This window comes from Cervus elaphus, chromosome 9, assembly GCF_910594005.1.
Source record: "Cervus elaphus chromosome 9, mCerEla1.1, whole genome shotgun sequence".
Taxonomy (NCBI): Eukaryota; Metazoa; Chordata; class Mammalia; order Artiodactyla; family Cervidae; genus Cervus; species Cervus elaphus.
Window position 1 is genome coordinate 11787281 of NC_057823.1, and position 117221 is coordinate 11904501.

At 50.7% G+C, this 117221-nt stretch overlaps 4 protein-coding genes, 2 non-coding genes and 1 pseudogene across 8 annotated transcripts; 4 read left to right on the forward strand and 3 right to left on the reverse strand.

Moving 5' to 3' along the window:
• Nucleotides 1-2373: 2373 nt before the first annotated feature.
• Nucleotides 2374-2480, reverse strand: LOC122701079. Its single transcript, XR_006342929.1, has one exon. It is a non-coding gene; the product is annotated as a U6 spliceosomal RNA (small nuclear RNA).
• A 2620-nt stretch (nucleotides 2481-5100) lies between these two features.
• Nucleotides 5101-44526, forward strand: NOTCH3 (notch receptor 3). 2 transcript variants are annotated; one of them, XM_043911164.1, is made up of 33 exons: nucleotides 5101-5292; nucleotides 7852-7930; nucleotides 11331-11473; nucleotides 11554-11892; nucleotides 11979-12101; nucleotides 12181-12414; nucleotides 13304-13459; nucleotides 13545-13730; nucleotides 14327-14440; nucleotides 14665-14778; nucleotides 15571-15804; nucleotides 15922-16032; nucleotides 16515-16707; nucleotides 16784-16935; nucleotides 17159-17272; nucleotides 18211-18366; nucleotides 19733-19958; nucleotides 20344-20545; nucleotides 20807-20960; nucleotides 21338-21522; nucleotides 22077-22209; nucleotides 22293-22550; nucleotides 22634-22752; nucleotides 23203-23789; nucleotides 25432-25764; nucleotides 29237-29391; nucleotides 29468-29690; nucleotides 31130-31214; nucleotides 34327-34489; nucleotides 36480-36784; nucleotides 37046-37193; nucleotides 41498-41595; nucleotides 42408-44526. In XM_043911164.1, the coding sequence occupies exons 1-33, from the start codon at nucleotides 5172-5174 to the stop codon at nucleotides 43461-43463; spliced, it is 6999 nt and encodes a 2332-aa protein (XP_043767099.1). In that variant the 5' UTR covers nucleotides 5101-5171; the 3' UTR covers nucleotides 43464-44526. The 2 variants fall into 2 exon arrangements, with proteins under 2 accessions (XP_043767099.1, XP_043767100.1); XM_043911165.1 differs by lacking the exon at nucleotides 5101-5292 and adding an exon at nucleotides 5521-5572.
• Nucleotides 44527-46852: 2326 nt separating this feature from the next.
• On the forward strand, nucleotides 46853-47742 carry LOC122701030 (annotated as a pseudogene).
• Nucleotides 47743-57955: 10213 nt separating this feature from the next.
• LOC122699842 (olfactory receptor 10T2-like) lies at nucleotides 57956-88601 on the forward strand. The gene is made up of 3 exons (XM_043912252.1): nucleotides 57956-57991; nucleotides 69430-70368; nucleotides 88503-88601. The coding sequence occupies exons 1-3, from the start codon at nucleotides 57956-57958 to the stop codon at nucleotides 88599-88601; spliced, it is 1074 nt and encodes a 357-aa protein (XP_043768187.1).
• On the reverse strand, nucleotides 72407-72481 carry TRNAG-CCC. The gene has a single exon. It is a non-coding gene; the product is annotated as a tRNA-Gly (tRNA).
• Nucleotides 88602-93490: 4889 nt separating the features above from the next.
• On the forward strand, nucleotides 93491-106176 carry ILVBL (ilvB acetolactate synthase like). 2 transcript variants are annotated; one of them, XM_043911169.1, is made up of 16 exons: nucleotides 93491-93573; nucleotides 94175-94319; nucleotides 96053-96254; nucleotides 96386-96513; nucleotides 96615-96753; nucleotides 96838-96949; nucleotides 101027-101126; nucleotides 101282-101379; nucleotides 101495-101631; nucleotides 102585-102719; nucleotides 104366-104480; nucleotides 104570-104739; nucleotides 104813-104883; nucleotides 104967-105038; nucleotides 105220-105325; nucleotides 105458-106176. In XM_043911169.1, the coding sequence occupies exons 2-16, from the start codon at nucleotides 94185-94187 to the stop codon at nucleotides 105634-105636; spliced, it is 1899 nt and encodes a 632-aa protein (XP_043767104.1). In that variant the 5' UTR covers nucleotides 93491-93573; nucleotides 94175-94184; the 3' UTR covers nucleotides 105637-106176. The 2 variants fall into 2 exon arrangements, with proteins under 2 accessions (XP_043767104.1, XP_043767103.1); XM_043911168.1 differs by lacking the exon at nucleotides 93491-93573 and adding an exon at nucleotides 93582-93909.
• On the reverse strand, nucleotides 106176-113059 carry SYDE1 (synapse defective Rho GTPase homolog 1). The gene is made up of 8 exons (XM_043911166.1): nucleotides 112882-113059; nucleotides 110941-111276; nucleotides 110195-110839; nucleotides 109814-110028; nucleotides 109038-109164; nucleotides 108665-108825; nucleotides 107870-108095; nucleotides 106176-107572 (listed from the first exon to the last, which is right to left on the reverse strand). The coding sequence occupies exons 1-8, from the start codon at nucleotides 112967-112969 to the stop codon at nucleotides 107169-107171; spliced, it is 2202 nt and encodes a 733-aa protein (XP_043767101.1). The 5' UTR covers nucleotides 112970-113059; the 3' UTR covers nucleotides 106176-107168.
• Nucleotides 113060-117221: the final 4162 nt, after the last annotated feature.

Sequence of the window (117221 nt, forward strand, 5' to 3'; positions counted from 1 at the left end):
AGCCATGGCATGTGCAGGAAACAGTACAGCATTCCCTATAGCTGGAAGGAAATGCATTTTAAAAATTTTATTTATTTATGTACTTTGGCTGCACCGCGCAGCTTGTAGGATCTCAGTTCCTTAACCAGGGACTGAACCCAGGACCACAGAAGTGAAAGCCTGGGATTCTAAGCCCTAGGCCACCAGGGAACTCCCAGGAAATACATTTATTTATCTTTATTTTTGGCTGTGCTGGGTCTTCATCACTGTGTCTTGGCTTCCTCTGGTTGCAGCGAGCGGGAACTACTCCATCATGATGCACGGACTTCTCATTGTGGTGACTTCTCTTGTTTCGGAGCACAGACTCTAGAGCTTTAATAGTTGCAGCACATGGGCTTAGCTGCCCTGTGGCATGTAGAATCTTCTGGGACCAGAGATCAAACTGGTGTCCCCTGAATTGCAAGGCAGATTCTTAACCACTGGACCATCAGGGAGGCCCCAGGAAATGCATTTTTAAAAAAACACATCTGCTGTGAGTTCCTGTGTGGGGAGGAAGCAAAAGGGTCCTTCTAACTAGCCGGATGTCCAGGCAGAAAGAAGAACCTGAGCAGAGGCCGTGAGAGTGCAGAGCCTGCTGGGTGACTCAGTGTGATGATGAAGAGAACAGGAGGGGCTGGGGAGCGTCTGAAGGCTCTGAAAGCAGGGCTGAGGGGCCGGGATTTCCTCCTGGGGTGACAAGTATGAGAAGGACTTAAGCTGAGCCTTCCCCCATCCCCATGGGCCCCTTGACTCAGCACCCTTACGGTGAGTCAGCTGTGCCCCTTCTGATTATGCAACTTTTGTCTTTTTCTCTGCCCAGTCCCCACCCCCACTCTCAACCCCTCCCTCTCATTCCATGTGGCCTGGAGTCACTGGGTTCAAATCTCAGCTCTTCCTCTAGAAAGCCTCCAGCAAATCATCATAAGATGGGCAGAGACCCAACCCCATGAGGGCTGACCCAGTAAGATGGGTGAATAGCTCCCCTCCCAGATGGAGGTTGCACTCATAAGTTGAGAGGCTGGGATACCCTCAGTTCCTGTCCCCTGGTGCTCGACTCTCTGCCACCCTCAGCAGGGCTGGGGATCATCTCCTGTGCTGGACCCTGGTCAGTTGTTCAACTTTCACCCCTGGCTTTTCATTCTTCTTTCTCTCTAATGGTACTTCTCCACCTCTTCCTCTTCCAGTATTTTAATATCATCCAAGGGGACTTCCACAGTGGTACAGTGGATAGGAGCCCACCTGCCAAGGCAGGGGACATACATTTGATCCCTGGTCTGGGAAAATTCCACATGCCATGGAGCAACTAGGCCCAAGAGCTGCAACTACTGAGCCCACGTGCTGCAATTACTGAAGCCCAGGCACCTAGAGGCCATGCTCTGCAACAAGAGAAGCCACCACAAGGAGAAGCCCGCACACCGCAACGAAGAGTAGCCCCCGCTTGCTGCAACTAGAGAGAGCCCTCATGCAGCAACGAAAACTCAGCGCAGCCAAAAATAAATAATTATAAAAATCATCCCAGGTAAACAGATGAACGGTTCAGTAAAACGTGGTGTAGCCATTCAATGGGGTGTTGTGCCTGCGTGCTAAGTCGCTTCAGTCGTGTCTGACTCTTCGCAACCCTTCGGACCATAGCCCACCAGGCTCCTCCGTCCATGGGACTCTCCAGGCAAGAATACTGGAGTGGGTTGCCATTCCCTTCTCCAGGGGGTCTTCCCAACCCAGGGATGGAACCCGCATTTCTTACGTCTCCAACGGGATGCTACTCAGCCATAAAAAGGAATGAAGAACTGACACATGCTACAATATGGATGAACCTCTGAAACACACCCAGTGAAAAAAGTCAGACATAAAAGACCACACATTGTTTGATTCCATAGATGTGAAACGTCCAGAACAAGGTAAATCCATGGAGACGGAAACACATTAATGGCTGCCAGGGACAGATGAGGAGTGACTGCTGGGGACAAAGTTTTCTTTAGGGTTGATGAAAGCGTGATAAGACTAGGTAGAGGTGGTGGTTGCACTAAATGCCACTGAACTGTACACTTTGAAATGGTAATAATTTTATGTAAGGAAATTGTATCTCAATTTTTAAAAAAATCATCAGAGGCAATCACCAATAAATGCCCCAAACAGTGGTGAAAGTTTGACAGGCATCAGGATAGTCACACAGTCTCAATATATCTCCCCACATGATATTGATATTTACTCATTACAAGAGGGGATGGGAAGAGAATGGTACATTTACAGTAGAGAAACTGGACCAGCTTCATTCAAGCGATCAAAATCTAACAAGACCAGTGTTGGGGACCCATATCAGGTACCTCCATTTTTTTTTTTTTCTTTTTTTTGTTAAATAATATGGAACGCTTCACGAATTTGCGTGTCATCCTTGCGCAGGGGCCATGCAAATCTTCTCTGTATCGTTCCAATTTTAGTATATGTGCTGCCGAAGCGAGCACCAGGTACCTCCTTGATACAACCCATGGAAGAGTACCAGCATCGCTTCCGCAGTTCTTGCCAAAGATACAGAGCCTGTACCTGGTCACGAGGAAACTGCAGCCCAGTTCACTAAGGGATGTTCTGTGAAACAAATGACCTTGACTATCCAAAAATATCAACATCATGACAGACAAAGAAAGGCTAAGGAACTGATACAGATTAAAGGACATGAAGAAACATAACCATTAAATGGAACACATGGTCAGAGATTAGATCCTGGACCAGCAAAGAAACATGCTACAGAGGATATTACTGGGGAAACCAAAAACTGTCCATATGGTGAAAACTGTCGTGTATGTATGTATAAGAGAATGCCCTCAATCTTAGGAAACACACAGTGATGATTTTGGGGGCAAAGGAACATCATATCTACATCTTGCTTTCAAATACATGTACATGCTAAGTCGCTTCAGTTGTGTCTGACATTTGTGACCCCATGGACTGTAGCCCACCAGGCTCCTCTGTCCATGGGATTCTCCAGGCAAGAAGACTGGAGTGGGTTGCTATGCCCTTGTCCAGGGGATCTTCCTGACCCAGGGATGAAACTGCATCTCTTATGTCTCCTGCACTTGGCAGGTGGGTTCTTTACCACCCATCTGGGAAGCCCTGCTCTCAAATACATATAATTTATTACATATTATATATAATTTAAAATTATATATAATTTCTTCAAAACTATGGTTTTTCCAGTAGTCATGTACAGATGTGAGAGTTGGACCATAAAGAAGGCTGAGCACTGCTTTCCAATTTTGGTGCTGGAGAAGATTCTTGAGAGTCCCTTGGACAGCAAGGAGATCAAACCAGTCAATCCTAAAGGAAATCAACCCTGAATATTCATTGGAAGGATGGATGCTGGGATGCTGAAGCTCCAATACTTTGGCCACCTGACGCGAAGAGCCAACTCTTTTTCAATACTTTGAAAAAGACCCTGATGCTGGGAAAGACTGAAGTTTGCAGAAGGAGAAGGGAGTGACAGAGGATGAGATGGTTGGATGGCATCGCAGACTCAATGGACATGAGTCTGAGCAAACCCCAGGAGACAGTGAAGGACAGGGGAGCCAGCTGTGCTGCACTCCAGGGGGTCGCAAAGAGTCGGACAGGACTTAGTGACTGAACAATAACAATAATTATAAAGTAAATTTGGCAAAGTGTGGGCCAAGTTGGTGAAGCTGGGTAAAGGGTCTATGGAAATTGCATTTTAAATTATTTCTAAATGAAGTTTTAAAATTGCTCAAAGATCTCTGGGGTGCCCAGGTGACTGTCTCCCACCCTGATGCCCCCGTGCTTAGCCTCAGTGCTCAGCTGTCTCATGGGTGAACCTCAGGCTCCTGGTTTTCAGCCCATCACCCCCAACCCATTCCTCCTCACTATAGCCTCATCACCACGCTAAACACCTACAAGGTCGACCTGGCCTCTTTCTCCTCCTCCTCAGGGCCAGGGCGACCCCTGACCTGCTCACTCTCCCCTCCTTCCCTACTTGACTCGGCCCCCTCCTCTGTTTGCAGACCTGTCCCTCTCCTGAAATGTCTTTCTTCCAGTTCTGGGCTGAGCCCCCACTGAACCCTTCTCAGGGAAGCTCTCTCTGGGAGAGGGCAGGGGAGATGAAGCCACTGAAACAACACCAGACATAGAGCTTGAGCTTTATATCTACTTGTTGAATAAATGAATGAATGAATAAGTAACCCCCTTCCCCCAAGCAGAACCCTCACCAGCTTCTCTGCTCTGTCCCTCCCTCTGGCCCAACCCTAAGTCCACGGTGGTGGAGTCTGTTTTTCTCTTCCTCAGATTGGGGGCTTCTCTAGGCTGGTCTTGGGGCCTTTCCGGAGTCCCCATTCTTGCCACAGGGACAGAGCTCACTGCAGGGTGGTTGCTTTTCAGCATGACTGATTTTGGAAAAGGCAGTTGGATGAAACTGAGCAAGATTGGCTGAGCAACAAAGCTGTGTGGGCTATGGGGTGGGGTGGACCTTTGGATATTGAGGAGGAAGGGGTTACTTTCAGGAAGCGCTGAGAGTAAGACGGGGTGTGGGTGTTTGGTAGCACACTTGAAACTCCTGGCCTGTGCCTGAGGTTCGAGGCTGCAAAAATCGCCCAAGGCTCTAGGTCTGAGAGGGTCTGAGAGGGCCTGAGTTTAGAGTTGTGAATATTTCAGATTTTAAGTCCCCCAGGAAGCTCTGTGCACGCCTCTGCATTTGTGCATCCTGGCTATGTATTCATGAGCCTTGCAGAACGTGCCTGGTTTCAGTTTCGGGGTGTCGGGGGGTGGGGGTAGGGGAGTGTCTGTTTGTGCCCGGCTCCGTGTGTGTCTCGGGCTCTGGATGTGTTTTAGGGAGCTGGAGATGTTCAGGAAGTTGGGTGTGTCTGACACCGTGGGTTGGGCCCGCTGGCCTGAGTTTCCGAGAGGGTCTTCGGGTCCCAGGCTGTGTGGGTGGAGGGTGGGCAGGGACCCCAGGAGGCCGGGCCGGGGGCGGGGGAGCTCTGGGCCGGCCCTGGGGCGGGGCGAGCCGCCCAGGGTTGGGGGCGGGGCGGCCCGGCCGTCTCACTTCAGCGAAGTTGGCTGCGCGGAGGCTGGCCCCGGACGCGCCCGGAGCCCAAGGAAGGAGGGAGAAGGGAGGAGAGAGGTGGGAGGAGGGAGGGTCGCGGCCGGCCGCCATGGGGCCGGGGCCCCGGGGCCGCCGCCCCCGCCGCCGTCGCCCGATGTCGCCGCCGCCACCCCTGCCGTCCGTGCGGACGCTGCCCTTATTGCTGCTGCTAGCGGGGCCGGGGGCTGCAGGTGAGGGGCCGGGACCCTGAGGGCGGGATGGGGTGAGTGGGTGGGGGAAGGGGAAGAATGGAGTGCAAGGCCTCCCCGAGTCTGGGACTTGGTGGGTGTGGGGGCGGTCCCTGGGAATCAGGGACCAGAGCGCAGGGGCAGCGAGCGCAGGAGCCGGGGGCAGGGACTCCGAATTGAGAGTGGGGGCGAGGCAGGACCCCAGAGACCGCAGGAACTGGGGCCCGGGAGAGATGTGGGCTGGGAATGAAGGGACCCTGGAGCCCGGGACTGGGAGCTGGAGGTGAGCGGATCAAGATTAACGGGGGAGTGGGGGGGGTAGCCAAGAATCTGGGGCGCTCTCACCAACCATGCCTGTCGAGAGCCCTGGGAAGGTCACGAATGGAAGCCAAGTACCCCCAGGTCGGGGACCCCTCGCATAAAAGCTCCCCCTCCCCATGCACACAGCCGGGGCAGGTCTGGCAGGGCGCGGGGGCCGGAGGGGGCGCGAAGTTCTCGGAGCTCTAAACTCGGAGAAAACTTCCCAGGCCGGAGCGCGGCAAGACCCGGAACCGGAGTCAGAGCTGGAGCCATAGAGGCGCCCGCGCCCCTTCCCCCGCCCGCGGCCCCTCTCCCTCCCCCGGCTGCCTGGACAGGACGGCGTCCCTGTCCCCGCCTGGGGAAGGGAGGGGAGGGCAGGGGGCGCGAGCCCACGTGCTCCTCTCCCGCTCCAGCGCCCCCTCCCAGCAGCCCGACCCCCTCCCCAGCGGGCCCGGGGAGCCCCCCGCCCCTCCCCCTCCCCACTCTTCCCCTCCCCCGCCTGGGACAATGGCCGCGCCGTCTAGACACCCCCTCCCCCCCGGCAGCCTCGCGCTTTCTTTGCCAGACAAAGCGGGGACGGCAGCGGGGCCGGACCGGGGCTGCTGGGGCGCACCCCCAGCCAAGGGAGGCCTGGCCGGCAGGGGAGGGACGCGAGCCCAGTGGCCCTGGCCCTGGGTCTCTGGACGCTGCTGTGGGGCTCAGCCCGGGGAGGGGTAGGGAGGAAACAGGCCTCCCCAGCCAGCCCAGCCCAGCCCAGCCCAGCCCAGCCCAGCCCGGGGCGGGCAGATGGGGCAGGAGTGGGCAGGAGCAGCCGCCCCCACATGGCCTGTCATACACTCACAGGACACACAATCTTGGGCCACACATGTGGAGATGCAGATGTGTATGTGCGTGCACACACAGAGTACACCCGCACATACGCACACCCAGCTCACACAAGACACAGACATTCACAGCTCACACGTGCTCATACGATCACACATGTTCACACATACCCTGCACCACCAGCCCAAGGCCTCACACTCACTGTCTGCACACACTCAGATGCATATAGACAGAGGCAAGGACATGCCTACACCCAGCTGACACATGCAGGTATACGAGCACATCCAACCCATACCCAGACACACCCATGCACATACAAGTCACACACAGACACAACAGCTATATACCCAGATACGTAGTTCACATACACGGACACACAAGTTTCAGCCTACAAACATCTCTACATCCATGCAGGCCATGCAGACACACACATGGTCCACAGGGCCCACCGCTCAGCAAGGCCCACGGCTCATGTCATGTGGCCCCCAGCGTGAGTTCACAAACAGCCCTGGGCTCCTGTCTGGGTGATAGTGTCCTGGCTGCTTGTGCCTTGAGGAAGGGACAGAAGCCATGTTTAATGCACTCGCATGTCCAGTTTATCTCGGTCTCTCTTCTTCTTTTTTTAAACTCTGTCTCTGTCCTTGATCTCCTCTCTGTGTCTGCCTGCTTCTAGTTTCCTTCTTTTATGTCTGTTTTTCTCATCTTCTTCCTCTCCCTCTTTCTGTCTCCTGCTTGTACACACAGGCACACATGCACAAGCGGTCACACAGTGCCCCACTAACTCACATCCCGCCCCAGCCCTGACCCATCCGACAGGACAGTTAGACTGTGCCACACCGCAGAGAGACACAGCCCTTAGGGATGAGGATGCTGGGCAGGTCAGCCTGTGCCAGCTGCCCCTCCCTCAACACAGACCCCGTCCCTGTAACGCCCAATTGCTGGCTGCGCACGGTGTTCGTTCATGCCCTGGCATCTCTCCCCAGAACTAGCACGCAGGCCTGCCCAGTTGGAGTAGATGCCCAACATCAGCGGAAGGAAGCCCGGGGCCCCAGGACTCCCCACCCCTGCCCCCTCCACAACCCCGGGATCTAGGCACACAGTCCCAGACCTCCCTTCAACCCTCGCAGCACCCCCACTTCCTGCCCCCCATTCTGGCAGCTTCTGAGCCCCCACATCTGGCACAAGTCGGCCCCTCCTCCTGCCTGCCCCTGCCTTGTGGTTCCCAGGGCCCGAGTTGGCAGTGACAGCTGCAGCCCCAACAGCTGGGGCCGGGGCGGGGGGCCGTGGGAACTGTGAATGGGGGGGCTCCCTGCCCTCGCAGAGACGCCCCCAGCCTGGTGCAGCTGTTGCCCGAGGGAGGAAAGGACGGAGTCTCAATCCAGGCTGGGGTTCCTGGGCGCCTGCCTGACACCCCCACCTTCCTTCACCCCCACCCAGCCCCCCCCTGCCTGGACGGAAGCCCGTGTGTGAACGGAGGTCGCTGCACCCAGCTGCCCTCCCGGGAGGCTGCCTGCCTGTGAGTGCCTGGCTCTGAGCCATCAGTGGGCCCTGTGTGGGGAGGCGGTCTGTCTTCTCCCCCTGCCTCTGTTCACCATAGATGCTTCCACCACTTCCTTCAAGTGTGTGGCTTGGGCAACCTCTTGTTTCCCCACTGGATGGAGCAGAGCTAGGAGTAGAGGCTCTGGAGTCTGCCTGGCTGGGGTTCAAATCCCACATCATGTTGCTGATGGCCTGACTTTTTAAGCCTCAGTGTCCTAGTCTGGAAAATGGGCCCACTAATGCCAACTACACCGAATTCTCTGCTGCCTGTGGGCTTGTGTAAATCCCCTGAGGGACAGATAGTTATTCAATCAACAGATTTTCAGGGACTAGTAACAGTGGTTTGGCAGTAGTGGGGATAGCATCTGCACCTTCCCACATCTCAAGATTTAGTGGTGGGGCCACAGGAGCCCTGCTCTGCCACTTACTTTCTGTGTGACCTTGAGTGAGTCACTTCCCCTCTCTGAACCTCATTGATCTGTAAAATATAGTCCTTCTGCCTGACTTGTGACCAAAGTCCCCCCCAAATGCAGTTGTTGGAAAGTACAAGGAAAGGCAGAGGGTTGGGAAAGCAGGGCAGGGCCTGGGAAATTGCTGAGCAGAGGCAGACAGAGATCAATTTGAATTCTGGGCTCTGGGATAACCTTGAGCAAGTGCTTTGAGCTCTCTGAGCCTCATTTTTGCATCTGGAAAATGGGGCAATAACAGTTCCCTCCTTTATGGAGTTGATCGTAAAGATTAAGAGTGAAATCAGCATAGTGTCAGGCATACAGTAAGTGCTCAATAAATGGTATTTTTATTAATAGTAGAGACGTGGAAAATAGGTGCCAAAAGGAGGAACCTCTGAGGTTATGGGAAAATGCTTGGTTCCTTTTATAATATCATCATTAATAATAGCAGGTCACCCAGTAGCCATTGGTCGATTCATTAAATGCATCCATTTATTCAGCAACTTGTGTGTCCAGCCCAAGCTGGGTGGGTCTGGGGTGACTTCAGAGACCCTTTGAAGTTGCACACGCACTTTGACTCACCTCAATGCGGGGGGGGGGGGGGGGGGCTCAGCCTGGTAGAGCGGGTTCCTCGGGTTGGGATGGTGGGAATAGGGGGGAAAGTGTGACCTCACCTGGCGCTTCTCACTGGGGAGGCGGAGTCGCGGGACCGGGCGCCTGCGCTCTGGGACCCCGCGCCTGGAAAGCTGCCGACAGGTGAATACGCCCCCGGCTGCCCCGCCCCCCTGACAGGTGAATCACCGGCCCGCGCGGCCGCCCGGAGCCCGGATCGCCCGGAGCGGAGCGCCGGGCTTAGTCTCCAGAGGTGGTCCGTGGGAACGTCTCCCCACGCACCCCCTCATCCCTAGTCTCCTTCAAATTCCTTTCGCGGATCCCGCAGTCTGTCGCCCCTCCATGGATCCTCCAACTCTCAAAGTCTCTCAAACCCTAGTCTCTATCTCCTACTCATCACCTCTTCCCCAGCCAGTCCCCCAACCGAGTCTATGCTCCCCGCACACCCCCCCCCCCCCCCCCGCACTCTCCCGCCCCCGTCGGTCTCCGGTGAAGCCCAGGCGATTGGGCGGGGCGCGGGCAGCGGAGAACCAGCCCGACCGGTCGGCAGGGGCGCGGGGCACAGAGCGTGGGAACCCGCCGGGGGCGCCGGGAGAGGGCCGCGCGGCCACGCCCTGCCTGCCGTGCGCGCGCGCGCGTGGTTGGGGGAGGAAGAATTCGCAGTGCTCGGCGCCCAGCGCAGCACGCCCCCTCCCGGCGCGCAGTCTTGGCGGCGGTCCTTGCCCTGCGGATCTTTGGGGAGGGGGCTTGGGAACTGGGTTCTCCCTCTGCACCCGCTCGTGCCCCGACTTGTTTCGCTGGGGGCTGGGGTGGGGGGGAATCTTGTGGGTGACGCTAAGGACTGAGTCAGCTACTTAAGTTTAGCCCCAAGCGACCGGGACAGGCCACAGGGAGGAACCCAGGCGAGGGGCGGGTAGCGTCGGGGGCCGGTCCAAGTCCCGCCCTCTGACCCCACTCTGGAGGTTTCTAGTCTTAAGACCAGCGCCCGCCTGTACCCTCACCCTCAAGGTGGCCTTGGTGCGTTTGGAGGGGGCTGGAGGCTGAAGGACCTTCCCCCAACAGGGGGCGCCAGCATTGGTGGCCACCTCCTCCCAGCAACGGGAGGAAGGGGTCTCTGCCCCAGGAAAGGAACTGAGGCTTTGTGGAAGTCCTCCTGTCTGGCATGTGAGAGTTAGCCCGTACTGGTGAATGAGGCTGTGGGTTGGGGTCTGAGTCTTTGCCAGCCCAGCGCATCGTGTTAGTGTGTCCCTCTCGTCTGGTACCTTTGGGGGTTCTGCCCGTCTGTGTGCGCCTGGGTGGTTGACTTCTGGAACCTGAGACCTTTTGCATTTGCCATTTCCTCTAGTCTTCCCCACACAGGCCTGTGGCCCCCTCCCTCACTTTCTTCTCCCACACAGTCTTCTTTTTTCCCTCACTTTGTCTGTGAAAACATAGTTGCCTTTCCCCCACCCCCATCCCTCTGTCCTCCTTATCCTGTGTTTTTAGTTTCTTGTGGCTGTGGAACAAATGACCACAAACTTGGGTGGTTTAAAACAACAGAAATTTATTCTCGCAGTTTTGGAGGCCAGAAGTCTTTGCCTTTCTCTTGTAAGGACAGTTGTCACTCAGTTTAGGGCCAGCTTGGATAATCAGGATGGTCTCATCTAGACATCTTCTATTTAATTACATCATTAATTACATTTCTTTTTCCAAATAAGGTCACAGTCACAGGTTCTTGGTCATGGACATAATTTTTCTGGGGCCACCACCCTGCCCAACTGCATCCTTCATGATCCCCATGGCCTGAACTACCCGCCGCCCGCCCACCCCCACCCCCCATCTGCATGTTGCTTATTCATTCATTATTTGTATATCTTCTCTTTGCCAGACCCGGCTATGAACATCAAGAGGGTAGGGACCACTTTAATTGTGTTTGCTGGTGTATTCCTTGGGTTTCTCAGATGGCACTAGTGGTAAAGAACCCACTTGCCGATACAGGAGACTTAAGAGATATGCAGGTTTAATTTCTGGGTTGGGAAGATCCCTTGGAGGAGGGCATGGCAACCCACTCCAGTATTCTTGCCTGGAGAATCCCAGAGATGGAGGAGCCAGCCAGTCCATGGGGTTGCAAAGAGTTGGCCATGATGGAAGTGACTTAGCATGCACGCTGTATTCCCATTGCTAAGAACCTAGTAGGTATGCTCAGGGAAACTGTTGCGTGGATGAATGAGTGTGTGTGTTTGTTTACCTGTGTGCTTCTGGTCTGTCTGGTGTGTCTCTCTTGTGTCTTGGGCTGTTCTGCCCTGACTTTCCCCACCAGGTCGTGTCTGTCCGCAGGTGCCCCCCAGGCTGGGTGGGTGAACGGTGTCAGCTGGAAGACCCCTGCCATTCCGGCCCCTGTGCTGGCCGTGGTGTCTGCCAGAGCTCGGTGGTGGCGGGGACCGCCCGGTTCACCTGCCGCTGTCCCCGGGGCTTCCGAGGTAAAGGGGGGTCTGGAAGGGAGCCGAAGGCAGGCAAGGGGTGTGGTCGGCCTGGGCTCACCCTTCCTGGTTCCCGGCAGGCCCCGACTGCTCCCTGCCAGACCCCTGCCTCAGCAGCCCTTGTGCCCATGGCGCCCGCTGCTCCGTGGGCTCCGATGGCCGCTACCTGTGCTCCTGCCCACCCGGCTTCCAGGGCCGCAGCTGCCGGAGCGACGTGGACGAGTGCCGGGCGGGCGGGCCCTGCCGCCACGGTGGCACCTGCCTCAACACGCCCGGCTCCTTCCGCTGCCAGTGCCCAGGCGGCTACACCGGGCCCCTGTGTGAGAGCGCCGCGGCGCCCTGCGCTCCCTCCCTGTGCCGCAACGGGGGCACCTGCAGGCAGAGCGGCGACCTCACCTACGACTGCGCCTGCCTTCCTGGTGAGGGAGCTGTACCCGGGGGAGGCAGCAGAGGCGGCGGGACAGCCGGCCCGCCTGGCAGTGACCATCCTTGCGCTCCATGCTAGGGTTCGAGGGCCAGAACTGTGAAGTGAATGTGGACGACTGTCCAGGGCACCGGTGTCTAAACGGGGGGACGTGCGTGGATGGTGTCAACACCTACAACTGCCAGTGCCCTCCGGAGTGGACAGGTGAGCGGTGGGACCTGAGGGGGGGGCCCCTGGACGGGCACGCGCCAGGTAAGCGGACTGATGCGTCTGTGTGCCACAGGCCAGTTCTGTACGGAGGACGTGGACGAGTGTCAGCTGCAGCCCAACGCTTGCCACAACGGGGGCACCTGCTTCAACACACTGGGTGGCCACAGTTGTGTGTGTGTCAATGGCTGGACGGGTGAGAGCTGCAGTCAGAATATTGATGATTGTGCCACGGCTGTGTGCTTCCACGGGGCCACTTGCCACGACCGTGTGGCCTCTTTTTACTGTGCCTGCCCCATGGGCAAAACTGGTGAGTGACTGTTTTTTTCCCTGAAGGCAGCAGGGAGCCACTGATGGCTCTTGAGTGGGGCCAAGGATGGAGTCTGACTTGAGTCAGACTTACGCTATGCTATAAGCATAATTAAACATATTGTTCTTAATTAATTAAGCTTATGCTTAATGCTTATGCTAGAAGCTGGGTTTGGGGTGAAGGATAAGCCTGGGAGAGGCCTGGGAGGGCAGACAGTCCAGGGAAGAAGTCACAGGAATGGAGAGCTAAACTGTGAATCAGAAGGAGAGGGGACTTTTGGGAGGGGCAAAGATCAGAGAAGATGTTTGGGAGGGGGACTTGGAGTGGAGGGCAGGATATGTCAGGCAGAGGGTACTGCAGAGGCAAAAACTTAATGCTGGGACCCTCTTAGAATCATAAAAAGAGTCAATAGATTTTGAAAACAATATGAGGATATTTCCAACTTATTTTCAAATGGTTCAGAAAAAATAAAGTTACAATAGTTGAATCTAGGTGATGGGTATATGAATAAACTTTTCTGTATGTTTAAATTTTAAATAAATGATTGGGGGAGAATAGCTACTAAATATGTATGTGTATGCTAAGTTGCTTATGAACTGCAGCACTGTCAGGCTCCTCTGTCCATGGGATTCTCCAGGAGAGAATACTGGAGTGGGTTGCCGTGTCCTCTTCCAGGGGATCTTCCCAACCTAGGGATTGAACCTGCATCTCTTATGTCTCCTGCATCGGCAGGCAGATTCTTTACCACTAGTGCCACTTGGGAGGCCCACTAAATACACTGCTGGTTAATAAAAACAAACAAAAAAACAAAACACTACAATGTTCAGGGATGTGGGACCTTTGGGCAGAGCCGGGGGATGATCTGCCCTTGACCTCCACTTTTTCCCAGGACTTTTGTGTCATCTGGACGATGCTTGTGTCAGCAACCCCTGTCACGAGGATGCTATCTGTGACACGAACCCAGTCAATGGCCGGGCCATCTGCACCTGTCCACCGGGTTTCACAGGCGGAGCTTGCGACCAGGACGTGGACGAATGTTCCATTGGTAAGGGGCGCAGTCTGAGGGCAGGGAAGGAGGGGAGAGGCTGCTCCCCAGCCTCCCACACCCACACTGTGACTCCACCTTGCAGGTGCCAACCCTTGTGAGCACCTGGGCCGGTGTGTGAACACACAGGGCTCATTCCTGTGCCAGTGTGGCCGTGGCTACACTGGCCCGCGCTGTGAGACTGATGTCAATGAATGCCTGTCAGGACCCTGCCGCAACCAGGCCACGTGTCTGGACCGCATAGGCCAGTTTACATGCATCTGCATGGCAGGTGTGTGGTGGGCATGGCTGGGGCGGGGCCTGAGGCTGGGAGGCGGGGTGAGAAAAGCCTTCAGGCAGAGGGGCCCAGAGCAGACAGAACTGGAAGGGTGAGAGACTGAAGCCTGGGATGAGGGGGAGGCAGAGCCAGAGCAGAGTCTGGGGGCATGGTCCGGTGGAGTCAGGAGAACCTCAGATGGGCTGAGAGTGGAGTCTGGACGCACTGTGGGATGGAAATGACATGAGGGCAGGACCAGGGTCTGGAGTAGGGGTCACAGTGGAGACTGTGGACAGAGAGGCACTGATGCTGGGGTGAGATTGAGGCTGGGCACAAGGCTATGGTGGGCCCTTGGCTGGGAGCTGGGGAAGAGGCATAATTTGAAGAAGGAAGGAGGTGGTCTGAAGACATGCCCACATGGAGTCTCAAGCCTTGAACCATTTGGGGTCACGCTGAATGAAGATCCGGCCTGAGTCTGAAAACTGAATCTAGGGATGGGTTGGGGTCAGGGCCAAGGCTCAGGGGAAGCGGGGTGTGTCCCCCCTTGCTCTCCCTTCAGACCAGAAGCTAAACCCTCATTGCTGTGACCCCCCCTCCCTCCACCCCTCCAGGTTTCACCGGCACCTATTGTGAGGTGGACATGGATGAGTGTCAGAGCAGCCCGTGTGTGAACGGTGGGGTCTGCAAGGACAGAGTCAATGGCTTCAGCTGCACGTGCCCCTCGGGTGAGGACTCTGGGCCAGGGAGCCTGAGAAAGACCTTCTGGGGCAAAGACTCCAGGATGGGAGCTTATAACATCATGTTAGTGGGTTCCTATATAGCAGATACCACCTTATGAAGTTAATTTAAAAGTAAATGGGCTTTCCACCCAACTCAGGCAGCACAGGTGAGGGGTGACAGCTCTGGCCCTACCTGGGTCCCTCTGTTTATCTCACACTCCCCGCTCCAGGCTTCAGTGGGGCCATGTGTCAGCTGGATGTGGATGAGTGCGCCAGCACACCCTGCCGGAATGGAGCCAAGTGCGTGGACCAGCCGGATGGCTACGAGTGCCGCTGCGCAGAGGGTGAGGGCAGGCCAATGACAAGACCGGCAGGAATCTGGAGGCGGGGCTAGTGGGGGAAAAGGGCCAATAATATGCTTGGGGGAAAGTTGGGGACAGAGCTGCCCCAAGGCAGGCCCGGAGCAGGACCATTGAAAGAGCCAGGAGGAGGAGCCAATCGTGGACATAAGCAGAGGTAAGGCTAGGGAGTGGGCCCAAAGGCTCTGGTAGGATAGATGTGCACTGGATTGGAGGGACCCCGTCTAAACCCTTCCATCCCCAGGGACCTCCTGTACTGTTCTGCTCCGTCACTTCAGTTGTGTCCATTCTTTGCAAGCCAATGGACTGTGTAGCCCAACAGGCTTCTCTGTCCATGGGATTCTACAGGCAAGAATACTGGAATGGGTTGCCATGCCCTCCTCCAGGGGACCTTCCCCACCCAGGGATCGAACTCATCTCTCCTGCATTGCAGGTGGATTCTTTACCCACTGAACCACCTGGGAAGCCCAGGAACCTCCCATGTGTCCACATCTCCAGTGGAGGGAGAGGCAAATCAGGGCTGGTGGTGTAAGGATTGGAAGCAGGGTCTCGCTAGGGGTATGATTTAACTGGTAGGGTCCTGGCCAGGGACAAGTCTCGGAGCTTGCCGCTGGATGGCCTCTGGCGGCCAGCCAGGGGCGGAGCCTGAACTGAGCCTGCCTCCTATTGGCTCAATGGGCCGGGCCTGAGGGAGAGCTGAATTAGTATTGGGCAGAGGCCATGGCTATGGACAGGACCTTGGCCAGTGGGTGGAGCCTGACCCTCTGTCCACCGCAGGCTTCGAGGGCACGGTGTGTGAGCGCAACGTGGATGACTGCTCGCCAGACCCTTGCCACCACGGGCGCTGTGTGGACGGCATCGCCAGTTTCTCGTGCGCCTGTGCCCCGGGCTACACCGGCATGCGCTGTGAAAGCCAGGTGGATGAATGCCGAAGCCAGCCCTGCCGACACGGAGGCAAATGCCTAGACCTGGTGGACAAATACCTCTGCCGCTGCCCTCCTGGCACCACAGGTGGGGCCAGGGGCTGGTCTGGGACAGGAATAGTACATATGGGACACAGAGGGTCCAGGAATGGTGTTTCTGGCAGGTCACTGTGGTGGCAATCCCAGTCGTGTTCCCCTTCCCCAGGTGTGAACTGCGAGGTGAACACTGATGACTGTGCTAGCAACCCCTGCACCTTTGGAGTCTGCCGGGACGGCATCAACCGCTATGATTGTGTCTGCCAGCCTGGATTCACAGGTGGGCAAGTGGCTGCCCTGGAAACAGGGTCTTTATAGAGTGAGGGTGAAATCACCTATTTTTCCTGGCCAGGTTTTGCCCCTCTGTTTGCACGTGCTTGTCCTTAGGGATTGTCCATGCCTTGCCCTGAGAATTTTGCTTTCTTTCATTGGCATGTGTCCCCATGTTGGCTCAAGATTATCCTGGTATGTCCATGAAGGTGTTCAGACTCAGAGGTTGAGGTGTTTCTGAGTGGGGCCAAGGCAGTCCTTGGCGGAAATGAAAGTGACTTCATATAAGTTTGGGGGCAAGGGTGATCTGGGGCGAGGTATCTCTGGGTTACGGAGGTGGCTGTCCTAATTTGCACAAGAGCTGATGTGTTACGAAGCAAATGAGATGGTCCTTGCTCAAGGGTGTGACTGTGCTAAATGGTGCAAGGTTGCCTTTCCCTGGTTGGCTCCGCTATCCTTGTCCTGGGACGAGGTTGCCTGCCTGCTCCCCAGGGCCCCTCTGCAACGTGGAGATCAACGAGTGTGCGTCCAACCCCTGCGGCGAGGGAGCCTCCTGCGTGGATGGTGAAAATGGCTTCCGATGCCTCTGCCCACCTGGCTCCCTGCCCCCGCTCTGCCTTCCCCCAAGCCATCCTTGCGCCCAGGAACCCTGCAGTCATGGCATCTGCCACGATGCGCCTGGAGGGTGAGGTCTCTCCCCAGCTCCCTGACCCCCGCAGCTTCTCTCCCCTCCTGCCAGCCCTGACTGCCTCCCTCACCAGGTTCCGCTGTGTGTGTGAACCTGGCTGGAGTGGCCCTCAGTGCAGTCAGAGCCTCACTCGAGATGCCTGTGAATCCCGTCCCTGCCGGGCAGGCGGCACCTGCACCAGTGATGGAATGGGCTTCCGCTGCACCTGTCCCCCTGGTATCCAGGGTGCGTGTCTCCACCTTTCCTCCCCAGGGCCTCTTCCTTCCTTCTTCCTTCTTATTTCCTTTCTGCTTCATTCTCTCTTCCTTCTCTGCATTTGCCCCTTTTTTTCTTTTCCTTTCACACTCTTACACAGGAGCTTGGGAGGTGGGTATCAAGGTGGGGACCTTGTGGGGAGATGAGATCAAGGAATCTCTCAAGACTGTCTTACTCTGCCTGCCCACTACAGGCCATCAGTGTGAGCTGCTGTCCCCCTGCACCCCGAATCCCTGTGAGCATGGGGGCTACTGTGAGTCTGCTCCTGGCCAGCTGGCTGTCTGCTCCTGCACCCCTGGTTGGCAAGGTACACCAGTTGCTGCTTCTGTCCTTCACCTCCTCTGCAACTTGCTCCATACTGGGTGATGCTGAGGACCCAGAGAAGGAGTACCCGCCCCCCCCCGGCTCTGCCTTTAAAAAACAAATTTTTTTTTTTAGTAAATTGTTTACTTATTATTTATTTGACTGTACTGGGTCTTAGTTGCAGCATGTGTGATCTAGTTTCCTGACCAGGGATTGAACCCAGGCCTCCTGCTTGGGAAGCACAGAGTCTTAGCCACTGCACCTGGTTCTGCCTTTTAAGGGAGCTTCCTTCTGGGAAGGAACGGAGCTAGACAGAGACATTTGCAGCCTGTGTAGTCAGTTCAGGAGAAGAGGAAGGGATATGGGCTGTGTTGTTCATTGTTTAGTTGCTAAGTCATCTCTGACTCTTTTGACCCCATGGAGGGCAGCACGCCAGGCTTCCTTGTCCTTCACCATCTCCCGGAGTTTGCTCAAATTCACGTCGATTGAGTCCGTGATGCCATACAACCTCCCATCTCACCCTCTGTTGTCCCCTTCTCCTCCTGCCCTCAATCTTTCCCAGCATCAGGGTCTTTTCCAATGAGTTGGCTCTTAGCATCAAGTGGCCAAAGTATTGGAGATTCGGCTTCAGCTCCAATGAATATTCAGGGTTGATTTCCTTTAGGAGTGACTGGTTTTGGTTTGATAAGGGCTTGAGAATCTAGAATTCAGGCTGAGAGTTTGGGGAGAGCCTGGAGGAGCAGGCCTCAATCACAGAATCACATTCTCCACCCGCTGAAATAAGGAGAGGGGCGTGCTAGAACAGTATGTGCAAAACGCCCAGAGGCAAACTGTTCTTGCCTTCATCTATGTCAGTCTTAAGATTCCTCCTGAGCACCAGGTACTCCCGGACCCTGCCCTGCATCTGCTAATCCTGGATGTTATTTTGCTCCCCACCCCCAGGCCTCCGATGTCAGCAGGATGTGGATGAGTGTGCCAGCCCCTCACCCTGTGGTCCCCATGGTACCTGCACCAACCTGGCAGGGAGTTTCAGCTGTACCTGCCATGAGGGCTACAGTGGCCCTTCCTGTGATCAGGACATCGATGACTGTGACCCCAGTGAGTTCAAGGGAGCTCTTGGAGGGAGGGCTCTGACCTAGGGAACATGTTCATCAAGTTGCTACAGTACGCCTAGCACTGTACTTTGATTTCATCTTCACAGTTGTCTTACTTTCTCCATTTGTTCATGAAAACTGAGGCCCCACAGAGGTTAAGTGACTTGCCCAAGGTCGTGCAGCGAGTAGAGAGAAGAGCTAGGATAGGAGCACAGGTCTGTTTGACTCTGAAACCTGTAAACTGCGTCTGGCAGCAAGCAAGTTAAAATTGTATGTAAAGTATGAGATAATAGGCCCCTTAGTGAGTCACCAGGAGCACTGTTCAATAGACAAATAATGCAAGTCACATATGAATTAAGTTTTTTTTAGTTTATTTTTTAAAAATCTTTTTTTATTTTTGAATTAATTAAAAAAAAATTTATTTCGTTGCACCAGATCTTAGTTGCAGCATGGGGGATCTTGTTCCCTTACCAGGGATCAAACCCAGGCCCCCTGCATTGATTGGGAGCAGGTAGTCTTAACCTCTGGACCACCAGGGAAGTCCTTGAATTAATTATTTTCTAATATCCACATTAAAAAGCAAACAAAATGACAACAGGTGATATTAAATTTAATAATATATTTTATTTAACCTAATACATAAAAACATTATCATTTCAACATGTAATCAATATAAAATGATTGAGGTATTTTACATTATTTTTTTCTTTTTTCATATGGAATCGTCATGATCTGCTATCTGGTGTCTATTTTATGCTTACAGTACATCTCAAATTGGACCAACCACATATCAGGTGCTCAAGAGCCATATGTAGTCAGTGACCACCATACTGACTAGCCCAGGCCTGGAGGAGACCTCCTGTGCCAAACTCAGGAATTAAGCAGATACAACCAGTACTTGGGATTTCCCAGGTGGTGCTAGTGGTAAAGAACCCACCTGCCAATGCAGGAGACATAAGAGATGAGGGTTCGATCCCTGGGTGGGGGTGATCCTCTGAAGGAGGGCATGACAACCCACTCCAGTATTCTTGCCCAGAGAATCCCGTGGACAGAGGAGCCTGGCGGGCTACAGTCCATAGAGTCAAACAGATTCAGATATGTCTGAAGCGACATAGCACGCACGCAGGCAGCTAGCACTTGGCAGCTCAAAGGCACCTTTTGGGAGCTTCTCAAACCTTTCCTCCCTTCCACATAGAGGAGGTTTCCATCAGATAAGGGAGGGGATGAGGCCTCAGAGAGGACAGGGTTTGGTTCCCCTGGCTAAGTGTGCTCCTGCCAGTGAAGCCTGGTTTTCTCCCGATTTCCCTCTACGCAAGGCATGGCCAGGCCAGGGGGTGAGGTGCGTGACCAGACCTCCCTTCTGACCGTAGACCCCTGCCTGAATGGTGGCTCATGTCAGGACGGAGTGGGCTCCTTCTCCTGCGCCTGCCTCCCTGGCTTTTCCGGCCCCCGCTGCGCCCGAGACCTGGACGAGTGTCTGAGCAGCCCCTGCGGCTCCGGCACCTGCACAGACCACGTGGCTTCCTTCACCTGCACCTGCCCGCCCGGTTATGGCGGCTTCCGCTGCGAGCAGGACCTCCCCGACTGCAGTCCCAGGTGGGTGGGGCCGCTCCTGGGGGGCGGGGACCCTGGCATCGGATGGGGCGTGGGACCCGAGGAGCCGGGGACAAGGAGTCCTCGGCTGGACACTCACTTCAGGACTCTGATGCCTGATGGGAACGTGTCCGGGAAGGGGCAGGACATCTGTTGGGAGGTCCCCTTAGGTACCCTGGTCCCTGCGGGAGCAAGGCCAGGCCAGGGTGGGGCCTCCACAGAGCCCTGAAGCACCTGCGGTACTGGGGTTAAGGGACACGACAGGGCGGGGCCTTTGGGGGACCTCAGCTTCTCCCTGGCGTCTTGTCACACTTCCGCCCGAGGGAGGCCAGGAGCGGGGCGGGGCCTCTGAAGGGCGGGGCCTGACGCGCCCCGCCTTTCCCTCCAGCTCCTGCTTCAATGGAGGGACCTGCGTGGATGGTGTGAACTCCTTCACCTGCCTGTGCCTCGCGGGCTACACTGGCGCACACTGCCAGCATGAGACGGACCCTTGCCTCTCGCGGCCCTGCATGCACGGGGGCGTCTGCACTGCCGCCCACCCCGGCTTCCGCTGCGCCTGCCCAGGGGGCTTCACCGGCGCTCAGTGCCAGGTGGGCGGGGTCACTGGAGCCGTGGGGGCGGAGTCTAGAGGGATGTTCTGGGGGAGGGGCCGTTTGGGTACCTTGGTTGGTTGAGGAGGCAGCCTGGATCCTGGGGAGGAGTTGGCACAGGGATTGCGGTGAGGGGCCTGTCAGGGATCCTGGGGGAGAAATCTGGAGAGGCGTTCTGGAGCCTGCTCAGGACCTTGGAGGAGAAGCTGGGCAGGGTTTCTAGGGGTCCCCGAGTGTGGACACTCCGGCCTTCCTCGATAGACGCTGGTGGACTGGTGCAGCCGCTCGCCCTGTCAGAATGGGGGTCGCTGTGCCCGGACAGGGTCCTCTTTCTACTGCCTTTGCCCCCCGGGGTGGAGCGGCCGGCTATGTGACATCCGGAGCCTGCCCTGCAGAGAGGCCGCAGCCCAAATCGGTGAGGGGGGGTGTGTGATTGGGTGTGTGCGAATATACTTCCTGCTAGGATGAGCTGAATGAGAGCGCATCAGAGCTTATGGACGTGGTGGGGTGTGTGAGTGCGTGTGGATATGACCAGGACACGGTGGTGTGTGTGTCTATCACTGTGAAACGACTGGTATGTCTGCGATGCCTTGTGTGACCTAGCTGATGTGAGCTTTGAAAGTGCGCGCGCGCGTGCGCGTGTGTGTATGTGTCAGTGTGAGGGGATGTGTGGGAACCCAGTGGAATGTGTGTGACGCCTTGGTGACCGAGGCTAGTGGGGATGCTGGGTGTGCTGTGTATGACGGGGGCAGGGAGGAGGGAGTCTGCCTGATGCCGCTCTCCTCTGCTCAGGGGTGCCCACGGAGCAGCTGTGTCAGGCGGGTGGGCAGTGTGTGGACAAGGACAGCTCCCACTACTGTGTGTGCCCAGAGGGCCACACCGGCAGCCACTGTGAGCAGGAGATGGACCCCTGCTTGGCTCAGCCCTGCCAGCATGGGGGCACCTGCCGAGGCTACATGGGCGGTTATGTGTGCGAGGTAAGGAGCACCCAGGGGAGGAGACGGAGGGCTGCTCACTCCTGGGTGAGTCTGGCTACACATTTCTGTGTGTCTAGAGCCTAGTGCAGGGTCCCTCTCTAGGCATGTCTGGGTTTTTGCTTTTGTGACTCTGGGTGTCTCTGTGGTGTCACTCTGGGTAGATCTCAGGATGTCTGCGTCTGGCTCTGCCTCTGTCTTTCGTTATTTCTTGGACGTATGTGTCTCTGTGCATGGTGTCTCTATGGGTATGAATGGCACACATGTGCCAATGTCTGAGTGTGCGTCTCTGGCCGTGTGTGGCTTGGGTGTATCTGTGTATTTCTCCTGTGTGACTGCCTGTACATTTGTATGTGTGTTTCTTTGCGCTGAGTGTTATCCGTAGCCCTCTGTGTCCGGGTGTTTCCGTGCACTGGGTGTGTGTTTCTGCTCACTGGGCATGTGTCCGTGCGTGGGATGACTGCGTGTGCCCCTTTGCCCTGGGATTCTGTGTATCTCCATGGGGAGCGTCTGCGTCCCTCTGGGCTGAGGAGGTCCGTGTCTCGCCCCCTCTGCAGTGTCCAGCCGGCTACACTGGTGACAGTTGTGAGGATGATATAGACGAGTGTGCCTCCCAGCCCTGCCAGCATGGGGGCATCTGCATTGACCTCGTGGCCCACTATCTCTGCTCCTGTCCCCCAGGGACGCTGGGTAGGCCAGGACCAGGGCTGGGGGACAGGCGGGGAGGCTTGGTTTCTGAGCCCTCCTGATGTTCCCTATCCCCCACCCTCCAGGCGTGCTCTGCGAGATTAATGAGGATGACTGTGGCCCAGGCCCAGCCCTGGACCTGGGGCCTCGGTGCCTGCACAATGGTACCTGCGTGGACCTGGTGGGTGGGTTCCGCTGCACCTGCCCCCCAGGATACACTGGCCTGCACTGTGAGGGGGACATCAATGAGTGTCGCCCAGGTGCCTGCCACGCGGCGCATACCCGGGATTGCCTGCAGGACCCAGGTGGGGGCTTCCGCTGCCTGTGTCACCCTGGCTTCACAGGTGAGCACGGGAAGAGGGGGCTGGCCTGGGATCCTGCCTGTGTTTCCCACAGGCAGCTGATCCGCGTCCTCCTGCTTGGCAAGGTCCCCGCTGTCAGACTGTCTTGTCTCCCTGTGAGTCTCAGCCTTGTCAGCATGGAGGCCAGTGCCGTCCCAGCCCCGGCCCTGGGGCTGTGCTGATTTTCTCTTGCCACTGCATCCCGGTAGGTGGTAGGTGGGGGTGACCCGTGGTAGCGGGGTCTCTGGAAGCGGGTGGGGCAGGGGTTAGGGGGCGTGGCCTCATGGGAGGGTGACGCTTCAGGGGACAAGAAGTGGAAGAGGATTTCTGGGAAATGTTGAAATTACCTGGAGGTTGTGTGTGCGTCTCTCTGGAATTTGGAGTTGCGGCCTCTTGGGAACGCTTGGGCTTACCTGTGAGGTGGGGCTGGCAGTGGGAGCTAGGAGAGGTTGGGCCAGACCTGGGGCGATCAGAGAGGCACAACCTTTCCCAAGTTCTGATCCTCGATATTTCCTTCCCTCTCCCCCTTCAACCCTCAATCCGCTTCTCCACCTTTCCATTTCTCTTACCTTCCCTACTTTCTCCTCCCCTTCTCTCTCTCCCTCCATCCCCTGCCCCCGCGCTTTTTTTTCCTCTCCCCCCACCCAACCCACAGCCGTTCTGGGGCCCGCGTTGTGAGCGGGTGGCACGCTCCTGCCGGGAGCTGCAGTGCCCAATGGGTGTCCCGTGCCAGCAGACGGTCCGTGGACCGCGCTGCGCCTGCCCCCCGGGGCTGTCGGGTCCCGCCTGCCGGGGTTCCCGGGGGTCGCCGCCCGGGGCCGCCAACGCCAGTTGCGCGACCTCTCCCTGCCTCCACGGGGGCTCCTGCCGCCCCGAGCCGCTCGCGCCCTTCTTCCGCTGCGCTTGCGCGCCAGGCTGGGCCGGGCCGCGCTGCGAGGTGCCCGCGACGATGCCCGAGGTATCCGTGGCGATGCCCGAGGTCCCGGAGGAGCCGGCGTGCCCGAGAGCCGCCTGCGAGGCCAAGAGCGGCGACAAGAACTGCGACCGCGAGTGCAACAGCCCCGGCTGCGGCTGGGACGGAGGCGACTGCTCGCTGAGCGTGAGCGACCCCTGGCGGCAGTGCGCGGCGCTGCAGTGCTGGCTCCTGTTCAACAACAGCCGCTGCGACCCCGCCTGCAGCTCGCCCGCCTGCCTCTACGACAACTTCGACTGCCGCGCCGGCGGCCGCGAGCGCACCTGCAAGTGAGTCCGTCCTCAGCCGGGATCTTGTCTGTCCATGTGCCACACCTGACCACCCGTGGGCCCTGCTTCTCTTGTCTGTCCATCCGTTTGCCTTGATCTGTCAGTCCGTCCTCAGTCTGTCTGTTGGGCTGTGCCTTCGTTTGCCCCGTCTGTTTCCTGGTGTCCCTTGTCTGCCCATCCGCGTGCAGTTTGTCTGTCTGTGCCCGTCACCTAGCCATCCATGTGCCATTTATGTCTGTGTGTCTTCCCTTTCTTGTGCCCTGTCTGTACATCTTTGTTCCCTGCCTATCAATGTGGCAGTCTGTTTGTCCATCCATTAGCCTTTTCTGTTTTTCTGTCTGCCTCTGCACCCCATCTGTCCCTCGTTATACACTGTTTGTTGGCCTTTATGTCCATCCGTGAATTCGTTTTGTCCCTCTATGCACCCAGCTGTCTGTCTGCACCCCTGCTTGTCCATCCTTGGACCCCATCTGTCCATCTGTCTGTCTCTATGCCAGTCTGTCCCTCTGTGTGCCCCATCTGCCCATCTGCCCATCTGCGCACTTTTGTGCCCCACCTGTTCATTCACATGCCCCTTCTGTCCTTATGTCCATCCATGCATGTTTTTGCCCTTCTATATGCCCATTCATCTGTCCATGGCCCTGCTGGTCTTTCCCTGCCCCTCTTCTGACCTTCTCTGTCTGTTCATGAGGCCTGCCTGTCTGTCTCATACATTCTCTCTATCCATCCATATTCTCTGTCCTGTCTGACCCTCTGCGTGTCCTTCTGTCTCCCCCATCTCATTCTGCTCCAGCCATCCTGGCCTTTCTTCAGTCTTTAGATTCCCCGGCTTGGGCCCATCTCAGGGCCTTTGCACTGGCTGTTTGCTCTGGCTTGTCCTTCAGGAAGTCACATGGCTCCTCCCTTATCTCCTTCAAGTCTTTGCTCAAGCACAAGTCTCTCTGTGAACTCCTTGCTGGCCACCCACAGCACTTCCTCTGCTTAATTTTTTCCCTTAGCATTTAATTTGTGTGTGTGTATGTTTACATTTAGCCTTTATTGGTGTGTAATCAAAATACCTTATGTTCTGCTCATTTATCATTTTTAATATATGCCTCTGCCCATTGTAATGACAGTTTCAAGTGGGTTAGGTTTTGTGTTGGGGCCATATGCTTAGTGGACTTCCCTGGTAGTTCAGTCGGTAAAGAATCTGCCTTCAATGCAGGAGACCTGGATTTTATCCCTGGGTCGGAAAGATCCCCTGGAAAAGGGAAAGGCTACTCACTTCTGTATTCCTGCCTGGAGAATTCCATGGACAGAGGAGCCTGGCGGACCACCATCCATGGGGTCTCAAAGAGTCAGACACGACTGAGTGACTAAGTCGTGTTTTCACCTCACCCATATCCTTAGTGCCTACAGCTGTGCTCAGCACCTAGGACGCAGTTGTCCATAGTTATTGACTTATTAATAATTGCAAAGCAACTGGATGGTTTTGCAGAAAGCCTGATACATTCCACAAGCATGTGGATATATTCCAGTTCTCTGCTTCTTGAGGAGTCTTGGGTGCCTTGTGGTGTATTCGTGCAGCAGAGGGCAAGGTCGGGGCGTGTGGGGTTAGGGGTTGGGGGGAGGCTCCCTTGACCCCGCCCTCCTTCGCCCTCAGCCCAGTGTATGAAAAGTATTGCGCCGACCACTTCGCTGACGGCCGCTGCGACCAGGGCTGCAACACGGAGGAGTGCGGCTGGGACGGCCTGGACTGTGCGGGTGAGGTGCCAGCGCTGCTGGCCCGCGGCGTCCTGGTGCTCACAGTGCTGCTGCCGCCGGAGGAGCTGCTGCGCTCCAGCGCCGACTTCCTGCAGCGGCTCAGCGGCATCCTGCGGACCTCGCTGCGCTTCCGTCTGGACGAGAACGGTCAGGCCATGGTCTTCCCTTACCATCGGCCCGGGCCTGGCGCTGAGTCCCGGAACCGGCGGGAGCTGGCCCCCGAGGTGATCGGGTGAGTGACTCCACCCCCCGGGGAGCCGTGGGGGGCGCACGCGGATGCTAGGGAAGGGGCACCATTCACAAGGCCTTGTGCCTTTGCTGTGCTGAGTCGCTCAGTCGTGTCTGACTCTTTGCGATCCCATGGACTGTAGCCCACCAGGCTCCTCTGTCCATGGGGATTTTCCAGGCAAGAATACTGGAGTGGGTTGCCATGCCCTCCTCCCGGGGATCTTCCCAACCCAGGGATGGAACCCAGGTCTTCCACATTGCAGGCAGATTCTTTACCAGCTGAGCTACCAGGGAAGCCAAACCCCTTGTGCGTTTTACTTCCCTTAACATCTGGGAACCCCTATCCTAGCTATTTTTAAGTTCCTTTCAAACTCTCAGACTCTGTGGCTGAACTTGGCTTTACTCCGGAAATATCTGAGAAAGCACCTAATACGTTTCAGGCTCTGGGTTAGGCCTTTAGTCCAGTTATGTTTTCATTGATTTCACTGCTTAGGAAATGCCCAACATGTGGGAGTGCCTTCTTGGTAGTACATACAGCGTTATATAATACATATAATACACACATCTCAACCTCAGCACCATTGACATTTGGGGCCAGATCATTCTTTACTGTGAGGGGCTGTTCTGTCTTGTACACTGTAGGATGTTTGGCATCTTCCCTGGCCTTTACTCACTGGATGCAGGCAACAGATCTCCCCCCTCCCAGATGTGACAACCAGAAATGCCTCCAGACATGGGCAATGGTCCTTTGGGGAGCAGAAGATCAGCCCCCCTCCTGACCCGTGTCTGCACCGCAGCCTCTCACTGAACCCCCTGATCCTATGCTCTATGAGCTCCAATACCACCTCTGGCTCTAACGTGCCCTCTTTTTTGTTTTAATTTTTATTTTTTAACTTATAAAATTTATAGTGAAGTAAAAGTCGCTCAGCCATGTCTGGCTTTTTGCAACCCCATGGACTATACAGTCCATGGAATTCTCCAGGCCAGAATACTAGAGTGGGTAGCTTTCCCCTTCTCCAGGAGATCTTCCCAACGCAGGGATTGAACCCAGGTCTCCTGCATTGCAGGCGGATTCTTTACCAGCTGAGCCACAAGGGAAGCATATAGGAGACTTGTAAAAATAAAAAACAAAGTTACATGTAGTTCCATTATATATTATGGGCTTTCCAGTTGGTGCTAGTGGTAAAGAACCCTCTTGCCAATGCAGGAGATGTAAGAGACGTGGGTTTGATCCCTGGGTCAGGAAGATCCTCTATAGAAGGGCATGTCAACCTACTCCGGTATTCTTGCCTGGAGAATTCCATGGACAGAGGAGCCTGGCGGGCTACAGTTCATTGGGGTCGCAAAGGGTTGGACATGAATGAAGCCACTTAACATGAATGTGTATATTATGATCATTTTTAAGTAGATAAATTATGATTTTTAGTTGGAGTTTCAGTATCAAACTGTCCAAAATTAATATAAATGGAAAATATAAAACTCTCCTGCTGGTGACCTGGTGGAGGAACCAGAGGGAGATGTGGCTTCTGAACAGGGTAGGACCCTGACACAGTGAGGAGGGCTGGAAGTTAGAGGTGAGGAGCAGGACCTCTGACTGGGATGAAGGAGATGGGTGGATGGGTGGTGTGCCAGTCCTTGGCTGGGTGACTGAGTTGCTGGAAGTGTTCTCATCAAGAGGAAGACACAAGGCTTCCCTGGCAGCTTAGTGGTAAAGAATCTACCTGCCAATGCAAAGAGACATCGGTTCGATCCCTGTGTTAGGAAGCTTCCACCAGCAGTGGAGGGACTCAGCTCGTGCACCACAGCTGCCGAGCTTGTGCTCTAGAGCCCAAGAACCGCAACTGCTGAGCCCATGTCCCCTAGAGCCAGTGCCCTGCAGCAAGAGAAGTCAGCGCGGTGAGAAGCCCGCACACTGCAACAAGCGTAGCCCCTGCTCTCCAGAACTAGAGAAAAGTTTGTGGAGCAATGAAGACTCCGCACAGCCAAAAATAAAGAAACAAGTAAAATTATTTTAAAAATCTTTTAAAAAAGATTAAGACATCAGGTGGAAATTCGGGGTCACTTTATGACTTGTAGAGTCTGGAGGGAACTGGGGGTCTCGGGGAGACCCTAAGGAGGCAGCTAGGGTCTGAAGAGTGAGACCAACGAGCTTGGCAATCATTGTAGCCATGGAGGGACTTGAAGAAGTAGGGAGACGTGTGGGGAACAGAAGGATGAAATGGGGACCCTGAGTCCTAAAGATTGGCTGAAAGAAATTAGCTCAGAAAAGAGAAGCGGAAGGAGCAGAGACAGAAGGGGACCCAGGGCTTGGGGTACTGGGTATCCTGAAGAAGGAAAACGTTTGGAGGGTTGGGATCCTGGAAGCAGAGCCTGAGATGGAGATTCAGATATAGGCAATGTATTGAAAGGGTGTTCTGGGTTGATCGGGAGGCAGGATGGGACAGGGGCAGGAACTGAGGCAGGAGGGAGCCTCAGCCAGGATCGGGCCACAGCCTGATCCCTTGGAGAGCTCTGGAGGGTAAGGTTGGTCCCGCCTTGAGACAGAAGGGCCAGGTTTTGTACACATCAGTCGGTCCCTGGCCTAGGGCTTCCCTAAGTGGTGTCACCTCCCAAGGGAAGGGCTCCCCACTTTGCTGAGGCTAGTTCTCTGGGGGAAGGGAGCTGTTAGAAGCCAGTGCTCATAGCAGGCAGGAGGTGGATGCACCAGCCTGAGAAAGGAGATTCTGATGGGAAAACAATGGCCATTGGATTCATGACTTAGAGGACACTGGTGGCCACAGTAAGACTGGCTTGGGAATTGGCAAAGAACTTTAAGCATATGCAAAAACAGATCAGGGTTGTGCACATCTAGGTACCTAGGACCAAGCATTGACAATGAGCACATATGGCCATTTTTTTAATATATATATACATATTTATATATTTGGCTTCGCTGGGTCTTAGTTGTGGCTCACGGGATCTTTGATCTTCTTTGTAGGGTCTTTAGTTGTGGCATGTGGGATCTAGTGCCCTGACCAGGAACTGAACCCAGGACCCCTGCACTTGGTGCTGGGAGTCTTAGCCATTGGATTACGAGGGCAGTCCCCCATAGGTCATTCCTGTTTCATATCTAGCCCTTCGATTTGTCCTAGTTCCCATGCTATGTCAAAATAATTCCTAGATAGCGTGTCACTTCATACGTAGACATTTCATTATGCTTCTCTAAAAAAAAAATAAGCTCTCTTCTTAAAAACACTGTAATACCATGACCACAGGTAAAAAAAATAAACATCCTTAATATCACCAAATATATAGTAAGTGGATTTAAAAAAAGGTAGTTTGAGGGGATGTGGTGGGGTTGGATGCCAGACGGGAGTTAGTGGGGACCTGGTGAGTAGAGGCTCTTCTGAGCGCGGCGTGGGACGGTGGGCGGGGCCTGGGGCGGGGCTTGTAGCAGCGCCTGCTGAGCCTCCCTCCCCTCCGCCGTGTCTCCGCAGCTCTGTAGTGATGCTGGAGATTGACAACCGGCTGTGCCTGCAGTCGCCCGAGAATGACCACTGTTTTCCTGACGCCCAGAGCGCGGCGGACTATTTGGGAGCGTTGTCGGCGGTGGAGCGCCTTGACTTCCCCTACCCACTGCGGGCGGCGCGGGGTGAGGCCCGGCCCGGGGTCAGGGGATGAGGGTGGGCCCGGGCCCCTGGTAAAGACCCCCTGCTTCCTGCCCGCAGGGGAGCCGGTGGAGCTGCCGGAACCAAGCGTGCCGCTGTTACCGCTGCTGGCGGCCAGCGGCATCTTCCTGTTGGTCCTCCTGGTCCTCGGCGTCATGGTGGCCCGCCGCAAGCGTGAGCACAGCACCCTCTGGTTCCCCGAGGGCTTCGCGCTGCACAAGGACACGGCCGCGGGACACAAGGGCCGGCGGGAACCCGTGGGCCAAGACGCGCTGGGCATGAAGTGAGGATCCCACCCGATCCCTCACCCCGTCCCTGACTGTGGCGGGGTCTGATGAGCCCTTGAGCCCACCTTCACCTGACTCTGCCCTCTGACCCCTACCTGACCCTAACTTCAGACTCCAGCCTGGACATCAGTGTTTGTCTCCTTGACCAACGACTCGGTAATCCCTAAGGGGTCACCCCTGATTTGTGGCCCTCGATCCCCTTTCGTATGGCCCAGTTCCCTGACTCAAATCCTACTGTGACTACCCCCTCCCTCCATCCCAGCCTCTCAGACTTCACCCTGATACTCAGAATGTGTTCCCTCATGACCCCTGTCTGCACCCCAACCCCTCACTGGACCCCCTGATCCTATCCTCTATGAGCCCCAGCACCACCTCTGGCTCTAACCTACCCTGACTTTTTTTTTGTTTTAATTTTTAATTTTTTAATTTATGAAAGTATGATAGCACATTTATAGGAGACTTGGAAAATACAGAAGAAAGTTACATATAGTTCCACTGTATGTTACAATTATTTTTTAAGTAGATAAATTAAGATTTTTCATTGGAGTTTCAATATCAGACTCAAAAAATTAACAGAATGAATAGACAGAAAAGCAGAAGGATATGGTAGACCTGAAAAGCAGTATGAGCCAATTCAACATAATTAAGATTATACAATTTTCACACAACATCAGGGAACAAAACCTTCAAGTTCCCATAGACTATAAACCAGGAGATACTGGCCCATACCCAGGGTCATAAAACAAGGTGCAAAAATGTCATGGTCTAAAGGTATTGAAATCATATCGAGTCTGTTCTCTTATCACTGTGGAATCATGTTAGAAATCAATATCAAAAGAAATTTTAAAATAACCCACATATTTGCAAGTGCACTGTGATATTTACCGAGAGATCTTTGACTTAGCCATTGAAAGCCTCAAGAATAACCTACCCTGACTCTTGACCTGACTTCTCACCTTTCTCGCCTTTCCACCCCAACTCAGTGCTCATTCCCCAGGATCCTCAGTCCTGGCCTTGGCCATGACCTCCACCTCCCTGACCGGCCCCTCAAGACTCCAGCCATACCCTGTCCTAATCCCTGAATTTACCTCTCCTGTGACCCTGTGCCCTCTGCTGCCTCTCCACAACCTCTTCATTCCTGGCTACATCTCTCAGCTGCTATGAGGATAACTCTGTCTTCCATGACTATGATGTCATCTGCCATAACCCATGCTGTATGCCTGTGACCCTCACCTGTCCCACAGACAACTGCTCTGACCGCTGACTCCTGTCCCTTCCCCAGTTCCACCTGACTGTCACCCATCACAACCCCTGACAGTATCCCCTGCAACCCTGACCGCATCCTGCATCCGGTCCTTAGACCCTGTCTCTTGACCCTGTGGGCCCTGCCCCTGCTGACCCCGTTGTCCCTCACCCCTCCCCACTGTCCCCACAGGAACATGGCCAAGGGTGAGAGTCTGATGGGGGAGGTGGCCACCGACTGGATGGACACAGAGTGCCCGGAGGCCAAGCGACTGAAGGTTGTGTTCCCTCCTGTGACCCCTGCCCTCAGGGTCCTGGGTGGGGGTCCAGTGGTCAGTGGGAGAGCCAGGGGAATCCCCGCTGTCCCTGGTTCTGGAAAACAGTCATGGCAACCACCCCATCCTGCTCCTGGCATCTTTCCAGAGGGGATCCCCTACCCCAGAGAGTGACTCTGCATTCTCTCTGATGCGGCCACCTTAGCCCAGCGTGCCCTGCCTGAGAACACCCCCAGCTAGTCTTTTCCTGTCCAGGGGCCACACCATGGGCCCTGTCTTTGTCAGCGAGCATTGCCATAATGAAATACTGCAGACTGAGTGGCTCAAACAAGACACTTATTTTCTCACACCTCTGGAGGCTGGGGCTTCCCAGGAGGCGCTGATGGTATAAAGAACCTGGCTGCTAGTGCAGGAGAGGCAGGAGATGTGAGTCCAGTCCCTGGGTCAGGAAGATCCCCTGGAGGAGGGCATGGCAACCCACTCCAGTATTCTCTCCTGGAGAATCGCATGGACAAAGGAGCCTGGTGGGCTACAGTCCATAGGGTCGCACAGAGTCAGACACGACTGAGTCGACTTAGCATGCGCAGATACACACTGGAGGCTGTAAGTCCAGGATCAGTGTGCTGGCAGGATTGGCTCTTCTTATCTTGAGAATGTGTCTTCTCACTGTGTCCTCACATGACCTTTCCTCTTTGTGTGCTGAGAATGAGGGAGAACTCTGGTGTCTCTTCCTCTTCCACTGGTCCTATTGGATTAGGGCTCCACCCCTATGATCTTATTTAACCTTAATTACTTCCTTAAAAGCTCTGTCTCTAAATATAGTCATGTTGGGGGATTAGGCCTTCATCATATGATTTTTGTTGTTGTTCAGTCGCTAAGTCGTGTCTGACTCTTTGCGACCCCATGGACTGCAGCATGCCAGGCTTCCCTGTCCTTCACCATCTCACTGAGTTTGCTCAAACTCATGTCCTTTGAGTTGGTGATGCCATCCAACCATCTCATCCTCTGTTGCCCCCTTCTCCTGTCTTCAATCTTTCTCAGCATCAGGGTCTTTTCTAATGAGTCAGCTCTTTGAATCAGGTGGCCAAAGTATTGGAGCTTCAGCTTCAGCACCAGTCCTTCTGATGAATATTCAGGGTTGATTTCCTTAAGGATTGACTGGTTTGATCTTCTTGCAGTCCAAGGGACTCTCAAGAGTCTTCTCCAACACCACAGTTCAAAAGCATCAGTTCTTTGGTGCTCAGCTTTCTTTATAGTCCTACTCTCACATCCGTACATGACTCCTGGAAAAACCATTACTTTGACTAGATGAACCTTTGTGATGTCATATGATTTGGGGGTAGCACAATTCATAACAGGTTCCTGCTAGCATACTTTGAAGCTTGCTGAATGTCTGGGATGTACACAAAGCCTCTTATTTCATCTTTGTGAGGATGCTATAAAGCAGCTATTGATATATACTTCCATGCTTAGCTGCCTCTGCCCTACCTATGTATTTCTTGGCCACACTGGGTGGCCTATGGATTCTTAGTCCCTTGACCAGGGATTGTACTGTGGCCCTCTGTAATGAAAGTGCAGAGTCCCAACCACTGGACCACCAGGGAGTCTCCTCCCTTTTCCTGTGTTTTCAGTTCAGTTCAATCAGTTTTGTCCAACTGTTTGTGACCCCATGGACTGTATGTAGTACGCCAGGCTTCCCTGTCCATCACCAACCCCTGGAGTTTGCTCAAACTCATGTCCATCAAGTTGGTGATGCCATCCTACCATCTCATCCTCTGTCGTCCCCTTCTCCCCCTGTCTGTGTTTTAATGTTTGTTAAAATGGATACTTCTATTGCAAATGACAGCTAAAGAAATCTGCTTGCCTCAGGCTTTTCTCCCCTTACTTTCTCATCCAAAAGTGGGTGTTAAGTATATGGTGCAGAATGTTTATGTGGGTACTGTGGAATTATTGCATCATCTCTCTTTTTTTTTTTAAAGTTAGTTAATGAGTTAATCCTTGGCCATGCTGGATCTTTGTTGCTTTGAGTGGGTTTTCTCTAGTTGTGGAGACTAGGGCTTCTCTCTAGTTACAATGGGCAGGCTGCTTATTGCGGTGAGTTCTCTTGTTGCAGAGCATGGGCTCCAGGGCGAGGGCTCAGTCATTGTGGTGCCCAGGCTTATTTACTCCGAGGCATAATGAATCTTCCTGGACCAGGGATCAAACCCATGTCCCCTGCATTGGCAGGCGGATCCTTAACTACTGGGCCACCAGGGAAGTCCCTGACTGCATCATCTTGATTTTACCAATGAGAAGCTCAGAATTCTAGGGTTACAAGCCTACTAAGGGACAGTGTCAGACACTAAATCCACATTGAAGGGTCCTGTGGATAACAGGACCTTTTCCTGTTAGCTGTCCGTCACCTGGCTCTCCCCGTTTATGAAATTAAGCTCCCCACCTGGGTCCTTAAGTTCAGATCTGATTTGATCAGGCTCTGTTTAGTCCTGCTGTGTGTGCTCAGTCGCTCAGTCGTGTCCGACTCTTTTCAACCCCCATGGACTGTAGCCCGCTGCTGCTGCTGCTGCTAAGTCGCTTCAGTCGTGTCCGACTCTGTGCGACCCCATAGACGGCAGCCCACAGGCTCCCCCGTCCCTGGGATTCTCCAGGCAAGAACACTGGAGTGGGTTGCCATTGCCTTCTCTAATGCATGGAAGTGAAAAGTGAAAGTGAAGTCGCCCAGTTGCGTCCGACCCTTAGTGACCCCGTGGACTGCAGCCCACCAGGCTCCTCTGTCCATGGGATTTTCAGGCAAGAGTACTGGAGTGAGGTGCCATTGCCCTCTCCAGTAGCCTGCTAGATCCCTCTATCCATGGGATTTTCCAGGCAAGAACTGGAGGGGATTGCCATTCCTCCTCCAGGGGATCTTCCTGACCTAGGGAGCGAACCTGTGTCTCCTGCACTGGTAGGCGGATTCATTACCACTGAACCACCTGGGAAGTCCCTATCAAGCATGACGTTAATGGCTTCTCGGCACCCGCTGTGTGTGCATCTCTGTGAGAGAAATCTGTGAGAATGCCCAGATGGTCCCTCTGTGTCTCCCAATTCCTTGTGAGAACCTGGGTCCTTGTGCCTCCAGGTGGAGGAGCCTGGTGTGGGGACCGAGGACGCTGTGGATTGCCGCCAGTGGACTCAACACCACCTGGTTGCCGCTGACATCCGCATGGCACCAGCCATGGCCTTGACACCGCCGCAGGGCGATGCAGATGCGGATGGCATGGATGTCAACGTGCGCGGTCCAGGTCAGTGATGGCGCCCCTGCCTCCAGAATGCCCTTGATCCATCCTGCTCATCAGAGGTTCCATCTGAGTCTGTGCTCTGGGGACAGCTGGGTGTGTCTGGCTGTCTGTCTGTGGGTGTGTGTGTTAGTCAGGACTTTTGGACGTAAGTGATAATAGCCCAACTCAAGCTAACTTAAGTAAAACAAGGGATTTATTTACTGGCTCTTGTAAACAGAAGCTCAGGCACATTTGGATCCTGGACTTGTCAGCTTTTGGTTCCAGTCCAGGCCGTCTTTCTCCTGCAGGCATTACAAAACCTTTTTCTCATCTGTGACAGCAAAAGTCCCAGGATGAGGTGTTTTTTTTTTTTTTTTTTTAAATGTAGCTGTTATGTTTAAATTTAATGCACACATTCTTGTTGATGCTCAAACTATTGTATCTTTGGCTAATGAAAGCTATTGATTTATTTTTAAAATTTTTGGCTGCACTGGGTCTTTTTTGCGGTGTGTGGGCTCTTTGTTGCTGCTCACCGGTCTTCTCTAGTTGCGGTGCAGGGGCTTCTCGTTGCCGCGGCTTCTCGTGTTGCGGAGCACGCCTCTAGGGTACCCAGGCTCAGGAATTGTGGCACATGGGCTTAGTTGCTCCGCAGCATGTGGGATCTTCCCAGATTAGGGATCCAACCCGGGTCCCCTGCCTTGGCCAGCAGATTCTTAGTCACTGGGCCACCAGGGAGGTCCTCCCAGGATGAGTTCTGATTGGATGGTCTAAGGTCACGTGCCCCGTGTGTGGGCCAATCAGTGTGGCCTGGGGCCTGGAACATGCAGATTGACAGGCCTGGGCTATATGCCTGTCCCTGCGTGGGGGATTTGCCTTTACCTAGGGCTTGAGAATGGAGAATGGGGTGCTAGTGGCTTCCTAAGGAAAACAAGAGCAAATGCTCTTGCAGAATAGAGCAGACCATGGTGTCTGAATCCTCTTGGGTCTGTCTTTGCCACATTTTATAATATGCCTCCTGCAGCTCTGTTTTGCTTTTGCTCCAAATGACTCGCACCTGTGGCACTCTTTGGACTCCCATTAGGCCCCCAGGTACTCGGTATTTTGTGTCCCTCGGTGCAGCTCCTAAGCAGTGGATGCAGGTATATGAAAGACTCAGCTCCTTTGTCTCAAGGTGGATTACAACTCTGGGTACAACTCAGCTTTCAGAGTCCGCCTTTGGAATCGGGCTGAAATGTTGTTCAGACTTTAAGTCGTGTCTGACTCTTCCCAACCCTGTGGACGGCAGCACACCAGGCTTCCCTGTCCTTCACTGTCTCCTGGAGTTTGCTCACATTCATGTCCATTGAGTCAATGATGCCATCCAACCATCTCATTCTCTGTTGCCCCCTTCTCCTCCTGCCCTCAATCTTTCCCAACGTGATGGTCTTTTCCAGTGAATCAGCTCTTCGCATCAGGTGGCCAAAGTATTGGAGCTTCAGCTTCAGCAACAGTCCTTCCACTGAATATTCAGGGTTGATTTCCTTTAGGATGGACTGGTTTGATCTCCTTGCTCTAGCACCATGATTCGAAAGCATCGATTCTTGGGTGCTCAGCCTTCTTTATGGTCCAACTCTCCCATCTGTACATGACTCCTGGAAAAACCATCGCTTTGACTAGATGGACCTTTGCTGACAAAGTGAAATAACTCAGGCTGAAATAACTCTCCAGGAATGTGGTCATCGTCGACTTGCTTGACTTTCTCCCTTGTTCTGTGTGCCCTACTGCCTAGGAGGCCTCCTGTCACAAACCAAATGCCTGTGAAGCCTCATCCTGGGTTGGCTTCGGGGTACCTGGCACAAATGTGTGTGCCAGGTGTGAGTGTGCGTGTGTGTGATGGGAGGATTGGCCCCTCGATCTTGTACTTCCACACATCCCACTTCCTCCTAATGCAGTGCACTTCCTCCTAATGCAGTGTCGTATTCCCTGGGAAGGCCCTGTGTCCGCCTCCTTTCTGACACACTCCTGGTCCCTACAGATGGCTTCACCCCTCTAATGCTGGCCTCCTTCTGCGGGGGAGCCCTGGAGCCAATCCCAACCGAGGAGGACGAGGCAGAAGACACATCAGCCAGCATCATCTCAGACCTGATCTGCCAGGGGGCACAGCTTGGGGCTCGGACCGACCGTACTGGCGAGACGGCCCTGCACCTGGCTGCCCGCTATGCCCGGGCTGACGCGGCCAAGCGGCTGCTGGACGCTGGGGCAGACACCAATGCCCAGGATCACTCTGGCCGCACCCCCCTGCACACAGCTGTCACTGCCGATGCCCAGGGCGTCTTCCAGGTGAGATCGGCTTGCCTCTTGGGACTTCAGAGCTGGGACGCACATCAGACTTGGGTTTGAGCCCTGGTTCTGCCTGTCAGAGCTCATCTTTCTCATTTGTGAAATGGGGATATATGAGTGTAGAGTTACTGTCAAGTAGCTGCTCCCTGAACGCATCGGTTCCATGGGAGGCATTGGTTGGGGTCCTCAGAGGGCTTGGGGGTGCTTCTTGTTCCCTTGTTCTTGCCATGACTACCCCTGCTGCACCCCCATCTCCCTTAGATTCTCATCCGGAACCGCTCTACAGACCTGGATGCTCGCATGGCAGACGGCTCCACGGCACTGATCCTGGCAGCCCGCCTGGCGGTGGAGGGCATGGTGGAAGAGCTCATCGCCAGCCACGCTGATGTCAATGCTGTGGATGAGCTCGGTAGGCTGCAGGGGGTAGCAGTGGGTGGGGGCTGAGACAGTGTCACCGGGACCCTAACTTGGTGTGAACTCACACCCACACTGAGACCCGGTCAGTGAAACCCATGCACTCATAACAGGGTTTCAACATGGACTTACACTCTCATACATTTATTTTTTAAAAAATGACACCCATTAGCCTATATTGTGCTGCAGTGATTTAGAAAAAGGTGCCTTTCCACGTGGGGCTTCCCAGGTGGCTCAGTGGTAAAGAATTTGCCTGACGATGCAGGAGACACAGGAGACATGGGTTCGATCCCTGGGTCAAGAAGATCCCCTGGAGTAGGAAATGGCAACCCACTGCAGTATTCTTGCCTGGAAAATTCCATGGACAGAGGAGCTTGGTGGGCTACAGTCCATGGTTTCACAAAGAGTGGGACACGACTGAAGGACGAAGCAGGCAAGCATGCTGTTCTTTCCATCTTTCCATCTGCTTTGTTAGACGAGTGTACACTGGTGCCACCTGCTGGACTACTGGTGTCAAGTTTGCAAATCAGCCAGTCTGTAGGTGGGGATCACTTCTTGCTTGGAGGTGGCTTGCTTGCCCAACAGCAACCTGCCTTGTGTCTAGAGAACCTCACATGACCACAGACACACTTGGACTCTCAGAAACATCTTTGGAGCCGGGTGTTCTCAATCTCAGCAACACTGACATTGGGGGATTGGATCATCCTTTGCCATAGGGGCCACCCTGTGCAGTGTAGTGTTCTTGGTCTTGACCTACTAGATCCCAGTAGCACCCCACCTCCAAGATGTGACAACCAAAAATATCTCCAGACACTGCCAAATGCCCCAGAGAGGAAAATCACCCCTGCTTGAGAAATATGGCTCTAGAAGGGCACTGGCCAGTAGAACTGTGATGATGAAATACTCTTGGTCTGTGCTATCTGATATGGTAGCTATTGGCAACGCATGGTGATTACTGAGCACCTGAAATGTGGCTGGGGCGAACAAAGAACTGAGTCTTTTATTTCATTGAATATTTTAACCTTTGCTTTGCCTTAAAAAAAAAAAAATAGCTGAATTGACATATAATTCACATACCATGCAATTCATTCAAGTGTAAAATCCAGTGATTTTTTTTTTTTGTATAACCACCTGTGTGTGTGCTAAGTTGGCTTCAGCCATGTCCAACACTTTGTGACCCCATGGACTGTAGCCTGCCAGGCTCCTCTGTCCTTGGGATCCTCCAGGCAAGAATACCGAAGTGGGTTGCCCTGTTCTCCTCCACGGGGACCTTCCCAACCCACATCTCTTATGTCTCTTGCATTGGCAGCTGGGTTCTTTACCACTAGTGCTGCCTGGGGAGCCCCCAAGTATAACCACAAAGTTGTGTAAATATCATCACAATAAATTTAATTTTATTTTTGTCACAATAAATTTTAGAATGTTTTCATCATCTGAAAAAGAAGCCTCTGCCTCTTAGCCATCACCCCTCCACACCCCCTCATTTTCCGTGGCCCTTAGACAATTGCCAATGTACTGTCTCTCTATAAGGATTTGTGTATTCTACTTTATATAAATGGAATCACATAATATGTGATCTTTCTTGGTTGGCTCCTTTCACTTAGCGTGATGTTTTCTAGGTTCATGAGCCTGCAAATAGCAGGTATATACATGATAGCATGTGCCAGTATTACTTTTTGTTTGTTTTTTGGCTTTACTGTAAGGTTTGCGGGGTCTCAATTCTCTGACAGGGAATGATCCCCAGCCATAGCAGTGAGAGCCCAGAATCCTAACCACTAGGTCACCAGGGAACTCCCTCTTTTTTTTTTTTTGAATTATTTATTTTTGGCTGTTCTGGGTCTTCGTTGCTGGCTTTCTGTAGTTGTGGTAAGTGGGGGCTCCTCTCTAGTTGCAGTGCATGGGCTGCTCTTGCTGTGGCGCACAGGCGGCAGGGCTCAGGGCCTTCAGTAGTTGCAGCTCCCGGGCTGTTGAGCACAGGCTCAGTAGCTGTGCTTCGCAGGCTTCGTTGCTCCACCATATGCAGGATCCTCCCAGACCAGAGACCGAACCCATGTCCCCTGTGTGGCAGGGTTCTTAACCACTGGGTTCTTGACCACTAGAACACACAGAGAAACCCCCTTTTTTGTTTTTAATGACTAAACAATGCTCTATTATGTGGATGCACCACATCTTGTTTATGCATTCATCCACTGATGGACATTTGGGTTGTTTCTGCTTTTTGGCTATTATGAATAATGCTGCTATGGAATTCATGTATCAGTTTTTGTGTGGACATGGTTTTATTTCTCTGGGATGTATCCCTAGGGGCAGAATTGCTAGGTCACATGATAACTCTTTTTAACTTTTTGAGGAACTGCCAGACTGTTTTCCACAGTGGCTGCCCTATTTTTCATTCTTACCAACAGTGTATAAAAAAGGTTCCGATATCACCACATCCCGACTGACAACTTGTTTTTCTCTGTCTTTTTGTACTGTCTCCCTAGTGGATGTGATTTAGTATCTCAATGTGGTTTGATTTGCATTTCCCTGATGGCTAATGATGTTGAGCATTTTTCTAAATTTATTAGCCATTTGTATACCTTTGGAGAAATGTCTATTCAGATTCTTTGCCCGTTTTTAAATTGGGTTATTTGTCTTTTTATGATTGAGTCATAAGAGTTCTTCATATATTCTAGCTAGGTCTCTTATCAAACATACAGTAGGTTTATTATATTTGTAGGTTTTCTTTCGGTGGGGACTGCACCCCACGGCATATGGGATGTTAGTTCCCCAACCAGGAATCAAACCCCCAACTCCGTGCAGTGGAAACTTGGAGTCTTAACTATTGGGCCACCAGGGAAGTTCTTGTAGGTGTTCTTTTTACTTTCTAGGTGATGTCCTTGTGTGTGTTAGTCACTCAGTCATGTCTGACTCTTTCCACCTCATGGACTGTAGCTTACCAGGCTCCTCTGTCCACGGAATTCTCCAGGCAAGAATCCTGGAGTGGGTTGCCATTCCCTTCTGCAAGGCATCTTCCCAACGCAGGAACTGAACCTGAGTCTCCTGTGTCTCCTGCATTGCAGGCAGATTCTTTACCCATTGAGCCATCAGGCAAGCCCTTAGTTCCCCTACCAGGAATCGAACCTCCACCCCCTACAGTGGAAGCTTGGAGTCTTAACCATTGGACTGCCAGGGAATTTCCCTATAGGTTTTCTTTTTTACTTTCTAGATGATGTCCTTATAAGCACAAAAGTTTTTTTATCTTGATTATGTCCAGTTTATCTATTTTTGTTGTTATTGTTGCTTGTGTTTTGGGTGTCATATCCAAGAATCCTTTGCCTAATTCAAGGTCTTGTGAAAATTTACTCCTGTGTTTCTTTGTAAATGTTTTATAGTTTGAGCTCTTACATTTAGATATTGGATTCACTTTGAATTATTTTTTGTATATGGTGTGAGGTAGGGGTCCAACTTTGTTCTTTTGCATTTGGAGATCCAGTTGTACCAGCACCATTTAAAGAAATAATTTTATTTATTTTTGGCTGTGCTGGGTCTTCGTTGCTGTGTGTGGGTTTTCTCTAGTTGCAGTGACTGGGGGCTCCTCTCTAGTTGAAGGGTGTGGGCGTCTCCCTGTGGTGGCTTCTCTTGTTGCAGAGCATGGGCTCTAGGCTCAAGGGCATCAGTGGTTGCTGCTCCTGGGCTCTAGACCACAGGCCCAATAGTTGTGGCACACAGGCTTAGTTGCTCCAAGGCATGTGGGATCCTCCCAGATCAGGGATCAAATCTGTGTCCCCTGCATTGACAAGCAAATTCTCCACCGTGGAACCACCAGGAAAGCCCCCCAGCACAATCTGTTGAGAAAGTTATCCTTTCCCCATTAAACTGTCTTGACACCAATTTAATTAATTAATTTATTTTTTGCCATGCTGTGAAGCTTGTGGGATCTCAGTTCCCTGACCAGGGATTGGACCTAGACCATAGCAATGAAAGCTTGGAATCCTAAACACTAGGCTACCAGGGAACTCCTTTTTTTTTTTTTTTCTGTAATTTATATAAACTAAAGAACCATATGTGACTGTCTGTTGCACTGGACAGCACAGCTGTATGTACAACTTAGTGAGGCCCACATAATATGCCCCAAATATGGAAAGTTACACCAAATATGGAAAGTGCACACATGGACCCAAACACAGGTACTCAGATACTCTGGTAAGCCTCCCCCCCATCCCAGCCTATATTTAGACACTTCCTGTTCCCCCCCTGTGGGGGGGAGGGGCAGCTAGTGAGCCGGGTCCTGACCTTGACCTCTCCTCACTTCCCTAGGAAAATCGGCCTTACACTGGGCTGCAGCTGTCAACAACGTGGAGGCCACCTTGGCTCTGCTCAAAAACGGAGCCAACAAGGACATGCAGGATAGCAAGGTGAGCCCCAGCCTTTGGATCGCCTTCAGCCTTGGCACAGCCGCCACAGGTAGAGAGGAGACTGGGGGAGGCTGGTGGGGACACTCACCCTGCCTGTAGCCAGCGTTCCAGTGTGGGATCAGGGCCCATGAGGTTCCAATAGTGGATCAGAGGAGGAACTGGATGGCAGTTGCTCGTGACCTTGGGCAAGTTACTTAACTCTTCTGCACTTCTGTTCACATTTTTGAAACGGAGAAGCAACAGTACCCACCTCATCACCTCTTCCAAGGATTCAGTGAGCTAATCCTTTTGTAAAGTGCTTAGCGGATCCACAACAAAAGATAGCTATTATGACTATTGTTTGAAAACCCTTGCAAGGTGGTATTACTCTCATTTCACCAATGGAAAAATGAGGTTCAAAAGAATGCAGGGGTAGATTCCATCTTTATCTAAAATTTCCATGCTATATTTGTTACGGATTTTTTTTTTGCATTAATCTTAACTATAAAAACTGCATTATATACCATTTATTTTGATAACAGAATTTTTCGCCACCCCCTTAAATTCTGTGCCTAAGGTGAGTGCCTCACTCACCTCACCCTGGCTTTGGGCCCTGAAGTTTCTTAATAGGTGCTGGATGAACAGGGCTTTAAGGAAAGAACTTGCCCAGTTTTTCCCCCAGGCAGAACTTAGATTCCAATCAAGGTCTGTCTGGCTGCAGAGTATGAACTCTTAGCTCTGTTTCCCTCAGAGACTAGAGGCCTCTGTGATGTTAGGCAGGACTTAACCTGACTCGTGACCCTGACATCTTTTGGGTTCCCGGGCCCCCACAGGAAGAGACTCCACTGTTCCTGGCCGCCCGGGAGGGCAGCTTCGAGGCGGCCAAGCTGCTGCTGGACCACTTTGCCAACCGGGAGATCACAGACCACCTGGACAGGCTGCCCCGGGACGTGGCCCAGGAGAGGCTGCACCAGGACATCGTGCGCTTGCTGGATCAGCCCAGCGGGCCCCGCAGCCCGCCTGGCCCTCACGGCCTGGGGCCCTTGCTCTGCCCGCCCGGGGCCTTCCTCCCCGGCCTCAAGGTGGCGCAGGCCGGGGCCAAGAAGAGCCGGAGGCCCCCAGGGAAGGCGGGGCTGGGGCCGCAGGGCACCCGGGGGCGGGGCAAGAAGCTGACGCTGGCCTGCCCGGGGCCCTTGGCCGACAGCTCGGTCACGCTCTCGCCCGTGGACTCGCTGGACTCCCCGCGGGCCTTTGGCGGGCCCCCCGCGTCCCCTGGCGGCTTCCCGCTCGAGGGGCCCTACGCGGCCGCCACGGCCACGGCCGTGTCTCTGGCGCAGCTGGGTGGTGCGGGCCGGGCGGGTCTAGGGCGCCAGCCCCCTGGGGGCTGCGTGCTCAGCCTGGGCTTGTTGAACCCCGTGGCCGTACCCCTCGACTGGGCCCGGCTGCCCCCGCCCGCCCCTCCAGGCCCCTCCTTCCTGCTGCCGCTGGCCCCGGGACCCCAGCTCCTGAACCCCGGGAATCCCGTGTCCCCCCAGGAGCAGCCCCCGCCCTACCTGGCCGCCCCAGGACACGGCGAGGAGTTCCCCGCAGTGGCTGGGGCCCACGGCAGCCCCCCCAAGGCCCGCTTCCTGCGGGTCCCCAGCGAGCACCCTTACTTGACCCCATCCCCCGAGTCCCCCGAGCACTGGGCCAGCCCCTCCCCGCCCTCACTCTCGGACTGGTCTGACTCCACGCCCAGCCCAGCCACTGCCACCGGGGCCACGGCCACAGCTGCTGGGTCGCTGTCGGCCCAGCCGCTCCCCCTGTCGGTCCCTGGCGCTCTTGCTCAGGCCCAGACCCAGCTAGGGCCCCAGCCTGAAGTCACCCCCAAGAGGCAAGTGTTGGCCTGAGGGCTCCCCAGTTCCTGGATTTGGGGAGGCTGAAGGGGCACCCCATCATGATTCCTCTCTCTGTCTCCCCTTTTAGTCCATTTCATTCTGTCTCTTGTTTTCTCCTGTACCCCACTCTCCTTGCAGTGTGACCAAGATAGGTCACCAGCCTAGGGTTTCAGTCTTCCTTTATTTATAAGGGGTGCAGGCTGACCCTCACCCTTGGGTCCTGTGGTGAGTCTAGGACATCCTCCTGCCTCCCCCCTCATCCTGTGGCCAATACCCCCCTACCCCCATTCTCTCTTCCCCCCTTTTCTTGCCTTCTCTGGCCCCCTTCTCTCACTCCTCCTGCTCTGACACAAGTGGATTATTATTATTTTTTTTTTACATTTTGTATAGAAACAAATTCATTTAAACAAACTTATTATTATTATTATTTTTTACAAAATATATATATGGAGATGCTCTCTGCCCCCCTGCGAACCCCCCCAGTGCCCCCGTGGGGCTGAGTCTGTGGGCCCATTCGGCCAAGCTGGATTCTGTGTACCAAGTACACGGGCATGACCGGGCTCCTGTGTACCAAGTACACAACCCTGGTGTGTACCAAGTAGGCACCCTTGGGCGCACCCTCCGGGGCTAGGGGTCGGGTGAGACTTGGGAGCCTCCTCCCTGCTCCACCTCCCTCACTTCACTGCATTCCAGATGGAACTTATTCTAGAGCTTTGCCCTCTGGCCCAGAGAGCCCGCCCACAGTCCCCCCACCCCCATCCTAGGGTGTGGGCCTTCTTCCTTTGGGAACTGGGAGGGTGGGGTGGCTGGTGGGAATATGAGGACCAGGGGAGATGTGTGCATTCTACTTTGTCTCCCTGTAAACAGTGGGCCTGCAGGAAGAGAAGGAGCTGCCTGCCTGGCACCTCTTCTTCCTGGTACCCCCCTGGCCCAGCCCCAGGGCAAAATAGAAGTATTTGTAGGCTATTTTTGTAATATAGCTTCTGGTCACAATCCCTGTGTAGCTAAGTCCCCAGGCCTTGCATTGTACAGCTCCCTGTTCCCTCACCACCTAATAAAGGAATAGTTAACACCAGTGTCATTGTTGTGTGTCTAGGTAAGGAGGGGTGGTGGTAGTGTGGGGTTTTGGTCTCTTCAGCATTAACTTTGAGACAGGCCGAGACACGGGACCTGGGACCCTTTCCTGCAGTGCTTGCACCTAGACAAACCTCTCCTGGAGCAACAAAATGCAAAGAAACTATAAGGGACTAAAAACACCTGCAGGGATGTATGTATACAGGGGGCAAATTATGGACAATAAGATACAAAAAGACCAGAAAACTCCAACTGCTGCTTCTGAAGAGCTGGGAGCAAGAACAGAGTACTGTGCATGCCTCCTGCACACAATACCACCTGAGGGCTGGGTACCACCGAAGCCACCCCTCCAGCTCAAGCCCTGGACCCCCCGCCCCCACTTACCCCATATAAGGAACCAGCTCGCCCCTCTCTGCTATTGGGAAATGAGCAAGTAACGGGAACCTGTTGTTTGTTCTCACTCCCCACTGCTGCAACAGGGGTCCCAATAAAACCTTGCCTGAAGTTCTTATCTGGCCTCCGATCAATTCTATTGATGAAGGTGCCCAAGAACCCTGTTGTTAACTTGAGCTCTCATCTTGGGGCCAAACCATCTGGCTCACTTGCTGACTACTTTTGCTTCCTCTTTTGATGGATGACTCCATTGATTGGACTAGGGGTGGCCACCTGACTAAAGTTGAGCCAATCAGATTCTTGCTTGAGAATGTTTTTAAAACGAGGGTGCCAAGAAAGGTATCATTTGGTGGAGCTACTAAGGCCAAGAGAGATGGAGAAATATTGATGGGCAATTTGGGGTGCTGGGTACTGATGAGAAAACAGCAGAAGACTGGAGCTATGCAGTCTTCTTTGGGAGGATCAGATTCTATGGGAGAATTAGAGATGAGCACTCAAATGGTTCCAGGATGTTGGAGGGAGTACTTCATTTCCAAATGGAAATTCCAGTTAATTGAACATATATTCCATTGACATCAATGTTGTTCGTTGTTCAGTCGCTAAGTCGTGTCTGACTCTTTGTGACCCCATGGACTGCAGCATGCCAGGCTTCCCTGTCCTTCACTATCTCCTGGAGTTTGCTCAAACTCATGTCTGTCGAAATGGTGAGACCATCCAACCATCTCATCCTCTGTCACCCCTTTCTCCTCCAGTCCTCCATCTTTGCCAGCATCAGGGTCTTTTTCAATCAGTCAGCTCTTCGAATCAGGTGGTCACAGGATTAGAGTTTTAACTTCAGCATCAGTCCTTCCAGTGAATATTCAGGGTTGATTTCCTTTAGGATTAACTTGTTTGATCTCCTTGCTGTCTGAGGGATTCTCAAAAGTCTTCTCCAGCTCCGTAATTTGAAAGCATGAATTCTTTGGCACTCAGCCTTCTTTATAGTCCAACTCTCACATCCATACATGACTACTGCAAAAACCATAGCTTTGCCATCAGTGGGTATTTATTAATTGCCTTCTAAGTGCCTAAGTCTGATTTTGCATGGATCTCAACTATACTTTGTGCTTCCTTGGGGTTTGGAGAGACTGGTTCATCGTTTAATAAGTACTCCACCTTGAATGGGTTTTTATGTCTTGCAGTTAACTATGCACAAGACAAGGCTGTGTTTATACTGGGCTCCTCCAGGAAAGGGGAACTTTAATGTTCATTGGTTCCCCCTGTCAACTGGCGCACTCTTGGTTGCAGGTAACACAAAAGTCTATCCAGCTAGCTAAAACGAACAAAAACCAGTCAGTTCATATAGCTGAAAAGGATCTGCTTCAGGGGAGATTTGATCTAGTGGCTCAAATGAGGTCAACATTTGACCTCATTTGGACTGAGATACTCATCTCTACAGATTTTTCCCTGGGTATCAGTTTCATCCCCAGGTTCCACGTGGTACTCAACCTGGCTTCTCTTCCCACTTCCACAGCTCTGATCTTCCTTCTCTGTGTTAACAAAATAGGAGTAAGGATCATAGACCATCTTGTACATTCCAGAGAGTTGAGAAGCTTCTAGTCTTGGTGTTGATTTTGTACTGACTTCACTTGGGTCACGTATTTATTCTCTAGCCTAGGGTTCCTCAATGTTGGAACCGTTGGCATTTAGGGCCAAATCACTCTTTGCTGTGGAAGGCTGTCCTGTGCATTGTAGGATGTTTAACAGCATCCCTGGCCTCCACCCACTAGATACCAGCAGCATGCACTCCTCCAGTGTGATAACCAAAAATGCTTCCAGATGTTGCCAATTGCCAAGCAATGAAAAATTGCTTTTGAGCACCACTGTACTAGCCAATCACTATGGCAATGGGATATAGAATGTGTTGATTTCTCATCTGCGTACAAATTGGTGGAATGTCAGCCTTCGATGACCCAGCTCAGCCACTCCTGTCCCTAAACCCGCAGGAGGATGCCAAATTTAAAAAGGAGGTGGCTCAGGTTTGCTTACCACCATCACTTTATGAAACCCAAATCCGAGTATATTTCTTCCAGTTTGGCACTGTTACAAAATTCAGACTGTCCAGGAGTAAAAAAGACTGGAAATAGCAAAGGCTATGGCTTTGTGGAGTTTGAGTCTGAAGATGTTGCCAAAATAGCTGCTGAAACAATGAACAGCTACCTTTTTGGTGAAAGACTCTTGAAGTGTCCTTTTATATCACCTGAAAAGGTACATGAAAAACTTTTTAGAGAGTGGCATATACCATTTAAAAGGCCGTCATATCCAGCAGTGAAATGGTACAATCAGAATCGCTCGCTTCTTTAAAAGCTATGGATGGAGGAGTGGTTTAAAAAGGAGGAAAAATTACTCAGGAGGAGACTGGCTAAAAAGAGAATTGATTATAGTTTCCCCTCATTGGTTAAGGTCTTACATAAAAATGAGGAAAATGCTTCAAACACTGGTCCTCAAAATTCCAGAAAGGTTTTATATAAGAAGAAGACAGCAGCTTCAGTCACTCCTAACACTCCTGAGAAGGCTGTGGATAGCTAGGGTCCCACACCAATTTGTACACCAACATTTTTGGAGAAACAAAAGTCTGAAGTGGCTAAAATGAACAATGATGATAAAGATAATGAAATAGCTTTCAAACAGCCCATATCTGGTGAAAAAGAAGAAACACAAGAGACTCAACCACCTACAAGTTCAAGGAAAAAAAGATGAAAAAAAAAAACCAAACAGTGATTTTGAATGTACTGTGTATAGTTCTTCTGAAAAGATGATTTTACTGTGGAGACTGATTCTTTATATTTAACGAGATATAGTGGAATGCAACCAATAACAAGATGGTTGGAGAAGAAACTGTCAATTCAAGTCAGTGAGGAGAGCAGTCAGTGACTTTGGCTTCCCTTCGCTTGCTGAAACGCAGGGGTGTGTACCAGTTTACAGCAGTCAGGCTTTCGCTGCCTCTTGTCCTGTCTCTAGTTTTCCTTGCAGTTTTCACAGCTGCTTTTAGTTACTCTGACTGGATAGAAGGTCACTATTAACTGCTGGTTTATGTACTAAACAGTAGCCTCTGTTGTTACCATCAAATAAAGAAAATCTTGCTTGACAACATCTAAATGGTTCTCTGTTAGACCAAGCACATTTAACCCATAAGGTGGCTGAAACTAGAACTTAAATTCTATGGGCAGTGAGAAGGAGGTGTCAGTACATATAGAGACTCATTTATGTATATATGATAATTTTTACCAATGTAAATTAGTTTGCAGGGGGCTAGCATGGATAACTGGATGGAATTCCAGTTGAGCTATTTCAAATCCTAAAAGATGATGCTGTTAAAGTGCTGCACTCAATATGCCAGCAAATTTGGAAAACTCAGCGGTGGCCACAGGACTGGAAAAGGTCAGTTTTCAATCCAATCCCAAAGAAAGTCAATGCCAAAGAACGTTCAAACTACTGCACAACTGCACTCATCTCACACGCTAGCAAAGGAATGCTCAACAAGCCAGGCTTCAACAGTATGTGAACCATGAACTTCCAGATGCTAAAGCTGGATTTAGAAAAGGCAGAGGAACCAAAGATCAAATTGCCAACACCCACTGGATCATGGAAAAAGCAAGAGAGCTCCAGAAAAACATCTACTTCTGCTTTATTGACTATGTCAAAGCCTTTGACTGTGTGGATCACAATAAACTGTGGAAAATTCTGAAAGAGATGGGAATACCAGACCACCTTACCTGCCTCCTGAGAAATCTGTATGCAGGGCAAGAAGCAACATTTAGAACTGGACATGGACCAACAGACTGGTTCCAAATAGGAAAAGGAGTACGTTAAGACTGTTTATTGTCACCCTGCTTATTTAACTTATATGCAGAGTACATCACGTGAAATGCTGGGCTGGATGAAGTACAAGCGGGAGTCAAGATTGCAGGGAGAAATATCAATAACCTCAGATACGCAGGTGATACCACCCTTATAGCAGAAAGTGAAGAAGATCTAAAGAGCCTCTTGATGAAAGTGAAAGAAGAGAGTGAAGAAGTTGGCTTAAAATTCAACATTCAAAAACTAAGATCATGGCATCCGGCCCCATCACTTCATGCTAAACAGGTGGGGAAACAATGGAAACAGTGAGAGACTTTATTTTTTTGGGCTCCAGAATCACTTCAGATAGTGATTGCAGCCATGAAATTAAAAAACGCTTGCTCCTTGGAAGAAAAGCTATGACCAACCTAGACAGCATATTATAAAGCAGAGACATTACTTTGCCAACAAAGGTCCGTCTAGTCAAGGCTATGGTTTTTCCAGTAGTCATGTATGGATGTGAGCGTTGGACTATAAAGAAAGTTGAGCACCGAAGAACTGATGCTTTTGAACTGTGGTGTTGGAAAAGACTTGAGAGTTCCCCGGACTGCAAGGAGATCAAACCAGTCCATCCTAAAGGAGATCAGTCCTTAATATTCATTGGAAGAACTGATGTTGAAGGTGAAACTCCAATACTTCGGCCACCTGATGTGAAGAATTGACTCTTTTGAAAAGACCCTGATGCTGGGAAAGATTGAAGGTGGGAGGAGAAGGGGACGACAGAGGATGAGATGGTTGGATGACATCACCGACTCGATAGACATGAGTTTGAGTAAGGTCTGGGAGTTGGTAAAGGACAGGGAAGCCTGGCATGCTGTAGTCCATGGGGACACAAGGAGTCAAACACGACTGAGCAACTGAGCTGAATTGAAGTGAACGTGGATTAATTAATAACTATCATCTTTTATCAGTATCATCAATCTGGAATTTGGTTTCAAGATTCATGCAGTGACCACCAAATAAACTTCTTCTTTGTTTTTCTGTATGCAAGGGCAACTTGCTATCTGGAAATAAAATTGTTGGGTTTTGCCTTTCAACAATCTTTAAGTTTTTGATGCCTTTGATATGTGCATCAGCTAATTCAGCTTTACCACCATAAAGAAAAAAAGAATGTGTTGATTTCTTAAAGCAATCAGTCTCTGCTCTGGAACTGGGGGGTGGGGTAAATTTAAGGGTTATCAGTTTTGTGAAAGCAGAAATTCTGTGGAAACAACTACCAAACCGTCACTCCACCTCCTTTGATTCATGTTTCAGTTGTTGTTCGGTCGCTCAGTTTTGTCTGACTCCTTGAGAACCCCATGGACTGCAGCATGCCAGGCCTCCCTGTCTTTCACTGTCTCCTGAAGTTTGCTCTAACTCATGTCCATCAAGTCAGTGATGCATCCAACCATCTCATCCTCTGTTGCCCCTTTCTCCTCCTGCCCTCAATCTTTCCAGTGTCAGGGTCTTTTCCAGTGAGTTCGCTCTTTGCATCAGGTGGCCAAGTATTGGAACTTCAGCTTCAGCATCAGTTCTTCCAATGAATATTCAGGGTTGATTTCCTTTAGAATTGACTGGTTTGATCTCCTTGCTGTCCAAGGGACTCTCAAGAGTCTTCTCCAACTCCACAGTTCAGAAGTATCAGTTCTTCGGTGTTCAGCCTTCTTTCAGGTCCAACTCTCACATCCATACATGACTACTGGAAAAACCATAGCTTGACTGTAGGGACCTTTATTGGCAAAGTGATGTCTCTGCTTTTTAATACACTGTCTAGGTTTGTTATAGCTTTTTTTCCATGTTTCAGTAGTTTCTATTTTTCATTTCTGAGTAGTATTCCACTATAAGGATATATCACAGTTTGTTTAACTATTTACTTATTGAAGGACATCTGCATTGTGACCAGTTTCTGGCAGTTTTAAATATGGCTGTCATAAACATTTCATGGATAGGTTTTTGTGTGGGTGTATGTTTTCATTTCCTAGGAAAAATACGTAGAAGTGGAATTATTAGCTCATATGGTAAAGATGTTTAACTTTATAAGAAACTTTCGCATTGTTTTCTAGAGGCTACATGCAATTTTGCATTTCCAACAATGTCTGAAGCTTTCAGTTCTGCATCCTCACTGGCACTTGGTATCGTCAAGTTTTGTTGTTGCTGTTGTATTATTTTTATCTTTTGCCATGTTACTAGATGCACAAATGTATCCAATTGAGGTTTTTAAATGCATTTCCCTAATGGCTAATGATTTGACTGTATTTTTGTTTATTTGCCATCTGTATATCCTTTTTGGTGAAATGTTTGTTCTGTGTGTTTTGTCCATCTAAAAAAATTAATTTATTTTATCTTTGGCTGCACTGGGTCTTTCTTTGGCTGCGTGTGGGCTTTCTCTAGTTGTAGTGAGCAGGGACTACACTCTAGTTGTGGTGTGAGGCTTCTCACAGTGGTGGTTTCTCTTGTGTGGAGCACAGGCTATAGGGAATGCAGGCTTAGTTGCCTCATGGCATGTAGGATTTTCCTGGATTAGAGATCAAACCAGTGTCCTCTGCATTACAATTCTTAACCACTGGACCACTAGGGAAGTCCCTGTTTTACCCATTTTTAAGCTGGAATCAAGATTGCTGGGAGAAATATCAATAACCTCAGATATGCAGATGACACCACCCTTATGGCAGAAAGTGAAGAGGAACTAAAGAGCCTCTTGATGAAAGTGAAAGAGGAGAGTGAAAAAATTGGCTTAAAGCTCAACATTCAGAAAACTAAGATCATGGCATCCGGTCCCATCACTTCATGGCAAATAGATGGGGAAACAGTGGAAACAGTGGCTGACTTTATTTTTCTGGGCTCCAAAATCACTGCAGATGGTGACTGCAGCCGTAAAATTAAAAGACCCTTACTCCTTGGAAGGAAAGTTATGACCAACTTAGACAGCATATCAAAAGGTAGAGACATTACTTTGTCAACAAAGGTCCATCTAGTCAAGGCTATGGTTTTTCCAATGGTCATGTATGGATGTGAGAGTTGGACTGTGAAGAAAGCTGAGCACCGAAAAATGGATGCTTTTGAACAGTGGTGTTGGAGAAGACTCTTGAGAGTCCCTTGGACTGCAAGGAGATCCAACCAGTCCATCCTAAAGGAGATCAATCCTGGGTGTTCATTGGAAGGACTGATGTTGAAGCTGAAACTCCAGTATTTTGGCCACCTGATGTGAAGAGCTGAGTCATTTTAAAAGACCCTGATGCTGGGAAAGATTGAGGGCAGGATGAGAAGAGGATGACAGAGGATGAGATGGCTGGATGGCATCACCAACTCGATGGACATGGGTTTGGGTGAACTCCAGGAGCTGGTGATGGACAAGGAGGCCTGATGTGCTGCGGTTCATGGGGTCGCAAAAAGTCAGACATGACTGAGCGACTGAACTGAACAACTTGATATACTTCTACCCCAAACCTACAGCTAACACTTTATTTAATGGTGAAAGATTTAAAGTTTTCCCTCTAAAACGTAAAACAAGACCAGGATGTCTCCTTTCACTACATCTATTCAATATTGTATTGAGGTCAAGTCTTATACAATAAGGCAAGGAATTCCTAGCAATACATAAAGGAAAAAAAAGCACAATTCATAAAAGAAAAAGTGTTTTGACTGGGCTTTATTGAAATTAGAAATTTCTGCGTTGTGAAGGATACAGTTAGAAGAGTGAAAAGTTAAGACATTTGAAAATATCTGACAAAAGATTTTTATCTAGAACATATAGAGAACTTCCAAAAATCAACAGTAAGAAAATAACAAAACAACTCGTCAGTTCAGTTAGTTCAGTCGTTCAGTTGGGTCTGACTTTTTGTGACCCCATGAACAATACCACGCCAGGCCTCTGGAGTTTACCCAAACCCATGTCCATCGAGTCGGTGATGCCATCCAGCCATCTCATCCTCTGTCATCCTCTTCTCATCCTGCCCTCAATCTTTCCCAGCATCAGGGTCTTTTAAAATGACTCAGCTCTTCACATCAGGTGGCCAAAATACTGGAGTTTCAGCTTCAACATCAGTCCTTCCAATGAACACCCAGGATTGATCTCCTTTAGGATGGACTGGTTGGATCTCCTTGCAGTCCAAGAGACTCTCAAGAGTCTTCTCCAACACCACTGTTCAAAAGCATCCATTTTTCGGTGCTCAGCTTTCTTCACAGTCCAACTCTCACATCCATACATGACCATTGGAAAAGCCATAGCCTTGACTAGATGGACCTTTGTTGACAAAGTAATGTCTCTACCTTTTGATATGCTGTCTAAGTTGGTCATAACTTTCCTTCCAAGGAGTAAGGGTCTTTTAATTTTACGGCTGCAGTCACCATCTGCAGTGATTTTGGAGCCCAGAAAAATAAAGTCAGCCACTGTTTCCACTGTTTCCCCATCTATTTGCCATGAAGTGATGGGACCGGATGCCATGATCTTAGTTTTCTGAATGTTGAGCTTTAAGCCAATTTTTTCACTCTCCTCTTTCACTTTCATCAAGAGGCTTTTTAGTTCCTCTTCACTTTCTGCCATAAGGGTGGTGTCATCTGCATATCTGAGGTTATTGATATTTCTCCCAGCAATCTTGATTCCAGCTTGTGCTTCCTCCAGCCCAGCGTTTCTCATGATGTACTCTGTATATAAGTTAAATAAGCAGGGTGACAATATGCAGCCTTGACATACTCCTTTTCCTATTTGGAACCAGTCTGTTGTTCCATGTCCAGTTCTTTTTTTTTTTTCCATGTCCAGTTCTAACTGTTGCTTCCTGACCTGCATACAGGTTTCAAACAGGCAGGTCAGGTGGTCTGGTATTCCCATCTCTTTCAGAATTTTCCATGGTTTATTGTGATCCACACAGTTAAAGACTTTGGCATAGTCAATAAAGCAGAAATAGATGTTTTTCTGGAACTCTCTTGCTTTTTCAATGATCCAGTGGATGTTGGCAATTTGATCTCTGGTTCCTCTGCCTTTTCTAAAACCAGCTTGAACATCTGGAAGTTCTCTGTTCATGTATTGTTGAAGCCTGGCTTGGAGAATTTTGAGCATTACTTTATTCGCGTGTGAGATGAGTGCAATTGTGTGGTAGTTTGAGCATTCTTTGGCATTGCCTTTCTTTGGGAGTGGAATGAAAACTGACCTTTTCCAGTCCTGTGGTCACTGGTGAGTTTTCCAAATTTGCTGGCATATTGAGTGTAGCACTTTCACAGCATCATCTTTCAGGATTTGAAATAGCTCAACTGGAATTCCATCACCTCCACTAGCTTTGTTCGTAGTGATGCTTTCTAAGGCCCACTTGACTTCACATTCCAGGATGTCTGGCTCTAGGTGAGTGATCACACCATCGTGATTATCTGGGTTGTGAAGATCTTTTTTGTACAGTTCTTCTGTGTATTCTTGCCACCTCTTCTTAATATTTTCTGCTTCTATTAAGTCCCTACCATTCCTGTCCTTTATTGTGCCCATCTTTGCAAGAAATTTTCCCTTGGTATCTCTAATTTTCTTGAAGAGATCTCTAGTGTTTCCCATTCTGTTGCTTTCCTCTATTTCTTTGCATTGATAGCTGAGGAAGGCTTTCTTATCTCTCCTGGCTATTCTTTGGAACTCTGCATTCAAATGGGAATATCTTTCCTTTTCTCCTTTGCTGTTTGCTTCTCTTCTTTTCATAGCTATTTGTAAAGCCTCCTTAGGCAACCATTTTGCCTTTTTGCATTTCTTTTCCACGGGGATGGTCTTGATCCCTGTCTCCTGTACAGTGTCATGAACCTCCGTCCATAGTTCATCAGGCACTCTGTCTATCAGATCTAGTCCCTTAAATCTATTTCTCACTTCCACGTATAGTCATAAGGGATTTGATTTATGTCATACCTGAATGGTCTAGTGGTTTTCCCCACTTTCTTCAGTTTAAGTCCTAATTTGGCAATAAGGAGTTCATGATCTGAGCCACAGTCAGCTCCCGGTCTTGTTTTTGCTGACTGTATAGAGCTTCTCCATCTTTGGCTGCAAAGAATATAATCAGTCTGATTTCAGTGTTGACCATCTGGTGATGTCCATGCGTAGAGTCTTCTCTTGTGTTGTTGGAAGAGGGTGTTTGCTATGACCAGTGCGTTCTCTTGGCAAAACTCTATTAGCCTTTGCCCTGTTTCATTCCCTACTCCAAGGCCAAATTTGCCTGTTACTCCAGGTGTTTCTTACCTACACTCAAATCCTTGTCTCAGTGTCCACTTCTGGGGGAACTTCAACTATGACAGGGCTTGTAGGTGTACAGTGGGTGGGTATGAAAAATCATGAGATTGTACTCATGTACAGTTGAGAAATTTAACTTGTGAAGTTAAATTGCTCAGCTTGGACTTCCATGTTCATTGCAGCTGTGTTCATAATAGACAAGACATGGAAACAGCCTAAGCGTCTGGCATTGGATGAATACACAAAGAAGAAATATTTATAATGCTATATATATGTATATATTATATATAATATGGTATATATACATATTTAAATATTATTCAGTTATGAGAAAGAAGGAAACCTTGCCATTTGTAACAACAGAAATGGACCTTGAGGTCATTTGTGCTAAGTGAAATAAATCAGACATCAAAAGACAAATACTGCATGATCTCACTTATGTGGGGAATCTAAGAAAGCTGAACTCATAAACAGAGGAGAGTGGTGGTTACCAGGAATTGATGGAGGGGAAAATAATGTGAGAGATATTGGCCAAAGGTTTTCCAGGTGGCTCAGCAGTAAAGAATCTGCCTACCAGTGTAGCAGATGCAGGTTTGATCACTGGGTTGGGAAGATCCCCTGGAGAAGGAAATAGAAACCCACTTCAGTATTCTTGCCTGGTGACAAGAGGGATCCTGGATGGCTAGAGTCCATGGGGTCTCAAAAGTGCTGGACATCACTGACACCTAAAATGTTGATGTTCACTCTTGCCATCTCCTGTTTGATCACTTCCAATTTACCTTGATTCATGGACCTAATATTCCAGGTTCCTATGCAATATTGTTCTCTACAGCTTTGGACTTTACTTTCACCACTAGACACATCCATAACTGGGCATTGTTTCCACTTTGGCTCAGCCTCTTCGTTCCTTCTGGAGCTATCTCTCTGCTTTTCTCCTGTACTTTGCTGACAACAGCCTGTATAGTCATAGCTTTAGTTTTTCCAGCAGTCATGTACAGATGTGAGAGCTGGACAATAAAAAATGCAGAGAGCCGAAGAATTGATACCTTCAAACTGTGGTACTGGAGAAGACTCCTGAGAGTCTTCTATTTGATCAAGGAGATCAGATCAGTCAATCTTAAAGGAAATCAAACCTGAATATTCACTGGAAGGACTGATGCTGAAGCTGAAGCTCCAGTATTTTGGCCACCTGATGCAAAGAGCCAACTTATTGGAAAAGACCCTGATGCTGGGAAAGATTGAAGACAGGAGGAGAAGGGGACGCTGAGGATGAAATGGTTGGATGGCATCACTGACTCAATGGACATGAGTTGGAGCAAACTGCGAGAGTTGGTGACAGACAGAGAAGCCTGGTGTGCTGCAGTCCGTTGGGTTGCAAAGAGTCAGACACACATGAGCAACTGAATAACATCAAAATGATGCACTTCTTCCTTCCCCCTTTGAGAGCAGGGTATAGACGGCACACCTTCCTTGGGGCAGCAGCCTTGTCCAGCACCTGCTGGGCCCTGAGGGTCACTGGGGAGAATGGGTGGAGTGAGGTGTGCATTTGGGGCCACCATCCAAAAAAAGAAAGTGTCATTAGTCCTTTTCCCACTTGTTTTTGCCATCAGATCCTGTGGGCTGGGGAAGCAGACCCTGAGGTCTCCAGTTTCCAGGAGGGAAAAGCCCTGCAGGGTGTTTCCAGCCTGAGCCCTGGGGGGCTCGTTAGTATCTGGGGACCCCCCTGGGACAGCATCTCCAGGGGGTCCCTGTATAACAGGACCCTGGCCCTCAGCCCCTCCTCTCTCAGGCAGTAAGCAGAGAGTGATGTTGGCAGGCACCGCAGGAGCCTCCCTCGGCCATGGTGAGTGTGGATTCAGGGCCCCTGCCTGGCTGGAGAAGCCACACCACAACCCTGGCGGGCATGCACGGGCATGTAAGCAGACAGCAGAAGGAGGGTGGGGCTAATGCGTGCACTAAGGGTGCAAAATGCACACACATGTGCCCTGCAAGTGGCAGGCATGCACACGCACACACACGAATCCAGAAGCTTCATGGGCACAAATGCACACACACACACATAGAGGGCCATTGAGTGGTGAGGGCTCAGTGGTGACGGGGAAGCAGTTCCAGTATTGAGGAGGCTTCCTGGTAGAAAAGGAAAGAGTCCAGATCTCAGTTCACTGTGTTCCTCGGCTCTCACCCTCACCATAGGGGTGGCATGGGCATGCCCCTGAGCTCAGGACTTTGTTGTTTTGTTGTTTTTTCATCACTAAGTCGTGTCTGGCTCTTTTTGACCCCATAGACTGTAGCCCTCCAGGCTCCTCTGTCCATGGGACTTTCCAGGCAAGAATACTGGAGTGGGTTGCCATTTCCTTCTCCACGGGATCTTCCCGATCCAGGGATTGAACCTTTGTCTGCTGCACTTTCAGGTGGGTTCCTTACCATCTGAACCTCCTGTGGAGTCCTAAGCTCAGAACTTTCTGGGTCCCCACTTTCCCATGAAACAAGCAACTCGCTTGGAGATCTGTCCATGGGTGCAACTGTCACGGGTTCCAGGTAGGCAAATAAGACAATGTCTAGCCCTGTAACCTGACCTCCTTTTGGCCAGGCACTCTCACTTGTCATAATTGGAAAACAGACTTTGGACATGTTGAGGCAAATTCAAAGTCACAGCTTCTCAGCTGTTGCAGGGTTAAGTTGCAGCTATGTTCAGGGACTCTGCCTTTAAAAAAAAAAATTATTTGTTTACGGCTCTGCTGGGTCTTCGATGTGTTACGCAGGCTCTCTCTCTTATTGCAGCAAGTGGGGGGCTACTCTTTGTTGTGGTGCTTGGACTTCTCACTGTTGTGGAGCACAGGCTCTAGTTGCAAGGGCTTCAGTACTTGCAACGCTCAGACTCAGTAGTTGCGGCTCCTGGGCTTAGCTGCTCCACAGCATATGGGGTCTTCCAGGAAGAGGAGTTGAACCTGTGTTCCCTGCATTGGCAGGCAGATTCTTATCCGCCATGCCACCACAGAAATCGCAGGTCTTCCAGAAAGAAGTAAGAGTAGACCCGGGTGGCTTGCTTGTTTCAGCTTGGCAAAGATCCCAAATCCACCCTTGAAAGAAACGGGGAAATCAGTCAAGAAAATACATGGGGTAGAGGCAACATCCCACGCAAAGCCTGCGCTGTGCTTAGAACAGTAACTGCAGGAGAAACAGGGAGGCAGGGGGAGAGGCTGAGAGGGAGGAAGGAGGTGAGGGCAAGGTGGTAACTGAGCGTGTCTTATGAGTCACAGTGAGGACCCTGACTTTTACACCAAGTGCCGTGGGAGCTGCGGGGGATTCTGAGCAGAGGAGAGACATGACCTGACTGAGGGGTTCCCAGGTGCCCTCTGGCTGCTGTGGGAGACCAGAATGTGGGGGACAGGGGTGACAGCCAGGAGATCCAGGACGAGGTGGCTGAGCTCGTCCCACTGACGGATGATGAGTGTGGGCCATGGAGGTGGTGAGAGGTGGCCGATCCTGGACAGAGGTGCAGGTGGAGCCCGCAGAATTTCCTGGCAGGTTAGATGAGGGTGTGGGAGAAAGAGGAGGGTGAAAGGGCTGGCAAAGCTGTATCAGGCGGGCAGGGACGGACCAGTCCAGCCAGGAGCAAAGGGGACTCTGTTTATCTCAGGGAATGCCAGGGAGGACACAGGCTGAGCCGGGCGGGGTCATGCAGACAGCTGGCAGGCACCTCTCCATCCTCACCATGGAGGTGGCATCTGCCCAGTTCAGAGGGAAGCAAGAGCAAAGACTGCGGTCGCTGCCAAGCTGGGACAAGCCACTCTGGCCCATCCCTAACCCTCAAGGTGAGATCTGAAAACAAAGAGGAGAAAAACATTTCAGAGCAACTGAGCATTGAACATAAACAAGTTCTTTTCTTTCACCTTCTTTTTAATAGTTTCTTTACCATGGTGATTTAGTTCCTAGTGTACAACAATGTGAACAGCCATAGGTATGCATATATCCCCCTTTTTTAGATTTCCTCCCCATTTAGGTCACCACAGAGCACTGAGTCGAGTTCTCTATGCTATACAGTAGGCTCTCGTTTGCCTATTTTATACATGCGTGCCAGGTCACTTCAGTCAAGTCCGACCCTTTGTGACCCTATGGACTGTAGCCTGCCAAGTTCCTCTGTCCATGGGATTCTCCAGGCAAGAATACTGGAGTGGGTTGCCATGCCCTCCTCCAGGGGATCTTCCCAACCTAGGGATCAAACCTGTGTCTCTTAATGTCTCCTGCATTGGTGAGAGGGTTCTTTACCACTAGTGCCACCTGGAAAGCCCATTTTATACATGGTAGTGTTTACATGTCAATCCCAATCTCCCAACTCAACCCATCTCTCCTTCCCCTCCTACTGTCCATATATTTGTTCTCCTCATCTGTGTCTCCATTTCTGCTTTGCAAATAGGTTCATCTATACCATTTTTCTAGATTCCACATATATGTTAATATACAGTGTTTTTCTTTCTTACATTTCACTCTGTATGACCGTCCGTAGGTCCATCCACGTGTCTGCAGATGACACAATTTCTTTCCCCCTTTTCATGGCCAAGTAATATTCCATTGTGTATATGTGCCACATCTTCCCATCCACTCCTCTGTGGATGGATATCCAGGCTGCCTCCATGTCTTGGCTAATGTAAACAGTGCAGCAATAAACACTGAGGTGCATCTAGCGTTTGGAATTATGGTTTTCTCTGGGTATATGTCCAGAGGTGCAGACAGTAAAGAATCTGTCTGCAATGCGGGAGATCTGGGTTGGGTCCCTGGGTTAGGAAGATCCCCCGGATAGGGGCATGGCAACCCACTCCAGTATTCCTTCGTGGAGAGTCCCCATGGACAGAGGAATCTGGTGGGCTATAGTCCCTGGGGTCGGAAAGAGTCAGATAAGACTGAGCAAGTATGAGCGATTAAGCACAGCACAGCCCATGGGCTTCCAAGGCAGCTCAGACAGTAAAGAATCTGCCTGCAATGTAGGAGACCTGGGTTAGATCCCTGGGTTGGAAAGATCCCCTGGAGAAGAGAATGGCAACCCACCTCAGTATTGCCTAGAGAATTCCGTGGACAGAGAAGCCTGGTAGCTACAGTCCATGGGGTCACAAAGAGTTGGACACAACCGAGCGACTGACACTTTCATTTTCACTTTCATGGTAGTTCTATCAACAAGCCCTTTTCTGACTGTCTTATGTAAAATTGCAGCCTCTTCAGACCTCTCAATTACCCCCTAAATTTTCTGCTTTCTCTTTTTCTGTAGCACTAACTTCCAATATAGAATCTCACGTATTTAGTCATCAAGTTTGTTGCTTATTTCCTGATTCACTTCCCTAGAGCCTTTTGCTCCTCCCAAGCTGGGATCTCTGTCTAGTTCCCTGCTATGTCCTCCATGCTGAGAGCAATGCCTGGCAGAGAACTGTTGCTCCATGAATGTGTATAGCATGGAAGGTGAGCCTGCAAAACTCACAGCAGCCCTTAAAGGACAGCCTCCGGAGATAGACTCCTGGCTTCAAATCTTGGTACCACTACTGTGAACAGTGATCCCGTCTATGTTCTGCTTCCCCAGCAGTGCAAAGCCAAGAATAGAAATCCTAGCTATCCTTGCCAGGAGCCTGAGACCAAAGGATTCTTAACATTGGTCAGAGAATCTTATTATTATCCGTGATCTCAGAGGATCAATTTTCACTATGACAGATGATGCTCAGAGGGAGAAAGCCGGCTACCCAGGCTCACACTGCTCCTAGTTAGTGAAGGTGCCTGCATTCAAATCCAGCCCTGTCTGATTCCAGAGCTCAATCTTGTTGTCTCAATACATCACTGTCTTGAGCACAAGATTTCTGCTTTATGTAATGGGAATTTTGGTCAGGTAGTGACCTCCCCATCACTGGAGGCATGCACGTAGAGGCTGGCTAATTTAGCTAGAGGAGACTTCTACACTGAGTGTGTATTGAGGGATGTTTCCTTCCCTCTTTATGAGGCCCAAGAAAAGCTGATGTTCCTGGAGAAAGCGTGTGTTAATACCATGAAAGACCCCTTCCTATAGGACAATTACAGCAGGGAGTCCATCAACCTGGTCTTAACTTCTCTCTCTAAAAAGCATCACCTCACTCTGGAACATTTGTCTAATGCCCTTAGATGCCCACACATACTTCCTATGATCTTCCAGAAAGGTCCACCTCATGGCTTGCCCAGGATAAAGAATCCGCCTGCCAATGCAGGAGACACAAGAGACTCAGATTTGATGCAACAGACAAGGATTTGATCCCTGGGTCAGGAAGATCCCCTGGAGGAGGAAATGGCAACCCACTCCAGTATTCTTGCCTGGAACATTCCAAGGACAGAGGAGCCTGGTGGGCTATAGTCCACAGGGTCACAAAAAGTAGGACATGACTGAGGGACTGAATATACATGGTTTGCTAGGGAGCCAAGTCACCTACTTATTTGCAGTTTTTACTAGACATTTTCTCCTCAGATCGTATATTGAAAATGTTCACCACAAATGGTGTTAGCATATTTTGCGTTCCAAAGGGAACCTCTTTATCTCTATCCCTGTGTGTTAGTTGCTCAATCGTGTCCAACTCTTTGTGACCCCAAAGACTGTATCTCGCCAGGCTCCTCTGTCCATGGAATTCTTTAGCCAAGAATACTGGAGTGGGTTGCGATTCCCTTCTCCAGGGGCTCTTCCTGACCTAGGGATAGAACCCAGGCTTCCTGCATTGCAGGCAGATTCCTTACCATCTGAGCTTTGGGTTTCAAAGGGAACCTCTTTATCTCTACCCTTAGCTCCTTTTTTTCTGAACCAGATTGATTAAACTTCTTTAAGAACAATAAAAATACTTACCCAGAGGAAAAAGAATCCCTCTAAAAAATTTTATTTCTTCTATTTACAAAAATCCCCACTTGATGCAGAAAAATTGGGACATACAAAAAAGAAGGGAAAATGCACGTGTTTGTAGTAAGTCAATTGAGATCCAACTGTTTTGTTTCCCATTTCTCAGCAAACACATGCATGAAGATTCTTCTCTTGTCATCAATTATTCTCAAAGACGTGACTTGAATGATGGTCCATCTTCTCATTTATAAAGTTTTAGCTCTTTCCCCCCTTAATGATTTGTAAGGGCATTTTATTGAACACTAGGTTTTTTTTTCTCTTTTTTTAAACTTTAAATAACGCTACTGTGAACATCCTTGTACCTGAAAGTCAGAGAATTTCTTTTTTTAAAAAATATTCATTTATTTGGCTGTGCTGGGTCTTAGTTGCAGTACGTGGGATCTTTGATCTTTGTTGTGGAATGTGGAATCCTTAGTTGAGGCATCTAGTTGTCTGACCAGGAACAGAACCTGGGCCCCCTGCATTGGAAGTGAGGAGTTTTACCCACTGGACCACCAGGGAAGTCCCAGATAATTTTTTCTTTTATTTAAATTATATGTTTGTTTATTTATTCTGGGGCTCTGCTGGGTCTTCATTGCTGTGCACAGGTTTTTCTCTAGTTGTGGCAAGTGGGGGCTACTCTCTAGGTGCCGTGTGTTGACTCTAGGCCACCTGGGCTCCAGTAGTTGAGGTACCTGGGCTTAGTTGCTCTGTGGCATGTGGGATCTTCCCGGACTAGGGATGGAACCCAAGTCCACTGTACTGGCAGGCGATTCTTAACCACTGGACCACCAGGGAAATTCCCCAGATAATTTATTTTTGAGAAAATATTTAGAAGGAGAATTATAGAACCAAAATAAGATTTCAGATATATAAACAAATTGTATTTTCCTGCAACCAACAATGCAAAGAGGTCAAGGGCCTAGTTTTACTCACACTCATTATTGTGAGAGCACCCACCTCTCATTTTCTTCTTCAATCTTTGCCAATTTGATAAATTAAAAAAATGCTGTTTAGGTCTTCTGCCCATTTTTTGAGTGGATCGTTTGTTTTTCTTGAAATTGAGCTGTATGAGCTGTTTGTGTATTTTGGAAATAAAGCTCTTGTCAGTTTCATCATTGCAAATATTTTCTCCCATTCTATAGGTTGTCTTTTTGTTTATGATTTGCTGTGCAAAAGAGGAACTGAAGATTTTTTAGAGTCACAACCTCTTCTAGTTTGTTATTTGCCTATACATTTGTTTCAATTTAACAATGTTTTGTGATATTCAGAAATTACACTTTTTCAGTGGTCATAATCCAATTACTTTTTTTCTCTGTGAAGTCTTCCAGGTAATCAAATTTCTATAAGTCTCACTATATAAGGGCCCTGATGTTCTTTCTGATTTAGTTTAATTTGCAATAAAGGATCCTTTTTCAGACACATGCTCTGGGTATCTCTGTCCAGTGTACCTTTTCATAGATCTAGATTCCTTCTGATTCCCCATCCCTGCACAGCACAGCATGTGGGATCTTATTCCCCAGATCAAGGGATTGAACCGGAGCCCCTGAATTGGCAGAGGCTAGACTGCCAGGGAAGTCCCCTAGATCTAGATTTCTTAAGTGGAGTCTGAGATTCTTAAGTTGGAATTTCATTTTGCCTTAGTTTTTGAAGATTTCAAGTCAGGCTTTGCTTTTTTTTTTTTTTTTCCCATAGTGTGAATTCCTCAGAGGACCTCATTGGAATTTTCCTAAGTGGAATATTCTTTTAGTTTTGTTTGTGCTGGATCAGGAGTTGGCAAACTATAGTGTGCACGTGTCCTTGAGTGCTCAGTCATGTCCGACTCTTTGCAACCCTGTGGACTGTAGCCTACCAGACTCCTTTGTCCAAGGAATTTTCCAGGGAAGAATACTGGAGTGGGTTGCCATTTCCTACTCTAGGGGATCTTCCTGACCAGGGATCGAACCCCTATCTGCTGTGTCTGCAGCAGGTGGTTTCTTTACCACTGTGCCACCTGGGAAATCCAGCAAACTATAGTCAGAGGGCCAAATCTGGCCGCCTGCCTGTTTTTGTAAATAAAGTTTTATTGAAACGTTCAGGGACACTCGTGTGTACATTGTCCATGGCTGCTTTCACACTAGTTGGACAGAGTTGAGCAGTCATAACAGAGATTGCACAACCCAAATGGGCTAAACTATTCACTCTCTGGTCCTATACAGAAAACGTTCGCACCCCTGTGCTTGATCAACATGACTGCCTGCTTCCTGGTTTTCCTTTCTTCATGAAAAACGGGCAACCATTCCTCACTGTCTTTTGCACCTATTAAGTTCTCCGATGGTCCTGAATAGTCTTTTTTTTTATGACGCGATCAAGCACATTTTTGTTGCTTTTCTCTACTTATATATCTTTAGAACTAAAATTTAAAGTGTATTTTTCACAAATTAAAATTTCAACAAACTTCTAAAACATTTAAAGAATCATTCTCAATTTCTCTTGACCAATTGCTGCAGATAAGTAATTTCAGCGGCGCAGCTATTTCTTCTCTTCTAAGAGTCATTGAAATGGCAACCCACTCTAGTATTCTTGCCTGGAGAATTCCATGGACAGAGGAGCCTGGCGGGTGAAAGTCCATGTCGCAGAGTCGGACACGACTGAGCAACTTTCTCTTCACTTCACTTTGAGGGTCACTGGCTTGCAGATTACCCCAAATGCCACTAGAGGGCGCATAAATCAGCCCCCATCTCTCCAGTACCCCCAGTCTTGGGAGTCTCTTGAGTTGTTTTGAAAATGTGCTTCCCTCCAGACGAATTAACTCTTGATAAGCAGGGAAAGATTACATTAGGACCATTCTCCAAATGAGTGCAAAATACTCACAAACATTCCAATATAGATTATATGCATTTTCTGGGCTTGCAAGTTAATTGATTATAAAATAATAAAACTATCACCAATCCAGTAATTAATATTTTTCCTATTTATTTATGGCAGTGCTGAGTTTTTTTCATTGCTGCTTTTTCTAGTTGCATGGAGCAAGGGCTACTCTCCAGCTGCAGTGTGTGGGCTTCCCTTGGTGGTCGCTTCTCTTGTTTCAGAGAACAGGCTCTAGGGCATGCAGGCTTCAGTAGTTGTAGTGCATGGGCTTAGCTGCCTCATGGCATGTGGAATCCTTCCAGACTAGGGATCGAACCTGTGTTCCCTGCGTTGGCAGGCAAATTCTTAACCACTGGACCACGAGGGAAATCCCAGGATTTTTACTAATACTTCATTATTTGAATTAAAATGGTTAAAAATTTTACAGGAATTCCCTGGTGATTTAGTGGTTAGGACTCTGTGCTTCCACAACAGGGGACATGGGTTTGATCCCTGGTACAGGAACTAAGATCCTGAATGCTGTGAAGCACAGCAAAAAAAAAAGAAAGTCAATAATTTCAGAATTATTTTCCATTTAATTAACACAGAAGTATTTATCAGCACAAGGCCTGGATCCGAAATACTGATAGGTGGCCCATGAAATTGTGTAAATTTCTAAGATCAGAAGAAATAAATAAGCTCTTAGGGTGAGAATTATATTCATCTTTACATCAATACAGTCCTAAAATTGTAAAAATTTTGAAGTTTTATAAAATTTACATAAATTAAGATTGGCTTTATTTCATTTGACAAATGAAATTTTATTTAAATAAAAATTAGAAATAAAATTTGCATAAAAATAAAAGACAATTTTTTTCTTGGGCCATGTCTCATGGCTTGCAGAATCTTAGTTCTTTTTTTTTTTTTTTCTTCACAAAGATCTTTTATTTTTTTTATTTTTAAAAAAATTTATTTATTTATTTATTTTTTCAGTGGGTTTTGTCATACATTGACATGAATCAGCAATAGATTTACACGTATTCCCCATCCCGATCCCCCCTCCCACCAGAATCTTAGTTCTTAACCTAGGGATTGAACCTGTGTCTCTTGCAATGGAATCAAGCAGTCCTAACCATTGGGCAGCCAGGGAATTCCTCCCCCTTTTTAAAAATAATTTTCAGGAGTTCCCTGGTAGTCCAGTGATTAGAACTTGGTGCTTTTACTGCTGAGGGTCTCAGGTTTAATCCCTGGTTGAGAAACTAGGATCCCACAAGCCTCGAGGCTTGGCCAACCCCACCCTCCCCTCAAAAGCAATTTTTATGGAGGAAGGCAAAAGTGCCGAGGGACCGTGGAAGACATTATATAGCCTTGGGTGTCAAATTTTCTAGAAGTATTACTTTGATCATTTCAGATATCAATGTTACAGGCTTTGCCTTTCTTGGGTATCCTTTTCACACAGATAGTAGAGTATTCTGTAAATTCCTAGCCCACATCCCCTTGGCCACAATTTCCTGTCTTACCTGTCAGACTGAATTCCCTGTACGTGTGGCAGGTGTGGGAGTCCCGGAGATTAATGCTTCCTGGTAGAACCTCTTGAGTAAGATGATTGGGCATTGATGGATAAACAGTGCAGTTCTCTCACCACCCCTCAAGGACCTCCAGGTGGGATTAAATTGTAGTAATGCTCCTGAAGAAAGTCACTGGCCACCTGGCTCTACAAGGATTGAGTCACAGACCACTGCAGTCACTGACCTTCAACACACCCTGAAAGGAGTTCAGTGTGGGGATCAGGAATGAAATTCTTAGTGCTCTGGGAAAACTGGCAGAACAGCCCATCAGATAATTAGATTTTCGGGAGAGATTTTTATGAGCCCAATTTCTTGCATCATCGACTCAATGGACATGAACTTGAACAAACTCTGGGAGATGGTGAAGGACAGGGGAGCTTGGTGTGCTGCAGTCCATGGGGTCACAGAGTCGGATATAACTTAGTGACTGAACAACAGAGTTTCTTACATCTTCCCAAAGTTAGAAAAGCACTAAAATCAATAAAATATCTGCTCCTTGTGACTAGCAGCAACCTTCTACTGAGGTGCATGCTTGATTGCATTTCCCACTTCTCCAAAATCTGACTCCCCTGCACGCCCCCTCCCACCCCCAACCCCCACCCTGCTTCCAAGCAGTTGCTCAGAGCTCTCCGAGAGGCTGTCTCCCAAGCTTTGAAGTGTTAGTCACTCAGTCATGTCTGACTCTTTGCGACTCCATGGGCTATAGCCTGCCAGGCTCTTTTGTTCATGGAATTCTCCTGGCAAGAATACTGGAGTGGGTAGCCATTCCCTTTTGCAGGGGATCTTACCCACTCAGGGATCGAACCTGGGTCTCCCGCGTCGCAGGCAGATTCTTTACTGTCTGAGCCACCAGGGCAGCCCTCTCTCAAGCTTCAGTGCTTAGTAAGTCCCCAAATAAAACTGAACCTAACAGCTCTCCTGTTGTGTGTTTTCATTTCAGTCAACATCTTGATAATACACTTTTTTTTCATTTATTTTTATTAGTTGGAGGCTAATTACAATATTGTAGTGGGTTTTGTCATACATTGACATGAATCAGCCATGGAGTTACATGTATTCCCCATCCCGATCCCCCCTCCCACCTCCCTCTCCACCCGATTCCTCTGGGTCTTCCCAGTGCACCAGGCCCGAACACTTGTCTCATGCATCCCACCTGGGCTGGTGATCTGTTTCACTATAGATAATATACATGTTTCGATGCTGTTCTCTCGAAACATCCCACCCTCGCCTTCTACCACAGAGTCCAAAAGTCTGTTCTGTACATCTGTGTCATAATACACTTTTTATGGTCTGTCTCCCTTTACCACTCCACCTCCCATGTATTTGGAGATGACGTTGCAGATAAATTACTTGCTTTTGAATCCTTTCCTCAGGATCTGTTTCTAGTGGAATTCAGACTAACGCCCTGAAGTTCTTACCCCCTCTCCCTGCCCCAAATATTGTAATTTACTCCTTATAAGGTTCTTGTGATTTTCCTAAAAAAATTTTTTTTAATTAAGGACATTTTTTTTGCTTTATTTTGTTAAAAATAATCCCCCACCCCTTGTTTTTGGCCATGTGGGGCATGCGGGATCTAATTCTTTGATGAGGGATCAAATCTGTGCTGCAGTGGAAGCATGATGTCTTAATCACTGGACACTTAGGGACGTCCCTCTTTTCTTCTTTTAATTGAAATATATTTCACTGTGTAAGTTTAAGGTGGATTGTAAATATGATTACTCTTGTAGCCAGGCTTCCTAGGTGGTGCTAGTGGTAAAGAACCTGCCTGCCAATGCAGGAGATATGAGAGATGTGGGTTCGACCTCAAAGTTGGGAAGATGCCCTGGAGAAGGAAATGGTAAAACTCTCCAGTATTCTTGCCTGAAGAATCCCATGGACTGAGTAGCCTGCAGCGCTGCAGTCCTCAGGGTTGCAAAGAGTCGAACATTACTGAAGCGACTTAGCATGGATGCACCATTGTAGCCATAGCAGCATCTCTTATCATGTCGCAGAATTATCATTTCTTTTTTATGGTGGGAATAATTAAGATCTGAGCTTCCCTGACAATGCAGGAGACCTGGGTTCAACCCCTGGGTTGGGAAGTTTCCCTGGAGAAGGAAATGGAAACCCACTACAGTATTCTTGCCTGGGAAATCCCAGGGACAGGGAAGCCTGGTAGGCTACCGTCCAAAAGGTCACAAAAGAGTGAGACACAACTTTTCAACTAAACAACAATTAAGATATAGTCTCAAAAAAAAAAAAAAAAAGATCTAATCTCTTAGCAACTTTGATGTTTATATACACAACGGTCTATATTCACTGTGCTATGCGTTAGATCTCTAGGACTTATTTCCTGATAGTTGCAAGTTTGTATACTTAAACATCATCTCTCCAATTCTCCACCTACCTCCCAACCCCTGGTAATGATGATTTTACTATTTATCCCTAACTCCCACCCTTTTATATATATATATATATATATATATATATATATTTTAAGTTTGACTTTTATATTCTACAAATAAGTGAGGTCATACAGTGTTTTTCTTTCTCTATCTGATATTACACTTAGCATTATGTCCTCAAAGTCCATTCATATTGTCAAATGGGAATATTTCCTTCTTTCTCATCTCTGAATCATATTCTGACGTGTATATGTACCAATCTTCCTTTTTCATTCATCTGTTAATGAGCACCCAAGTTATTTCCATATCTGTGATTTTCTTGTCTATTGCAGAGCTGCTAGCCGTGTGATATTAGGAAAACCATGACCTCATTTCTTGTTTATTTATGTTTACTATTTATTTATTTGGCTGCATTGGATCTTAGTTGCAGCACGCAGAATCTTCATTGCTGTGTGGGGGCTCAGTAGTTGCTGTCTGCCAGCTCTCTAGTTGTGTGGCTGGGACTCCAGAGTTCTGGGGCTCAGAAGCTGCCTCGCACCACTCATGGGCTTAGCTGCTGCCCAGCATGTGGGATCTTATTTTCCCAACCAGCGATGACAACTGCGTCCCCTACATTGCAAGGCGGATTCTTAACTACTGGACTACCAGGGAAGTCCCACAATTGCCTCATTTCTGTCCCTCTTTCCTTTTTTTCTTTTTTTTTTGTGTGTAAAACAGGGATGATTATCCTTTCTTACTGCCACATGATGTTTAGCAGAGCCTTACTGAACTGTCCTTCTCCATTGCCTCTGCCTTCTCCTCTCAGGTTCCTGAGAAGCAGCAGGAAAATGCCACCTGGCTGGTGACAGAATTTTTGCTGGTGGGTTTCTCCAACCTCCCAGACCTGAGGACCACCCTCTTTGCACTGTTCTTCCTCACGTACCTGGTTACCCTCAGCGGCAACGTCACCATCATCACCGTCATCCATGCCGACCGGACCCTGCACACTCCCATGTACCGCTTCCTGGCGGCGCTATCCCTCTCCGAGACCTGCTACACGCTGGTCACCATCCCCAACATGCTGGCTCGTCTGTGGATGGAGAACCAGGCCATCTCCATCTCTGGCTGTCGGGCTCAGATGTTCTTCTTCCTGGGCCTGGGATGCAGTCACTGCTTCCTCCTCACTCTGATGGGTTACGACCGCTACGTGGCCATCTGCCATCCTCTGCGCTATCCGGTGATCATGAGACCCACGGTTTGCGTCGGTCTGGGAGCCCTGGTTTTCTGCTCCGGTTTCTCGGTGGCCTCGATCGAGACTAGCCTGATCTTCTCCTCGCGCTTCTGCCGCAGCAACCGGGTGGAGCACTTCTTCTGCGACATCGCCCCGGTCCTGAAGCTCAGTTGCGCGGAGAATGTCAGCAAAGCGCTGGCCATCTTCTTCCTGAGTGTTCTCGTGGTGTTAATCTCCTTCCTCCTCATCCTCCTCTCCTACGCCTTCATCGTGGCCGCCCTCCTGAGGATCCCCTCGGCCGCTGGCCGGAGCAAAGCCTTCTCCACCTGCGCCGCCCACCTCACCGTGGTCGTCGTGCATTTTGGCTGCGCCTCCATCATCTACCTGAGGCCCGAGTCTGGAGGAAGCCCGGGCCAGGACCGCCTGGTGGCTGTGTTCTACACGGTGGTGACGCCGCTACTGAACCCGGTGGTATACACTTTGCGTAATAAGGAGGTGAGGGTGGCTCTGAGGAGGATCCTGGCCCGAAGCCGCGTAATTTTAAAATAAACACTCCCTGGGACTTTTCTGGTGACCCAGTGGCTAAGACGCAAGCACTCCCAATTCAGAGCGTCCGGGTTCCATCCCTGGTCAGGGGACTAGATCGCACATGACAGCAACTAAGAGTTCATTTTGAGCTGTGGTGCTGGAGAAGACTCTTGAGAGTCCCTTGGATGGCAAGAAGATCAAACCAGTCCATCCTAAAGGAAATCAACCCTGAATATTCATTGGAAGGACTGATACTGAAGCTGAAGCTTCAGTACTTTGACCACGTGATGCACTGACTCATTGGAAAAGACCCTGATGCTAGGAAAGATTGAAGACAGGAGGAGACGGGGACAACAGAGGGTGAGATGGTTGGATGGCATCACCAACTCAAGGGACATGAGTTTCAGCAAGCTCCGGGAGATGGTGGAGGACAGGGAAGCTTGGTGTGCTGCAGTCCATGGCATCGCTAAGAGTGATTAAGCAAAAAAAAAAAAAAAAAAAAAAAAAAATTCTGCATGCTGCAACTAAAGACCTGGTACCACCAAAAAAATAAATAAATAAGGTAAAAAACACAAAACACTCTCTCTACATTTCCCCTCTAGCTTTTTCATTAACATGTGCCCCGCCAGATACTCAGTTTCTCCGCCACTCAACTCCCCAGACTGGAAAACAGGTTACTCCCATAACCTTAAATGAAATAGTCTAGGTAAGGCAATTCACAAACAGTGCCTGGGACCCAGCAGAAACTCCATAAAAAGCTGCCTTTTCCCTTCATCTTCAATTACAATTTAAAAAATTGTGATGTGAGAGGCAGGCAGTATTAACAAGAGGAGGGTTTCTTTGTCTTGTAAATACCTTGGTGCTGAAAGATCTGAAGGCATTTTCTTAGCCAGGCAGAACTGGGAGAAGTTCTGCAAATGTCCATAAGTGGCAGAAGTGCCACTCTACTCAGCGTCATACAACGAGCACACACTCCTCAGACGCAGAGCATCCTCTCTGAGGTCATAGCTTAATGAATCATCTGTTCACAGCATCCTGTTCCAACTGTCCTTTGAACTCTGGACAGGTTTCTTGTGGCTGGTGACTAACAGACTTGAAATATAAGATAAAAACTTCCAATCTACATGAAAAATAAAATGTTAAAGACACAGTGAGCCCAAAACCTCAGTGGAAGCATGGGAAACACACAGAAGTCACTGAATTTAGCAATTCAAATATGTGAAGACTCCCGAATTGCTGTGAGTAAGGTCTTTGTCCCTGGTCCTTGGCTCTGTTCTCTGGGAGGTTCCTTGCAGACCTCTGTTCCCTATCACTACTTCTGAAGCTTTCTCATTGCATTTCCTACTGGGATGGTTTTAAGGGCCTCATGGCATAACCCTGGGGCATTGTTTTCTTTTTTTGGCCTCACCTCGAGGCTTGCAGGATCTTAGTTCCTGGGGCCACAGTGAAAACCCCAAGTCCTAGGACTGCCAGGAAACTCCACAGGGTATTGATTTATGTGTACCAGAGAGTCATGATCCTTTGAAGGCCAAGTTCATAATTTCTCTCAAAAATGTAGTAGGTGTCTGGTCCTTTTATCTCCAGGCAGCTCCATGTGCAAGTAATAACAAAGGTTTCCCCTGACACAGCTCTTTTTGTTTTTTCTTTTCATTTTTCAGACTGTGGCGAAAATACTTACAACATAAAACTGACCATCTTAACTACCCTTATTTATTTATTTAAAAATTGCTTATTTATTTGCCTGCATCAGGTCTTAGTCCTGGCATGTGAGATCTTTAGTTGGCAGCATGCACAATCTTTTTTAGCTGCAGCAGGCGGGAACTTCCCAGGTGGTGTAGCTGGTAAAGAATCTACCTGCTAATGTAGGAGACACTGGTTTGATCTCTGGGTAGGGAAGATCCCCTGGAGTAGGAAATGGCAACCTACTCTTGTATTCCTGCCTGAAAAATTCCATGGACAAAGGAGACTGGCAGGCTATAATCCATGGGGTCGAAAAGAGTCAAACACAACTGAGCATGCCTGCACACACATATGCGGGATCTAGTTCCCTGACCAGGGATTGAACCTGGGCCCCCTCTGCATTGGGAGTGCAGAGTCTTAGCCACTGGACCACCAGGGAAGTCTCCATCTTAACTACTTTTAAATGTATGGTATGTGCTAAGTCGCTTCAGTTGTGTTCAACTCTTTGCAACCTTATGGACTGTAGTCTGCCAGGCTTCTCTGTCCAAAGGATTCTCCAGGCAAGAATACTGGAGTGGGTTGCCCTGCCCTCCTTCAGAGGATCTCCCCAGCCCAGGGATCAAACCTATATTTCTTACATCTCCTGCATTGGCAGGTGGGTTCTTTACCACTAGTCCCATCTGGGTAGCTCAGTGGTATTAAATGCATTTAGAATGTTTTGCCACCATCCCCACCATCCATCTCCAGAGGTCCTCATGTCATAAACCTGAAACTCTGTCTCCATGAAACACTAACACCTCATTCCTTCTTGGCCCCCTGCCCCAGCTCTTGGCAACCAACATTCTACTACCTTTTCTTTATGAATCTGACTACTCTAAATTGCTCATAGAACTGGAATGATACTGTCGTATTTGCCTTTCTGTGACAGTTATTTCATTGAGCATCATGTCCTCGAGGTTCACCCATCTGCTGTAGTTCTTAAACCCGAACGCTGCCCTCATTTATTTCCTGGCTTCTGTGCTTAGTTGTGAGGCATGAGGCCAGTGGGGTACCCCAGAGTAAGTGGCTTGAGTTCATTCCCTGTGAACAGAAACTCCGAAATATCAATGGCAGGACCACTGACAGAGGAGGCTGGGCCCTGCCCACATAAAAGACTAAACATTTTTTTCTTTTTTTAAAAAACAATTAATTTATTTGTTTGGCCACGCCGGGTCTTAGTTGTGGCATGTGGGATCTTCCTCTACCTTCACTGTGGCATGTGGGATCTAGTCCCCTGACTAGGAATCAAACCTGGGCACCCTGTATTGGAAGCACGGAGTCTTAGCTATTGGACCACCAGAGATGTCCCAAGACCACATATTTCTCACTCTTGAAGTCAAGGAGAACTTCTTGATGAGAAGACTCCTTGGTGGTCAAAAGTCTACCCATAGGCCTCTTTGCTGGAATCCATCTCGGCTAAGAAATGCTTGTGTGCATGTGTGAGGACCTGAGATACATCAAATACGGACTCATAACCAGGCACATCGGTGAAAGAAATGCCCCATAAAAGTGATTCAAACCACCTGAGTCTTTTTCTGAGTCTGCCCGTGTGTCTACTCACATGTACTGTATTCTTTTTCTTACTAATAAACACTTCACTTGTTTCACTACTTCCTGTCTTTGTGAGATTTCTTTTGTGTAAAGTCAAAGGGCCAGGGCCTGTGTCACTGACCACTGGTCTAGTGTCTGAGATTCAGCGCTCTCACCTTTGCAGCCCAAACTTAATCTGTGGCTAGGAACTGAAACCCTGCTTCAAGCTGCTGCTGGCTTGAGGTCACCTGAGATCAGTTAGACCTTGGCATTCTCTCAAGGATGTGGAGAAATGGTGGTTAGTTTCTTGCTATAACTGCCTCCTCAGGGCTCTTTGATTCGCTGCTTCCCTGTGAGCCCCCAATTCACCAGAATTGGCCAATTTAAACTGTAGTCTGCATGGAGAGAGAATACCTTCATGTTATACCTCTGCATGCCTCAGAACATGCATGCATGCTCAGTTGCTCATCTGTCTGACTCTTTGCAACCTCATGGACTATAGCTGGCCAGGTTACTCTGTCCATGGGATTCTCCAGGCAAGAACACTGGAGAGGCTTGCCATTTCCTCCTCCAGGGAATTGTTCCAATCCAGGGATCAAACCCTCATCTCCTGCATTGCTGGTGGATTCTTCACCATCTTCAGTTCAGTTCAGTTGCTCAGTTGTGTCTGACTCTTTGCAGCCCCATGGACTGCAGAACGCCAGGACTCCCTGTCCATCACCAACTCCCAGAGTTTACTCAAACTCATGCCCATCGAGTCGGTGATGCCATCCAACCATCTCATCCTCTGTCATCCCCTTCTCCACCTGCCTTCAATCTTTCCCAACATCAGGGTCTTTTCAAATGAGTCACTTCTTCGCATTAGGTAGCCAAAGTATTGGGGTTTCAACTTCAACATCAGTCTTTCCAATGAATACTCAGGACTGATCTCCTTTAGGATGGACTTTACCATCTTAGCCACTGGGAAAGTCCACCTCTCTCTTTAATGATAGTGGGAAGAAGCAACAACTATGAAAAATAGCCTGGCTTTCCCTAACCACCCCCCAGAGGGCTACAGACTCAACAAACACAGTGTGCTATGCACAACTCACAGTTGTGCTTGTACCTGGTGAGGATGACCGCCAGCCCAGGTGGCTCTGTCTTTGGTTCCAGGAGATGGAAGCAAGGACTGGGGCCTTGAATCACAGTTTAGAAGGAGCCTGATGGCTTGAGTTCCTTCTTATTCTTTTCTTTGAAAAGATAAGTTTATTTTTTTGCTTTTGGCTGTTCTGAGTCTTCTTTGCTGTGTGCAGGCTTCTCTCTAGTTGCAACACGCAGGCCTTCTCATTGCAGTGGCTTCTCTTGCTGCAGACCATGGGCTCTAGAGTGTCTGGGGCTTTAGGAGTTGCAGTGAGTGGGCTCTAGAGTAGAGGCTCAGTAGTTGGGGCCCACAGGCTTAGTTGCCGCTTGGCATGTGAGATCTTCTGGGACCAGGAATAACCTGTGTCCTCAGTGTTTGCAGATGGATCTTTAACCACCACATGCCACGTGCTGAGGCAAAAAAAAAAAAAAAAAAAAAATTCCATTCTGGTTTTGCAACTTACTTAGGATAAAATTCAACAGAAGCACAGAGGCATCTGGGTGGGCCCCTAACACTACACCCTGGGATAGGCATGAAGGAGCCATGTGGTTGAAGCACAGTGCCCATTTTGGAGGTGCTCCCAGTCTGGAGTCCCAGGCAGCGCTGCTTGAGTTCACATTCTGCCTCTGTCACTTACAAGCTGTGGAGTGAGTTCCTTTGTTATAGCCAGGTGTTCCGGGAAACAACCTCACTCAGAAGGATGATGCAGATGGTGGAGTGCAGTTTATGACACCAGTAGGCCCAAGGCAGAGTCTCCTCTTAGCCAAGGACCCCAACTCATTTTTGTGAAAACCTTATATACTCTAAGTGTACGTGCTCAAACCCACCTCCCCAAATTCTCCGAAACTAGTCTGAACAAAGGAAAAGAAAGACACAATCAAAGTTAACCCATGATTTGTATGCCTTAAGCCTAGGTAGTTAATAGTGGACAGTTATCAATAGGCCTGTGGTCATACCCCAATAAGCATAATAGAATTTATGATTCTATTTGGTTACACAGATTGTTAGGGTATTCTATTAGGTGATGGAGAGACTAGGTATGAGCCCTGGGGCTCTTCCATGGTGGTGGAGGCTCTGGTTTTCCAGCTGGTATGTCGTTTCCATAGGTACTGGTCATAGAGCTCAAAGTCCACAGTCCAGCCCAAGATGGAGTCCTGCTTTCAAGATGGAACCTGTTCTGCTTCCTCCTTCATTCCCTCCTCTTGATGTTCTTATCTCATAGTATGAGCATCACTCATAAGGATATATTGCACCCTGGCTCTCTGACCACCAATTTGGGAGAACGACACCAACCTTTGGGTTACAAAGTTCATAATACATTGTAAAATGCAGGGTCCACAAAGTAGAACTATCAAGGCAACTATAACAATGGTAAACATAGTTATTTTTCCACCAATCACCCTTCACCCAAGATAGGACTGAAGTCCAGAAAGGAATGTTTTCATTTGATATTGCTTTTACCTGGTTTTTCATGTCATCTAAAGCAGCTGATACATTGCCAGATAAATCAGGAAGATATACACAACATTCAACCTTAATTATAGCACAGGTCCTTCCTTGAGCAGCTGTGAGCATGTCCAAAGCCATTCTATTTTGAATTACCATTTTTCTCATTTGAATTTGTTCTTCATTTAAGGCTTGGATGGCTTTAGCATCATCTAGGAGGGCCTGTTTTGTGAAATTAGCCAAGGCTTCTACTTTAATCTAATATGTTTTCCCTATAGAAGGTATGAATAAGGCAGCAATATACTCATACCATTGAAACACAGACCTTGTCCACCTAGCACGCAAATAAGGTAGATTTACTGGGGCTTGTTGTAGGTTAGGCTTTATGCTGCCATGGACAAAAGCGAATCCCAGTGTACAGTGGCCTACCCAGCTGTTGGTAACCAAGGTCAAAGGTTAGGCCCACAAAGCCATTGGGTTCCATTGGAATCCACCCAGCGGATTCCATGGTTATATTTCCAATCAGAGCCTAGCCAATGGATGGACTGGTTGGGGTGGTATGTGACCTCAAATGTTTGTTTACATTGTTCGGGGGATAGATACCCCATATATTTTAGTTCTTTTGAGTCTAATGGATGGTCACCAAACCCTACCCTTTGTTCTTTTTGTTCCCAGCATATAGTGGTGGGAGCAATTAATTGACTCTTTTCTGGGGTCATCCAGAAATAATTATCCTAGACTTGGTAGAATTGTTCAACATACCTAGAGGCCTATTCTCGTTTGCTGGTCAGGGAGCTTTTTTCCTTTTTGTTCTTTAAATATGAGGTATAGGCTTTTGTTACTTCAGTGAAACTCGTGTTTACATCAAATGTAACCCCATGACCCGAGTCTATTGACTGGAGGTCTGGCTTACACCAAGAGAGCAGGGAGAGATTACGATTGACAAGAGAAAGGAACGTCTCTTTTTGTTGTCCCATAAAAGAGCGGAATGGTTTAAAATCTCCTTAGTGGAGCGGTGACACCCACCAAGGAAGTCCATCCACCACAGAGGCATAGCCCCACATACCCAGCAGTTGGAGGTGTTGTGGAAGTCCATGTAGGAATGTGCCCATGAGATGAAAACATTGTCCTCAGATGAAACAGAAGTTAAATTCAAAATCACGTTGATGAGGCCAAGCAGCAGGAGTTGATTGTGCCGCTTCATTCTGAAGGGGCTCATCCGGGATCTTCTTTTCCTTCTTCTTCTTAAGGATGATCTTGGTCTCTCGAGGGTCAGTGGGGTCCCTCTGTGCAGTCCACTCAGAGTTTTCTGGGTCTGCTCTCTTCATCTTCATGTGGTGGATCCTGGGAGTGACACCTGCAACTTTAACTGCCATAGGGGTGGTTAGAACAACAGTGTATGGGCTCTTCCGATGCGGGGCCAAGGAGTCGTGTTTCCAGTCCTTGACCTGATCCCCAGGCACCCTTTGTGAATCTGTTCCACAAGGGGGAACGGCACCCTTTCTTGTACAAACTTAGTTACCTGATTTATTACCTCACCCAGTTGTTCCATCTGCTGTGAAATCTCATCTCCCCTTACCTGAGGCAAATTTGTTGACACCTGTTTTATTATGGGAGGGGCCTCCCATACACAGTTTCATACGGAGAATAGCTATGGGACCGTGGGGTCATCCTGAGTCTGAGCAGAGCCATCGGAAGAAAGTCCACCCAGGAGCAGTCACTCTGTATGGTCCACTTGGAGAGTGTCTTTTTAAGTGTCCAGTTGGTTCCTTCCACCATCCCAGAACTCTGGGGTCCATATGCTGTATGTAATTTCCACTAAGAGTTTTGCTTACTTGTACTAAATCAGCTACGAAAGCCGGGCCATTGTCTGATACGATGCTGGTAGGAAATCCAAATCTAGGAATTATCTCCCTAAGCAGGCATTGGGCTACTTCTGATGCGCTTTCAGTCCGGGTAGGAAAAGCTTCTACCCATCCCGAGAACATACATAGCTTGACCAGCAGGTAATGGTAGGGTCCGTGAGGTTTCATTTCAGTGAAGTCCACTTCCAGGTGTTCAAAGGGCAGGGTGCCTTTTAGCTGAATCCCCAGAGGTTTCTGTCTGTGCCGAGAGGCAGCATTGACCTGTGAGCAGGCAGTGCAGTTCTGAGATTCTGTCCTACATAGGGAAGAGAGGCAGGGAACCAAGAAATATTTTTGAATTAGCTCTTCCAGTTTATCATGTCCTAGGTGGGTCTCTTGGTGTGTTTGGCTTACCAGAGTGGGCACCAGCTCCTCCGGCACCAATAATTTGCCACTTGGCAATTCCCACCATCCCTTTTCAGTCTTGATGGCCCCTTCTGCTTTGGCTAGTTGGTTTTGGGCTTCAGTGTATTTTGGAGAGTCCAGCATTAGCTCGGGCAGCTCCACCAATATGAGAGTTTTAATATTGTCACTTGTCACCCCATAGCCCTTGGCTGCTTGTTTAGTGGTCTAATCTGCCAGTCTGTTTCCCTGAGCCCGAGGGGTATCCTCCTATTGATGTCCTCAGCAGTGTATGACTGCAATCCTTTCTGGTTCCCAGACAGCATCTAATAGGGTCAGAATTTCTTCCTTATTTTTAATATCTTTTTCACTAGCTGTCAAAAGGCCTCTCTCCTTATACAGATCCCTGTGTACATGTAGTGTGGCAAAAGCATACCTGGAGTCTGTGTAAATGTTTGTCTTCTTACCTTTTGACAGCTGGAAGGCCCAGATTAGAGCATATAGTTCGGCCCGTTGAGCAGACCATTGTGATGGCAGAGAGCTAACCTCAGTGATGGTTTCTTCCATGACTACTGCACATCCTGACAGTCGTTGTCCTTGTTTCACCAGGCTGGTGCCATTGGTGTACAGGATCAAATCTGGATCAGGGATTGGCTGGTCTCTCAAGTCAGGTCTGCTGGCATATTTCCTTGCAATCATGTGAGGGCCCACCTTCTCCCACAGGAAGGAGAGTGGCCGGATTCAGGGCCTGACAAGGCTCAATAGTAACATGGGGTTCTCACATAACAGTCCCTGGTATTGAGTAATCCAGGATGTCGACAGCCGTTTACTCTCCCTCGCAGGAGAGTGTTGACCTCATGCAGGACTTTTGCCATCAAATCTTGGCCCAAAGTCAGCTTGGTTGCCTCCTGAACCAGTAAGGCAACTGGAGCAACTACCCCTGCCCGTAAGCATCCTGGCCACCCAGTAGCAACGTTGTCCAGCCGTTTCAGGAGATAAGCCACGGGTCTGTCCCAGGTCCCCATTGTCTGGGACAACACTCTCATAGCCACCTTGTCCTTTTCAGTCACGTAAAGAGTAAATGACTTCTCAGAGTCTGGCAGGCCCAAGGCGTGTCCTGATGTAATTGTACTGGGTTTGAGTTCTATTACCAGTGGGACTTGTTTTGCAAGCCTGGTTGTTGGGGGGTGGGGGAGGTTGTCTTCTACCCAGACCTCAGGGAATTGTTGAGTTAACTCTCTTGACTGTTTAGACAGTCCGGTTTCCCTTCTGGGAGATTGTGCAACCTCCATTCATCTTGAGGGTTACCAAGAGGAAGAGTAAATAGGTGGTTGAGCCCATTCGCAGAGTGGGTCTTTCGTTGGGGGAAAGGTCCCTTGTGCCCCCAGTTTAGACAGCAAGTCTCTTCCCAACAAAGGTACTGGGCATTCAGGGATGTATAAAAATTCATGAGTCACTTGGTGTCCCCCCATCTGACATTTTCGGGATAGGTTTGAGACACAAAGGCTGCATTTATCACTATCAGAGACCCAGCAGCCTCTGGAGCTATTGGTGTATAAAGTATATAGGCTTCACACAGTCTTTCATCGAACTCAGAGGGTGATTCACTTTCCCTTTGAATCACTTTGGAGGGTTTTGCCATACCCATAGGTTTTCGGGCCCCCCTTTGAGACTTTGTAAAACAGCCACCCGATATCTCTCCAGGTGGCCGCTCCCTTCCTCTGTGTTACAGTCCCAGTTGGGCCTCTCATCTGGGGTGGCTAGTTCTGCCCACCGCTGCGGGTTTGCAGTACCCTCAGGTGCCATTTCTCTGAACCATTTTCTGGCCTCAGTTAGGATCCTGTGTTTTTCCTCAGTGCTGCAAAGGGAGACTAGTAGTTGGATTATGTCATCCTATGTAGGGCGGTGGGTTTGAAAAATAGTCTCCATTAGCCTAATCATGGCTGTGGCTCCTCTGAGTACGGTGGAGTGTGTCTCTGCCAGTTTAATATATCCATAGAGGAAAATAGCTGGTAATAATAGGCTACAGCGGGGGATGGTAGTGCCCACATGCGTCCTGAGCCAGAGGCTGTTGTAGCTCTCTGAGGGGCATCTGTAGTGGGGTTCTTTCCCCCTGTTCCTTGGTGGAGCATAGCCTCTGTCTAATTCCTGTGTTTTCTTTTCCCTTCCCATCAGTACTCACCGGGAGAGGTGGATACAATCTAGGAGGTCCGGCTGAGGTGGAATCATGGGGGCGTTGACCAGAGGTCACCATTGCTGGGACCGGAGCTTGCCAAAATGGCGGCTCTACTATCTCCAGGAGAGCTGACAGAGGAGCAGCACTCTCCTGCTGTCAACCATGCACTCCAGTACAGTTGCCTTAGATTCACTTCCCCCCATCTTGCTTACCTTCTTGGACCTTCTACTTTTCCTTTTGGTTCTGAAGTTCTCGGTATCCTATGTACTTCTGATATTTCCACTCAATGAAGCACTTAAATTGCCATTCTGCCTCCTTCCTAATTGGGGTGAGAAGAGAAGAGCCTTACCTGCCGTATATCAGAGGGAGAAGGGGGATCGGCGTGTCTTCACCTGTTGGTCAGCACGGCCGAACCAGACCACCACGTAGCCCAAGACTGTTTCTCCCTTAACTTTTAAAGTCTGTTCTGGCTTGGTGGGCTTGACTGGGTGCAGATGAAAACACAGATGGGTTAAATATCCCATGTCCCAGGTCGTTTTGGCTTTTCCTGAGAAAAGCCAATTCGTACTCATTTATGTATCCCCCTCCTTCTAGCCTGACAATTCTGAGGGGGTCAAGAATTTCACAGCAGATGGGAAACCTCCTTGACGAGGGCAGAATATGAGCACACAAAGACCAAGTTTCTTCTCCTAACAATCCCCTGGTGATTGCTTGGTAATAATTTTCCCCAAGATGGTGTGGACACCACCTCCTAAATGACATTCACAAATTTCCTTCCTAAGCCCTAACACGCTCGTCAACCTGTGTATCAAGCAATCGCTACCACCTGCCTATTCCAGGCTCCTGTGGGCCCGTGCCCCTTCTAGTTTCTCCCAGGGGGGTGATCAGGCCCCCTCTTTCACCCTGCCGGGTGGGTTGCTCCTCACCTGAGCGCTCAGTTCCCCTGCTGCCATTCACTACCTACTAACATGAAAGGTCTGGGTGTTGGGAAGTAGAATCCTTCCAGAAGGGCTAGGCACCTTCCCCCCTCTAGAAGATTCAAGTCTTAAGGCCTCAGAGTAGTTCCAAATGGGACTTGTCTCCTCAAAGTGAGGCGTTTCCCGGAAAATGCACCAAATGTTGTCGTCACGTGTTCTGGGAAACAAACTCACTCAGAAGAACAATGCAGATAGTGGAGTGCACTTTATTATACCTACGGGCCCAAGGCAGAGTCTCCAAGGACCCCACCTTTTTGAGAAAACCTTATATACCCTAAGTGTACATGCTCAAACCAACCTCCCCAAATTTTCTGAAACTAGTCTGAACAAAAGAAAAGAGAGATACAACCAAAGTTAACCCGTGATTCATATGCCTTAAACCCGTGATTTGTATGCCTTAAGCCTCGGTAGTTAACAGTGGACAATTATCAATAGACCTGTGATCATACCCCAACAAGCATAATAGAATTTATGATTCTATTCGGTTATGCAGATAATTAGTGTTAGGTAGTTAGAATACAGAAAAATCCAGAATGGCGGTGGCTAAAAGACAAAGAAGGGAAAAGCCCGTGAAAATAGAACAAAGGAAGGTCTGAAGACCGGAGTGAGGACCTCAGGTAGAACAAACAACATTCCTGGCTAGCCCAATTTACATAGGGCAGGCCCAGTGGGGAGGGAAAAAACAAAAAGAGGAGCCAAAGGGCCGGGGGTCTCTCCCCCCACCCCCGCCCCCTCAACTCACGTGCTCATATTCTCTCTCTTCTCTTCGCGTCTTTGGGTTGGTATGCTCTCACGTCTCGAGGATGTATGTTCCTGTTACTTTCTAAATAAAACTGAGCTGTAAGGCAGAGCTGTAATACTGATCTGTCCAAGAGCTATAACACAGTCTGTTCGAGACCCAAGAGCTATAACATGGTCTGTCTGAGAGCTGTGACACGCCGCAGGCTTTAATGTCCGTCACTTCAACTTTTTGTTGAGACGAGACAGAACTGAGGAGATCACACTCCTCTGACATCTATGGTGCCGTGACTCCGGTTTAACCTGGCTGACACAACCTCTGCGCAGCCCCCACAAAGAGGAGGCCAGGCACAGCAGGAGCCCAACTTATCGAAAGCTCCCGCTGTAGAAGCGGAATGCGAAGAAAACCCAGCGCAGGGGAAGTGACAAGAGGCCCATCGTGCTAGAAACCGGGACAGCAGAAAATGAACTCAGGAGAAAGCTCACGCGGCTCAGCCTCAGATTTCAGAAGACCTCCAGTTAAGGTAGGAGGTCCTCGCTCCTATGGCTGGTGGGACATATGCCTAACAAAATCTTAATTCTTTTACAATCTGTCATTTCTTGTTTCCTCCTTCGAACAGGTGGGCGGCAGTGGGCGCAATTGAGGAATTCTGGAGAGGCTACTCTTCGGTAAGTCCCAAAGGTTGAGCCTCAGTAGCTGTTACCCAAGCCGGTGGGGGTTCTTCTGTCCTTAATCTTCTTTGTGCCAAGGATCAGGCCAATGAAAATTGCGAGCACAGGTCAGGTATTTAGCAGATTTTCCGGCAGGCTATGAAGGGGATTCCTTGGCATGTTTTTCCCACTGCTTTTTCCTCCTGCCCTTCAGCTCTCTCTCCTGGGACTCGAGCATGGCTGAAACCCAGGAAGCCTGGCTTCAGGACCTAATGAAGCTCAGGCTCTGATGTCTCATTGCGAAAATTCAGTGAGAGATAAAGCTATAGATAAGAGGTGGATTTGTTAGGATTCAGAGAGAAGCACACTCCGCAGAGTGTGGGCCATTGCAGACGACTCTGGCCTTGGAATGGGGCTTGGCTAGGTTTTGCGAGCAGGGTGAATTCATATGCTAATGAATGGGAGGATCAAGCCAATCATTGGGGAACCACCCACTCCTCTGTCTTTTGACAGTGCCTTAGAGCTGTCCTGCTGCTTCTGGGTGTGTCATTTGGCTTACAGATTGGGCATTAAAGTTTACTTGAATTTGACTTGTTATCTTGGACCCAATTGATTTTAATCAGTTTATGTTATGCCCTAGCTATGTCATTCTTTCAAAGGTTGTGCCCTGCCCCCTTCCCTCTTGTTTCATGCTCTTTTCCTGAGCCCCGTCCAGGCCCACAATGTTGCCTCTACAATCTTCTGGAGGGACAACCAGAAAATATCTGGCCCATGGGAGGGAAGTACTGTATAATATCCAATCACTCTAGATATTCAGCTCTTCATCTTCCATGTTTCCTACAACATGTGCAACACCAGCATCTCTCAGTGAACCCGCTAGGGCGGGCGACAGGCACACAGTGCCTGCTAGAAGTCCATCTGCTGGCATCCCTTCAAGGGCAACTGGGCTTCCAGGGATAATGTTTTCCACTTTGGGAGTTAGCCCTGCAGGCTGTTTGGGCCCAAACCCTTACCACCCTTCTCCTAAAGGGAGAACATACCCCTGGATCAAATCTCCACTCCACTTTTACGGAACATCTGGTCTGTTGCCTCTTAACAAATTTGTTCTTAAGCCAATTACTAACTCCTACAATCAGGACCCTGCCCCCTTGCTCCACCCAGGCTATTATTAAAACACCTTAATGCCCCTGCTGCTGCTGCTAAGTTGCTTCAGTCGTGTCTGACTCTGTGCAACCCAATAGATGGCAGCCCACCAGGCTCCTCTGTCCCTGGGATTCTCCAGGCAAGTGTATTGGAGTATGTTGCCATTGCCTTCTCCACCTAATAGGGCCAGATAACCCACTCTTTTGTCATTGCTTCTGTTATTACCTAAAGTGAGTCTATGCCAACAGTGCTTACCAGGGGAGACACCCTAACCTGCTCTAATGGAGGATTAGGGGAAGAAATCAATGACTTAAATCCCTTAGAGCAGTAAGAAGATAAAGCTTATGACTGTTTCACTGTTTCCCAGTCTCAGGGTATAGGCTTGAATTGCTTTACATCGTGATATTTATTCCCATCTGTGGTGAAAAAAACTGGCCATGAGTTAAAATTATAACCCCTTAATCCTACCCAGCACTGGTCATGCTGGAGACCTTGGGGACACCCAACTCCAGTCTGGAGGTTCCAGGAGCTCAACCTGCCTTGACCTGCCTAGGGATCTTGTTCTCAAAAGGTTGTCATGCTTCAATCTGCTTGGGGATCCACCAGTCCGGGGGTCCCAGGAGGTTGTCATGTCTTGATCTGCCCAGGGACCCAATTCTCGGGAGGCCAACCTGCCTTGACCTGCCCAGGGATTCAATCTCCAGGAGGCTGTCATGCCTCAGCCTGCCTGGGGATCTGCACCCTGACCCGGGGACACCTAGCTCTCAGGTTGTAACAGTACTGGGTAAGATAAGCTTTGGAAAGACTTCCCTAAGGGAGTCCACCCATGGAAATAGAAGGAAGCCTATTAGCTGTGGGACTGTGCCCAGTCTCAGCAATAACTCAGGAGCCCAATGAAACCCCATTGCCTTTCTGGAAAGACTAAAAGAGGCCCTCCAAAAGTTTACCAATCTGGACTTAGACTCTTATGAGGGACAGGTGATTTTAAAGGACAAATTCCTGTCCCAATGTGCATCAGATATCAGAATAAAGCTACAACAGCTACAGCAACAGAACCCTGCTTCCTCTTTAGGTGAGATGGTCCAGACAGCCACCAATACCTTTTATAACAGAGAACAGGAGAAGGAGGCCAAGGCCCAGGAGAGGGAGAGAAGGAAAGAGACAAGGCATGCCCAGATGCTGGCCGCCCTCCAGGGAAGCCCTATGGCAAACCCCGAGTCCTTGAAGGACAAGGCATGAAGCAAATGCCTAATCTGTAGACAGGCGGGGCATTGGGCCAAAGAGTGTCCAAACAAGTCTCCTAGTGCCGTGGTCCAGCCCAGGCAGGACCAGGAATACCCAAGGGATGAGTGGCGTCGGCGAGGAAGAAGACAGACAGACAGACACACACAGACATTGCGTAGAAGAGGTAGCTTTTTTAAATTTTTAGGATAGCTCAGTTTTTATAGAATGAATATTACTTCCCCCTTAAGTCACCACATATTACATCAGATATTGGTTTGTGCTTCTGCCAATATTTTTTTTCCCCATGTTTTCCCCCTAAGCATTCATCTAGAACGTTTCCGATTACAGAGTTTATACTTAAGTGTCCCGTACATAATCTTCTTGCCTCAATGGCCTAACATTCTCACTCGAACAAAAACAATGTTCCACAAGTCTCAGGTATAGTGTAAATTCTTTGGACAATAAAACAATACATGGGAAGGGTCACAGTAACATGTTTGACATTTCTGAAAATAGTACCATGAGAAAAACCTGATATTTTTCTTTACCTGAAACCACAAAATCTCAATTTACAACGATTAACTATTAAACAGCAAAAAAACTTCTAAAGCAGCAAAACACCTCTATTAATAGTAAGATAATGGCAGTAAAACTGGTTAATATAAATCTTCTATTAAAATCCTATATACCCCATTTTCTAATTTTACAAAAATACCCATAATATCCCATGTTGTTTACAGAAAGGGAAACAATGAACAAATAGCAGCAAGGAAATAGCAATAGTGAAAACCCTTTCAACCAAGGAGCAAGTAAACTGAAGCAGTACATCTACTTCTAAATCTAAACACCTCTACTCTTTTCTATTATAGAACATTATAATCTTTTAAGCAAACAGCCAAACTATACCTGTGGCCTTTTCTTTTATGACTTGATGTTTATGGTCGTGTCCTGAGCCAGAGCAATCTTAAGCATTTCCAAAAAGACTTGGACTTTTCCAGAGAGGCCTTATTACTATATATTATCATTTCCAAAAATTAATAGAAAGCCCAACAACAGTAATGTTAGGTAGTTAGAATAGGGAAAAAGAGTCCAAAATGGTGGTGGCTAAAAGACCTGGAAGGGAAAGCCCGCAAAAATAGAACAAGGGATGGTCCGAGGACTGGAGTGAGAACCTCAGGTAAAACAAACAACGCTCCTGCCTAAGCCCAATTTACATAAGACAGGCCCAGGGACAGAGAAACATATAAAAAGAGGAGCCAAAGCCCTCTTCTTTCCTTTTTATTTTTGCTCCCTCTCTCTCCCACGCAATGGGGGGATCTTCTCTTCGCGTCTCTGGATCGACGTGCCCTCACGCCTCAAAGATGGATTTTCAAAAAAAAAAAAAAAAGATGGATTTTCCGGCTATTATCTAAATAAATAGAGCTGTAACACTGAGCTGTAACACTGATTTATTTAAGAGCTATAACACGGGGCCCGTTCGAGACCTGAGAGCTATAACACGGTCTGTCCTCTGAGAGCTGTGACCCGCCAAGGGGCTTTAATGTCCGTCACTCCAAATTTTTGTTGTGACGAGACAAAGAACCGAGGAACATACACTCGTGTGACATCTATGGTGCCATGACTCGGATGAAACCTGACTGAAACAACCTCCAGGTGGAAGAGGCCAAGCGCAGCAGGAGCCCATCTCGGCGAAGCTCCTTGGCGAAGCTTCGGTAGAAGCGGAACGCGAAGAAAACCCAGCGCAGGGGAAGGCCCGTCGTGCTGGAAGCCGGGGCAGCAAGAAACGAACTCAGCAGAAAGCCCACACGGCTCAGCCTCAGATTCCAGAAGACCTCCGGTTAAGGTAGGAGGTCCTCGCTCCTATGGCTGGAAAGACATGCCTAACAATTACAATCTCTCCTTTCTCGTTTCCTTTAACCCCCAGCCAACAGGCAGGCGGCAGTGGGCGCCAGAGGGACTCTGGAGAGGCTATTCTTCAGTATGTCCCAAGGGCACTCTCTGCTGAGCCCCGGTAGCTGTTACCCAAGCCGGTGGGAGTTCTTCTGTCCCTACTCCTCTCTGTTCCAAGAATCAGGCCAATAAAAACTGTGAGCACCGGTCAGATATCTAGCAAATTTTCTAGTAGGCTATGAAGGGGATTCCTTGGCACGTTTTTCCCACTGCTTTTTCCTCTTTTCCTTCAGCTCTTCCGGGACTTGAGCCCGACCAAAACCCAGGATGCCTGGTGTAGGCTCTGAGGTTTTATTGCAAAAATTCAGTGAGAGACAAAGCGATAAGTGGGAGGGGGATTTGCTAAGATTCAGAGAGAAGCGCCTATTCTACAGGGTACCGGCCTTGGAATGTGGCCTAACTAAATTTTGCCAGCGGGGCGAATTCATATGCTAATGAGTGGGAGGATCATCCCTGCCATTGGCTTACAGATTGGGGATTAAAATTTGTTCGATTGGACCCAATTGACTTTAATCGGTTTACGTTATGCTCTGGTGCTTCCAAAGGTTGTGCTCTGCCCCCCTCCCTTCCTGTTTCATGCTCCTTTCCTCAGCCCCATCTGGGCCCACAATGTTGCCTCTACAATCTACTAGACGGATAACCAGAAAATAGCTGGCCTTGGAAGGGAATATCCAACCTTAGTCCTGCCTAGCACTGGTCACACTGGAGATCTTGGGGACGCCCAAACTCCAGTCCGGGGGTGCCAGGAAGTCATCACGCCTTGACCTGCCTAGGGATCTGGTCCTCGAAAGGTTGTCACGCCTCAGCCTTTCGGGGATCCGCTAGTCCCAAGGGTCCCAGGAGGTCGTCACGCCTCGACCTGCCCAGGGGCTCAATCCTCAGGAGGCCGTCACGCCTCGACCTGCCCGGGGATTCGATCTCTAGGAGGCTGTCACGCCTCAGTCTGCCTGGAGACTTGCATCCTGACCCAGGGATGCCTGGCTCTCAGGTTGCGACAGTACTAGGTAGGATGAGCTTACATCATGGTATCTTCCCATCCACAGTGGACAAACCAGCAATGAGTTACAACCCCTTAATTCTACCCAGCACTGGTCACACTGGAGACCTTGGGGATGCCCAAACTCCAGCCCAGGGGTCCCAGGAGGTCATCACGCCTTGACCTGCCTAGGGATCTGGTCCTCGAAAGGTTGTCACGCCTCAGCCTTTCGGGGATCCGCTAGTCCCAAGGGTCCCAGGAGGTCGTCACGCCTCGACCTGCCCAGGGGCTCAATCCTCAGGAGGCCGTCACGCCTCGACCTGCCCGGGGATTTGATCTCTAGGAGGCTGTCACGCCTCAGCCTGCCTGGAGATCTGCATCCTGACCCGGGGACGCCTGGCTCTCAGGTTGCCACAGTACTGGGTAGGATAAGCTTCAAAAACCCTGTTAGTTTTTTTCTTTTCCTTTTCCTCCCTAACATGACTGTTCTTCAGATGGGAAATAACCAATCCACTTCCCGGCAGACGCCCTTGAGATGCATCCTTGACAACTGGAAGCTGTTCAATCATCTAACTCTGAGGAGGAGTCGTTTAAAATTCTTTTGTTCCACTGCATGGCCACGGTATCCACTGGGGGACGAGGAACACTGGCCTGAGGATGGGACTTTAAATTACAATACCATCCTGCAATTAGAATTATTCTGCAAAAGACAGGGAAATGGACAGAGATCCCCTATGTCCAAATTTTCTTCAGGCTGAGAGATACGAAGGAACTCTGTCTTAAGTATGGGATTGTTGTACGCCCTAAAAGGGAGCCCACTAGGCAAATGGTGTTAGGCACAGGCAACCAAGAGAAGGAACCCCCAACCCCCACCCGCCCCGTGAAGGCTCACCTCCCACAGCTCCCGAGTTGCCTGGTGCCTCTTCCTTGTATCCAAGCGTGCCCCCATATCCGGGAGCACCCCCTCCACAAAAGCCAGCTCAAGTATGTTCCTTAGTTGAAACTGGAGGAGAATTCGGACCAACCCGCGTCCATAAACCCTTCTCCCTCTTAGAACTAAGACGGATCAAACAAGACCTGGGAAGCTATCCAGATAACCCAGGCAAATACATAGATATGTTCCAACATATTACCTTGGCCTTTGACTTGACATGGAAGGACATCATGGTCATATTTAGTCAAACTTTATCTGACCCTGAACATACTAGGGTCTTAAAGGAAGCCCGGAGGTATGCAACAGGGCTTCACATATCAAGTGATAGATACCCAGTAGGGAAAACTGCAGTCCCCTCCTCCGATCCTAACTGGAATTATAATGACCCTGAGTACATCTGGGAAAGGGATCATTTTCTAATCTGTGTAAAGGCAGGACTGAAAGCAGCCCAGCAAAAAGTAATCAGCTATGCCCGGGTCTCAGCAATAACTCAGGAGTCCAATGAGAACCCCATTGCCTTTCTGGAAAGGCTAAAAGAGGCCCTCCAAAAGTTTACCAATTTGGACTTAGACTCTTACGAGGGACAGGTGATTTTAAAGGACAAATTCCTGTCCCAGTGTGCATCAGAGATCAGAATTAAGTTACAACAGCTACAGCAGCAGGACTCTGTGACACGCAGCTGTGACACGTGACACGTGACACGCAGCTGTGACACGCCGAGGGCTTTAACGTCCCTCACTTCAAATTTTTGTTGAGACCACACAGAACAGAGGAGATTACACTCCCCTGACAGGGTATTCTTTTAGGTGACGGAGAGTCTAGGTACGAACCCTGGGGCTCTTCCATCTAGGGGGTCTGGTTTTCCAGTTGGTATGTCGTTTCCGTAGATACTGGGCATATAGCTCAAAGTCCACAGTCTGGCCCAAGATGGAGTCCTGCTTTCAAGATGGAGCCTGTTCTGTCTGTTTCCTCCTTCACCTTAACCTTTCTGTGCTTCAGGTGCAGCATCTATAAAATGGAGATATTGCTAACACATCTCCCTTCCAGGGCTGTTGTGAGGAATAAATGAGTTAATATGTCAAAAGGGCAGGAAACAACCAGACAAAGTCAAATATTAATAATAGTAAAAGAATCACATTTAAAAAATAAAATACATGGAATCATACAGTTAAAAAAGGACATGGAACAGTCCCTTGCATGTGGTAAGTGCTTGACATAAGGTAATCACTATTTCATTATTGGCTCTGCAAGTTTAATTGGGCCTAGAAGGCCCTTCTAGAAGTTTGCATTTTATCCTTTTAATTCCCCGGTAGCTCAGCTGGTAAGGATCCACCTGCAATGCAGGAGACCCCGGTTCAATCTCTGGGTTGGGAAGATCCCCTGGAGAAGGGAACGGCTACCCACTCCAGTATTCTGGCCAGGAGAATTCCATGGACTGTATAGTCCATGGGGTCGAAAAGAGTCAGACACGACTGAGCGACTTTCACTTTCATCCTCAAGAAGAGTCAGGCTGAGCTGGTAGGTGAGAGACAGTGGGAGGGACTGGTTTGGAGTCTTGGAATAACACTGAATAGCTCTCATAGAGTGGCAGGTAAGAGCCTGTTTGGAGTAGGTTCCAGAGGGAATAGAAGGGACTTCCTGCTAGTCCAGTGGTTAAGAATCCGCTTGCCAATGCAGGGGAAACAGGTTTGATCCCTGGGTCCAGGAAGACTCCGCATGCCTTGGGGCAACTAAGCCTGTGTGCCACTACTGAGCCTGAGTTCTGCAAAAAGAGAAGCCACTGCAATGAGAAGTCCACACACCACAACTAGAGAGAAGTCCCTGCTCCCTATGAGAGGCTAACAGGCAGGAAGGCAAGGGGTCTCCAAAGGGAGGAAATAGGCTGCAAGCATCAAACATTTTTTACCTCTCTCTCAAGCAGCAGGAGGAAACCAACTAGTGTCATATTTTTTCCCCTTCTCTATACAAATTTAAAAAGAGGTTTCTCTTATAATTCTGTGTTGCCATAATGACACCTGGTTTCACCTGAACTTAACTCTTCTCAAATCTTGAGCTAACCAATGCATTTTTCTTTTTTATTTTATTTTTATATATTGTAGCGGTTTTTGCCATACATTGACATGAATCAGCCATGGATTTACATGTGTTCCCCTTCCCGATCCCCCCTCCCGCCTCCCTTTCCATCCCATCCCTCTGGGTCTTCCCAGTGCACCAGCCCTGAGCACTTGTCTCATGCATCCAACCTGGGCTGGTGATCTCTTTCACCCTTGATAGTATACTTGTTTCAATGCTATTCTGTCAGAACATCCCACCCTCGCCCTCTCCCAGAGTCTGTTCTGTACATCTGTGTCTCTTTCTGTTTTGCATATAGGGTTATCATTACCATCTTTTTAAATTCCATATATATGCATTAGTATACTGTATTGGTCTTTATCTTTCTGGCTTACTTCACTCTATAATGGACTCCAGTTTCATCCATTTCATCCAATGCATTTTTCTTATGGAAATATTTGTCCTAAGCTGTGTTAATGTACTATGCATTTACCCTAGATTCTATCTTCAAGTCAGTTCCACCTAAAGGCTCAGATTTAGGCTCAGAACCAACTTGACAAATAGTATGTTACACTCATACATTGTTTTCCTAATCTATGTTAAAGAAACTTTATATGGTAATCTGCTTTAAGATTCATTTCAGGTCAATCGTTCTATGGCCCTGGATGACTCACCTGGTGCCATTCTCTGAGTTTTGAGACATTTCTTTTCCTTAATTAGCAGACTGCTAGTAGCTGTATAACATCCAGCTAAAGACTAGCAGGGGAGTAGTTTTCCGCCCCCTTCTGATGTCTCTGTCAGAAGCTTTCTCTATCTCTTTTATACTTTAATAAAACTTTATTACACAAAAGCTCTGAGTGATCAAGCCTCATCTCTGGCCCCGGATTGAATTCTTTCCGGTGTGTTTCATTCTTCAGCAACAACCTTTCACCTACAGCTAGAGAAAACCCCTGTGCAGCAAGGAATACCCAGTGCAGCCAAGAATAAATAAATTAAAATTTAAAAAGAATGTACCTATTAATAATTACTAAAAATTAAAGCTTCTCTGTTCCTGGGATTCTCCAGGCAAGAATACTTGGAGTGGGTTGGCATTTCCTTCTCCAGGGGATTATTCAATGTATGTTCTTATAAAACAAAGAGAATAGAAGAACTCATGGAGACAGCAAGGATAGGTGGACTTTGCTAAAAAGAGAAGCAAATGGACAGTAACACGTGGAGAATGTGGGGCCGATGGAAGTTTTGTTTTAATGGGTGGAATTGAAGAGGAAAAGTTAAAATTTTACATACCCTCCTGTCTCTGTAACTCAGCTTGCTCCTTGCAAAGTCTGGATCATGTAGGTCTCAGAAAGTGGGGATTCACAGTACTAGGAACTGGAGTTTATTTCACCCTTGACCTGCTCTTTGCAATCGCCCAACCCCAGCAAACCTGCTTAATCATGCCTGTTTGTGTATAAAAACTTTATAACCCCTTTGTTTGGGGCTCAGAGTTTGGAGTGTTAACTCCTCTGGGCCCACTGGCGTAATAAACCTGAGTTCTCCAACTCTCTGAGTTGTGGTGCTTGGTTTCTCGAGTGCTGGTTTCTGCAACAGAATTATTCTACAGAATATGAACGACGGGGTAGAATTCTCAGAGGGCAATCCCAGTTGACTCTGGATGGGAGCCAGTGTAAAAAAGGCAGGGTTTGTCTTGGAGAGAAGCAGAGCATTGGGGACCATAATTACTTCCCCTTTACTGATGGGGACATTGTTTTCCAGAAGGCTGCAAAGTGGCGAAACGCGGGCTGGAACGGGGACCAAAGCAGAAAAACCCCAAGCCTGCAGGAAGAGGGGCGGGCCTACGAGGGTAAGGGAAACAAGGCGGGCCTAGGGGAGAGAGGGCTGGCCTCTGCCTTTGCAGAACTGCGGTGGGGTGGGATCACGGATGGTGACACTGGGCAAGGGATCTGTGATCGTGCTGGGCCAACGTGAAGGGGCGTACAGCATGCCTGCTGTGGAAAGCGATTTGGGCTCGGAAGGCCGGGAATCTGCAAGCCAGCAACTTCGGGCCAAGGGGAGACCCGTGGAGGGCGGATCCTCCAGATTCCCGGCTACTGAAAGTCGTAGAGGGGCGTGGCTTGTAAAAAAAAAAAAGGGGGTGGGTGCGCGTGTGTGAGGCTTACAGCGCAAGCCAATGAGAAGCGAGGGAGGGCGGAGCCTGTGCAAGAGGCGGCCAGTAGAGACAGAGCCCTTAGAGGAGGGGCCTGTGACCTTCCTCTAAGAGGAGGCTAGGGCTCCGCGCACGCGCGGAGGGGCGCCCTGGATCCAAGTGGCCAAAAGGGCAAGGACACAGGTACTTGGCCCAGCCCTTTCAAGTCTTGCGCCTGGTCACGTGACACGCAAGGCGCCGAATTCCTTAGGAGCCAGCGCCATTTCCTATGGATGAAGGTTCAAGTGCCACGGGGGTAGGAGGAGCATCCTGATACAGTCTGACCTTGACTTGTGGCCTGCAGTCGGGAGTCAGATTGGAGTCCAGGCGCTCGTTGGAGGGGAGGGGCCCGTCTTCTGTAGAGGGTGATGCACGCTGACTTGGGGGTGTAGTCGTGGGGTGGGCTCACCGCTAGGACGAAGATTCGGGTCCTTGATGTCAAAGAGAGGCGGGGCTTCTCGCCGACCCATTGAGAAATAGGTAAGTGGGAAATAATTGGCGACTTTGTCGCCGCATTGACCTATGGCGGCCTAATTTAGGTGGTCGTGGAATTTTAAGGGGCGGGGGGTTGGGCTAGCGTTGCTAGGGGCGTGGCCTGGTCAGGAGCCTGGAGGTGTAAGGGGCGTGATAGTATCGGTGCGCGCGACAAGGGGCGTGGCCGGGATCTGGGCCAGGAGAGGGGGGTGTGCCTTCTGGATAATTTAATTGTCGCTTCCAAGTCCTAGCACTGCCCTTTCTTCCTTAGGTGTCAGCTCATGGAGACCGCGGCGGCTGCCGCCCCAGCTGGGGGCTTCTTCCCCTCTTTGCTGCTCCTGGGCTTCGGGACGCTAGTGGCCGCCTTGCTGGGCGCCGCTCACCGCCTGGGGCTCTTCCATCAGTTGATGCACAAGGTTCGGGGGCATACAGGGGTGGCGGGCCGGGGGCAGTCAGAGGAGTGGACTTCCGTTAGCACCGTTTCCAGCTAAGCCATTTCACAGGCGGGGAGAGTGAGGCTCCGATTAATGCAGAGCGACTGACTGATGGGAAAATTCTAGGATCCTGTTGCTATTGTGGAACTGCTTCCGGGACCCTGGACTTTGCCTCTAGGAAGAGGCCACGGGGAAACTACAGCTGCCAGGCACTCCACACCCCACCTACCCCCTTCCTTAGGGACCCCCCCCCCCCCAGTCCTTTTCACTGAGCGATGCTCCCTAACATGGTGGAGTCAGAGTGCTGAGGGCAGGCTCCAGAGGATGTGGCTGGCCGTGACAGTTTTGTGAGGGTAGTTTGCTCTGCTCAACGGTTTAGAGCAGTTTTCCCGAGTACCCAACAGTTTGTCTTCATTTTCCACAAGCGGAAACCGAGGCTCATAGAGGGTATGTAATGGCTTGCCTTATGTGACCTGTTTGGGGAAGAAGTGACCCCACAGACCTGGCTCTGAACTACTTTGCTCCTGACAGAAATGCACCCTTTCCCAGACCCTCTCCCTGTCTTTTTTTTTTTTTTTTTTTTAAAGTACTGTTGATTCTGTTTTATGTTTTGGTTTTTTGGCTACCAGGGATGTGGGATCTTAGCTCCCTGACCAGGGATCGAACCCACACTCTCTGCATTGGAAGGCGAAGTCTTAACCACTAGACCACCAGGGAAGTCTCCCTCCTAACCTGAAGCAACGCCACTAGCCTTGTGGATTTGTAAAGATTTAAGGCAAAGACCGGGCTTCCCAGGTGGTGCAGTGGTAAGGAACCTGCTTGTCAATGCAGGAGATGTGGATTTGATCCCTGCATGGGGAAGATCCCCTGGAGAAGGAAATGGCCACCCACTCCAGTATTCTTGCCTGGGAGATCCTGTGGACAGAGGAGCCTGGCAGGCTGCAGTCCGTGGGGCTGCAAAAGAGTCGGCATGACTGAGTGACTAAACAACCACAACAGTGGCAAAGGCCTCTGGTGTACGGGGCTGTGTGGAAGCTGAGGCTGGGAAGCCCCAGCATGGTCCTTGTCGCAGGCTGCTCCGGTGCTGGGCACTTGGTGGTTGGCAGCCTTTGAGCCGGGCCTGGTCTGGTAAGTGGGAGGGGCCTGAGAGACTGGAGTCGGGAGTCTCCTGTGGTGGGGCCCTGATACCGGAGGGCAGGCTGTTCTGGAGTCCCAGCTGGTGGCTTCTGGCCAAGCTCCCTTGGGTTCTGTGGATCTACCTTCCCTAACCTCTCTTCCTGCTTGCGCCACAGGTGCCTTGAGAGCACTGCTCAGGAGTCTTGGTCTCTGTAATTGTAAAAGGATATATTGTCGGGAGGCTCTGATAAGATGCCTGGTGTTGCTCAGTGGTAAAGAATCTGCCTGCCAATGCAGGAGACGCAGGTTCAATCCCTGGGTCAGGAAGATCCCCTGGAGAAGGAAGTTAACCCATTCCAGTGTTTACTGCCTGGGAAATCCCATGGAGAGAAGGGCCTGGCGGGCTACAATCCATGTGGGTCGCAAGAGTCAGACACGATCTAGTGACTAAACAACAGCAAAGCAACACCAAGCTTCCCCTGCCTTCCCACCTTGCCCTCCCCTCCTTCCTGGGGGAGGGGGGTAATTCCTCTTCCCACCTGCCCTGGTGCCTGCACCTTGGTCCTTGACAATCTCACTCCTCCCCTCTCCTGGCCCAGGTGGACACGGCAAGCATCCGGCATGGTGGGGAGAACGTGGCAGCCGTGCTGAAGGCCCACGGTGTGCGCTTCCTTTTCACGCTGGTCGGTGGGCACATTTCGCCACTGCTGGTGGCCTGTGAGAAGTTGGGCATCCGCGTGGTGGATACCCGCCATGAAGTCACAGCCGTCTTTGCCGCCGATGCTGTAGCCCGCCTGACCGGTGAGGGCAGAACGGGGAGGGCTGGGGGCTGGTGAGACTGGGATGTCTCTGAGCGGGCAGGGTTTTTATTTTGCGGGGGGAGGAACATGGCCGGGAGAGTGGAACCAGCTGTGATAGGGTTTGTGTTCCAGGGACGGTGGGCGTGGCAGCAGTGACGGCAGGCCCTGGCCTCACCAACACAGTGACTGCGGTGAAGAATGCCCAGATAGCCCAGTCCCCAGTCCTGCTCCTGGGTGGGGCTGCCAGCACCCTGCTGCAGGTGCCCTGTCCTGGTGGGGGTGGGGGACAGGTGGCAGGGACCCCAGGGAGCCCAGAAGTGCTTATGTGTTGACTTCCTGGACTTCTTTCTGTCTCTACTAGAATCGGGGTGCGCTCCAGGCAGTTGATCAGATGTCCTTGTTCCGGCCGCTCTGCAAGTTTTGTGCTTCTGTGCGGAGAGTGCGAGATATCATCCCCACCCTGAGGGCCGCGATGGCTGCTGCACAGTCGGGCACCCCCGGTAGGTGGTGGGGCGGGGTCTGGGCAGTGATCCTGCCCTGGGACCTGGGAGGCATAGCAGAGCGTTCTCCTTGTCTCCATGCAGGCCCGGTGTTTGTGGAGCTGCCTATAGACGTGCTGTACCCCTACTTCATGGTTCAGAAGGAGATGATGCCAGCTAAGCCACCCAAGGGCCTCGTGGGTCGAGCGGTCCACTGGTAAGTAGCCCGGCTCCTGCCACTCCCTCCCATATTCCCTGGCTTCTCCTGCAGATCCCTGCCAGCACCCATCCTTTCTTTGACTCATTCACTGATTTGCACATTAGTTTGAGAGGAGCCAGCTATGGGGAGAGTGTCCTAGGTAGAGGAGACAGCATATGCAAAGGTCCTGAGGCAGGGTTGAAGTTTGTGGGTTGGGAAAGCAAAGTGGCCCATGTGGTGGCAGCAGGTGAGCAGAGGGGAGAAGGGTAGAGGCTGAGCTGAGAGCAGTCAGCAGGAGTGCCTGGGCAGACCTGCAGCTTTGTTTTTTTAAATAAATGGCTGTGATTTTTTTTTTATAAAAATATCTTGAATATGTTCCAATGTTGTTTCTGCTTTGTGTTTCTTTGGTCTTGAGGCATGTGGGATCTTAGCCCCCAGACCAGGGATCGAACCTGTACCCCTGCATTGAAAGGCAAAGTCTTAACCACTGGACTGCCAGGAAAATCCCTGGGGCTTTGTTTTTAATTTGAGAGTCATTGAGAAGCATTGCAGGACCTTAAGCACTGGCATGGGGTACCCTGGTTTGGTTTTTTATTTTATTTTATTATTATTTATTTGACTGTGCTGGGTCTTCATTGCTGTACAGGCTTTTCTCTAGTTGTGGCCAGTCAGGGCTATTCTCTAGTTGCAGTCTGGGCTTCTCATTGCAGTGGCTTCTCTTGTTTCGGAGCAGAGGCTTTAGGGCGTGTGGGCTTCAGTAGTTGCAGTTCCTGGGCTGTAGAGTACAGGCTCAGTAGTTGTGGCACCTGAGCTTAGCTGTCCTAAAGCATGTGGGGTCTTCCCAGGCCAGGGATTGAGGCCCTGTCTCCTGCATTGGCAGGTGGATCCTTTACCACTGAGCCATCATGGAAGCCCTGGTTTGGGTTTTTATTAAAGATCCCTCTGGCTCTTGCCAGAGAGTGGACATTGGGGTCAGGTGGAAGCTGGGACGCCAGGGAGGAGGTGTGGCAGTCCCTGGGATGAGAGATGATGGTGGCCTGGAATCTAGGTGGTAGCTGTGGAATGCAGAGATGTGGCTGGATCTCATATGATTGTCTGCACCTGCAGCAGGACAGGATAAGGGGACAGTGGGTCCCTATAGGCCCACGACATGGGCACAGTTCACTCTGGGGCCTCCTATGGGGCTTTTGAGTGGTGAGTAGCCTGGGTGTTGGAGAGATCAGGGCAGCAGTCCTGGCGTGGGATAAGCTTGAAGGTTTTCCTGGGAGAGCTGCAAGTTTCATGGAGGAACTTCTTTCCATTGAGAGGCTATAAAAAAGGTTGTAAGTAGGGGTGTAGACTGAGCAGAGGTATGTGAAAGGGATCATTTTTGGTCATCACTGAGGTAGACCTGGCTGAAATAGGACACAGAAAGGAGAATCAGTTCTCCTCCTCTTCCCCCCCCTGTCCCTTCCATTTGCCTGTCCTTGCCCCTCTGCCTTCTACTCCCCCTCCAAATATTTAGTGAGTGCCACTATGTGCTAGGTGCCAGGATGGGCATGAATAGGACAGACAGGTCCCTGCTCCCTGGGCATGTGAGGGGCACCTGGAAGGCCAGCTCATGGTGTAGCAGGTTAACTCACATGGCTTTTATAATAACCCTTAGAGTTAAGACTCAGAGGTATTATTCAGCCCATTTCACAGATTAGGTAACTGAGACCCAAGGCAGCTGAATGACTTGCATGCAGTTGTCCGGTTTGTTAATGGTGTACCAGGGTTCAGCCTGAAGGAACCTTCAGTGCTTAATCCACACAGCTATGTTCCATCTGTAATGTAGCTGGAGTGAAATGAAAGTCCTGAGTGAAGTGAAGTGAAGTCACTCAGTTGTGTCCGACTCTTTGTGACCCCATGGACTGTAGCCCACCAGGATCCTCAGTCCATGGGATTTTCCAGGCAAGAATACTGGAGTGGGTTGCCATTTCCTTCTCCAGAGAGATGGGTTGAAATCCCAGAACTGCCACTAGCTAGCTGTGAACAAATGATTAAACCTCTCTTTTTTTTTTTCCTTCCAGTTTTACTGAGATCTAATTGACATACAGCACAGTGTAGGTTTAAGGCATATAGCACAATGATTTGACCTGTGTATACTCTGATTAAACCTTGCTTGATGTCAGCTTCCTCATCGGTAAGGAGGACAAACATTGCTTTTTCTCTCTAGACTAAGATTTTGTGAAAAATAAAGTGAGATTATTTTGATAGTGCAAAGCATATGCTGAAGTAGAAAAGAACTTATCGTTATTACCTTAAATAAGAATAGGGCTGAGTCCATAAAAAAGAATGAAATAATGCCATTTGCAGCAACATGGATGGATCTAGAGATTGTTACGCTGAGTGAAGTGAGATAGAGATGGAGAAATATCATATAACATCCCTTATATGGGGAATCTAAAAAGAAATGACACAAAGGAACTTATTATTATTATTATTTTTTTTTTACAAAGGAACTTATTTATGAAATAGAAAGGGACTCACAGACTTAGAGAACAAACTTATGGTTGCCAGTGGGGAAGGATGGGGGAAAGGGATAGTTAGGGAGTTTGGGATGGATATGTACACACTGGTTTCTCAGGTGGTGCTAGTGGTAAAGAACCTGCCTGCCAATGCAGGAGATGTAAGAGGCTCGTGTTAGATCCCGAGGTCGGGAAGATCCCCTGGAGAAGGGCATGGCAACCCACTCCAGTATTCTTGTCTGGAGAATAACATGGACAGAGGAGCCTGACGGGCTACAGTCCATAGCGTCGCAGAGAGTTGGACACAACTGAAGTGACTTAGCATGCATGCACGCACATACACACTGCTACATTTAAAATGGATAACCAGCAAGGACCTACTGTATAGTACAGGGAACTCTGCTCAATGTTATGTGGCAGCCTGGATGGGAGAGGAGTTGGGAGAGAATGGATACATATATATGTATGGCCGAGTCCCTTTACTGCCCGCTGGAGACTATCACAACATTGTTAGTTGGCTATACCCAATGTAAAATTAAAAGTTTAAAAAAAAAAAAAAAAAGAATAGAGCTGAGTCCAAAGTCATATCAGGCGTAAGGCAAGGTGTCTCCCAGCCTTCCTCCAGCACGATTAGGGAACTACCCGCCTGAGGCTGACTTATGCCTTTCCTTCTTCCCACATAATAGTTTCCCATGGTTCCTCTTCTCATTTTCTGCCATCTTTTCTCCTCCTCAGAAGAGAAACAGAAGCTTCAGGCTATGACTAATTCTATCCAGTTGATGTCCACATGTGTGTTTTTGTTTGTGAGGGCAGGAAGGAGCCGGATTAATCTTTGTCTCTAGGGCCCTGCAATGAGCCTTGTGGAGCGTCAGGGCCCTGTGACCCAGTGAGTAAGGATATGTCAGAAGCCAGAGAAAGGCAAGAGTACAGATGTTGTCAAATAACTCCCATTAATAGAGTTAATGGGCTTCCCTGGTGGCTCAGTGGTAAAGAATCCTCCTGCCAATACAGGAGACATGGGTTCGATCCCTGGTCAGGAAGATCCCTTGGAGAAGGAAATTCCAACCCACTCCAGTATTCTTGCCTGGGAAATCCCATGGACAGAGGAGCCTGGTGGGCTACAGTCCATGGGGTTGCAAAGGAATTGGACACACACGACTTAGTGCCTAGACAACAGTACAATGTTTCGCAACATGCTTTATTTTCTGAGTGGATAGATCACTGGACCTTGGGAGAGACGGTCCCTTTTACATCTTACAGAGGAGGAAGCTCAGAAAAGTTAAGTCCCTGAACCAGAGTCACACAGGAAGCAGCAGAGCCAGAACCCAAGCCCACATCTGCCTGACCCGGCAGCTCTGGCCCCTGATTCTGGTGCTCCAGCCTGTGGCCCTTGTTTCTCAAGGTCTGTGTCAGGTTGGGGTGGTCACCAGAAGCTTCCAAGGGGAAACAGGCCACTGGACACTCGGCCGCTGGGGTCTGTGTGTCCCCGGGCCATTGCTCATCCACCTGTGTTCCTTCCTGCCTTTCCGGTCCCTTTCTGGGCCCTTCAGCCTCTGAAACCCTGGTAATTGCTCCTGGTAATGGCCTCTTCCTTTTCTCTTCGCAGGTACTTAGCGAATTCCCTGGCCAACCTCTTTGCAGGAGCTTGGGAGCCTCAGCCTGAGGGGCCTCTGCCCCTGGACATTCCCCAGGCCTCCCCCCAGCAGGTGACTTACCTCTGTTCCCTGGCCAGGGACTCCCCCCACCCCCAACCACCGCCACATACTGAGTGGCATCTCTCTGAATCAGTATTGGGGCTGTCATCTTGGGGGTCTCCTGGTGACCCGAGGTCTGCTCTTTGAGCCCCCACCTCTTGCCCCAGGTTCAGCGCTGTGTGGAAATCTTGAGTCGGGCCAAGAGGCCCCTCATGCTAATTGGGAGCCAGGCCCTGCTGCCTCCGACACCTGCAGACAAGCTTCGGTGAGAAGCCTCCGGCCTGCCCTTATTGTTACGGTCACAAGCCTGCTCCCCTGGTGCCCTGGGAGGAGGGGCAGGCCCTGGGCCACACTCACTTCTGTTCTGCCCTGATCCCCAGGGTTGCTGTGGAGACCCTGGGCATCCCTTGCTTCCTGGCGGGGATGGCACGGGGGCTGCTGGGCCGCAACCACCCCCTCCACTTCCGGCAGAACCGCAGGGCCGCCCTGAAGAAGGCAGACGTGGTTGTCCTAGCAGGTGGGCCCGGTCCTCCTACCCTCCCTCCCTTTTCCCTCCCTCTAGGTACCTCCCTGCTCGAGTGGCCTTGCCCCCCTAGTTGGGTACTGGCTGGCACCTATTCTCATAATCAGCCACCCTCCTACCTCTCACCCCTAGTTTCTCTCCAGGTGGCAGTCATGTGCTGGGACCCAGCTTTACACAGAAGGGCATGCACAGAGAGTGGGCACCTGTGGGGCTGTGTATACAGCACTTGAATATGTATGCATTATACAGAACTGACACAGCCCGTCCACCGACTACACATATCTTCTTACATAAAGTGCTCTGAATCCTGCCAGGCACATAATAGTTTTATCAGTTAGCTACTGTTGTATAATAACCACTCTAAACTCAGTGGCTTACAACATGCTTATTATTTCTCAAGACCCACCTATGAGTTAGTTGACAGTTTTTCTCTCATTTTGGCAGGGCTTGTCCCTGAGTCTGCAGTCAGGGAGGTGGAAAGGCAGTGGTTGGGCTGGCTTGTGTACTTGGGGGTTGACTGGCTGCCGGACTGGGCTAGCATGGCCTCAGTTGGGGTAACTGAGTTCTCCCTCTCCCCCTACCTCCTCCTCCACGTTTCTCATCAGCCAGCCAGGTAGCCTGGCCTTTTTCACTTGGTGGGTGATGAGAAACATGCAGGGCTGGGGGAATAAGGTTATACCAGAGAGAAGGATGGAAGCCACAAGCCTTCAGGAACACACGCCATGGCTTCTCCCACATTCTTACGGGCCAAAGCACCATAGGTCCTGGCGCCAGGCTAGGTTCCAAGAGTGGGGACCTGCAGAGTCTCATCGCAGGTGGCACTGGCACAGGAAGTGAAGGATGGGGACCTTTCTGCCTTCAGGCTACCACAGTGGACTGAGTAAGCTGGCGGGCACCCCCCAGGAAGCTGGCCCTCGGTCTGCTGAGACCCTGTCCCCTTACCCCAGGAACGGTGTGTGACTTCCGCCTGTCCTATGGCCGTGTCCTCAGCCGCAGCAGCAAAATCATTGTTGTCAACCGTGACCGGAAGGAGATGCTGATCAACTCAGACATTTTCTGGAAGCCCCAAGAGGCTGTGCAGGGTGAGCCCCTCCTTTTGTACGTGTCCCTTTTCTTCTGGCCTCTGCTGCACCTGGCGTGAGCTGGGTGCTGGTGACCGAGGCCTGGATCCTGCCCCAGGGGGCACCCAGTTGGCCGGAGATGCATATTTGTCCCTTAGACTGGTAGGTGCTTCTGGATGAACTAAGGGTAGGGTTTTTTTTTTTAGAAATATTTATTGTGCATAAAATGGTCATTCCTTTTGGTAAGTCAGTTGTTACCACCTCTAAAATTGTTTAATGTAAACCAGAGCTTCCCAGATGGCACTAGTGACAAAGAATCCTCTTGCCAATGCGGGAGATTCAAGAGATGAGGGTTCGATCCCTGGGTTGGGAAGATCCTCTGGAGGAAGAAATGGCAATCTACTCTAGTATTCTTGCCTGGGAAATCCCATGGACAGAGGAGCCTCTTGGGCTACAGTCCATGAGGTCACAAAGACTCGGACCCGACTGAGCACACACGCATGCCCACACAGCACGTGTACCAGGGGGAAGGCCCGGGAATGTGCATGTGATGCCGTGTCCTGACTACTCTCCCAGGTTGCCTGCTGCCTTGAGGACCTGCCCTGGGGTCTCTCAGTTTTTCTGTCGTGGCTCTCCTACCCCTGTTCAGTCCTCTTCCATAGCCTTTCCATGTCCTGCTTTGCCCATCGTTCCAAGGACGCTGCCTCTGCCCTGCAGTGGAGGTGACGGGGAACTTGTGTCAAGCAAAGAAATAGCACCATGTGCATTCATGTTTGGGAAGATCCACTGGAGCAGCCGAAGGGCAGCAAGTTGGACAGGACCAGGTAGAGGCAAGGGGGCTGTTAAGGCCAGGACAGAAACCATGAGGCCTGGAGTAGAGATGGACAGGGAGGAGAAACTCGGCTTCTCTGAGCCTCTGTGTGATTGTTTTCTGAGATGGAGCTGATGAAAGGTACATTGTCATTGGCTTATTTGTTTGCTCTCCAATACCCTGTGTGCCTGGGTTGTCGAGACGTGCTTGGACGATAGAGATGTTTTTAGTGACAGGTTTCAGAGGCAGAATTGACAGGTCTGTGTGACCCAGGGTGTGAAGGGGGAGGCAGGAGACAGGCTGATGTGAGTTTCTAACTCACTTTGTAATTTTATTTATTTTTGGCTGCACTGGGTCTTCACTGCTGCATGGGCTTTTCTCTAGTTGTGGCCAGTGGGGGCTACTCTCTAGTTTCAGTGTGCAGGCTTCTCATTGCGGTGACTTCTCGGTGCGGAGTACAGGCTCTAGGGTTCGGCTCCTGGGTTCTAGAGCACAGGCTCAGTAGTTGTGGTGCATGAGCTTAGTTGCACAGTGGGCGTGTGAGATCTTCCTGGACCAGGAATCAAACTTGTGTCTCCTGCAGTGGTAGATGGATTCTTTACCACTGAGGCACCAGGGAAGCCCCGCTAACTCACTTTGGCCTTGCTCTCCCTCTCACCTCTATCGCCCTAACCCTGGTTCTGGCAGGCTCTGGGGTGTTTCACCCATTTTGCCTTAGGCTATCCACCCCCCAACCCTGCCTGCTTCCTTGCTTCCTGCTCAGATGCCTGTTGGCTTCCTGCTGTCTTTGGGCCTCTGGTGCTCAAAGGGTAGGAGGTTGCCTTCTCCCCACAGCTGTGCCCTCTTTCTCCCCCAGGAGATGTGGGCTCCTTCGTGGTGAAGCTGATGGAGGGCCTCCGGGGTCAGACATGGGCCTCAGACTGGGCAGAGGAGCTTCGGCAAGCCGACCGACAGAAGGAGCAGACCTTTCGGTGGGGGCTGGGTAGAGTGGACTTGGTGGGTCACGGGTTCCTGGTGGGCCAGGCTGCTGGCTCTGCTGACCTGCTTTGCCCCATCACAGGGAGAAGGCACTGATGCCCGTAGCCCAGCATCTTAACCCAGTGCGGGTCCTGCAACTGGTGGAGGACATTCTGCCTGACAACTCCATCCTGGTGGTCGATGGCGGGGACTTTGTGGGCACAGCCGCCTACCTGGTGCAGCCCCGTGGGCCCTTGTGTTGGCTTGATCCTGGTAAGGGCAGACCTACACCTGGGGCAGCTTGCACTCCTCTGGGCCTCTTTACACCTGCTTTTGGTTCTCCTAGGGGCCTTCGGGACTCTGGGGGTCGGTGCTGGATTTGCACTTGGGGCCAAACTGTGTCGGCCGGATGCTGAGGTGAGTCAGAGCGTGCTGGGGGCGGGAGGCTTGCTGCTTTCTGGGCTGTAAGCCAGCCCAACCATCCTTGGTACCCACCTCAGGTCTGGTGCCTGTTTGGGGATGGAGCGTTTGGCTATAGCCTCATCGAATTTGACACCTTCGTCAGACACAAGGTGACTGGTCGGGCTGACCCAAGGGAAGCTCAGAGCCTGGGGTTCCGGGAGATACCCTCAGGGGTGGGCTGGGGAGGGAGCTCCTTATCTGGCAGAGGTCCTGTCCCTGCCTCTCACTTGCTGCTGGCCAAGCCTTGGGACTGAAGGCCGTGGCCTGGCCGCCTCCTCTCCCCCCCTGCAGATCCCAGTGATGGCCTTGGTAGGAAATGATGCTGGCTGGACCCAGATTTCCCGGGAGCAGGTGCCCTCTCTGGGCAGCAATGTGGCCTGTGGCCTGGCTTACACTGGTGAGAGGGGCCTGGATGAGCGGGGAGGGGGAACGCCGTTTCAGGGTCAGCTGAATGTGTATTCCTCTCCTGGGCTACCTGCATGGTGGGGCTAGGTTTCTGCCACCATTCTGACTTGCCCTTCTGTTTTAGATTATCACAAGGCAGCCCTGGGGCTGGGGGCCCAGGGCCAGCTGCTCTCACGAGAGAATGAGGACCAGGTGGTCAAGGTGCTGCGTGACGCCCAGCAGCAGTGCCAAGATGGCCACCCAGTTGTGGTCAACATCCTCATTGGGAGGACGGACTTTCGGGATGGCTCCATCGCCATGTAGGGCCTCGTGGGTCAGTGCTCTTGGCTCTCTTCCCACCCCTGGACTGTGCCTAGCTGGTCTGGAGTTTCATCCTTGCCTGCCCTGGGCCTAAGCCACGAGGCCCAGTGACCCTGCAATCTTCCCTGATGACAGGGAGGGGCTGGACGGGGTCAGAGCCAAGAGAAGCTCTGACAGCCCTGGGGAGTCCTTGGGCCTGTTTCTATTGTGAGCTCAACTGTGTCCTTTCTCCCCTCCTCACTTGTTGTTGTTCAGTCGGTAAGTCGTGTCCATCTCTTGGCGACTTCATGGACTGCAGCACACCAGGCTCCTCCATCCCTCCACTATCTCCCAGAGTTTGCTCAAATTCATGTCTATTGAGTCAGTGACGCTCTCTAACATCTGCTGCCTCCTTCTCCTTTTGTCTTCAGTCTTTCCCAGCCTCAGGGTCTTTTCCAATGAATTGGCCCTTTTGCATCAGGTGGCCAAAGTATTGCAGCTTGCTGTCTCACACATTGAATAAACCACATCTGGTCCATGCGGGCCCAAGTACTCATCCCAGAACCTGTGCATACTGATTTATTGTCCACAAAGATGGAAGTGAGGGAAACAGGGGGGAGACAGGAGGGGACCCTACTCTCCCACTGGAACTCTGGGGCTCACTGAGGCACCATTACTGGGGATTTCAGGGTGCCTGGGCACTGGAAACTTCCCCTCACCCCCTCTGTGGTCCCTGAAAGAGCCCCACATACCCACTCTAGACATGTCCATACATGTTACTCCTCACACACAGACACACACGCAGGGAGGCAATAAATATGTTCCGTACCAAAGTGCCCCCAGCCTGACACTTCAGGTGGGGCCCCTCCAAAAGGGAGGTCTTATAAGTGCTCAATTTCTTCAGGAATGGGGAAGAAGAATTGGGGAGGGGAAGGGCCAGACTTGCTATCTACTTTGCTGGTTTGAGGCAATTATGGGGTTTTCCCTGGAAAAGAGGTTGGCGAAACCAGTTGTTTTCCTATAAGCCCCAGGCTGCTTCTATCTATCCAGAGCCCAGGAGAGGGGCTCCCCCCACACCCTGCCTCAAACAGTACTTCTTCATAGTCCTTGGGCCCACTGAGGAAGAAGCAGAGTGCAGTGCTCAAAGCTAATACTGATTTGGTTGGCAGCAGCAAGGACTGGCTGGGAGGGTGTCTCACCATCTCAGGGTGATGCTCACAGTAACTGATGTTTCCCTGGCTAAGGGGAAGCAAAAGATGCCGGCCCTGCAAGCAGAACTGCCTTTTGGCAGCCAGGAGAGAAGCCCTTGGTACTCAAGATGGCCACAATAGCTGGTCCCTAAAGTCCCCCATCCCTGGCCGTCGCAATCAGTGCCCAAATACTGAGTACTGGAAATGGGGAATGATTCTCAGCAACGGATTGGCTGGTCGCTAGGCAACTCCCCAGTAACCAGGAGTTAGGCCTGACCTACAGGTCTGGTCCTCCCTAGGTCGTTAGGGCACCGCCTTAGCAACCAGGAGCCTGGCCTTAGTAATTGGGGTCCAGCCCCGCCCGGCTCAGAGACACACGTTGATCTGCTTGGAGAGCTCTCTCTCCAGGTCCAGGATAAGGGTATCAAAGTCTTTGAGGTTCAGGTGCGGGTTGAAGGGAGCCTCGAAGTCGTCCTCGAAATCCGTGGCGCCAGTCGGCTCTCCAGCCTCGTCGTCCTCATCTTCACTGTCGCTGCCTGTCACGTGGTCGTAGTCTGGCCCAGAGAGGAAGTCCCGCCCACAGGGCAGGAAGTCCCGCCCGCAAACGCTCCAGTCACCCGCGTAGCGGTTGCTCGGGGGGCTTTCGGGACCGCCCCGGCCGCGGGGCCGAGTCACCACTTCGGGGCTCGCTAGCGGCAAGTGCAGCGACGGCTGTCGTTTGGGCCGCAGGTACGGGACGAGCTCCGGAGGTTCTGGGGGCCTGGGGCGATCTGCAGTGGGAGAGGGAGGGCTTGGATGATGTCACGCCCAGCGGCGGCACCTAGGCCTCTGATTGGCTGCTTAGGTAATCACGCCCCTGATTGGCCTATCGAAAGGCAAGGCCTTCGACCGGATCGGGATTTCACTGGCTGAGCCAGAACTGGTTGCTCAGGCAACTAGGTACTGGCTTTTACTCTGACGAGGGGGCGTGTCTCGCCTGAAGCCCGAGACTCTAACTGGCCGCCAGAGAAGGCATCGTCGGGGATACCAGGCTCGCTTCGGCGGCGCGGGGGCGAGGGCGAGCTCACCTGGCCAGGCTTGCAGCAGGTAGTGCAGCACCTCGATATGGCGCTTGAAGTCCACCGCGTTCGAGAGACCCGGGCCAGAGCTGCGGATGCGGGGCCTGGCGGGTGCCTGGCGCGCCGGCAGCAGCACCGGACCGAAGCAAACGGCCAGGTTCTGCGGAGTCATGCGGTTGTGGGCGTGGAAGGAGGAGACAAGGCGCAGGTGGTCCAGGAGAAGCGTCAATGTAGCCTGAGAGAAGAGGGTTGGGAGAGTACGCGGTGGGCAAAGTCGGTTCCCTGTCGCACTCGAGGGAGACTAAGGCGGTTCAGAATGGGGAAACTGAGATTCAGAGTCTCATAGCTGGGAGATGATCCTGCTAGAACTTAGTATTATGCTCCCAATTTGCTGGAGGGCAGACTGAGGCCAAAGGTAACAACTTTGAAATGACAGAACTTAGGCTTGAACTTTCTCCTCTGTGTGTTAGGCAGGGCTGGTAGTAATCCCATTTTACAGATGAGGATATTGAGGCACAGAGGCAGGATCCCACAGCCAGGAACCTCCCTTATGGTAGGTTGACAGACCTCTGTTCAGAGTCTGTTAATTTCAATACATCCTGCCTGTGAAACCTGAGGTAACTCACTCAACTGCCCTGGGCCTTGGCTTCCATTATCTGTAAAGTGGGGATACTAACAGCACTAGGGTTGTGATGGTGCCACACATTCATGGCCATCACCAGCCCAGGCATGGGAGAAACATTCTGCTGATGTGAGTTCACTCCCTGTCCCGCCCACTCTCCCCACCCCCGAGGCCCAACTCACCCTCTCCACATCTGGCAGGCAGCTGAGGAGCTCACGGGTGCCCTCAGTGTTGGACGGAGCCCTGCTTGGGGGCCCTCGGGCCATGGCCTCCAGCACCACCTGATAGAGGGGCTGGGTGATGAGTGGGGTAGGCAGCTCCCGAAGATAATCCTTGAGGATGCCTGTGGATATAGGGCCCACACTGGTTAGGGCAGCCCTGGGTTCTGAATCTGGAACTTCAACGGGGGCTGGGAGCGGGGAAAGAGGAGGAGGACAGGTGCAGGAAGGTGAGAACAAGGCCAACAGAGGGGTAAAGTCCCAGAGGGACTACAGGGACTGCCTTGAGGTGAGGGTTTACTGGGGAGCAGGCAGGAGAGCAAAGGGGAAAGCTGACCGGTGATGACATTGATATCAGGGTACAGGTCCTCGGAGAGGCAGACAGCTGCACTGTCTCGCTCAAAGGCATCACGAAGCTCTTTCTTCACGGCTGCCGAGCCGCACAGACGGTATAGCCCCACTACCTGGGGGTAGGAGCAGAGAGGTGTCTTTTTTGTCAGAGTACAGACTGATGTGGGCCCTATGGGGTGAGGGCCAGAGGCCCTCCAGGTGGCAGTGGGCTGAGAGGTTAGGGGCTGGCTGAAACTTTACTGGCTGCCTTTCTGTTCTTCTGACACCTGTCATGGGGGACCCCATCTGGCTGCTTGGACAACTCAGCCCTGTAAACCCTCCAAATTACTTGTCCTGGCACCCACCTCCTTTGACTCAGGAAACCTTGACTCCTTTTCAGCTTACTTGTCACCTCCTCTGAAAAGCCTTCCCTGACTACCCCAGCCAGCAGGTCAGGTCCTGCTTTAAGCATCCCAGCTTCTTCACTCTTATCCCAGTCAGTTTCATATATGTGATTTATTAGTCAGGTCTTTCCCCCTACCAGACTCTGAGCTGCAAAAGGGCTGGGATCCTATGTTATCAAATGTACAGAGGACCCATGAATTCTGGGCTAGACACTAGGATCTGGGGGTGTGTAGGGAGCACCTGCCCTTGTCTAGGCTGGGATTGGAGCTAAGAGTTCCCCAGGTTGGGTAGGGGGGGAGGCCTGGCCGCCATACCCTGGGTGTTCTGGAGAGTGGTTCTGAGGTCTAGGGGCAAGCTATGGTGGGGTGAGGGACTTACCCGCAGCCCTCGGCGTTCGATCTGCCCAACACACTTCTGAATAATGAGAGGCACCTGGCCGGGGGACTGCTCGCGCTCCACCAGCAGGGGCAAGGGCAGCCCGAAGACGCGGGGCTCAGTTGTGCCGGGTGATTGTTGTTGTTCCGACAGGGTCAGCTTGGCATACAGCAGCCCTTGGGGCTCGAGGCGCACAGCCAGCTGCTGGGCCTGGCACCCTAAAGACACAAGGGGAACTTCCTGAGTGGGGTCTGCCCCCATCGCCTCCTGTGCCCTGTCCCCTAGGCCAAGCTACGTCCCCACCCTGGGCACTCTAGAGGAAGGAGGGAGCTGGGAACTGAGTCCTGTGCCCTCCCCACCCCGCTCTGAGACCATGCACCCTACCTCGGAAAACCGTGGGCAGCAGCACAGTGCCCTGGGCGCAGGGCCGGTGCCGCCGGACACCGGGGTCCCAGGCCAGCACCAGGGCCCGCAGCAGCCGGGCTGCCTCGAGTTCCAGGTGAAAGGTGTGGTCCAGCCGCAGGAAGTCTGGCCCCCCACGCAGCGGCCCGGTTCGGGCCCGGGCCACCCCATCCACCTGCAGCAGGCAGCAGAGGTCTCGCGGAGTGGCCCCTGGCGCCGGCCGCAGCCCCCCCAGCCCGTACAGGTGCAGGCTGAGGCGGCCCCAGAGCGCAGCCGGGGGCGGCCGGGCGGAGGGGCCCACCTCATAGGGGCGGAAGGCAGTGGGCGACGGAGGCCCCGTGGGGCGCTCGGGAGAGTCGCCGTCACTGAGGTAACCCGCCCGCGGGCCGCGTGCGCCCTCAGCCACTGCTGTCCGCCCGGGGGTCCCCACGCTGCTGTCCAGGTGGTAACGACTGATGACCGAGCCCTCTGGGGCGGCCCGCTCGCGCTCTCGGCTCGTCCGGGTGCTCCGCAGGCTCAGTCGGCGCCGCAGCTCAGGCAGCTTCTTCATCTTCATTGAGAGGCGCCGGGCCGGGCCGGGGGACTTGGTGCGGGAGGCTTTGGTCGGGGGGCTGGCAGGGGCTGCGCCTGTGGGGACAGCAGACCTCAGGCTCCAGAAATGGCTTGGGATGGGGGTGATTATGCTTGCAGTCACCTTGCAGGCCCCAGGGTGGGAGGCTTGTGCTCACCTGGAGAGGCCGGGCTGTCTCCCTCAGCTGAGCCTGGCTGTGGGCCTGGGAGCTCCGGTGCTGGGAGTCTGGGGTCCTCCTCTGGGATGGGGTTGTACCAGATCTCACCGGCTGGCTCCCCACTGCCAGGCGCCCCCGGCCCCAGAGTGGCGTCCTCTGGTGGCTTGGCCCCTCCCAGCACCCAGCGGCGGCTGCTGGGCTCCAGGCTCTGCAGGTAGGCACCGTGAGCCGGGCTCCGAGATGCCTCAGGGCTGGGGGGCCCCTCCACTCCAGCCTGGGGTCCTTCCGGGGCCTGGGGCTCTGGAGGATTGGGCTCCGGGTGCTGGGTTGGTCGACCTGGCAGAGAGCAAGGGGAGTGAGGAGCAGCCTCCCACTGCCCCCGCCCCGAGCAGCCCCAGCCCAGGCCTCTTCCCCTATGGGAGATGGGGTGCACTCAGCCTGGACACTCCCCACATTCATTTGGAATGGATGGCTGCAGGCTGGCAATCACATCCGCTACCAGCGGCCCGCCCTCAACTCCGCGCCCTAGTGTCCCAAACAGGACTCTGTCGGTCTGCCTTCCAGCCTCAGAGGTCCAGAGGGGTTTCTGTGGGCCTGGGCCCTGCATTCCCCACTCGACGTCCCCATGCCTCCCTTTAATGCTGGCGGGGAGCTTGTGCCTTCTCGGTGGCTTCGGGGAAACCACTTGTCATCTGAGCCTCACTGTCCTCCTGTGATATGGAGGGGTGGGGGGCGTGGATTTGAGGCCCTTCTTCAGGGAGACTTCAAGGGATCTCAGCATGAGAGCACTTCCTAGGCACTCATATCTCCGGCACACACACAGCCCACGGTGGATGCCGGCTAGCTTGCTTAGAAGACCAGAGCAGGCATGACAGCGAGTGTGTGGCTGCCAGGTTCTCCTTTACCCGCAGCATGTCACCCCCCACCCTGCTGCCGTTCTCTCCAAGCTTTGCCCCCATCCTGGGGCTGACCCTGTGTTTTAGGCCAGGCAGACCCCAACAGTTTTTGCTTTCAGACTGCCCCCCCGCCGCTGCCCCACCCTCCTCTCTCCGACATCCCGACATCCCGGGCTGTTTCCTGTGTGTGTGTGTGCGTGGGCACCCCTGTCTCTTCTCTGCCCTGGGAACCCTGCGAATCTCTGGGAAGACGGCTGGGGGAAGGTCAGATCCGCGAAGTCCTCTGCCTTCCCTCCTTTAACCCCTTCCTTTCGGGGACTTCCCGTCCCACGCAGCTCCCATTTCTTTTAAGGTCTTCCAGGCCGACTCCCTCCTCTGGTCATCTCATACTTCCACTCCCCGAGTCTCTCCGGGCTCTCATTTAGTAGCGTGGTCCACAGAGTTGTTAAGTCGCTTCACTGGCACTGGATAAATTACCCAAACTGCTCCGTGCCTCATTTTCCCCATCTGTGTAAGGGGGCAGTTTCCTGCAGCTGCCTAAGGTGGGTGCAGCTGCAGTTACGGCTAATAGGTAAGGGGGGGTTGGGAGGTGGCCCCCACGATCGACGCACCGCCTCTCTCCCTCCTCGGCAGGGTGTACGCCCCCATCTCCCATCCCTGGTCTCTAGGGCTCAGGGTGTCGCCAGCCTGGCCTGACTAAGCCCCAGTTTCTCAGCCTCCCAGCTCCTCCTCCCCTCCACTCTCCAGGCGCTCAGCCTCGGCCCCATTTCCTGTCAGGGGTGAGGCCCCCTCCCGGGCCTCCCGAGGAGCCCTCAGCGCTGGCATCCCTGGTCAAGCGCACATAACGGTCCGCGCCCCCTTCCCCCCCCGGCCCGTTACTTCCACGACCCCTGCCTGCCCCGGCCTCCAACCCCGACCCGCAGGGGGGCTCCACGGGGCTTCCCCTGTCCCCTCAGCGGTCCCTCCTTGGGGCCCCGGGACCCTCTTCCGAGCCGGGCGGGGTTCGTGGCCCCTTCTTCCCCACCTCCCTCTCTCTCTCTCTCACCGCGCTCCTTCGCGTCCGACTTTTTCCGGGGAAGTTTCTCCCGGCCCCGAAGGCGGGAGAAGGTCTTTCTGAGCAGCGGCTCGGCCATGCTGGGGCCCGGGCCGGGCTGAGTGCGCGCCCCGGGCTCCGGCCGCGCCGCCCCCCGCCCCGCCCGGTCTCCCCGCCCGTCCCCCGCCCCGCGCCAGCAGGAAGCGCATTCCGGGAATGCTTGGCCCAAACTTTTTTTTTTTTTTGCCCTTCCCGCGGCCTGAGCGGGCGATGCTGGGAGTTGTAGTCAATCGCCAGGGCCGGGCCGGGGACCTGTCACCGGCTCTTGTCTCTCCTTCTTGTCTTGTCTTTCCTCCATTAGTGATCGCATACAGCAGGTTCTCTTGAGTTTACTTCCAAAAGGCATCCTGCACAAATCCGCTGATCTCTTCTCTTTCCTCCCATCCACTGCTCCAGCCTGATGCAAGCCTTGGCATCGCTTATTTTGACGACATCCGCTCTTCCCTTAGTTTCCCCGGATGCCACTCTCTTGCCTTCTTCCTTCATCCAGTTCTCCGCTCCCCTCTCTCCCCAGTTCCAGTTACTGCTGCTTTTTAACAAACCACCCCAAAGCTTAATGGTTGTAAATCAGCCGTGTTATGCTGCTCACAGATGCTGTGGGCCAAGGATTGGGGCAGGGCAGAGCTGACATTGGTTGTCTCTACTCTTTTGTTGAAAAGATTTCGAGGTTTAGGGGTGACTCAACAAACGAAAGGCCAGGATCATCTGGAGGTGTGTTCACTTACAGGTCTTGTAGTTGATGCCAGGTGTGCACTGGGACTGTCGCAGGAGCTGTGGACTAGGGCACCTCCACAAGGCTCTTGCCAACAAAGGTCTGTGCAGTCAAACCTATGGTTTTTCTAGTAGTCGTGTATGGATGTGAGAGTTGGATCGTAAAGAGGGCTGAGTACAGAAGAAACGAGGCTTTCAAATTGTGCTAGAGAAGACTCTTGAGAGTCCTTTGGACATCAAGGAGACCAAACCAGTCAATCCTAAAGGAAATCAGGCCTGAATATTCATTGAAAGTACTGTTGAAGCTCCAAATACTTTGGCCACATGATGGAAAGAGCTGACTCATTGGAAAAGACCCTGATGCTGAGATAGACTGAAGCAAAAGGAGAAGAGGGTGGCAGAGGATGAGATGGTTAGATAACATCACTGACTCTATGGACATGAATTTGAGCAAACTCCTGGAGATAGTGAAGGACAGGGGAACCTGGTGTGCTGCAGTTCATGGGTCAGAAAGAGTTGGACATGACTTAGTGACTGAACAACCAGCCTCTTGGTGTGAACTGGGTTCCTCCTAGCAGGTCAGTAGTCAGGGTAGTTGGGTTTCTTACAGAGCCACCCAGGGCTTCAAAAATAAACAAAGCAAAAGCTATATTACGTTTCCTGATCCAGTTTGGAGTATCACATTGTTTTACTTCTGGCACCAGATTCAAGAGGAAGGGACACAGACTCTACCTCCCTCAATGGGTGGTGTGTCACGGTGACCTTGTAACAGTCTTTGTGCAGGAGAATGTGGAATGGGAGATGTTTTTGTGGCTGTTTTGGAAAATTTAACCATCTTACTCCTATATTCCATTCTCCATGCAGTGCCCAGAGTGGACTTAAAAACCCAAAATCAGATCATGGCATGCCACTGCTGAACAGTCTTCCCATAACTGCTCACTCCACCGAAAATAAAATCCAGATTCCCACAAATAAAATCCAGTCCCAGCAAGACTTCTGGCTTCATATCCTTGGTTGTCTTCATCACCCACTGTGACCTCCTGTCCGGCTCTTCTTCACATCAAACTGTTCCTGCCCCAAGCCCTTTGCACATGCATTTCCCTTTGGCTAGGAAGCCCTGGTTCTTCTGAAGCTGCCTCTTTCTCATCCTTTAGGTCCAATGGCATTTCCTGAGGAGGCTCTCACCTCCCTGACCACCTACCATTGTCCAGCCATTATTGCATCACTGTGATTCATTTCTTCTTCTTTTTTGACTGCACTACATGGCATGTGGGATCTTAGTTCCCCAACCAGGAATCAAACCCATGCCTCCTGCATTGTAAACACAGAGTCTTAACCACCAAGGAATCCCTTTGTTTCTTGTAACACTTGCCATGGCTTGAACTCTATAGTTCTAGTGACTTGTTCTAGTTTGTGTCTCCTTGTTCAGACTGGGGCTGCACGAGGTAATACTTGTCTGTCTTATTTACTGCTGAATGTGCAGGTGGGAGATCAGATGGCAGGTGGTAGAGGCTTGGACAGAGGACGCTGTGTGTCTTTGGTGATAATATATCTTGATATAGATCTCTGTGTTTATCCTACTTGGAGTTCATTGAGATTCTTGGATGTGTATATTCATGTCTTTCCTCAATGTTGGGAAGTTTTGGAGACATTATTTCTTCAACTATTCTTTCTGCCCCTGTCGCCTCTCTCCTTCTGGGATTCCTGTTAGGCATATATTGATATACTTGATGGTGTCCCACAGGTCTCTTAGGCTCTGTTAGTTTTCTTGGTTGTATGTATTTGGGAGAAGTGAGGTTGAGAGGGGTGGGGTCCACACCATCAGATTTGAGGCAACTGCTGACAATGGAGAGAGGGGTCGGGAGTCAAGACAATACCTCTTCACAAGCTGAAGGAAGGGACTGCAGGACTACGGTCCTTTGGGGTACTGTAACTCAGAAGAGCTGGAGCCTGATATAGGAGTGAGAGCAGCCCTTGGCTCCACTGTGTGTGTAATAGGTTGCTTCAGTCATGTCTGGCTCTGTGTGACCCTATGGAGTGTAGCCCACCCAGCTTCTCTGTCTATGGGGTTCTCCAGGCAAGAATACTGGAGTGGGTTTCCAGGCCCTCCTCCAGGGGATCTTCCTGACTCAGGGATCAAACCTGTGTCTCTTACCACCTATATCACATCAAGTGATCAAAGGACACTCACAGGTCACATCAATATTGTTATTATTTGGTAAATGACAGAGCTTCTATATGTTTCCAGTTGCACTTATTTGGTTACCTGTAACTCATTTAATTCACAGTTGGCTATGATTCTTTCTCAGTGCTCAGAAATTGTTGATAAGTGAAAACAAATGATCTACAAACTGTACATTATGAAATGATTATGAGTGCTAAGCTTCACACGTGAAGTTTGTACAATAATTCATCTGAATTTTGCTAGTTGCTGTTCAGATTTTGTTGTGTGTGCATGTTTGTGTATTTTCTTTCCTCCAGATATTCACACCATTGGCTGATATACTATGCTTATGATACCTGATGAATAAATCAGCCCTCAGCAGATACAGGGATTTGTTGAAATGTAGGCAGAGGGGGCAGGTCAGGTTTGAGTGGAGCTCTACACCTCTGTGGCAGACAGTGGAAGCTGATGAATATGTAGTCTACGTTCCTCACTCTTCAGGTGGATTGACTAAAGTGTGTGTTCTGCACTGACTCTCAGAGGTCCTTGTGGGATTGAGTCCCAGCAACCCACAGTGGAAACTTGCAGATCAGTGCACTCTTTACTGATTCCCTTCCCTTCCCTGTCTCGCTTCTCCACCTCCCTTTCAGCATTTTCTGTGTGTTTGTGTGTGTCGGGTCACTTCAGCTGTGTCCAACTCTTTGTGAGCCTGTGGACTGTAGCCCACCAGGCTCCTCAGTCTATGGGATTCTCCAGGCAAGAATACTGGAGTGGGTTGCCATTTCTTCCTCCAGGGGATCTTCCTGACTCAGGGATCGAACCTGTATCTCTTGTGTCTCCTGCACTGGCAGGTGGGTTCTTTACCACTAGCACTGCCTGGGAAACCCTTGAGCATTTTCTGGGTCACTTAAAAAAACTATTTATTTATCTATGGTGGTGCTAGGTCTTCATTACTGTGCATAGGCTTTCTCCAGTTGCAACGAGCAGGGGTTACTCTCTAGTTGTGGTGTGCGGGATGCTTAGTGCATGGCTTCTCTTCTTGTGGAGCACATACTCTAGGGCATGGGGGCTTCAGTCATTGTGGCTGGTGGGCTTACTTGTCCTGTTTCTTGTGAAATCTCCTAGGACCAGGGATTGAACCTGTGTCCCCTGCATTGGCAGGCAGATTCTTAACCACACTGTACCATCAGGGAAGTCCTCCTAGATCTCTTTCCAAATAAACTCCTTGTCCTTGAACCTTTATCACAGGATCAGCTCCGGAGAGATGCCAAATGAAGACATTCTCTCTAGGCCTCAATTTCCTCTTCCATCCAAAGGGAAGAATAACTCCCCCTGTTATGGGAGTAGGAGGTGCTGGGGATGAGGCATGTGTCTGTGGGTTAAGTCCCCTGTGTGCTACCTCTCTGGGGGTCCTCAC

Bases quoted from the DNA above. Each gene is read 5' to 3' on its own strand.
- NOTCH3 (XM_043911164.1), top strand. From the start codon at position 5,172: ATGGGGCCGGGGCCCCGGGGCCGCCGCCCCCGCCGCCGTCGCCCGATG. The intron at 13,460-13,544 runs GTAAGGGGCGCA...TCCACCTTGCAG, and splicing joins CGTGGACGAATGTTCCATTG to GTGCCAACCCTTGTGAGCAC. The intron at 17,273-18,210 runs GTACACCAGTTG...CCCCACCCCCAG, and splicing joins CTGCACCCCTGGTTGGCAAG to GCCTCCGATGTCAGCAGGAT.
- LOC122699842 (XM_043912252.1), top strand. From the start codon at position 57,956: ATGCCACCACAGAAATCGCAGGTCTTCCAGAAAGAA. The intron at 57,992-69,429 runs GTAAGAGTAGAC...TTCTCCTCTCAG, and splicing joins CGCAGGTCTTCCAGAAAGAA to GTTCCTGAGAAGCAGCAGGA. The intron at 70,369-88,502 runs GTAATTTTAAAA...GGGATCCGCTAG, and splicing joins GGATCCTGGCCCGAAGCCGC to TCCCAAGGGTCCCAGGAGGT.
- ILVBL (XM_043911169.1), top strand. From the start codon at position 94,185: ATGGAGACCGCGGCGGCTGCCGCCCCAGCTGGGGGCTTCTTCCCCTCT. The intron at 101,127-101,281 runs GTGACTTACCTC...CTCTTGCCCCAG, and splicing joins CCCAGGCCTCCCCCCAGCAG to GTTCAGCGCTGTGTGGAAAT. The intron at 105,039-105,219 runs GTGACTGGTCGG...CCCCCCCTGCAG, and splicing joins ACACCTTCGTCAGACACAAG to ATCCCAGTGATGGCCTTGGT.
- SYDE1 (XM_043911166.1), bottom strand. From the start codon at position 112,969: ATGGCCGAGCCGCTGCTCAGAAAGACCTTCTCCCGCCTTCGGGGCCGG. The intron at 111,277-112,881 runs GTGAGAGAGAGA...GCTCTCTGCCAG, and splicing joins GTCGGACGCGAAGGAGCGCG to GTCGACCAACCCAGCACCCG. The intron at 108,826-109,037 runs GTCAGCTTTCCC...CTATATCCACAG, and splicing joins TGATATCAATGTCATCACCG to GCATCCTCAAGGATTATCTT.